Below are 123,787 nucleotides of genomic sequence, written 5' to 3'. Positions count from 1 at the left end.
CATGCCGCCACCTGAATTTGGGTCTTGGCTCAAGTGGCCCCTGGGATCTTTCCATCTCTACCCTCTGCCTCATTGATGAAGATGTGGCCAGGTGGCCTGGCACACGAAGGAGGCCCTGGTGAACACCCTGCACCCTCTCAATTCGTCAGGCCCCTCTTCCTAGGACTGACTCATCTCACCCCAAATCAGCCAGGCAGCAGCAGGCAGCAGTGGGAGAGGGGAAGGAGAGGGCTTCAGGGGCTCAGGAGGTCCCTGGCTAGATTCCCAGCCTATCGGGTGTAGGGGCTGTGACAGGTACTGTTCTTTCTGCCTAGAACACTTTTCCCACCCTGTCCTCACCTCACCCACTTCAGTTGATCCTGCAGGACGCAGCTGAGTATCTCAGATCACTTGGTCCTTGACCCCCTTTCCATTAGATGTGTCCACTGGACTCCCCACAAGATCCTTTGTTCCCGGTCCCAGCTCCTGTTGCACTGCATTTCACTCCTACAGCGTGGTTGGGAGGATTAAATGTGTCCAAACATGGGGAGCACCTCCAGGAGCGAGCACTGATTTAGTGCTCAGTATACTTTAGCTAAGATTTGTATGATCCTGAGCCTTCCTGGCTCTCAGGAGACAGTGAGGGGCTGTTACCGGGGTCCCCCCCATCTAGCCTTGGCACTCTGTGATGGCTTTAGTCTAACTAGAAAAGTTTAAGATGGTCTGTACCGGCAACCCCCTTCCTGTGGGGACAGGTGAAGTTGTGGGGGGACAGCTGTGTGTCCCTGGCTTCTGTTCCATCCCTCCACAGCTTTGTACATGCCCAGGTGGGACTAAACCCCACCTCTGGTGTGGGCCCTGAGTGCTCTACCCACTCAGTTCCTGGTGTGCTATCCTAGGCTTGTGACTTCAGATGGCCAGGTCAAAGCAAAGCCCAGGACTTTGGATGACAAGGGAGGGGAAAGAAGCCCCTCTTGAGTGAGCTGCATGAATCTGAACACTAAAGTTGAACAGCCACAAGGGAACCCTGACGACTGGGTTAGAGCTCAGATGGAGAGAATCCCACAGAAACGACCAGAGTCCTGGTCAATCTCTGACTGGTCAGCCTGCACTTAACCTGCCTCCAGAGCTTTCCGATATGTGAGCCAAGGAGACTACTTTTAAGCTGGTTTGTTTTTCTGATACTCATCACTGAAAGCATCCTAACAAATACGCACCCCAGAGGACTCCCTTTTCCTCACTGTGAAAACTGAACTGAAGCAGCCTGCTTTGATGAAAAGATGACTCCTAAGCTTAGTGCGAGCAGAAACCGTGTTTATATCGCTCACTCTGCTCTCCCCTGTCCGGACGGCGCCTGGCACATAGGAGCCACTGAATGCGCATCTGTTGAATGATGAATGAATAAGTGTACAAATTAGAAAACTGAACCCAAGCTTCACTTGTGTAGCTTCAGGCAAGTCACTCTCCTTTAGTGCTTTACAGATGGTTTCTGCATCTGTAGAGTGAGGCTGACTCCTAACAAGCATTGCTGTCCTCTCACAGGCCGCACTGTGGTCCATTATGGGAAGGAAGCCCCAATGGATGGGGAAGCACAGCTCAAACTGGGAACCGACAGGGCTGTTGTCTGAAATGGTTCCGTTGGGGGACAAAGTTTTCTAAGCCTAAGTGAAGCCACTCCTTGGGCAAGGGGAAACTGGGGGTGGAAGAATTTCATTTGGAGTTCTGAGAACTTGAGAGTTTTCTGTTTCTTCCTGGAATCTGCTTCCCCCTGCAGTGCCATGGGATGGAGATGCTGCACTCCTTTCTTTTCCGCCTTCTCAGGTACCCGAGAAATGCAGCCACACACCCAGGCTTCAGAGTTGGCCACCTTGGAGGGCACTCAGTGGAGGGCACTGGTGCAATGTCTCCAGGTCATCAGGGTTCGCGGGCTTTCTGCTGCTTTCTCCTCACCACACTGGCCTTACTGTCTCCTGGTCACAAGAGGGCAGCCTAGCTCCAGACATCTGGACTCAGGACGCCGTGGGCTAGCCAAGGCAGTGGACACCAGGGTTGGTAATGAGCTCAGCATGATCTCCTTCTGTCTCAGCATGCAGGCCCACCCGCAATGGGGACCATAGAGCTTTCTCCCTGACATCAAGGGACTGCCCTCGCCCCATCCCTGGGAGCAGGAAGGAAGAGGAGAAACCTTGTACCTCCTTCCCCAGGCCACACATACATGTGAGGTAGTAGCCAAAGCCCGCGAGGGCAGATGTCCACCGCGGCTGAGGCCCAGAACACTCAGCATTCCACACTCCGGCCCTGCTCCAGGGGCGGGCCTCCTAATTGGGGGGGCACTTGTAGCAGACCCCCTTCCAAGCCACATGGCTTTGTGAGTCAGTTCAATTGAGAAACTCAGGTGTACAATGAAACCTCACAAGGTACAGAGGGTCCCCTCCCATCTATTCCAACGACATCCTGAGCTTGGCGAAACGAACTGGGTTCGGTCACTACAGCAGCTCCACTCCCTGCCCTTGCCCAATAGGAGCACGTTTGGCAGGAACTGCTGGGCTCTGGACATTGTCATAGTTTCAACGTGAGCTGTCACCCCCCCCTCTGGACTTGGAGTTTTGTCATCAAACGTGGCAGTAACACTTCCCACAGTATAGGGTTGCTGTAGGCGGTTATAGCCTAGCAGAGTGCTTACTTTGTCACCTGGCACTTAGCTATTCTTATGGTAATGTATCAAGGTAAGGAGAAAGCACCCTTCCTTCAGGAACCAGTGGTTCTCAAACCTTTTTGCTCATGACCCAGTGATACTGTTTCCCCGAAAACAAGACCTAACCGGAAAATAAGCCCTAACGCGTCTTTTGGAGCAAAAATTAATATAAGACCCAGTCTTATTTTTGGGGAAAAATGGTATATATTGTGACCTAGTACAACCCCCAATACTCTTACTACATGCAATGCAAAATCTGTTATTTTCTGTTTCATTTTTTAAATGCTAGTCATGACCTCCAATGTAAAAATTGATTTTTACAACCACTAATGGGCTCTGTCAGTGCAAAACACTGCTCTAGACCGTGTTTCCTTCCCATCTCTGAACTGACGTCAGTTTGTTTCCTAGCGCTGCTGTAGCCATTTCCGCAAACAGGGTGGCTGCAAACACCACACATGGATTCTTGTACAGGTCTGGAGGTGGGAGTCCACAACCAGCCTCAGTGGGCGGGCAACAAGAGAGAACCTGTTTCCTTGTCATTCCCAGTTTTCAGAGGCTACCAGGTTCCTGGGTTCCATGGCCTTGTGACACTCCAACCCAGGGGCCCACCAGGCTCACCCAGCATACTCTGATCTCAAAATCTTTGATTTAATCTCATCTGCAGAGTAAACAGGTCTGGGAATTAGGACACAGACACCTTTGGGGGTGGGGGGCATTATTCCACCTACCACTCCTAGTACTGTTTCCCCGAAAACAAGACCTCGCCGGACCATCAGCTCTAATGTGTCTTTTGGAGCAAAAATTAATATAAGCCCCGGTCTTATACTATTATATTATATCTGGTCTTATAAAACTGGGTCTTGTATTAATTTTTGCTCCAAAAGACTCATTAGAGCTGACTGTCCGGCTAGGTCTTATTTGCGGGGAAACACAGTATTTAAATTACACACATACAACTTAAACAACATAACCTTGGAACTCATATACGGATCTGTACTGTTTATTCCACAGGGGTAGCTTTATTGCCACAGCTACTGCACGTACCTGGGGGAACTCTGGGCCTTCACATCATTGCCTCCAGACTTGGAGGAACATGGGAACTAAAACACTTGCATGATGATTGTTGGGCAAACTGGAGTCATCCAATTAATCTGGGTTCTGAGACTGACCCCCGTTTTCTCAGCATAACATTCTGGAAAGAACTACTGAATTTTTCTTGGTTAGCAAAATCCTTCCCACACTGCTTCCCCCCCCTACCCCACTCTGTTACTAAGGGTCTACAGGCCTACTATAGGGCCAGTGCCAAGCCTGAAAGCAAACCCTGGTTTTACTGAATATCTAACAGGAATTACTAATCCTGTATTACCCCCATTTTACAGGTGAGGACACTGAGGCTGCGATGTTTACTATATTGCTCAAGGTCAAACAACTTGGCGGAACTATAATCTGACACCAAACAAAGCCCAAAGCTTTGAATCAAAGGCTTTGGCGGTCACCCTCCGGATGGCTGGTCATTGTGGACCCAGGCCGGGCCTAAGTCTGAAAGGCAGGGCCAGAGGAAGAGGGAGCTTCCACAATCTCGCAGACCCCAGCACTGCAGGACAGCACTGCCAAGACAGCACTGCCAGGACCGGGAGGGGCGTTCTTCCATGGGTGAGAAATGGCCAAGTTAACAAAAGAAAAAAGACAACTCTGTGGCTATTAAGTTCCTGGAGGCAAAGTTGGTAAATTTTGTTTTTTGTTGCTGTTGTTTTCTTTCATGGAAACACTGTTTCTCTAAACATCTCTGGGCTTGCTGGCCAAGCCCATGTGATTTAATGAAACCAAGAAGAAATTTTTAGCTAATTCCTAGTTTTCAGCCTAAAGGCTTTTGCCTTTTCTCTCTGTGACAACAGCCTTGCTGATGCACTGGTGCAAACACGAACACGCACAGGACCTCCTGCCATCAGGTTGAGAGGACACGCCACAAACAAGGAAGAGGCCGGCCCACTGAGCCGGCACCCCAGGCGCTGGATTCTTGCTGGAGGGACGTGATGCTTCCATGTGGCCAAAGGGCAAAACGACTCCTCTAGAATATCACGCTGTCCTCCGAGCAGCAGTGTCCTCGCTGGACGTGTGTTCAAATAACTGCTCTCCTCCTGGGCCAGTGAGACCAATATACTGCCACACTTGAGGCTCCTCTGTTTACTTACTTGCTGTTCATTCATATTTGTCCCTCTCAAGATTCTCAGTCTTGGAATGTCAAACTTCATGTTTAATTATGACAAAAATAACTGTTTGGGGACAATAATCTATATAAACCAAATGTTAACACGTCCCTTTCCTCTTCCCACCGCACACTCCCTCGCAGTACGCCTTTGGGAGTGCACCTTGCGGCAGCTGCCCCTGTGTGGGCACAGGGCCCAGACCTTGGGGTCTCAGCGCAGGCTCCCATCGGGCTGGGCTGCTTAGCGGTGGTGCGTGCGTCTTTGCTTCCTTGTGTGCAATATGGAAACAGTATGAGTATCTATTTTGCAGAAGGACCGCAACGCTAAAGTGTTAGCATTAAATAAATGGTTCTTTTGGTTGAAGAATAACCATTTGTATTCTATTTAAGAAACTAAAAATCTAAGATTTTACCCTACAAACTAGTCTAAAGAACTGACCCAGTTTTTCTACTAAAAGTGGAAATAAAAAATAAGGAAACAACCAAAAACACATTTCAGTATTTTTATTTAATTGTTTTTAGCAATTTACATATCTCCCCACCCTTTCTTTTAAGTTAGTGTGACAATTTTCCATAATAAACTACTAAAACAGAAGCTTTGGTCGAGAATGGAATGAAATAGCAAAATCAAAACCCAAACCAAAAAAAACCAAAAAACAAAACAAACAGAAAAACAAAAACCAAAAGAACAAACAAAATCCAATCACTGCTGCTTTTAAAAACCACACTTTCACCACTTATATTCAAACAAAAACACACAAACAACATTTGCGAGATACGTGTCTTCAGTGTTTCCTTGCGGCTGGCTCTCCGCACCATCATGCAAATGGTGGAGCTGCGACGGGGCAGTCTGTCAGTCAGTCATGCTGGGTTTGGGAGGCTCACGCAGCTTCACATTATCCGAAGGCCCTGGATGGAAGACTCTAAGGTCTTGAAAACGGCAGGAAGAACACTGGTGGTTACTGAAGACTGTCTATCCTGCCGTTTTCTCTACAGCACTACACTACCCCGCCTTTCCCTGGCTGAGGTGGAGGCCTCCGCACCCCCAAATCTGACCCTACACCATCTCTGAGTCACGCACTCCAGAGCTCTGCCTGGCACAGACCCTCTAGGACTGCTGGCCCTTCAGGCTGTGCTCCCGTCCCCCAAACCTGCCTGCAGGCTCCGGGCACACTCCTGTGTTCCTGGGGCACATACCTCCTGTCTGTCAGTGGCCCTGACAGGTGAGGCCATATATGCACACGCCCCTTGCCTCTTCACACTCTAGACACCCTAATGGCAGGTACTCCATGTTTCTTTAGGCCATGCAGCCAGCCTGCTGCACAACACACAGCAGGTGCTTAAAGACGGATGGACTGAAGAGAAAACTGCACCGGGACCTCTTAGCTTACACAAGTACAGACAGAGAAAAGGGGGTGGCCCGAGGGATCAAAGAATGAAGGGCAGAGCTGTAACTGCCTACACAGGAGCCCCGATACCCAGGACTTAAAGTATGTGCAGGTAAAAAGGGGGGAGACTTTTAGAGGACAACAGTTTGTTTCTCCAGAATATTCTGGAGGCTTTCCATACTATGTATTTGACCCAAGGAAAGGGGAAAAAAAAAAAAATCAAACATCACGGAAATGCACAGAGGCAAATTCTATACATGTTTACCTGTTTTGTAGGTTAACAAAGCAGAAGCAAACTCAGAGCTACACACGGGAGGTACCCCTGCTCCTCCTCCCTGGTTCCGTATCTCGCCTCCCACCCGCCCAATCCTCAGCTGGCATCCTCCTGGATTGGTCCCTCGCTGTCACACCACCCCCTCCCGTCAGGCCCTCCTAACTCTCTCTGCACTCCAGAATCTCCTGGCCACAGCTGGGGTTCACATCCTCACTTGTTCACTGGACTCAGAAGCCTCTGCCCGGAGCCCTGGGTGGCCAGGCCACCACATATTACAGCTAGTGCTTTCTGACTTGGTTTCTAGAACAGACTCCTAGTGGTCTGCAGACAAAGCCCAGCTTGTGCTCCCTGACCACGCACAGCTTTTCTCTAGTTCCCTTGGTTGCTATAGGCCCCACACAATAGCCCCAGTCACCGGCAGTGCCTCGAATGCAGTGTGTGCTCTCTGAGCTCGTGATGCTCTGGCTCCCTGCTCTGGCTCTGAATGCTTTGCAACCGGCCCATCACCCCCACCATGTGTCCCCAATCCCCCTGCATCTGGAGATAGAGCTCAGTCTAATCTCTTCCCTGCAGTGCTGGCAGTTTTCACCCCTGCTCCCCTCCCCCAACTCCTCAATGTAAAACAGAGGCACTGGCTTCTCTTCTGGAACCCCACTTAATCCCCTCACCCTCCTCTCTTGCGCTGGACAAGCCCCTAAAAGGCTCCTTCACGTCAATATCCATCAATATCTGCAGTGCCTCGCAGCATGCTTGGCACCCAGCAGGCACTTAGTGAACATTTATTAGATTAATTAGCATAAACCATAAAAATATATCTCTATAAACTTAGACTGGAGCCCCAACACAGGGCCTGCTACAGAAACAGCACTCAACTTTTTCTCAGTGACTAGATGGACATCTAGAAAGAAGTACGTATTCCCACTGGGAAAGTGTGGTTTCCTCCCACTAATGACTTTTAGGTTTTAAAAACAACTACAGTCTAATGTCCCACATTTCTGATTTGCATTGGCTTCAATATTTTGTTCCAAGAAACGGGAAACATGTTTCTCATAGGAAATGTTTTAACATAAACAAGATTTGTTCTGAAAGGTAGACAATACCTTGAAATCCCAAATTGTCATGGCTCCATCGATGCCAGTAGTGCAAAATTTGCGACAATCTTGCTTGTCCACCTCATAAATAGATACTTGACTGAAAAAAAGCAAAAACGAGTAATTGTAAGGTATGTGGCAGAAGTGAGCCCTGCCTTCCTCATCGTGTAAGGGCATTTTAAGGAAATTGTCTATCAAGTTCTGAATACTGTTTATCAATATTAGGCTGTAGCAATCTGACTCAGAAAATATGCAGATGCGTTTTATTACCAGATGTCCAGAAAAGACAAGACTTAAAAGAGGGAAAGATTAAGACTCTGCATTAATTAGTGACATGGAGAAACAGGGCAATCCAGGCCACACAGCATGCAATCGGCCCAGAGCAGGGTGTGGGCTGGACCGCAGCCATGACTGAAATGGAAACTTTTATTTTACTACAGGCATGATGAAGCATGGCTGAATCCAACTGGCTCCAAAGAAAACTCCCAAATCACTCTCTAACAGCTGGGGCATATAAGCCAAGAGATCTCTTGCATTTGAGATTAATCATCATAAATGTTAGCAACAGTCAGATATGCCACAGGATTCCAAGCAGGCAAAGCAGAGGAACAGATGAATGAAACAACCTGTCTCAACCTAATTATCTGAGAAACTTTCAAGAAAATCAATTCTGTAGCTTAGACAGTGTTTTCCGTTCTCCTCTGAAATGTCTAGGACATTCCCTCTAGGGTAGGGGATGGCAAACTATGGCACGCACCACCTGTATCTGTATATAGCCTGTGAGCTCCGAATGGCTTTTACAATTTTAAATGGTTGGAAAAAAAATTACTTCACAATGTGAAAATTACGTGAAATTCAAATTTCAGTGTCCATAAAGTTTTATAAGACATATCCACACTCCTTTATTTACATATTGTCCATGGCAGCTTTTGTACCACAACGGCAGAGCTTGCGATGGAGACAGCACAGTCCCTTAGAGCCTAAAATACTGACCATCTGTTGCCTTAGAGAGAGTTTGCTGACCCTGCTCTGGGGCAAACAGGACCTAACACCTGCAAATAAAAGTCAACCTGCAAGGGTCTGCTGTTCATACTCTGCAGAGGAGCTTAAGAAAAATTCACAACAAATAATTCTGAAAGTCATTCAAGACAGAGAAACTTGAAAAGGATGGGGAAAATTTTGGTATACCTTCAAAAGTTATTACTTTTCAACAGAGCACATTTTCAGCCTATTTTAAGTCCAGTGGCCCTTTCCACTGACTATGATGAAAAGCGCAACCTGAATTTAGTACTTTTCTCAAAGAGGACGTCAAGAGGTTTCCATTCTTCCTCCTGCCATCATCACCAAGGTCTAGTCGAAAGAGAAAATCCTATGGTATCTAACTTTGAATACATGTAATTTAAAGTATCAAAAACATATTGCATTTCTTTCTAGGTTTTTTAAAAAAAATCAAGCTTCTGGACACGCAGAGTTCTTAGATAATCACACATGCCTGATGAAACATAAGGAAAGAAACTCCTCAGCTTGTCAGCATGATGCTAAGGAATTGTTTCCCTAATTAAATGATCTTACTTGTATACATACTTTGATATCCATGGTTGAAATGATAGCCAGAAGTACCTTTCCAAACAGAATATGACTAATCTTCCTGTCATGTGTTCACTACCAGAGGAACATGACATTCAGGAAGGTCTTCATTCATTCTCAGTCAAGGTTTTGGAAAGCGATAGGATCCTCCTAACGTGGGATGCCTCATACACCATCTCCAGTTTGACGAACAGAAGGACTAGACGGGGTTCACTGTCTATATGAGCTGAAAATAGGAGCCTGCAGCTTGAGAAACTACCAACTTCGTGCGCCCACCCCTAAAGGGATTGTCGGCGCCTGTAGCACACAGAACTGAGACGCAGTCAGGAAACAGAGAGGGGAGGAAGGGAATCCTGGTCACCTAAACACTTTTCTACAGACGGCCAGGGCCCTGGCTATAGGGGGCGTGCAGGGCCCCCGGTGGCTGGGGGCACCTACGTGATGCTATTCTGGTGCGGGTCTCCAGGCTGTGTTGCGGTCCTCGGTCGTGGCCCTCTTGTCCATGTTGCGGAAGCGTCCATGGCCAGACATGTTGCGCTGGATGCTCTGCTTTGGAATGTCTAGCTTGGAGACGAAAGTCAAGTAGCCACGGTCATCGTAGTTAAACAGCATTGGGCAGCAGTCATGGCCCTGAAAACAAGGGATGAGTCAGGCCTGCAGGGTAAGCTGCCTACCCACTGGCCCCTCAGCAGAACGTGCACCGTTACAGGCATTCTCCTACTCTCAAAGGCTAGTCCTGCTTCTTCTAAAAGGCGTTCTCCTCTGTGCTAGCACACAAAGGCAGAGCACACACTGTCCCTGTCCCAGCAAATTACAGACAGTGTACGACAAGTAAAGATGGAGAGAAATACTTACAGCAAGCAACAACGCTGTTCTCCGAGACAAACGATACACTCAGGAGGGCAGGAACTCTGTTTTCAGAGTTGAGACCCTGACACAAGAATACTTGTCAAACGGAGATAAAGCGGACCACTCAGCTTCTTTACAGACACAGAAGATGACAAAGGACCATTCTGTTAGGGGCTTCACCAGTATAAACGACTACTTATGTTTTAAAAGGAGCCCCACGACCTAGGCGTTCAGGAATCTCCAGCAGGAGACGGCCCTGAGGTAACCTGCAGACTCTGAGGCCTTCAGCTCTCTTCTGCCTGCGCTCTGCTCCCTTCTGAGGCCCCCCAACTCATGACAAACCGGCCTACAGCTTGGTCCCCAGCAGGCCCTTGTCCTTTCCCATCGCTGCCTTTGCTCCCATGCCCCTTTGCCCACTCGTTGTCTCTGCTCCTCTTGCTTGTCCAGAGTTCACCCGTCTTTGAAGCTCAGCTCTGATCAGACCACCTCTATGTCGTTTTCCTGGACCATGTCAGCCTAAAGTGGCTTCTCCTTTCTCTGACCTCCTAGAGTTTTCACTGTCAGTCACGACTGGACCCCTTATTCTGCTATCCTTTCCTCGCCTGTGCTCACCGTGAGCTCCTAGAGGGCTGGGGCTACAGACAGTCACCAGAGCCTGGTCTCTTTCCTCTGCCAGGCACTGGGTTAGGAGCTAGGGCTGCTGCTGAACAAGGCACAGTCTTAGCCAGCCAGGAGCTCACACGTAGTAGGTGTGTGTATGCACACATACGCAGATGCAGCATGTATACTGAGTATATAGCTTAGTAGTTACCTGCCTCAGCACCTGGCCAAGCAGTTACACAGATAAGGTAGGCAAACACATTGGTTAATGAATAACTTCATGTAAAAGATGATGCATTTTGAAAATTATGTCTTAAGAGACACCCCCCCACTTCCTCCACCAATACCATGGTATCAGACTGAAGTCCTAATACCTCACCTTTTTTTTTTTGAATAGTCTTTTATTAAAATCTTTGCATTTCTTATTTTTTCGTCTAGTTTTTTTTTTTTTTTTTAATTTATTGGGATGACAATTGTTAGTAAAATTACATAGATTTCAGGCGTACAATTCTGTATTACATCATCTATAAATCCCATTCTGTGTTCACCACCCAGAGTCAGTTCTCCTTCCATCACCACATATTTGCCTAATACCTCATCTTAAAGACTTACTGTGGCATACTGGCTTTTACTACATGAAATATTTATATTTGAGAAGGGGAAGGATGGAGGACATAATGTGACTTGAAAGACCATAAAAGCCAAATATAAATCGATCCAAGGGTAGACAGGGGCTTGTAATAAGCATATGCTACCGTGTTTCCCGAAAATAAGACCTAGCCGGACCATCAGCTCTAAATGCGTTTTTTGGAGCAAAATTAATGTAAGATCGTTATTCTATATTATATTTAATTACATTATATTATATTAAATTACATCACATCATATTATATTATTATTATATAAGACCCAGTCTTACATTATATCAAATAAGACTGGTCTCATTATTAATTTTTGTTCCAAAAGAAGCATTAGAGCTGATGGTCCGGCTAGGTCTTTTTTTCAGGGAGAACACGGTAGGAAGTCATTATGCATTACAATTGTACACCAAATTAAGTAACTATAAATCAAAACATTATTGAATGACAAAGGCAAATTACTGTACAAAATGTATAGCATAAACCACTTGTGTTAAAAATTAAAAGCTATAATAAGTACTTACATATGTATAGAAATCTTCTACAAGGCTGTATCATTTATATCGGGGATGTTTTAAAGAAACAAAATTAAAAAAAAACAATTCATCCGTTAGGAATCAAATATCAGAGCTCTCTGAAGTGTCACTCTGTTGTCACCGTGGTGGGAGGAGTCAGAGTCACCTGAAATGACTGGTTCCTGGCACACAGATTGACAAGCCAGGAAACCTTTAAAGGTGGGTTTACCTTTAGCTGCACCAGGAAAGAAGACTCATAAGAGGACAGGATTCCAATAATCTCTCTTCCTCCAACGGATGATGAACAAATATGAACTGTGACATCTGACAAGATGCCTAATGCTCCCTTAAGCTGAGCCGGCACGCCACACACACACACGAGTCACCGCAATTCGAGTTCTTCCAGCATACACCAGAGGAACTGGCTTCCAGGTTTTCAAGTATTACTGAACGAAGTTCCAAAGTAATGGAGTCATTGTTCCCTGACTACACAGAGCAGGAATATACCACCTATTTAAGGCTGGTGGGTGACATTTACGTGTTGTAAGGAATTTCAAGAGTAACAGACTAAACTGGCTATTTGAAGGAACTCTTATCAGTAGCAACTCAGAGGGTCCTTCAAAGAAATCACTATCAGCACTTCCATTAAGGAATGCTTCTGGAAGAGAGATCTAACTCTTTAAAAATGTCCCCAAATGGACAATCTCAACGTGTGTCTCTGACTTTAAAGGCTGTCCTCAGTCTGGGTCAGATTCTTATGCTTGATTCCTGCACTTGTACCCAGGGAAGGGCAGCCTTAACCCAGCTGACGAGAGATCCCGCCCCACTCCTTAACTATACAAAAGGCAAACACTCACTGCATGCTTTTTGAGGCATCAGCAACGGACACGGTGCTGTCGTGGCTGACCCAGGCCAGGCGGCTCCCACTGGCAGAGAAGCTGACGCCGTGCACCCAGCCACCAGTGCCACTGCCACCAAATTCTGACATCAGCTGACCAAAAGGCATCTTGCTGCCCCAGGGCGTACTGGCTGGCTTTTCATCCACTTCTTTAATGTATGCAGAAAACACTCTGCAGTTTAAGGGGCAGGGAGAGAAGGAAAAGGGAAATGAAAATATATGTATATAGAAATAGGTCACAGGCAGCTGCTGTCAAGTGTCCGAGAATGCAAAGAGAGCGACTCGTGAAGAGCAAAATGACAGACAAGTTCAGATACATGAATCTCTTAAGACACAGAATGGTTCCAGGCTGCCCTAGAGGCCAATCCAAGTTTGGCAAATCCATCCTCAATCAAAGGATATTCATAGAGCACTTATGATTTGTCAGGCACTGCTCTAGGGGCGCAGTTCTAGAAGTAATGGACACAAAAGCCCTTCCCTTCTGGAGTGCACATTCTAGGGGAGAATCGTGCTGCCCTGCCCTCCCTTGCCCATGGGAGATCTGGCTAAATGAGCACAGCATTCTTTCCTGTCTAATTCACCATCATTCTTGACACAGTATTCCAAGAAGCCAACAGTAGGGTAGGCTGAAAGGAAACTATGTGCTACTCTGCAATAAACCAATGGTATGAACCCAATTAAAGAAAGGGACATCCAAAGAGAAAGCCAAGGGAAGCCGTGGCCCTCCCACGGGGAGGGAAAGCAGGCAGGCTTTCCCTAGCACTGTCAGGCAGAGGGCTGGGCTCACTCTACCCTCAGGCCCACTGTCCAGTCTTTGTGGCAGGTATAGTCTGGGATGAAGGTGGGTCCTTTCCAGCCTGCTGTCTCTTCCTCTAATTCCTTGACCCAGAGGTGGGAAGCAAAAGGGATAAAGAACAGCTGGGAATCTATCATTTTATTCCCTTTTGCCCTCCAATGTTATTTCTACTTTGTAAAGTTTCTCTCCTAAAACTTCTGAACCTAAAGACTCCCTAAGTGAGCCGGTAAATGACAGTGGCAGCAGCAGCTCTGGAAGAGGCAGCGCACTAGCAGGTGGAGGGCAGTTATCTGTAAGGCAGACGATGTGACCTTAGAATAGCTGTGCTTTAAATCAGCATCACAATGGCCACTGCTTTAGTCCTCAGAGTCCTGGAAAGACAGGTGATTCTCTGCTGCCAATTGGAGAGTGCAAACAGAACAGACTCATACCCACAGGACTACAAGTCAACGCAAAGTTTATTTCTGGAAATTATTATTAGCAGAAGAATTGTAACCCATTTTCACAACCAGATTCTTAGAAATAGCCTGATGATCCAGGTGGTATGGATCAGTACCACTATCTCCATCTTCTAAGAGAGCTAGAACGACTCGCGTAATAAATCACAAACAGCAAAACTCCTGAATACGAAAAACTCTAGAAAATGTCTATTTATCTGTACTGTTACACTGGTTCTTAAGAACCAATATTTTCCCCGAAATGCCTTGACACTACTGTATCCCCCTTCCATTGCCAAAATTCCCACATGTATATTAAAAAAAAAAAAAAAAAAAAGACAGTCGGCAGGTTTTCTGGAAATTTTCCAAGTAACCTACTAAAGAAAGATGCATCCTATCTCTCAACCCCCACCATACAGGGCAGCATGAAGCAACATTTATTTGCTTTTCTTTTGTCTAAGAGAAAAAAAAGCCTGCTGATAAAGAACAACTTTAAAAGCAATTACACTGTATGATCCTTAAAGCTCTTAGCTACGTGGCTGTGTTCTTCTAGCTCATGATCACGACAAAAGAAAAAGCTTTAACTGAAAAGGAGTAACTCAACAGTGTGCACTGTTCAGCTAATTACGCTTTGTTAACCTGAGTTTCCACTCTGGAATTTGCCGAGTCTGTTGCCTGGGTAATGAGATGAGAAATAACACTGTAGTGGGGTTGGGGGACAACACTATAGCCCCACTCGAACCCGCGGATGTTCTGCCAAAGGAAACCCTCCCTGTCCCCGCCCTGCATCTCCCTCCTACCACAACTCCAAGTCCATTCTGTCTACCTCAGTATGTACTCAGTATGTACTCACTTAGCTCCTTTTCTAGATCACAAGCTCCTTTCATCTCTGAGTCCCTCACGGTGCCTAGCATAGTATCTTGCAAAGAAAAGGAACCTTAAAAATATTTGTTGAAACACGAACAACAAACAACTCAAGTCTGTCCACAAATTCTCATTTGTTCCCAACCTGCATTTGAAATCACATGATCCTGCTGCCAGCAAAACATTGTGGGATGCCAATCCAAGCTGAGGACGGTGGAACGAATTGGGCTTTTTTTAATGTGCTTGCTTACCCACCTAAAAAGGAGAAAAATCTATTTAGTTTATCCACACAACAACCCCCAAATAACCTACAATGTGTCAGGTAAAAACACCAATGCGTGTTTCTTATGTGGTTATCAGGTCTCCCTGCCAGAGAGAAGGCACAATTCTAAAGGAGAGAGGAAGAACCAACCATACCCAGCCCCTTCTGTTTTCCTGTCTTTTAGGGTTTGACATTCTCATCAAGCGCAACTGGTTCTGAACTTGCCCGGCTACCAGGGACCTTCCTTGGTAAGTGTATTTATGGATTAACTCTGGTACTGTCCCATGGAATTTCAGATTACGTGTGACTTTAATCTTTGAAATACAAATTGAGGTTTGAAATCACTTGAATTTTTATTAATAAATATGCAGTGATTTGTTATTTCATTTTGGGTTAGGCTGGGTTGTAAGAGAGCTTAATTTCCTTTCTAAGTTTTCAATGCTAAGTTTCCAGAAGTTGCAAATTCTTTTTAACTTTTTTCACAGAGAAATCACAACCAAGAAATTAGCAGAACCTCTTGTTGGAGATTAGCCTTTAACTCATTCCCTAGCTCCACTTAAAGAGTGTATTTAATTCTAAGATCAGTCATTATTCTGGCTTAACTAAACCAATATCTGCCCCTAAACTGCTCCTTAAAAATCAATCATGATGAAAGACTTAATATTGTGTCAAATATCCTTCCTCGAATGCTAAATTATTTTTCTATAGAATCTTTTTCTTAGAAACCTATCTGAAAAATTTCATTCTGAAAATATTCAATATTTAAAAAATGTATTTGAATATTTTGAAAATATTCAGTAGACAATACTTTGTCTTGTTTAACAAGGTAGCTAATTTAAAGGCTTTTAAAGGTTGTTTTAAAGTACTATTGAAATATTGTTCCATAGCTGAGAAACTCCTCTGAACACACATCTTGCTCAAATGACAATTCTTTGTATTAAAGTCCAATTTACCTACATTTGAGACTATATTTTAGTGAACAAAAATGTAAACAATTACTGACATTGAGAATTACCTAGGTAGAAAAGTTGTTTCTCACCTATACATTCCAGCGAGCCTTCTAAATGATTTTTAATAGGCAACATTTTGTTAGTTTTAATTTTACACATGCTTCAAAGAAAAATGTACATCTTAAATTCATAATTCAATCTTGCTGCAAATTCACTTTCTTTTCAAAGAATCAAAATTTGAGGTTTCACTAAACTACAAAATGTAATATGATAATCCCTTCCTTTCACTGTTTCAACAGAAAGCAAACAGTACACTAACACAAAGAGTAATGTGTACTCTCTTTTTAGTGCAAACACACTGCATTTTGTACTAAATGACAATTCCATGCTGAATTGTATTTACCACCCTTTCTGAATGCATACCAGATAGAGCAAAGTCATTTTCTTATCAAAGTAAACAGGAAGGAATAGTTAAAGTAAGTTCCTTAGCTATAAAAATAAACCTCTGTTTGACTGGCTCAGCTACAAGTGATTTATGAAAAGAGTAGTATAATAGGCTGATTATATTTCCAAGATCCTTGGTTTAAACAAGTAAAAATTATATCAAGGCACATATTTGGTTATGCAAACTCTAAAGAAAGGAGAACATTGTTAATCTGTATGAATCCTACATATTTTAAATGGATAGAGATGGTGAGGAAAAAAATTATTCCTCAGGACACTGGGAATCTTTCAAGTTTATAATTTATATATGTATCATAATAACAGCAATTTGGACAGTACAGAGTCAGAAAAGTATTAACAACCTAACAGAATAAACAAGTTAGCAGATCAGAACACGGAAACCACTGATCTACAGTAATGTGAGAAAGATGTGAGGTTTGACTCACTGTGCACATAAGAAGGAAAAATGCTCAGAGGGAACGAAAAAATCTCCAGATGAGGAAAAACTGAAGTTACATGTAAGCCTTCACCCAGTGCCTCAAGAAATCACCAAGATCACCGTGATCAAAATGTATGATTCTATAGAGAGAAATAAATCACTCAGATGTTGCTCACCAGTCATTTTCGGACTCGAAGAGTAACAAACGGAAATGAGTCGCGCTCCACTTCCCACAGCAAATTTATTCTACTAGTGGAGACCACTTGACAAAAGTGGCTGCACGATTAATTCTCAGGATTACCAGGGTTGGCTTCCAGACACCATCTTTCTGACTCCAGACGTAGGCATTGCGGTCTGCCCCGCAAGTGACGATGCGGTCGCTCTTGGGAGCCCAGTCGATTACCTGCAAGTGAGACGTGGCATCATCTGCTTTGCCTGGCCAGTGCCAACTGACATGGCATAGGCAGGTGGGCACTGGCATGGCGGGGACAGATATGGTCCTGAATCACCACCTCACACACACAAAGGCAGAATTTTCTCTACAAAGTTCTGTAACTCAGGATCCTCTGTGAGGCCAGGCAGAACAAAGCTATTTTATAATTGTGAGGTTACAAAACTAAGTGGGGACATTCTTTCCACCTGTTCACAGGTTTCTAAAGATACCACATCTGAAGACCTTTTTCTTCTTTCTTAGATTTTTTTTTTGGTCTGAAACTACCTGTATTGTTCATTCATTAACACATCTCATTCAATGATATTAACTGAAAGTCTGCTACATGACATCCAAATGAAACATAAAGAGTAAATAAAATAATCTTCAGTGTATAGATGGGAAAATATAAATTGTAATTCATTATATATTCTCTGAAGGTCACTACCTATAAACTAACTTAAATACGTTTTCGGTATGATATAGGTTCTATGACAGAGTCCTTGGGTATCTTTGTACCTAAACTAGGAAAAGACCTAAATATGTATCTAAATGTAAGGTTTATTTTCTATTTTACCAGACTTTTACTTGTTTGGTGCTTCTGTGAAGGAACCCAAAGTCAAGGTCAGTGGTTATATACCAAGAGTAAAAGCTGCTATGACAAGCCATTTTATAGCTATTGATGAGGTATTTTCATATAGAAATACAATTTCATATAGAAATATTACTAATATTTTTTTATTGTAGATATCTCCCTAAAAATTAATAATTAACATTCTTAACATTTATATGGAAAAAAGTAAGATGAATATACGAGTAAATGGAAGTCTCCATTAGTCATAAATCAGTGACTTAGCAGTATGAAGAGTTCATTCATCCACCTACAGGAAATGTCAGCTCAATTATTTGCACCACCGAAGGGAAAAAATATATGGGGGAGTGTATTCTAAGTGATGTGTGTTTTGAAGCCCTCTTTATTTAGATTTAAAATTTGATTTTTCACTACAAAAGCAATATCCACATTGTTATGAGACAAACATCACAGTGGGACATGTAAAAAGTCAATAAAGTCATGCCCCTGTTCTTTATGTCCACACACATTGCTCCCCCCACTTATTATTATGGCAAAAATTTTCTCCTGCTTTTATACATTAGTAGTGGTTATACATTATTCAGAATATTGATCTTATAGTAATTTTCTCCAAATATCCCATTATTGAACATTTTGTTAGGTAAAATTGGAGTAAATATTCAGGGATATACCTTTTGCTACGGTTAAAATTATCTCTGATAAATTCTCAGAACTGTGATGCAAAATATTGTTATTTTTATGAATGTCTTGTTTTCCTAACTTGATTGCAAGCTTATTAACAATAGGAAGCAAGTTTCTGAAATTACTGTGCTGGGCAGTCCCTGCGACCCCGCCTGCAGGTGTTCATGTCTGTGTGGTCTCTTCCCTATGGGTGTGGGCAGGACCTGTGATTCGATTTGAACTAATGGAATGCTGGAAAGGTGATGAGATGTACATGATTACTGGACAAGATTACATAAGAGTGTGGTACCTCTCTTCCTAAAGACACTTACATGCTTTCTCCATTGCTAGCTTTGAGGAAGCAAGCTGCCATGAATCTTACAGTTGCAAGGAAATGAATTCTTCTGCCAATAACCTGAAGGAGCTTGGATGTGGAGCCTTCCCTGGTCAAGCCTCTGATGAGAACTCATCCCTGACTGACACATTGTTTATAGCTTGTGAGATCCTAAGCAGAGTCCCAGATAAGCCAGGCCCAGACTCTGGACCCACAAAAACTGTGAGATGATACATGTGTTTTGGTTTAAGCTGCTAAGTTTACAGGATTTGTTGCAATAGAAAACTATTATATCCTCTAACATCAGAATGTCGCCTTGTAATGAGAAAGCTCAGTGATTTTGTATGATTTTGACAATCTCAAATTTCATCCCTTATTCCATATGATCACCACTTCAAAAACATATGTTTTTTAAGAATCCTTGAGGTGCTTAAATGAAGTGCTTAAAAAAAAAATCAATAGATCATTAGCCTTTAAGAAAAATACAAGGAGCTGCCTTCTGCTTGGTTTTATAGTTCTAAGCCTTCTTTGGTAGCTACATCTTTCATTTGAATATGGAAGCTGTAAAACCATAGTCATAACCTCAAACTATTTCAGATGACATTAGCTTGTAGCTCTTCAGACACATACTTGTTAAAAAGAGAAATGGGAAGAGTATTCAGTAAAAGGCAAATTTTCATCTCTTACTAATTTAGCTTTGCATATTTTTTCCTGTTTTCCTGACATCAGAAGACTTGAAAGGAAAGGAAGGGAATCAAGAATCTATCTTGTCTTTCCTGTACTAACTATATCTCAGTGTAACCAAGCAGTAGGTGACGGTAAGTGTCTTTTATAAATATATTCAGTTAATAGAGAAGAAATGATAGATTTAAAACATCACCATGTTGTAGCCATAACTAAATTAATGGATATGGGCACTGATCTTCAACAGATGCTAACATCACAGAAAGAAAGAGAACCAGACATTAGGTGCCTCGTCAATGAAAGGACCTACCATCAGCTAACTTCAACTAGCAATTTACAGGAAATACAGAAGACAGAGAAATATGGGCTTGCAATCAGTAAAATCCAGAAAACACTATAGGACAAACAACCTGATTTCTCAATTTTCTTAACAAATAAATTGCAAAGAAAAAGAAAGAGAAGAAACAGAACCTATAAATGAAAGACTTTAGAGATATATCAACTAATCACAACTACATGTGTACCTTATTAGGATCCCAATTAAGAAAGACTATTGTATTGGTTATTATTGAAGAGTTCTTATCTTTTAGAGATACTAACTGAAATATGAAATGACACAATTGCTAGAATGTGCTTCAAATAGTATAGGAAGGGGGCTGGCCCGGTGGCTCAGGCGGTTGGAGCTCTGTGCTCCTTACTCCAAAGGCTGCCGGTTTGATTCCCACATGGGCCAGTGGGCTCTCTACCACAAGGTTGCCGGTTCGACTCCTGCAAGAAATGGTGGACTGTGCCACCTGCAACTAGCAATGGCAACTGGACCTGGAGCTGAGCTGCGCCCTCCACAACTAAGACTGAAACAACAACAACTTGACTTGGAAAAAAGTCCTGGAAGTACACATTGTTCCCCAATGAAGTCCTGTTCCCCTTCCCCAATAAAAAAATCTTTAAAAAAAAAAATAGTATAGGAAGGAAGTGAGTTGAGAACAAGATTGGCTGTGAGTTGAAAATTGTTGAATCTGGGTGATGGCTATACAGGGGCTCATTACGTTATTGTCTATCTTCGTTATTGTTTAAAACATAGTAAAATGTTCTTTAAAAAAGAGACAGGGATTAAACATTTAACACAAAATAATAAACTCAGAAAAAAACACCAGGACTGACTGATATCCTTTTGATGTTTGTCATGCTCTTTTTCTCTGTGGTACTGACTAGTCTTTTCTTCTAGAAAAGCTTCAGAAGATAATTTTTCCCCCGTATTTACTATCTCTCTGAGAAAATACATTTGATCCTTGTTCTCCTGCCACAGAGTTATATTTAGATTTTTCCAACAACAGTTTTTTTTTTTTTACAGAACTAAAAAGAAAAAGTCTTTGGGCATTGGACAGAAAACAGCCCAAGTTCAAAAAATTCCAAAAAAGAAGCAGGGGAGAAAAAAAACACAACTAAATATTTCACTCTTTTGACTATTTCTTTGGTCTCTCATCTTAGCCCTTTCTCATTTAAAGTATTTCCTAATGCTGAAATTCCAATTTAAAATATGAGTGCTCTTATTTTTAGGCCATAAGGCCACTGGCAATGGACTTAAATAGGCCAAATCTAATAGAAATAAGGTCGTGGGAAAGCAACAGCAACAAAATAGAAATGATACCTCTGGTGCTGGTTCGGTAATACATAGTCAGTAGACTCTGGGTACTCACTAGCATCACACAGAAATCCTGGTAAAAGTGAGAATGGATGGTAACAAGTTTTTGCTGGGGAATAGAATGTAAAGGGTGCAGAAGGTCAAAGCATGCTGTTTTTCTCTGATTCCGGGGAAGGCTATCTTTAAGCTAATCAGCATGTTAGGGGATTAGAAGCAAAATTCCAGGGTCTCAAAAAAAAAAAAAAAAAAATCAGGATTAGTCCCTTTGCTGTCCCTCTAAATGCAAACGTCATTGTGAGGAGAAGGAAAGGGAAACCCAAGACTGCAGTGAGAAGTTTGTAATTGAAAAGTTATGGAGAATAAGTTTTTATGTGCTTGGCCAAATTATTTAAAGCAAGAGGTTGAATCAACTCTGCTAGAAAATAGGAAAAAAAAGAAACTATAGTAAGGATAAAAGAACAAGAGCTCTTTCTGAACAGAGCAGTAAGTGACTATGTTTTTTTTTAAAGAACAGCCAGACATGACTTAACAAAACAACATATTCTCCTGAAATTTAGTATCATGATTTGGTTCACTAAATTCTGAAAATCATTGTAAAAGTTCTCCGTTTTTCCCTCTTCTCCTCCATAATTTGATACTTACTTAATAAGACTCAGCACTGCTCTGCTTGCCATCTCTATCCATCTAGTCATTGATAGTCTTTGCCAAAGACAAAAGTTAATGTACATGGAGGAATCTGCCTCAGAGCCAATGCTTTAAGATCCAGTCTTCTACAAATCAATTAAGAAATAGATAAAAACTCAATGGAAAAAAGGACAGGAATTATAAATAGTAAAGTCACACACACACAACCAGATGGCTAATAAACATCTGAAAATACACTCAACCTTTCTATTCATCAGGAAAATGCAATATATAGAGATACCACCTTTCACTCATCAGACAGTCTGACCATATCAATTCTGTGTTAAGACACGTACAAGACTAGTGGGATGAAGGCCATCTGATGGTTCCTAGCAAAGTTGAAGATGTGCATGCTCCCGAGGTACGAGTCTACCAGATATGAACATTCACACATGTACAAAGAGATCTGCACAGGAATGCTCGATTTAGCACTTCAATGGAATAACTGGAAAAAACATAAATGGCCTTCAATGGAGGAAAGAATAAATGAGGTATGAAATGCCCAACAGTAGTTAAAAGGAATAAACTTGATCTAGATACACCAACATATGTAGAGACCAGAAACAATGTGGAATGCAAAAGCAAGATGCAAAAGATGTATAATATGATAAATATGATGCCATTTATGAAGCACTTAAAAATACGAGCCAATAGTATTAAAGATTGCTTATGAATATATACACATCTGTAAAATTATTAAAAATGGACGGAGATAGTGTCACACTAAATTATAGACTGCCATCTGGGGGAGAGGAACAGGACTGGTGGTGAGAGGGGATTTTACCATCATTATCTAGAATATTCTTTGTGTCCTAAGTTTTCTGGCACAGGAAAAAAGATAAGTAGTTGTTAATTCTGGGTGGCAGGAACATGGGTGTTTGTTACATTACTCTTTGTCCTTTTCAGTATTTTGAAATGTCTTCCTTGCCCCAAAAAACATCATACAGAAAGCTTTTAGAAGACACTGAGCTCCCTCAGCAATTGGGAACATAGCTTGGCTAACATGCTGTCCAGTTTTCTCTTTCACATCTCATCTCCTAATCTAAGCTCGTTAGTCCTCGTAGGTTCAGTGTTTTCCAAAATACCTGTAGAGTAGTGTGTACCAACTGAACTAAAAGAAGCACTTAAAAACTGAGATCACTATTAGGCTATTTTCTAAAGAAAACTCAGTAAATGCTGCACAACTTTAAATATATGGCAGACTTACTTTAGGCTATTTCAATGAAAGAGTGCTAAGTGTGGAAACACTGTACTCAGCTCAGTATCTTCCTTTACCTGTGATGTGTCCATTGTGCTCCTTGAGTTCATGAACTTTCACCCACTGGCTCCCGTTCTTCTTATAGATGTGGACTTCGTGATTATTAGGGCTCAGGGCAATCTCTGGAGAAAAAAGTCAATAGTTAATACTTGAACTTGAAACAATCTCTGAAAAAAAGGATATGTTACAGTTGGCATTTTAAAATAGACTTAAAGAATGGAAAAGCTGTTCCAAAAAATGGTTCTCAATATTCATCCCTGAAGAATTTCTTTTATTATTTTTACCTCTACTTGGACCTCATATTTTAAAATGTTTTGTAGAAAAACTAAGTTTAAAAATTCATTTTATCAGAGACACATACAATTGTCAATGAAAGATTCTAACCAGTAAGAAATAAACAATATTACTATACTTAGCTGATATACAGTTGACCCTTCAACAACACAAGTATGAACTGCGCAGGTCCACTAATATGAGGATTTTTTTCAATAAATAGTCAGACCTCCATATCCACGGGTTTCACATCCATGGATTCAACCAACTGTGGCTTGAAAACAGTATTTTCAATCTGCAGATGTAGAGGGCTGACTATATGCACTGTTCTATGCCATCTGCTATAAGGCACTTGAGCATCCTTGAATTTTGGTACCCGAGGGGGGCTCTGGAACCATTCCCCCTTGTATACCGAAGGTTGACTATGGCTAAGTTTTTGGGGAGTCAAGAGATATATATATGAATTTTCAACTGCACAGGGGGTCAGTACCCCTAACCCTTGTGTTGTTCAAGGATCAACGGTAATTTTAACCCATAGTAAAGATACTTGACATTTTAGCTCATCTGTACATTAGTGATAAATATTTAATTTCAGTTAGACTTTCTGAAATGCTGAAAATACCTCATAGGCTCGCATTACTGCTATCCTGGACCCAGGTTGGAACTACCACAGTTTATCAAAAAAACTTGATTCTGCTGATAAACTACGTCTAAGTTGTCCTTTACAATAAAGCCCATATAAATCAAAAAACAAAATTCAATAGAAATCTCTTGGACCAATCCAAAATATTAAGAATATACATATCTATATGATGGATTTTTTTTAACTTATATTGATTTTTTTTCCCTTTCTGGTTCACCTATTTTTTAAAAAATTGATTTCTTAAAATTAAAATTAGGATCTATGACTCAAACTTTTGGTCAATCATTTAATAGTTTCCCCATCTATTAATCATACCACCTTTCCTCCCCTCCTTAAGAGAGCTACATCTGTTTTACAGATGAACTGTAGAGCTAGATAAACATTTAATTCTAAAATCCTAAGACTTGCAGTGCTTTCTGGAAAAGTTACTTGTTTCTCTAAATTTCTAAGATGCAAATGGGGATTTCAAAAGCCAAATCCAAAGTTAAACCTGAAAAACGTAATAAATTTTATATTATAATGTGGTATAACAAAAAATTTGACTTAATACACTGAGTTTTTAAGCAGTTTAAGTGAGGACAAAGATAATATGCATTTCTATTAAAAATAATTGGAAATAATCCAAAAACCTATTTTTAGATAGGATAAAGACGGAAGATATAGAAAACTCAACTATGAAGCTCAACTCACCACCTTGCATGTCACATATTTTCAAATACCCAATACAGAGGCTCATATCTAGGTTTTCACTTCATTCAACAAAAATTTTAAATAAATCCTTGGTACTGTTTATGTACCAAGGATTTATTTAAAAATAAGAGTGAACCAAGTCTGAACTGCCTTTTAAAAAATAGTGAGTCTAGAGAGTCAAAGAAATCCCTATCAAAATCCCAGCTGGCTTCTTTGAAGAAATTAATAAGCTGATCCTGAAATTCATAGGGAAATGGAAGATACCCAGAAGAGCCAAAATAATCTTGAGAAAGTTGGAACTTACAGTTCCCAATTTCAAAACTTACTACAAAGCCACAGTTAGCAAGACAGTGTGGTCCCAGCACTAAGAGAAACATAAAGATCAATGGAATAGAATTGAAAGTCTAATAAACCTTCATATATACATTCAATTGATTATTGACAAAGGTGCCAAGATAATTCAATGGGAAAAGAACAATCTTCAACAAATGGTACTGGGACAACTGGATATCCACATGCAAAAAGATGAAGTAGGGCCCCTACCTCACACCATGTACAAAAATTAACTCAAAATGGATTTAAGACCTAAATATAAGAGCTAAAACTATAAGACTCTTAGAAAGAAACATAGGTATACATCTTTGTAACCTCATATTAGGCAATGGTTTCATAGATACAATAGCAGATACATAAGCAACAAAAGAAAAAATAAATAGAACGGACATTTTCAAAATTAAGGACTTTTGTGCTTCAAAAGAAACAATCAAGAAAGTGAAAAGACATCCCTCAGGATGGGAGAAGATTTTCTAAATCATTTATCTGATAAAGGACTTATATCCAAAATATATAAAGAACTCTTACAGCTCTATAATAAAAAGACAAATAACCCATTTTTAAAAATGGGCAAAGTATCTGAATAGACATTTCTCCAAAGAAGGCATACAAAAAGCCAATAAGCATGTGAGAAGATCCTCAGCATCATTAGTTATCAGGAAAATGCAAATCAAAACTATAATGAGATACTATTTTATACCCACTTGGATAATGGTGGGGATATACACGGCTATAACCAAAATCACAGATAATAAGATGAGGATGTTGAGAATTCTGAACCCTCATGTATTGCTAGTGAGAATGTAAAACAGTGTGGTCACTTTGAAAAATAGTCTGGTGGTTCCTCAAAATGTTCAACATAGTTACCATATGACCCAGCAATTCAACTCCTAGGTATACAACTCAAAAGAAGTGAAAACATGTCCACACAAAAACTTGTACGTGAATGTTCATAGCAGCAGCTTTCACATAGCCCAAAAGTGGAAACAACCCAAATGATTACCAACTAATGAATACACAAAACGAGGTATCTCTACACAGTGTTATTCATCCACAAAAAGGGATGAAGCACTGATATATGTTACAACACGGGTGACCCTTGAAACCATTATGTTCAGTGAAAGAAGCTAGATGCAAGAAGCCACATATTGTATGATTCCATTTATACAAAATGTCCAGAATAGGCAAACCAACTGAGAACTGTAGATAGTAGATAGTAGTTGCCTAGGGCTGGAAGTTTTGAGGAAAACTGAAAGTGACTGCTAAAAATAGGTATAGAGTTTCTATTTTGGAGTGATAAACATATTGTGAAACTAGATAGTTGCCAAGGGCTGGAAGTTTTGAGGAAAAGTGGAAGTGACTGCTAACAGATATAGTTTCTCTTTTGGAGTGATGAAAATATTGTGAAAGTAGATAATTATTGCATAACTCTGTGAATATATTAAAAACTACTAAAGAATTGTATTCTTCAAAAGGATGAATTTTATGTCATGTGAACTATCTTACTTCTACATAATTATACCTTATTTAAAAAAATAGTGAATATAATTTAACTTTTTAAAGTAACTCATGGACATAACACTACACTTCTGTTTTCAGATTTTTTTTTTTGCCTCCTCCTGTCATATTATCTGCCACGTTGTTTGCTGTACTGTGTCTACTTCTAAGAGTCTTCTCCATTTCTTTCTAGTTTGCTGGAGCTAGAAAACCAGAAACTCAAACTTGTTATGAATAACATAGTGAATACTCATTACTACTGCTCTCAGTACCTCAAGAAAAAACTATGTTTCTGAAACAGCTTATTTCTAGGTTCTAGAATTCTGACTAAATGCTGGATAAGTGTGGTGTTACAGCATAACCATTCCAGACACTGGGTTCTTAGGGCCAATGAAAGATGTCTCTGATTTGAACTGTCTTCCAAGTGGTACTGCAGAAAAAGAAATGGACAAGGAACCAGAATGCTTGGGTGCTAGCAATGGCTCTGACGTACACTTGATGTGCGACCACTAGGCCGCAGTTTCTGTATCTGTAAACCAAAGGACTGACCCAGTTCCTTTCTGAACCTATGGCTGTCCTTTTCACATGTGACAATGAAATACATGACCCCTAAAAGTGCTTAAGTCTAAAAGGACTGGGCCAGCCCGGTGGCTCAGGTGGTTAGAGTTCCGTGCTCCTAACTCCGAAGGCTGCCGGTTCGATTCCCACGTGGGCCAGTGGGCTCTCAACCACAAGGTTGCCGGTTCCACTCCTGCAAGGGATGGTGGGTTCTGCCCCTGCAACTAAGATTGAACACGACACCTTGAGCTGAGCTGCCTCCCGGATGGCTCAGTTGTTGGTTGGAGCCCGGGCTCTCAACCAGAAGGTTGCGGGTTCAATTCCTCAGTTGTGCAAGGGATGGTGGGCTGCGCCCGCTGCAACTAAGATTGAACATGGCACCTTGAGCTGAGCTGCCGCTGAGCTCCCAGATGGCTCAGTTGGTTGGAGCGCATCCTCTCAACCACAAAGTTGTCGGTTCGACTTCCGCAAGGGATGGTGGGCTGTGCCACCTGCAACTAGCAACGGCAACTGGACCTGGAGCTGAGCTTTGCCCTCCACAACTAAGACTGAAAGGACAACAACTTGAAGCTGAACGGCACCCTCCACAACTAAGACCCTCCACAACTAAGATTGAAAGGACAACAACTGGACTTGGGAAAAAAAAAAAAAGCCCTAGAAGTACACACTGTTCCCCAATAAAGTCCTGTTCCCCTTCCCCAATAAAATCTTATAAAAAAGTAAAAAATAAAAGGATCAAAGGTACCAAAATAAAGGTGCAAAGTTAACAGCATACTTACGGGTACGATCCCTGTTCCAGGCATGACAGGTGATTGGCTCTAGTAAAAACTGATGCAGGGACATTATTCTTAGTGTTTTCAAAGGATAGAAAGCTGTAATGAGCAAACAGAAAAAAGCATTTAAAATGGCAGGAAACCAATATTTAAGTTGTCTGGGGATCTTGAAATGTTTGGGGATAAATAAAACTCTCCTACTAAAAAAGAATCAATCTCAATGTTAAAACTTAATCATTTAAGTACAACTAGTACAGTAACCTCCAATGTATTGTCAAGAATCATCAAAAGACTCTAACACCATGGGTTAAAGATTGCCGGGGTACAGGATATTCACACAGTCTCAAGTGATCATCCCATAGATTTCTAATTACAAAGGGAAAAACATGCCTTTACAGTAAAAAGCATCTGGCAGTAACCACCTTAACCGAATGGTAAAACTTAGTATCATGAATAGTGGAACAATATAATCTGATGGGCCTCCTGACGGGAGGCAACACGAGGTACACATCATCACTTATAAATAGTGACCACTTGATTTATCATTCAGACCAGAATGCTTTGAAGAGAACAAAAAGGGGCACTATTAATAATTATGCTGTTGACAACAGGTCACAGGACTATCCTGGAGAAACCTCGTAACATGGCCAACATAGCTGTGAAGTATTTATGTCAAACATATTTACTCTAAATCCAATCACAATCCAGACCTAATTTTACAGAGTAGAGGGAATAAAGGGGCGTGGAATTAAAGAACATGAAAGGGAAAAATAAACAGTTAAAACCAGAATGTGTACCACCCTACAAAACAACTGGCCTGGACTATTAGAAGAAGGCAATGGGAGGGGGGCGGTGTTCTAGATTAAAAGAGCTATGAAAATCAAATTTGATATAGAAATTTTCAAATTTGATATATTTTAAAAATATTCATAAAAGGTGTATTTCATACAATGGGGAAAATTTGAATCTGGGCTACATATTACGTAACAATACAGAATTATTTTTAATTTTTTAACTATGATAATAGTTTGCCCGTAGGTAGGAGAATGTCCTAAGTCTTAAGAGATAAAGATGATGAAGTGTTTAGGAGTGAACTGTCATGATGTCTTCTGTAACTTATTTTCAATCCTTTAGTATAACAAGTAGATAAAGAGCAAATGTGGCAAAATGTTAACAACTGGTGAATGTAGGCAAAGAGTCTGCAAATGTTTGTTTTATTACTCTTTAAGCTCTTTATTGTAATTAAATGAAAAGCAGGAATCTGTGAAACATCATTAAATTAAAAATCGAATAAAATTCTCTATTTTATAGGCACCCAAATCTAGATCCACTGAAGAAGCAACCATTACCTGAAATAAGAAATTTTTTCAAACAAGCACTCACTCCATTTAATCATTTCTAAGAGGCACTCTCACACTCTGAAATTTCAATACACTTACATACAAGTCATGTTAACCTAGCGTTGAGATAGGAATTCTGATGCAAGTAGGAAATGAATGGAAGGGTCACCAGAAGGTTGTAAAGTGAACAATGAAAGTTCAGCAGACAAAGCAGAAGTCAATCTCAGTAGAAAGCAGAAGAAATGTCTCTGCTAATTGTTGTAAAGGAACCCAAAGGTCAAAAAGAGATAAGTGCACCCTTATTTAACACCTGATATCTTGAACTGGAAGAGAAATGTCAGTGTTTCACATTTTATTCTAAGGGTGAAGACATTTAGGTCACTTAAATTTTTTACTTTTGCATGTTCTAGAAAGCAAATGGCAACTCACAAATAAAGAAAAAGACTGTAATTGGAAATTTAAAAATTTTTTAAAATAAATTCAAACGAGACTGCTTGTTTTTTAAAAAATAAACTTTCAGACACTCTGCATGATTCTCTCTTTATCTCTGATATCAGATGCTTACCCATCACAACAGGTTTTACTCAGTTACTCAAAATAACATGTGGTGTCACAAATATCTCCTTAATTAAAAGCAATTTAGTTCAAAGCCACACTTTATAAGCTCATGTGTTAACTGAAACAAAATTGGTCTGAAAATTAATTAATTTAATGTGAAATCTATATTCAATAAAAGCTCATATTTCACAATTAACAAAAACAGGTGCAGACAAAGGCTTTCTCATTTTTCAATTCAGTTTTATAAGCAATGTAGCAAAGACTTCAAACGAGGTAAACATTTACACAATGGTATAATTCTAAAATTGCATTTCTAATTTCGTTACATCATTCAACTCCATATTTGGATATACACTCAGACCTGTAATTCTTTTACAATAATGTGGCTATTTTAAGTGTGTAGGCCAAGAGAGCACTCATATTTGTCAAATTTATAAGCCACCCAGTAAACAGCCTGTATTCATCAAACTCAGTGAATGAAGAATAGCTTGAATTTTTTTTTTTTATTTATTGGGGTGACAATTGTTAGTATAATTACATAGATTTCAGGTGTATAATTCTGTATTACATCATCTATAAATCCCATTGTGTGTTCACCACCCAGAGTCAGTTCTCCTTCCATCACCACATGTTTGATCCCCCTTACCCTCATCTCCCACCCCCCACCCCCCTTACCCTCTGGTAACCACTAAACTATTGTCGTGTCTATGAGGTTTTGTTTCTCATTTGTTTGTCTTGTTCTTTTGTTGTTTTTGGTTTATATACCACATATAAGTGAAAGCTTGAATTTTGTACCAAGAAAAAGATACCTTCTGTCATAGGGTGATAATTATAATTTCTAAACTGTGATTAGTATTTAAGTGAAATATGAAAACTTTTGTCTTAATGAAGGTAGAGAGGAGAAAAAGGGACAAAAAAAAGGTGGTGAGGGCCGGCCCGGTGGCTCAGGCAGTTAGAGCTCCACGCTCCTAACTCCGAAGGCTGCCGGTTCAATTCCCACATGGCCCAGTGGGCTCTTAACCACAAGGTTGCCAGTTCAATTCCTCGAGTCCCGCAAGGGATGGTGGGCAGTGCCCCCTGCAACTAGTAAGCAACTGGACCTGGAGCTGAGCTGCGCCCTCCACAACTAAGACTGAAAGGACAACAACCTGAAGCTGAATGGCACCCTCCACAACTAAGATTGAAAGGACAACAACTTGACTTGGAAAAAAGTCCTGGAAGTACACACTGTTCCCCAATAAAGTCCTGTTCCTTCCTCTTCCCCAATAAAATCTAAAAAAAAAAAAAAAAAAAAAAAAGGTGGTGACATTAAATTGAACAAGTTTCTACTGATGACCTCTTATTGTCCAGCACTGAGAAAGAGATAATTTATAGTAGAGCATGATTCCAGGAACTCCCCTTACCCCAAACTCCTTTCTTTACCTATCACTCTGAGTACAGTCATTCTGATGTTTGGTTAGCTATGGGCTCTGGGCCCAAGGGAACCTGGCTTTGACACATACTAGCTATGAGACCCTGGGCAGGTCATTCAATATCTCTAAATCTCATTTTTTTCATCTGCAAAATGGACATATTACTGATATCCCAAAGCTGTTGGTATGAGGATTAAATGAGATAACATATCAAAGTGTTGCAGTACAAAGCCCAGCCCAAAATAGATGCTAAGTTATTTCCTTTTTCTCCTTTGACCCAAGGCTTTTGAACTATCCCAAAAAGTACACACCAGTTAGCATCCCCTGAACTTGGAAGCATCTACATACGCTTCAAGTTCTTGACCCTAGAGCCTGAAAGTATTTCTACAGTGAGAATTTCAGTTCCCTGTTCAGGGTCAGTTTTCAAGACTGTGATTCATCCAGCTTCTAATTGCTCTCATTACCCAACCCAGTGATACCAGGTACTCCAACAAGGTCACCACACCCTCCACAATGTTTAGAGACAGGTTCCAATTCCAGGTACCAGCCTCATCAATAGACCATTTTAAACTTCTTTATGCAGAATTTGTTTCAGCATAAGATTAGTCAATTAAATTGAAATACTGTCACTCTCCCTCCATGCAATAGTTTTAATTTTTCCAAGATGATCCACTCCTTAAATTGTGATAAGTAGATGAATTAAACTCAGAAATTCTCTTAATATTTTGTGATTGGAAGCAGTCAGTCACACCCACACTCTAACAGCAAAAACACCCTCCTGATACCCTCTCCTTTGCTTTTTTTATATACCTGAATACACAGAGCCTACATAAAACCAAAAAGGTTAGGTGAAATTGATAAGAGGACAGAACCAGGATATTTTAGGTAATTTAGGCAATGAGTTGAGGTAGATAAAAGCAGGTTCCAAAGCTGCAGGATAGCAGATGACTTCATAATCAGGGTCCAAGTTACAATTTAATAAGTGCCTACTATGTCCCCAGCAGTGTAGTAAGTACCAGGTTGGGGCCAGAAACAAATCAATCTGACACTTTTCTGGTCCTCAGGAGAGAAATGGAGGCGCTTCCGAGAGGAAGGGAAGATAGATAATGCACATAACGTTCAGAAGCAGTAAAAATAGCTAATATTTATTGAGCACCTACACTGGGCCAGGAACTATTCTAAGCAATTTATACAAACTCCCCTGAGTCTCCAAAAAGCCCTAAGAAGAATCTTCTTACTGTAGATGAGGAAAGCGAGACTCAAACAATCAATCTTGCCACAGGCATCCAACGACGTGGAGCTGCCGGGATTAGAATTTTGGTAGTCCCACTGGAGAGTTGAAATGTGAAAGGTGCTACATCAAAGGTTCCACAATATGTGCAATTTTGACTTAGGGGACGGGGGCACTCGAGAGGCGGACTCCTAAGGAACTAGGGGGAAGGTTTTCCTCTAGTACATAAGAGCCCCCAATCACTGAAGGATTAAGGCTGCCCTAGACAGAAACCAAATGTTCTACGAGCGCTCACCGTATGCAGGGAGCTATTCTAGAAGCTAAAGAAAGAAATGGTCTCTCACGACGCCCGATTAGGGAGAGATTATTCCAGTTACCAGTTTTACAGACTGTGATAAATGGCCACAATAGAGGTGCAAATAGAGCTATGGAAGCGCAGGAGGAGGAGCTGTTAATTCTGGCATTGGAAGAGGCTTGGAGCTCGAAAATTTTGAGAGAAACGATCTGTATGGGGATCCAGGAGCTCGGCGGGTCCTACGGAGAACGGGGATCCCCCGCCCCCCCACCCCCGGAGGCCGGGCAGGGAGACCCGCCAGCCCTCAGACTCCGGGCCCCGCGGCCTAAGCCCCCGCCTCATTGCCCCCGCGGGTTCCAGTCCGGTGCGAGGCTCCCACAGGGCCAGAAGCTCGCTCCTGCTGCCCCTTACCTGGGGTCGGGGCAGTTCCGACGGGCGTGGAGCGGTGAATTCGCGGACTCTGGTCAGTCGACGCGAACAGGCTCCGAAGGGCGCGGGAGGCGGACCAAAACCCAGAGGGAGGGGCTGAGATACCGGAAACGCTTGCGGCGCCTGCACAGTACGGCGGAGCAGGCCGTCGGCGCAGGCGCACAGCTCGGGCGCGCGGCGGGGCCCGAGTGGGTGCGGCGCGGGAGGGTGTTTGCTGTGCGGCTGGGGCGGCCCCTCCGAAGCGGGTTTATAAACCGGCTAGAAGGCGGTGGCCAAGCACCCTTGACGACTCACTCCTTTCCTCGAAAATTCCCTCTGACTTACGGACCGAAGTGTGGAGCCCTGGCCGTTTCACAAGTGCTTTTGTCAGGAAATGCGATACAAGAATTGGGACCTTCCCAGCTACAGGGGCCCGGGAACGGCTGTTTTTCTCCCTTCAGAGAGACCCCGTCGTAGCCTGTCTCCTCTGTGGAAAGTCTCTGAGGCCCTCTCTGAGGAAACTTCTGGACACTTCTCCGAAGAAGAATCAGTTGTTCCTTGCTACCAAAATGGTGCCACGGAACGGAAGAGTTGGGGGAATTAAGCAAATACCTCCCCCCTTCCAAACACACATGAAGACAGTTCTTGCTGTGTTATGCGTTTTCTACTTAGGAATGAAAAGGGGCGACGTAGTAAACAGGACAAGCTTAGGAGGCTGCTTGGCAGGCCCCCTCAGCTCAGTGACAGAAAGTCTGATCATAAATTCGTACCATGATCGTAGGTAGTTCTGGGCCTATAGCTTCCTTAGCAAAGGTCAATCTTTATCTTAAGTGAGCCCTGTCCATTGTTCTTACGCATCTGGGATAACATACCTTTGAAATGTCAGAGTTAGTTTTCTTTTTCAGACCCCCAGAAAGCACAACCTCCAGCACAGAGAGCTGGAGCAGAGTTCTAGACCACGGAATTGTCTTCATTGTTACCTTGTCAATCCAAATGTTGGAACCTTACTTAGTTCTAAAGGGGCTCTTTAAGTGAAACTACCTTATTCTGTAACTGAGGAAACAGGCCCAGAGGATTCTGAGACGGGAAGGTTTTTTTTTTTTTTTTTTAGGAAATACACAAGAAAATGGAGATATTTATTATTTTCATTGGTAAGCTCAATATTTGTAAAATTTTCATTCCCCAAACAATCTAAAGGCGATCCCAATTCAAATTCCAAAAGAATTTGTGGTAAGAATTGAAAATCTGAGTCTAAAATTTATGTCAAAATGTAAAATCTGAAAACCACTAAGAGATTCTGAAAGAAGAACAAAGTTGAGGACTTATACTACTTGATATCAAGACTTATTTTAAAGCTCTAGTAATCTAGCAAGTATGATATTGAAAAAAGGATAATCAAATGGAATAACATATCAGAATACAGAGTTAATATTTATTAAATCTCAAGTTAAAGTCACTTTCTCACTAAAATCTTCTATGTCTCCTGAAATTATAACAGGTTGCCCCACTAAACCCTCTCACTGTCCTTTTTTCTGTGAGACGGGAAGGTTTTGATGTAAGTCGGTGGCAGGGCTGGCCTCTTGATGCCTAATGCAGAGCATTTCCCCTTATCCCATCATGCCCTTGTATAAGAGCCATTGGAGTCCCAAGGAGGGTGAGTTATTTTTGGTGTTTGTTTTTAGACTTGTGTAATGACACTGATCTAGTATCCAAAATGAGGACTCTGCCTTTTAAAAAATTAGTTCCAGGGAAGGTGGTACTTAGAAATGGGAAATTGGAGGAAGAGAAGGGTTGGATACTACCATATAATGATTTTGTTGGTTTTATTGATTTGATTAAAATTGGAATAGGATTGAATTGACATTTGGTCAAGCTTCAAGTCATCAAGTGCCAAGTGCCACTCACCAAGTTCCAAATATTGTGTTAAGTATTTCATGCAGTGCACAAAAGGCTTGGGTAAAACCCCTCTGTCTTTGAGATACTTAGAGTCTAGGATAAGATCAGTTCACAAATAATTTTCTATACAAGGGAATGCACAATGCCTTGAACCAGGAAGGACTTAGTTAATGTTTGTTGAATGAAACTGAGTGAATGAAAGAAAGTCTGGGCTTTCACAGAACACAGAAGTTAACACCAGTTGTAAATGGAGGCGGGGTCTTGTATAGACACATCAGAATATCACCAATCATAAGTTGGAAAGATTACATGTTTGCAAAAGCCCAAGAAATGCCTTCTGCTTAGAAGAGGTTTGATTTAGTATCTGGAATGTGGAGAGTAATATGATTGTTTCTTGTTCGTGCCACCAGCTGAATGACAGTGAACATTTAGGGCCAATCTGTCCTCATTTCTGTCTCTTTCATGGGTTAATACCTGCCACCTACTCAACACAAAAATTGTTGGAAATATTATTGAATCAATGCACTTAAAAACTATAATTAAATAAAAGGACAAAAGCATAAATGCATACTGTATTAATACTTAGTAATTATTATGCTTTAGATATTGCCCTAATTGCTGTGGTATGGTTTCAAGGAGGGAGTTTCCTATAGGAGGGGTCTTGTACTATTCAGTGTCAGAGGGACTGAAAAATGCACACAGATTTTTCCACTCTAGGCTGCTCACCCAGTTCATTTCCATCGCACAGGGATGAGACCAGTTTATGGGGTATCTAGGGGCATAAGATAGTCTTAAATGGTGTATCAGTAGCATACTATCAGAAACACCATACTTACAAGACAAGCACGCAAGCAAACTTATGAATACCAGGTATTGTTTTCCTAATTTGATAAGTGAAATCTGTAGTCCACTAGCCTGTAAATCTGGGGGCTAGGGCCACTTCTTAAACATTTTGTTTCTAACACATTTTTCTGTGCTGTTATGCAATCTTAGATTATTTTAATAAAAAGGTAGTGTGATAGAGAGCTTAAGAGAGTTCATTGACATTGGAAACAAATAGAACTGGATTCAAATTCTGACTCTGTAGCTTACTGATTTTGGGCAAAGTCAGTTAACTTCTCAAAGTTTATCTTTCAAATGAGGATAATAGCTCCTGCCTCTTAGGGTTGTTCTGAGGATTAAAATAGACAATGTAAATACAGTGCTTGACAGTTCTTGGCACAGTAAAAACACTCTATAAATTGTGGCAATTGTTATTTGAACATAAATGTACCAAGTTGATTGTTACGCTTTATCACAGGCATACCTCATGTTACTGCACTTTGTTTTATTTCACTTTGCAGATACTGCGTTTTTGTCAACACTGAGGCAAGGCCCTCCACCAGCAAAAAGATTATGACATGCTGAAGACTCAGTTAATGGTTAGCATTTTTTTTTAGCAAGAAAGTATTTTTTAATGAAGGTGTACACATATTTTAGACTTAATGCTATTGCATACTTAATCGGCTACAGTATAGTGTAAGTATAACTTTTATTTGCCCTTGGAAAACCAAAAAAATCGTGTGAATTGCTTTATTGCAATATTCACTTTATAGTGGTGGTCTAGAACCAAGCCTGCAATATCTCTGAGGTATGCCTGTACTCCCCAATTGTTTTTTGCCCAGTCTGTGGCTTCTCTTCATTCATTCTGTTAATGTCTTTTAAAGAATAGAAGTTCAAAAACCATGTCATATCATGTCTATCACCTATTTATTGTTTTTACCCAGAAAAGCTTTCAAACCTACAGGAAAGTTGCAAGAATAGTATAAAGAATATCAATATACCTATTTACGTAGATTCACCAGTTAACATTTTGTCACATTTGCTTTATCTTTAATATATATATATATACACACACACACACACATACATGTATGTAATATATATGTGTGTATATATATATATACACATATACATATATATAATATATATGTGTGTATATATATATATATATATAAAAGTAATGATAACAATGGTTATTATTATTATTTGGTGAACCATTTGAAAGTCATAGACATCATGCCTCTTCACCCCTAAATACTTCACTATGTATCGCGGATGAACAAGGATCTTCTCTTACATAACCATAACACAATGATCAAATTCAGGACATTTAACATTAATTCAATGTTATCATTTACTATGATAATAATGGATTTCAAAACTTAATTATAGAATACATAATTACACGTTTATTATAAGTTCATGTTCAAATTTCACCAGTTGTTCCAATAATGTCCTTTATAGCAACTTTTTTTCTTGATCCCAGAGCCAGTCCAAGACCATTTGTTGCATTTAGTTGTCATGTTTCTTTAGTCTAATCTGAAATAGTTTCTCAGTCTTTTTTTTCTTTGCCTTTCACATTGACAGTCTTAAAGAGCGCACACCAAATTATTTTATAGAATGTTCTTCAACTGGATGGACACCACCTTAATTGAGTGATTAAAGTTAACATCACAAATAAAGGCACAAATGGGCATCATGTGTCTTCTGGTGTTATGCAGTGAGTGCAAAATGTGTAACCTGAATTGAATCATGACAAACCTCCCTTACCCTCTGAATGAAGTTCATGCTCCATAACAAGTCATGAGGGTCTCATATTCTGCCACCTTCGTCTCTCACCGTGTCCTCTGTGTGCACTCTGGCTATCCACGCATTGCCTTTCCCACCTTGGCTTCTCCACTTTTGTTCAGGTGGCCCTTGGGGAAGCAGGTCCTTCCCTAGTTCAGGAAATGAACCACAATTGGTCCATGTCTTACGTAGCAATCCCATTGCTACTTGCTGCTAATTGGTTTACAGATGGGTATGTGACTCATTCCTGCCATCAGGACTCAAGAAGAGGTCTCTTAGGGAGCCTCTGGGAAAAATACGCTCCCTGATATAAAGGATGGTGAGGAAGTCTTTATCTTTTTCCTGTCTTGAACGTGATTGTGGGAAGATATGGTTACAGCTGTGGCAACTATCTTGACCTCTAGACCCAAGGGTAAAGCAGTGTGGAAAAGTGAAGACCTGGGTCCTTCCTATTGCACTAATTCTGAAACCATCTGTGACTGAAGCGGTTGGTGTGTAAAGTCATTAAATGTCTCTATTGCTTGTGCCACTGTTGGCTCATGTGCTGCTACTTGCCACTAAGCATGCTCTTAGCTGGTCTTCTTACTCCCATCTTCCGTTCCAGTATGCTCTCCCTCCCCCCTCCCCTTTATGCCTAACTCCTACTCATCCTTAGCCTTCAGCAAGACATGTTTTCCTCTGGAACACCTTCCTGTGTCTCCCAAGACTGGGTTGAGTGACTCTCCTGTAGCATCCTGTATCTACCCCCCACCCCTGCACCGTAGCTTTCCTAATCCCTAAACCTAATAATACAATTTTCCCCTTGGTCTACATATCTGGTTACTATTTTGTGCCTTTATTTAAAAATTGCTTTTTTAAGTGACTATAGAGAAAAGTTTTATGGAATTACTGCTCTAAAGCCACAGGATACATTTTTCGTTAGCTTAAGCCAGGGTTTAGTAAGTAGAGGAAAGAATAGCCCCTTATAATAGCCAGTAGGTTCCCCTGCAGTCTTGTGATTCTACCATAACTCAAGATTGGCCTTTTCACAACATATCTGCAGCCCCAATTCCTGGTAGCTTGTGGGTAGAAGGGTCAGGGGTCTTTGTGATGATTTCGTGATTTCTGGAAACACTTAAAGGTGTGCTCTATGGGGAAGACCCAGAACCTGCTGGGTTCCCTACAAGGACCCAGAATTGGTTCATATGTGAAAGGAGGAGGAAGATAATTGGTGTTTTCAAATATACTTGGGATTTGTTTTAATTGAGTGTGGTAGGACATAGAAATTATTGTCACGAAGGAAGAAGTTGTTATACTCACAGACACACCCCTAGAAGCAGGAGGCACAGCATGGCATGCCATGCGAGCCATGTGGGGAAGCACAGGCTTGGTTAGGAGGCTGAAGGAGTGGGGAAGCATGGGCATGATTTTTGTGGGAAGGAAAGGGCGAGGCAAGGTGAGCAGGTTAGGACTGGCTAGTTTGAATAATTTCAGTGGGCTCTGGGGCATAGGGGCTGTCCCTCGTTGTCGGTACCTGTCTCTGGGTGAAAAGGCAGGGGAATATTGCCTCCTAGAGATAAGAGCTAGAGAGAGGAGGTGGTTTAGCGTGTGGGCTCCAGATTGGTTAGTCTGTATCTGAAAGCTGTTTGCTGTCTGGAAGGATTGGCTATCCCTGGGAGAGGCAGTGTGTCTCCTCAGTCAGGGAGGCCCCAGATTCCGGACATCAAGAATATAGAAAATAAGGAAATACAGTTACTACCATCAGTGATACAAAGTCTAGCGGCCTTGAAGCTAGCCTAAACATTTAGCAAAACCACGTAAACTGCCTTTGCTCCATTTACACTGTAGAACACAGTCCCCGTGCCTGGATTTCAATTATTGTGGATACCAACTAATGTTTTTCTTGCAAGGCTGTAGCTTATACCGTTTTAGGCCTTGACACTATTCTGAAATTACATGTCCTTAGGTGAAACCAGCATATGTGACTAAGTGAAGTCCATTTTCTTATAAATACTGGATTAGAAACTTCACCTCATCTCACATCTCATGCTACAGAGACTTTGTAGCTCTGCCATTCACTGAATGGTCTTGGGCAAGTCACTGAGCTGTTCCCCCACACTCCCTGCAAAGTGAGGAGCTTCTCTGGAATTCTCGGAGTATGGGGAGACTACAGGGTGGAATATTCAGGAAACAATGATGAAGTCTCAAACCTCATGGAAGTCCTATAGAATGCTAGAAGAATCTTGGCAAGAGTCCAGGTGTCAAGCATAATAATAGGCTCTAGGCTGAGTTAAATTGTTTAAACTTCACATTCCTTTGAGGCAGTTGCTGTTATTTCTCATTTAATAGTTGACATAAGTTAAATTGCCCAAGGTCATATTGTTGGGAAAGAAGAACCCATATCTGTCTGACTTCCAAGTATAAGAATTAGACTTATTTTATGTAATTACAGTTGTGAATACTAGATCAAAATATAGGGAGACATAATCTGGTTCAATATTATTTGGGACTTTTGAACCATGATTGTCAAAACTGCAATAGAATGCCTTTGTTTCACTGGAAGGATTTGGGTACAAGTTGAATTACCATTTTTCTCAGGGATGTTATGGAGGAGAATCCCCAATTGGTTGAGAGTTGGACTGGACACCCTCTGAATGTCCCTTTGAGCCCTAAAATTCTCATGTAATTCTAAAATTCTGTGATTTGCTGTCTCCCAGGAAATTCACACACAGCAGTTGGAGACCATACCACCAGAGGGCAGTGTCTTCACATTTGATCCATTTGCACAAAGAAACCAGACATGGTTCCCTCTGGAGCTGCCTAGAGACAGCCAAGTTTAGAACATGAGAAGGGTGATGTGGGCCCATGTAAAGATGGAGAGGGATCCACCAATGGAATATGACCCCCCTTCTTCCTCTGTCAGCCCAATGATTTCTGTCTGCCAGTGGATTGGAGAGCGCTCAGAGTGCTAACAGTCAAAGGGAAGACACCATTTCCAGAGAGCTGAAGAAAGGTGTGTTCTGAGGGTTGTGAAGGGGCAAGGAGCCCTCATAGTGCTGCCCTGTCCACCCCTGCACTCTGAAAACTAAGGAAATGAGGAGAGGAACAGGATTGAGGAGTGTTAGAAGGTGACAGTGGAAACCCTGCCACACTTGGAAAGGTTGAACAACCCTGGAATACTCAGTCTGGAGAAGAGAAAACCTGAAGTGACCATGAGAACTGTCTTCCATCAAGGTTGTTCTGCAGGGTCCTGGGTATCAAAACCAGGGTTAGCAAGTGGATACCACCAGGGGCAGATCTCAGCTTGATTGAAGGAAGAACTTTCTGGAAGGACTACCTTGGGAGGCAGCTCATTCTCCATCATTCAGTTTACACATAGGTACCGAATGCCTACTTCAGGCCTGGCACTCTCTAGTTGCTGAGGATGCAGCAGTGAGTAAAAAACACAAAACCGTCTGCCTGCATGGAGCTGCGTTGCCCATGTCTAAATACTGTGGACGTCTCTGAGGTAGGTCACTTGGAGGCCTCGTGGATTGTTAGCCTGGGTGGATCTTAACATCCCTTCAGGGGATTCCATAACTTCTTGAGTTTTATAAAACCAAGATTGTCTTTATATCGCTGATATGCCCTTTCAAATTTGCAAAGAACCTCACCAAGACTCACAGTTTTCATGGTTTCCAATAGAAACAAGCCCGTGAAGTATATACGGATGCAACAGTATTCTGATATATTTTAAAAATTGCCTTGGGATTTGGAAGTCTTAGGAAAATAAAATTTCTTCACTTAAAAACAATCTCTAGTTGGTACATTTTTTCATGTTCCTTTTATTTAAATTGCATTGGGACAAGGCTTAAAATTGTCCAGGTGAGGAATTATTTCTAGAGAACAAACAGCCGGGTCACACAGACATTACATATTCCGTCCTTGACATGAACATGTAAGACCTCAACTAAAACAGACCTACTGCTCCTGTTATCCGAATGCTTACACAGCTTGACACAGTCTCAGAGAAGCCATGCTGATTTGTAATTCTTCTGATGGTTGGATATTTACATTCCCAAACCCATTTTCCCCCACAGCTATCTTTATTCTTTAGCACCTGTCTCTTTCTGGCTTGCACTTTGCATAGTAAACACTCTTGGATAGACCCACTTTTCCATTTTCATATATTTTTCTTCTCAGAGGTATGTTGTTGAGATCTGTAATTACCCTAGAAGATAAGAAAGAGAGAGAGACAGAGTGAGAAAATCCTTGTGGGCTCAAGCTGAGAGTTCTGACACCTTTGCCCTCTTCTTGTTTGTTGGAAAGACAGCACCCTGCGTGCTGCTGCTTCTGCACAGGCTTCCTCCCTCCCGAGGGACACCACTGGGTCAGACCTGGCTCACTGTGTGTGAGGTTGTGATCATGTAGAGAAACATTTGGGCTTGGCAGGCCCGAGGAGGCCTGAACTCCACAGGCCACTGAGAGGCCAGTGTGCGATCCTGGGGGATGCAGTGCTCACTGAGCACCCGCCTGTGGTGTCGTGTGAGGGGCCGAGAGGCTTGTTTTGCTATTGTGATGTGTCTTCCCAAGAAAGAAAAGCTACTGCTCATCACATCCCACAAATGGATTTTAAAAGTAACAAGACTTCCTTATAGACAGTCTGGAATACTTGCACCCAACAGGGCCCTACCCATCCTCCCCCATGCCTATCCCGCTAGCTTCGTTCCCCACCCTGTCCGTCACTCTCGCCTATCCTGAGCCCCTCTTCTCCATTCTTGCTGCACCCTTGTGTGAATCCCACCTCTGTACTTTTGTATGTGTTGGGCCTTCTACCTGGAATTCCCTTTTTTCCTTTTCTACCTGGTGAGGGATCAATTTTATTCTTTTTAATTTCCATTAATTTTTATTTCATTTTCATTTATTTTAATTAATATCAGAGACTAATACTTTTATAAAACATGGTGATCATATCCATGGAGGTCATGCAATATCAATTGCTATAAACATTTCTAAAAACTTCCTCTTAGTCTCTGTACTTCTGTTGTCTTAGGCAGGTAGCAAGTGGGTACCACCCGCTGAGTGGTACTGCTCTGGACTCCTGTCCAGGTCCCATCCTCTGTGCAGCTAGTCTACCCAGCCACCTCAGGTTGAAGCAGCTACTCCTTCTCTGTGATTCTTTCCCATGAGAGGTAAGCACCACATCACAGAACATCCGTTCACAGCCTTGTAGTAATCTATCTCTCCACCAGATTCTGAGCTCCACATGCAGGATGCTCTTTCTTATTCGTCTCTGTATCCCAGGGTACAGGTAGAGCCCATATCCAGAGCTTGATCGATATTTGTGGGACTGAATAAAAGGCCACTTTGGAGAACTAAACTCTGTGGGGTCTTGACTCAGTGCTGACCCATGTATGCGTACTAGTTTGCTTAAGACATCTCATGGCTACTGATAGCATATCTGGCCTTGTGACCAACAAGGGGAAGTGGGATAAGAGCGTGACGACGGGTCAAGACCTGGAGAGCAGCCCCCAGGGGCCCCAGCCTCATGACCCCTGCATGCCATTGGCAGGACTGAAGCCCAGTGGTGTGGAGAGAGCGCTATTGAACCAGAGCCGGCAGACCCCAGGAATAAATAGTCACCAACCAGGGCAGGGATCTGCTTTACAGGGTGTCTAATCCTAGAGGCTAAGACTCCTAGAGGCTGGGAGGTGGAAGGAGCTGAAACGCTTCCCGAGTCTGGGTAGCGCGGGAAGCCTCATGAGTAACCCCTGCCAAGGTGAGAGCTTAACAGAAGCGACTCTTTTCAGGTTTTTGCCCTGAAAGGAAATGGTTGCACATTAATCGTAGGACTCACCCAGAGTCAAGCCTCTGGTTTCCTTACCTCCCTGAGCTAACCATTATTTAAGAGTTAAGGAATTAAGAGAAAGATTCTGTGTCCTACTTTTTGTTTCCTCCATAAGTAAATGGTAAGAAAAGGCTCAGCTTGAATTCACATGTCAATGGGGTTATCACTTTTGGCTAAAAATCCCAGTTGACCCAGTCCTGAGAGAGAGCTATAAGGGAGTGAGGAACCTTACCCTCCCTGAGGGCCGATTCAACCAGATGTTTGAACATGAGGCCAGAAAAATTCCCAGAATCCATGGAGGTCGAACATCAGCACATCAGCACCAGGACTCCAGCCCCCGGCCCCTCCCAACCTACACCAAGTCCTTGATCTTGAGTTGTCCTGATTAATCCTAAACAGAGGGCAGCCTTTTCAATCTTCACAGTAATAAGACAGCTTGCCTGTCCACAGCACAGAGCGTGGATGACCATGGGTAAGTCACACTCTCAGAGCTTATTTTCCTGACCTGACAGAGATCTTTATACCTACTTCATAGGATAAATAAGATGGTGAGAAACATACACCATGAGCCTGGCTCTTGCAAAAGCAGGAGAAACCTCTGTTCCCTGGCTTCGTATTTATAAGGGTCGACGTCTGCTGTAGCATTGGTTCTCAAACTTGATCATACATCTGAACTACCTGGAGGGCTGGTTAAACCACAGATGCCAAGCCCACCTCCAGAGCTTCTAACTCAGTAGGTCTGAATTGAAGCCTAAGAATTTGCATTTCTAACAACTTCCCAGGTGAAGTTTTGGGGACCACTGCTCCAGAAGGTTCCCTGCCTTTCTCCTCACCCTGCCCTTGCTCCTCTCATGGAAGAGGAATAATTCATCCTGTGTTTGGAGGAAGGAACCAGGAAGGCAGGGATGAGCCCCGTCTGATGTCTCCTTATGGATCTACCTGCAGGGTTGGTACGTCCTAGTCATTCCTCCCCTCAGAATAGAGGCTGCGCCCCAGAGAGCAGGGCTGTGGTTGTTCAGTTCTGCAGGTACCTCTAATTCTGGGGTGAAGTACAAGGAAGCCCATAATGGACACCGATTAAATTCTCAATTTACAATCATAGCACAATAAAACCAGCATTTTGACTTAGGTATTTGTCTCCTCTATTCTTTTTAATTGGGTCTGAATTAAGGAAAATAAGAAAGGACTGTTTTAAAATGTCCCCCTAAAATCCCACCTGCATTCAATGCTCAGGAAATGGTAGCCGCGATTATTATTATTTCCTTGATGTCAGAACCCTAAATTCTACTCGTATTGATGAAATCTCAGGAATAATGATATTGTGTCCTAAATACACACTGCTTATAAGCTTGCAAATGCCCCATGGTTCTCTAGTGAAAACAAGTGTGTGCTTAGCACCGATCTGCCAGGCCTAGTGTCGCGTGCCACCAGACATGGAACCTGCCTTCAACGAGCTTCCCCTCAGATGGGGAAGCATCATGACCACCAGCACCTGTGATACCCTAGAGCTTTGGGACTCTAGAGAGGGTGTGTTGCAGCCGAGGAGACAGGGTAAGTTGTGGGCTCCCATTGACTGGGATAAGGGCATGGCACACTGGAAGCCAGGAAGCACAGAGGGGAGGGAAGGTGAACTTAGAGCATGGCCGTCGAGAGAGGAATCCACACGTACCGGCTGCGGACTGGGACACAGAGCCTCACTCCTCAGAAAGGGTTTTGGAGGAGCCTGTCTTGGACACCTGGATGATCTCCACAGAGGTGATGCCTTTGCCGGCCACACGGTGTCTGGTGCGCAGCTTGTTCAGGGCAGTCTCCGCCATGCCGGCCCTCTCCTCAGCGTCATCTAGCTCATGCACCGTCTTCCTGTAGCGAGCCAGGGTCTGGTTGGCCTGCTCCTCCTGTGACAAACGAGGTGGAAACGGGCTGTGAACCTGGTTTGTTCTGGTGAAATGTGCTTTGTTATAGGTTCTGCAGGGACATCTGAGAGTGCAGTCGTTCTATAAGGCTTGTTAAAAAACATAGCAGTCCCGGGTCGGGGGCACCCTCCAGCTCACCACAGACAACCGCCTTCACCAGTTTTAGCTGATTAGTTTTGGCCTTGACATCCATTTTTCTAAATAAAATGTGCTCTGTCATTGCTTCTAGAATTTGTGGTTTTAGGCATTAGTTGTTGGTGTTCCCACTGTGGAAGATGTGGATTTAGTGCTTTGCCCAGCCCCCACCACACGTTTCCCATCCCCTCGTTTTCCCAGTAGTCTTGTAGCATTGTTTGGTTTAGACCATATGGATTGTACACCTGGTCTTTATCGAGCCTTTTGGGAAGAGCATTGGATGCATGGATGGCTGATGGATTCATTGTGGTGGCCCCAGAACTGGCAGCAAACAACAGAGTCAAATATCTATGTCCTGGATGGTGGTGTGGTAGGTGGGTGTGTGGTGTAAGGTTGAGACTTGAAGGCACCTTTTGCCAACCATATCACATTGACTTTAATATTTACTAATATAACATAAATACCCGCCCCACTCTGGGCTGTTTCCTCGCCTGTGAAATGGACTAAGACTATCAGCTTTCCTACGGGGCATCAGGAGGATCAAATAACGGTGGGACCTGGTGTTTCACAGTAAGACCAGCAGGGAGAAGTTGTCCTGGCAGAGGCCGCAGGGCCAGTGGAGCAGGACAGAGGAGCTAAGACCTCCCTGGTTTTAGAGCACACTCTGCAGTGGGCACTTCAGTTAGCACGGACGTTCTTAGAGGATATTTTTGTTTTTTGACACGCTCTTGTCACCAGTGTCCAGTCTACTTCCTACAGATAGCGAGGGTGAAGTGCCATGGACATGAGGCTCACAGGAGTTGTCTTTTGACTAATATGTGGTTCCTTCCCTGGGGTGAATTCTAACCAAGGCTTGAGACCCGGGCTGGAAAGGGAGGGAGAATTAGGGATTCGTGGCGAGTACCCACCGCCTCTTCGATCTGCCGCTTGTAGACCTTCAGCTTGTTCTGCAGCTTCTCCACCAGCTCCTGCATGCGCTGGTTGGTCTTGTGGTCCTCCTCTGTCTGGAAGACCAGCTCCTTGAGGCGGCGCTCATTCTTCCGCAGCGTCTTGACCGTCTCCACATGCTGTTTCTGCTCGCCGTCCAGCTCCGTCTCTAGTTCCTTGATCTGAGGAAGGAAGAGAGGAATGCAGCTGAAGGAATATATGGTTTTGGACTTCAGAGCTCAGTGGGCTTGGGCATGGGTGTCATGGCTACGGTGGTTACCTCTGACCCAGAGGTGAGCAGGTGAGCCCTGCATAGAAGGGTCAGGTAGGCTCTGCCTTTCAGAGGCCCTGCTGTGGTTCTCAGCTGGTCACGTTTCCTGAGCCTCAAGTTTCCTCCTCTGGGCAACGGGGGAGGCAGGGGTTAGAGAAGGTGACCTGGGCCCTTCCAGCTCCGACATTCCATGAGGTAAAGACTAAGGCTTGTTTTAAGTAAGTAATAAGAGAGGAATAATGTTGGAAATTGAGACTGCAAACAAAGACACTGGAAGAATATTGGCAACTGCTCTGCTTGGGGGCTAAGGACATCCTGGGGGAAAGATGACAGGGGGAGGAGGTGGAGAGGAGGCCTTTGTATAAGTCAATTAGAGCTGTTGTCTAATTTCCTTTCCTTTCCTTTCCTTTCCTTTCCTTTCCTTTCCTTTCCTTTCCTTTCCTTTCCTTTCCTTTCCTTTCCTTTCCTTTCCTTTCCTTTCCTTTCTTAGTAGTAGCAGAAGAACCCCATTCCTCATCAAATGCGGGGCATGATTTTTGGGAGAAGAACCCACTCTTCCCTCTGGGCCTGGCCATGTCTCCCTTTTCTCTCTCCGGGCTCAGCTCAGTGTTGTCCTCACCCTGGATTCCAGCTTCATGATCGTGCGCTTCCCTCCTTTCAGAGCCAGCTGCTCAGCCTCCTCCATCTTGGCCTGCAAGTCTTTGATGGTGATCTCGTAGTTCTTCTTGATTTTCTCCAGGTGCATGCAGTGGTCCTGCTCTTGCCGGAGCTCTTCTGCCATTCGGGCAGCCTGTGGGAAGTGGGAAGAGCATGAGCTGCAGCTGGGTCCCATCCAGGATCATGGTGCGTTTGAGAGATGAGGAACTGTGTCTCCCAGTCTCTGGGAAAGCAAGTGGTTGATGAGAGGAACCTCACTGCCATGCTACGGGGGTTTCTGGGAGGGGCCCCACACTCCCGTGTTCCTTGAGTGAAAGGGGAGGAGGCAGGCTCATGTACTCACAACCAGTCCTCCCCATCCTGTGGAGTCTGCCAGCCTGGTGCTCTCCAGCCAAACTCTGTGTTGTGTCCTCCAAGAGGCGCACAGCTCAGAGGATGGGAAAATCACAGGTCGGCCAGGAAGACAAAGGCCTGCCTCTTGCCTTCAGCAAGTTGTTTTACCTACTCATTCTTTGTTTTCGCTTTTTAAAAAAATTAAATTTGTTGGGATGACAATGGTTAGTAAAACTATATAGGTTTCAGGCGTACAATTCTGTAATACATCATCTATCTATCACATTGTGTGTTCACCACCCAGAGTCAGTTATCCTTCCATCACCATATATTTGACCCCTTTTACCACCGCCCTCTCTCCACTTCCTCTCTGGTAACCGCTAAACTATTGTCTGTGTCTATGAGTGTTTGTTCCTTTGTTTGTTTGTCTTGTTCATTTGTTGCTTTCAGTTTTATATCCTTCATATGAGCAAAGTCATATGGTTCTTGACTTTTTCTGTCTGACTTATTTTGCTTAGCATGATAATCTCAAGATCCATCCATGTTGTCGCAAATGGCAGTATTTCATCTTTTCTTAGGGCTGAATAATATTCCATTGTGTATATATACCACATCTTCTTTATCCAGTCACTATCACAGGACACTTTGGTGTTTTCCATGTCTTGGCCACCGTAAACAAAGCTGCAATGAACATCGGGGTACATATGTCTTTACAGATAAATGTTTTGAGATTTTTTTAGGTAGATACCCAGGAGAGGGATTGCTGGGTCATGTGCTAATTCTATTCTTAATTTTTTGAGGAACCTCCACACTGCCTTCCATAGTGTCTGTACCGGTTTCATTCTCACTGACAGTGTATGAGGGTTCCTTTTTCTCACAGCCTCTCTAACATTTGTGATTATTTGTCCTGTGGATAATAGCCATTCTAACAGGTGTGAGGTAGCATCTCATTGTGGTTTTGATTTGCATTTTCCTAATAGCTAGTGAAGTTGAGCATTTTTTCACATATCTGTTGGCCATTTGTATGTCTTTCTGGGAGATGTGTCTGTTCAGATCCTCTGCCCATATTTTAATTGGATTTTTTTTGTTGTTGAGTTGTAGGAGTTCTTTATATATTTTGGATATTAGCCCCAATACTGGAGGTATTGTTTGCAAACATCTTCTCCCATTCGGTTGGTTGCCTCTTTGTTTTTTTACCCATTCCTTCTTATATTCATTCCACAAATATTCATGGAGGCCTACTGTGTGCAGCATAGTGAGTCTATGCTCTCGGAACCCAGCACCAATAAGACCGACAATGTTCCTGAGTTCCTGCCATTTCAGTCAAGTGCGAGGAGCCTGACAAGAAAATCTGTGTTTCCTCAGCCCTAAAGTGGGATACATAACATCCACCACTCAAGATCGGTGTGAGCACCCAAAGGGATAGTGGGGCGAAAACATTTGGGGCACCTCTTGCCAGCATCCACCCCTGCGCCCGGGGCATAGCACCCATCTTCCTTTCACGAACTCTCCCATCAAGGCTGGTTTGACGCTCCGCCTTGCCAAAAAGTGTGCTCAGGTGAGTCCACAGCGATGGCTCCTTTGCTGTATGCCCTCGGGTCACACACTCTAATCTCTCACGTGATCATGTGTATGCCTTACTTTCCTGTGTTTGGCTTTTCAGAAAAGCCTCTAGACACCTCAGAGCAGAAACCATATCCCCACTGGCAGGGTGCCGGGACTCCATAGTGACTCATGAGGGGAGGGGGGCCCGCCCGGGGGGGGGGGGGGGCCCCGCCCTGCCTGGGGAAGCCTGGCCCAGCAGCTGCGGGCAGCGCAGCACTTACGTCAGTCATGGCTTTCTTGGCCCTCTCGTCAGCAGAGCGGAACTCACTGATGAGCTCCTCGTGCTCGTTGGAGATGCGCTGGACATCTGACTCCAGCTTGCGCTTGACCACCAGGAGGCTTTGGTTCTGGAGGAAGAGATGAGGACATTGCTGTGAGCCAGGAGTCTGCACAGCCCTTCTGTGTTCAGGAGAGAAAATGATCCTCTTCCACACATGCTTGCCAGACCGCCCCCATTCCCAGCAGAAAATGGCCCTGAGTCCCAGCTCAGGGGGAAGGTCTCTCCCTTATATTCTTTCCTGGGTTTTAGAGCAGAACTTGCATCATGAGGAGCCCAGGAATAACATCATTTAGGTCTGGGGAGGATGGCAGCATAGAACCATCCTAAAGTCGGAGCTGGGAAAACCCATGTTCAAGGTCAGGTCCTTCCACCTATGTGGGTAAATTCCTTACCCTCTAGGCTTTGATGTTCTTCTCTCTAAATGGGATTGCAATCCCTATATGTCCCATGCACATTTTTTCTTTTGGTGAATTCACATGAGATGATGAGTAAGGATTAAGCCATGCTGGTGAAGGACTGCACTGTGAGCCAAATGCAGTGTCACCACTAGTAGCAGACAGGGGTCACCAGTGTTGACTGTGGATAAGCCACTCAACTCTCTGGGCAATGGTTTTTCATTAGTAAAATGAATGTCAGACTTTGGAATATTCCAGATCCCTTCCAGTTCTAAAGTTCTTGCCTCCACAACATTGGGGGCCCTTAAAATTGGTTAAATTATCAGAATCTTCTGAGGAGTTTCTCAAAGTTCAGATTTCTGGGGTCCCACCCTAGATCCACTGGATGAGAATCTCCAGGGGAGAGTCTGAGAGTCTGTCTTTAAACGCTCCGCGTGTAGTTCACACACCATGCTGTGTACTGAAAAATGGCTAAGATGGTACATTTTGTGTTATGGATTTTTTACCACAACAAAAAAAAGCTCTGCAGATGAGTTCCGAGGACTTGACGAGTGGGGACACCAGCTGCCTCTTAGTTTTGAGGGGAGCCCACAAGGTTTGGGCACCATCCTGAGAGTGAATCCACATGGCACTTCCCAGGGAGCCACCATCTTACCTGGATGTTGACCTCATTGTGCCGCTCTGTGATCTCCACCACCTCCTGTTCCAGCAGCTTGCGGGAGCGCTCGCTGCCCTCCAGGCCTGAGCGCACTTCCTCCAGCTCCGTCTGCAGCAGGCTCAGGCGCCGCTCCTGCAGGTTGTATTGTTCCCGCAGCTCTTCGTGCTGCCTGGCGTCCTCGTCCATCTGGATCTGCAGGTCCTGTGGGGCAAGAGGACATGGACTGAGCCCATGTCACAGGCCCTGGCACAGCCTGAGCATGCTGTGAGCTTTGCTGGCCTCAGCAGGAAATGGAGGCCACAGAGGAAGAGAGAATGAGGTGTAGCCCTGCCCTCAGGGAGTTTACAGTCTGGTTGAGGACTAGTTGGGCCTTGACCCAGGTTTTGTCCAGCAGGTCGTCAGCATGAGGTCAAGACTTTCCTGATGACAGAGCACCTGGTGTTTATAGCAGGGCCATCTCAAGGAGACTTTCCTCAATGACCTTTGACAGTTACACCCCCACTCGCTAGTCCCCATCTCCCTTCCCCTGTCTTGTGATTTCTCCAGAGCACTTTCCAGTTTTTTATACTACAGTTTTATGTATTTGTTGCTTATTGTCTATCTGTAGAGACGTTTGTTGTTTTGTCCATTCTCCTACCCCTAGCACCTAATACAGTGCCTGGACAGGACAGGTCTCCAATAAACACATGCTGAATGCATTGATCCAGCTATGCATGCTTTGAAGAGCAGCTTGGTGATGAAGAGTGATAAAGGAGGACTTCAGCTCTATTCACGTTTATTTCTTAAGGTGAGTGGGTGGTGGATAACTTGGTGTTTATATTCTTTATGTTTCTATGCCTGAAATCATTTATAATAAGTAAAAAATGATTTTAAAAATCAAGACAGGCCCAACTTCCTGTTTCCCTCCTTTCTTCCCTTATTCCAGTGATCCAGGATATGGACTTTGGTGGTTGGGGCCTCTCATTTATAAAGTCTCCAAGTCTCCTGCTCCCTGGACTGCCAGCTGCCCACGTTCTCACTCTCATGTCTTTATCCTACCTGAAGACATGCATGAAGTTAGCTCCTTGTAAGTCTGCAGGCTCGAGGTTGGCTTGCTTTGTGATTAGTTCTTCCTCCTCCCAGATCATTACCTTGATTTGCTGTTGCAGCCTTTTCAGTGTCTTCACAAGTTCGCTGTTGTTCCTGTTGGCATGGTCCAGTTGGATTTCCATCTCATTCAGGTCAGTCTCCATCTTCTTCTTGAGCCGAAGTGCCTCTGCCCGGCCCTTGGTCTCTGCTTCCAGGCTGGCCTGCAAGGACTCGATTGCCCGCTGGTGGTTCTTCCTGCAAGTCCAAGCAGAGAAGCCTTTGGCATACTGGACCCACTGTTCAGTCTGTTCTAAGCCTTCCTAGATAAGGGATCTCTGGGCACCAACATGGGTGTGGCCATATTGTGAAATTAAACTATCTTCCCTTAAAGCATCTAAGTGAGGGGACATCACGCTTTGGGAAAAGGAATAGAAGGTTAATGTTTACCACATGTTTTTTATGATCTCCATTCATTTAACATACAAAACAGCCCTGCAAGGAAACTGAGGCTCCATGATGATGAAAAACATGCCAAAGAATGGGGTCAAGATTCAAACCCACATGTTGAGGTCCCTGTTTTTTTCATTACAAAATGTGGGTTTTGGCGATACAAGTTAGATATATAGCTCTCTTTAAAACAACAGTCATTAATTGATTGTATTTAATATATATTAATTATATTGTAATCAACATAATAAACATTTCCATAAAGGCCTCATATAAGCTGTATTAATCTCCTTTTACAGGAGGGGACCAGAAGAGGTAATTTAGATGTTCAAAAAACATTTGTTTCATTGAGGCAAATAAAGGATGAGCATCTAAAGATACTGTCATTTGCCCCACACTGTGTTCACCTCTGCTTCACCCTGAACACTCACTATGTGCAGGCACATTGCTGGATTTGCAGCACCTTGAGATGTATTCAATTTCCAGATATGAGCAAGGGTATCATGACATTCCCAAAAGTGAACAAAATCGGATTCACTTTGACTTAAAAATAAATACAAGCAAAAACTATAAAACATGTTGAAAAAAATTAAAGATCTAAGATCTAAATAAATGGGAGGACATTCATATTTGTGGATCAGGAGACTTAATATTGTTAAGGTGGGATTCAATACAATACAGTTACAAAGGAGCACATATTGTATGATCCCATTTATATGAAATGCCCAGAATAGGCAAATCAAGAGTAACAGAAAGTAAATTAGTTGTTGCCGAAGGCTGGAGGTGGTGGTGGTGGTGATGGTCGGGAGAAATGGGGAATGACTGCTAAAAGGTATGGGGTTTCTTTGGGAGGTGACGAAAATGTTTTAAAACTGTAGTGATGGTTGTACAGTTAAAAACCATTGAATTTTTTTCTTAACATGGGTTAATTGTATGGTGTGTGAATTACATCTTAATAAAGCTGTTACACACACACACACACACATTCATGCCACATAGTGGCATAGCTAGAAATTTAGGGTGAGGGTCGGGTTTAGCCTGCTGCTTGTGGAGTCATCAGGCTTCTCCTCTGAATGTACTTGTCTATAATTTTATTTAATCTTTACCACATCCCAGAGAGGTGATGAAGAAGTCATCATTCTCATTTGTTAGGTGGGATAATTGTATCTATCTCACAGGGTTTTTTTGTGTGTGGCAAAATACACATAACATAAAATGTACTATCTTAACCATTTTTAAGTGTCTAGTTCAGTGATATTAAATACATTGATAATGTCGTGCTATCATCACCACCATTCATCTCCATAACTCTTTTCATCTTGTAAAATTGAAACTCAGCATAAATAATAACTGCCCCATTTCCTCCCTCCCCCCAGCCCCTGACAACCACTGTTCTACTTTATGTCTCTATGTTTTGACTACTCGAAGTACTTCATATAAGTGGAATCATACAGTATTTGTCATTTTTATAACTAGCTTGTTTCACTTAACATAATGTCCCCAGAGTTTATGTATTTTGTATCATGTGTCAGAATTTCCTTCCTTTTTAAGGCTGAATAATATTCCTTTGTATGTATGTATCATATTTTGTTTATCCATTTATTTGTCAACGGCCATTGGGTTGCTTTCACATTTTAGCTATTATGAATAATGCTGCTATGAACATAGGTGTACAAATATCCATTTGAGAAATATCCTGCTTTAAATTCTTTTGGGTATATATCCAGAAGTGGAATTGTTAGATTATGTGTTAATTCTATTTCAAATTTTTTGAGGAATCTCCATACTGTTTTTCATAGCTGCTGTACCATTTTACACTCATTGGAGAAATGTCTATTCAAGTTCTTTGTCCATTTTTGGGTTATTATCTTATGGAGTTTTGTAATGAATCACTAATGTACTACGTTTCAAAGTGTTTGTAAACCAGAGAGTACCCCATCCATATAAGGTACTGTCATATTCCCATTTAACAGATGGGGAAACTGAGGTTCAGAGAGGTTCGCCTAAATTGCCCAAGGTCACATGACTAGTAGGTGGCAGAGATCCAGGTTTCTGGACTCTGCTCCATCACAGTAGCAAAGTCAGCCTCCCATCCTGTCAGCCCCATACCTCGTAGCTTCAAATTCCTCTTCTTTCTCGTGAATTCTCCGGTCGATGTCAGCCTTAACCTGAGCTAGTTCCAGCTGAATTCGAATCACCTTGCTCTCTTCAACCTGCCAGGAATGTAAACATCAGTCCTTCTGGCCTAGCAGGTGTTTGGTCCCTGACCAATGTTCAGCCCCCAAGGAGAACGCCATGAGTTCACCTCCAGGGAAGACTCAGCTTCTTCCAGGGCCACCTGGAGTTCCTCCTTCTCAATCTCCAATTTTTTCTTCAACTTCTGCAGCTCGTGCACACTCCGTCCTCCCTCGCCCAGCTGATCAATCAATTCCTTTATCTCCTCTGAGAGAAAAATATTCTTGTTAGCGAGGTACACGAGGACTACCAGCTTCCCAGGGTCATGGCATGTGGCACAGACATTCCTCCATCGGGGCCGGAAGCAGGCACTCCGAGCCTCACTGGATCACAAGAGAAGCAATATACTCCAAGTAGGAGAGTCGTGGAGCATCAGGCTCCGGTGGGGGGTTCAAGCTCCTCGTTTCACAGATGAGAGGCCGAGGCCCAGAGAAGACGGAGCAAGCACAGAGTAGCTTTAAGGCCAGTGCTCAGGGCCTCCCAGGGCCTATCAGATCCATATGTGAGGCCTTCCTTTCTCAGAGACACATGCCCTGTCCCGCCCTCCGGGTCGCAAATTCCAGCCCGAGACCCCTATGTGTGAGAAATAGATATGCGTATGTATATTATTTACATAGGACAGATATAAGGGCTCAAGTAAAATCTATTGAGCCCTTATTTATCAAGCCCTTATTCTACAAAGTGAAGACTTTACACATTTTATTTCATTGACGCAACAACCTTACAAGGAAGGCAGTATTATTTCCCTATTTTACAGATGAGGAAACTGAGGCACAGAAAGTTTAAGTAACTCCCCTGCCTAAAATTACGTTGCTGAGTGCTCAAGTGCTTCTACAAAGTGCTTGCCAGCCGATCAATAAACATTTATTGTGCACCTACTATGTGCCAGGTGCTCAAACCCACGATGTGGAGGAGGAAGGGAGCCCTAGCTGTTCTTTGTCCCTGCGGGCCCACCCGCCTGCCCTCGGGCTCACCCTGCAGGGTCTTGTTCTCCTTCTTCACTGACTCAAGGTGCTCCAGGGACTCCTCGTAGGCGGTCTTGATCTTGAAGCTCTCTGTCATGTACATGCGGCATTCCTTCTGTGAACTGTCTACCTCTACCTGCAGCTCCTCGCACTTCTGCTGCCACTCAGCCAGCATCTTGTCAAAGAGCCGCTGCTTCTTGTCCAGGGCAGCAGCTGCAGCATTGGCCTAGGGACAGGTGGGGATGGTCTCCGGGGGTCTGACTTTCCTGCTCCTTTCCCTGCCTTCTGCCCCCTCCCTTCCTTTCTTCTCCAATGCAGTGACTCTGGCGACTACGGACTTCTTGGGAATTAGGACATAATTCAACATTTATGGCACAAATGGAGAATAGGGAGTCAGGAGAGAGCTACACTCCAGTTCTCAAACTTTGACTACTAGAGGTGTGACCTTTCGCAGTCCATCTTGTCTTCCCAGCCTAGAATTTTCTTAGGTGTAAAATGAGCAATCTGGGCCACAACATCCTTTCCAGATTTGTGACATTCACGTAACTCCCCATAACGTATTTCTCTATAGGATACTAACATACATTATGCATCATTATCCAACTCAGAGATGGGTTTGGTATTATTTTTCTTGTGGATCAAAGCTGATTATTCTTAGACATTATTTTTTCATAGACCTTTCATCTTTTTCATAACTCCCCGGCAACTATGTATCTGTGGCTCTGCAATATTAGATTTTGTAAATGTCAGCTTAATTTCTTAATTTGGGAGGAGCAAAACCTTTTAGGGTTTTAGGATTTCCCCCCCGAAACCTCTCCCATCGATGTGACCTTCTGCCTGAGTGACCCTCACAGCTGGCACGAAGCAATGGTCCTGTTTAGATCAAGACCAGGTTGGTGTGTGCCAGTGGGACTCTTACATAATTTGGCTGGAGACTGGGAAATCAGTCTGAACCAGGGATTCAGATAGGCATATTTAGCCACACAAAGTGTGTGGGATATGGTTTGTGTGAGAGAAAAGGGAGCAGGGATAATATGTTGACTTCCTGGGACTAGTAAGTTTCATCCTGGTCACGGACCTCTTTAAATGGTGGCTTGTTGAGTGTTAATATCTCAGAATTATGAGTATATATAAACACATATTCAGGCAGGAGCCTGTGTCCAGTGGGCCTGTGTACAAACCCTCCATCCTCATGGGCCACTGTTTCTTCCTGCTCAACCCAGGCATTTGATAGTCTCACCCTGATCTTTGTGGGCCCGGGGACCTCGCATTTGACCTTCTGACCTTCTCCAAGTCGATGGTGAGGTCCTCGACTTCTGCCTGGAGTCTCTGTTTATTTTTCTCGAGGGAGGCGGCCCGAGCCTGGGCAGCTTCAGCTGCCTCTTCTGCTTCCTGGAGCCTGGCAGCTAGTTTCCTCCTGTGGACAAGGGTAAGAGGGGCCCATCAAGGAAACATAGGAGCCCACGGGCAGGGGGCAAGGGCTGTGGCGTTGAGCTCTGGTGTCACGATGGAAAAGATACAGACAAAATGGAACATGTTTAGAGGAAGCAACCACTGTCCATTCATTCCTTCAACAAATTATAGTTTCTATTCTGTGCCAAATATTGCTGTAGGCATTAGGGAAATAGCAGTGAATAAAACAGACTAAGATCTCTGCTGTCATGAAAGTTCTGATCTGGGTGTGTGTGTGGGGGACAGACAATACACAACAAACTGGCATAAACACTATGGAGAAAATAAAGCAGGGAGAGGGACACATGAACAAAGGCCTGAGGGAGGGGAGGGCGAGGGCCCCCGTGGGTGCTTGGGGAAGAGGTTCCAGGCAGAAGGAGTGAGGGATTGAGATTTAGGTTTAGCCTGGGAGTGAGAGAGCCTTTGGGTGGGAGCAGGCGGGCAGGCAGCGGTCAGTAGAAAATAGAAAAGAGCTGGAGGGCAGGAGGTGGAAGCTATAGAAGGCAGATTCAGGCTCAATGGATGAAGAGCTTTAGATAAAAGACTTGTCTCAGCTGGAAGGCACTGTGCTTTTTGCTATCCTGTCACCACAAATTCCAGTGGGGGGAAGGCACAGCAAGCAGGCTGTGGTCCACTCACTGCCTGGCACAGGGTGGTTCACCCGCAGGGCTTCCTTGGGTGTGTGGGCCCAGGGGTATCCAAGCAGCCTTTTCTTATGCAAGAGGGCAGCTCAGAGCCACATTCACATGTCCACTCATTTTCTCAGGCCCGTAAAGCAGAGTGTCCAGTTCTCTAATTTGTGAATGAGGAAGAAAGCTCAAAGGACTTGAGGACATTGAGGACCACAGAGCTGGGGAAAGGCAGAGTGGAGACGTTTGCCACTGAGTGTGGTCTGTGTAGTCCCAGCATCACCGAAAGGCCTTGCCCCAGACCCACCAGGCCTGTGGAGCTTCCTGAGCATTTTGGAGGCACAGCAGCCCAGCCCAGAGGAGGAGCCCCCGCCCCTGACTTCCCTTCCTCAGCCTGAGCACTTTATGGCCGAGAATATAGGTAAGAGAACCCTTGAAGATGGAACCTGAAGGCTGGCGGTGTAGGCAGGGGGTTCCCCTGTCCAGACACTCATCCCTCCTTTATACGAGGAGGTTGTGAACTGCCTTTTCCCGGGTATGGACCTGGCCTCAGCTGTGGCTGACAGTGGCGAGACCTCCGGTACCCACCCACCCGCTTGGCATTTCCTGCTCTCCTGGCACAGGGTGAACTCACTTGGTCTCCTCCAGCTCCTCAGTCCTCTGGATGGCATCTGTCTCGTACTTGGTCCTCCAGGTGGTCACCTCAGTGTTGAGTTTGGACACAAGGCGCTGCAGCTCGGACTTGCCTCCCTGCTCCTCCTCTAGCTGCTCCTTCAGCAGGTCCAGGTCGTGCTTTGTGTTGGCAAGACTCACCACGGCTGTGCTGCGAGACTGTGGGGACCACACGAGCCGGTCAGAGGCCCACCGGTCTCTCCACGGTCCCCACGGCCAGCACTTAGATTATACGTAATGTTTGATCAACAGTGCAGCAAGTAAAGGGGAAAACACACACACTTCTATAAGCCTAACCATCATGGTTTGTTTTCCTTATTATCTTCCAATTACTGTCCACAACGATACACAGTTTCACTTAGTCATACGTACAGCATAGTACAGTTTTGTTTTGTTTTCCATATGATCACAAACCATAGTCTCGATGTAGTTTCTACTTTACATCCTTAGTTATAAAACTTTTGTTCAGTTAGACTTCAGATGGTTCTCCAGGTTGATTGTTCCATAATTTAGTTGTAATTTTAATGCGGTCTCAGGAGGAGGCAGCACAGCGGTTATCTACTCCGCCATCTTGGACCTCTCCAGCATACTACAGTTTTGCAGTTAAGTTTTAGTAGTGAGTCAGATATTTTTCATGTTCCTTCTATATCTTCATAACCTATAACTTTTTCAAGGAGGCAGCTCTGTCACCCCCAAACAAACCTTGGATTCTTCATCCAGTTGCCTCTTGTAATCATCCACCTGCGATGTCAGTGATGTCTTTATCCGCAGGATTTGATTGAGCCGGCTCTGGGATTCTTCATATTCCCGGCTCAGTTCACTATTTTCAGCTGGGTGAGAAGGAATGGGAGAGGTACTGGATGAAGAACTGGCCCCCCAGCCTGATTATAAGCTCCCCCAGGGCACTGCTCCCAAAGTACCCAGTAAATATGGCGGTACGGCTGAATGACCTGGATTGGGGAGCACGGCGACCACCACGCCAGCCACCCAAATTAAGTTAGCCCACAAGAAGAGCAAGTGCCCAAAGGTTGCCAACACCCAGGTGACTTATATGGGGTAAAGGTCTTCATTCAGATAACGAAGCCCTGACCCTGGCGGGAGATACAGCAAAGAAGTATGGAGAGAGCAGTGGGGTAGAGTGTTTACTTTGTAAAGTGTATTTGTCACAGTCTCAGAACATATACTCCTGTCATTTGTGGACTGATTGCTGGGACCAGAGGCCAGCCAAGAGCCAGAGAGGAAGATCAGGGTTTCTGGTTCTGCTCTGTAAGTCACTTTATCTCACTGAGCTTCACTTTCCTCATCTGTCAAATAGAGATATTGATTTTTAAAAGTATTGAGGATGTGAGAAATAAGGCCAAAGGATGCCTGCATGTTCTCGGGTGTCACACTGGAGCCTTGTCTAACTGCCTAAGGAGCGTTATCTTTTCTCAGGAAATGAACCTTGGTTTGACTTATTATTTACCATGTTAGCCCAGTCTCTGCAAAGTTAGGTGTTAACTTGTTTAGTGATTAAGCAAATTAGTTTTGGCCTAGAGATGCACAGTTATTCTTCTGGTGAAACCAAACCAAACCAGACCCAGACGCTGCAGTATTATTGTCTTGTAGGACATTAACATTTTGCATCCAACTTAGCAAAGTTACTTAAACATTCCTTTCCTGGCTGACTATGTAAATCTCAGCCCCTCATGCTCTGCAACGGCAGTGTGACCGTTTTTTCTGGTTCCCTCATTAGTGACACATGTTTGCTTTACACTAATACGCAGATCATGTTTTAAAATGTTTGATAGTCATGTTTCGTCAGGATGACTGCCCTTCCTGCTGATCTCACAGCGTGGCCGAGAGAACTGATATGAAAATGCTTTGAATAGTGTTCCCTGTTTTATCCTGTAAAGACGCGACTTGGAACACTCAGTGGGTGGGATAAAACCTCCTTGTCCCATCGCAGCGGATGTGAATTTTCCAAGACCGAGAAATCTCTGGGGGGAGGAATCAGGCACTCCTCAGTTTCCTTGCAGACACCTGTTCTGTCTCATGCACTGCTCCTTAGGGAGCTGCAGGGAGGAGTGAGCTCACCTTGGAGACGGGTCCTGATGGCGTTGATTTCTGCCTGGTTTCGTTCCAGTTCAGCCACCTTGGCGTTGGCTTCTGCTAGGTTATCCTCCAGCTTTCGGACGTGGGCCTCGGCATTCGTCTGCTCAGGGAGAAGGTACCCAGGGGGGAAATGGGGAGGCCCAGGCCAGGCTCTCCTGCTTCCTACCTGGGTTCCCCTAGTGCAGCCTCCCAGGCCACCCCCTCTAGTTCTTCTAGAATGTCCCTGCCTTGGAAACCCCCAATGGCTCACCATATTCTATTAACATAAAGCCGGGGCACCTCCCCGTGGCTGTGGATGGGCCTCCCTCACCTTGGACTTCTGCATAGTCTCCACGCTGGCATTGAGGTCATCAATCTCGGCCTTCATGACCTGCTTGTCCTTCTCCAGCTTGGACTTGACCCTCTGCAGGTTTTCCACGTGCTCCGTCAGCTCGGCCATGGAGTCCGTGTGCTTTTTGCGCAATGTGGAGGCTGTCGCCTCGCTCTGCAGGGCCGCCTCCTCCAGCTCCCGCCGCAGCTTCAGCAGTTCAGCCTCCCGCTTGCGGTTCTGCTCAATCTGGGGAAGAGGAGAAGCAGGGCTTAGCAGGACTGACCGGCACTGCCCACCTGCTCAATGGCCCCCTGATATTCCTGCATCCCACTAAAGAGGTGTCCTGATTGAAATATCAACCCTAAGCCTGTGGGGGAGTTGACTGTAGGATTTGTTTAGATAGTGTTGTATGTGGAATTATGGCCCCCCAAAAAGATATGTTCAAATCTTAACCCCAATATCTGTGCATGGGACCTTATTTGGGAATAAGGTCTTTGCAGATATAAATAAGTTAAAATGTCATACTGGATTAGGGTGGGTCCTAATCTAATGACTGGTTATCTTTATAAGAAGAGGGAAATTTGGACCCAGAGAGACACACAAAGAGAAGGCCACGTGACCACAGAGGCAGAGACTGGAGCGAGGTAACTAAATGCAAGGACCAGCACAGATTGCCACCAGAAGCCAGCAGAGAGCCTAGAACAGATTCTCCCTCAGAGCCTCCAGAAGGAACCTACCAGGCAGCCCCTTTTCCATGGCTTCTGCTCTCCACCCCACTGTTCTCTTAACTGTCCCTGTCCTGCTAGACATAGTCCCTTTGTTAATGCTCTTCATTCAAACCACCTGGGATGATTTTGTTTCCTTCCAGGATCTGACCACAGCTGGGCACCTGCTTCAGGTCTTGGCAACAACTCCCCCCCACCCCCACCCCACCGGCCAAGTTGTGGACTGGGGCCATGATGGTGAGGGAGTGGGACATAGAGTCTGGGGTGCCTTCAAATGATAAGGGACACCGTACAGGTTCCTGCTCTCTGCTCTGACCCAGAATCTGAATGTGCAAGAGAGCTGACTACATGGAATTAGAAGGAGAGTTTCATGTCGCTTCTATTGGTCTCCATGAGAGTTGGAGACCACATGGTCTGTCACATGGTCTGTCATGTGAGTTGGAGGAAGATGCATTCAGATTCCAGCCCCTACTCTCCTCTTAGTGGGGTGCTCCTGGAGTGTGGGGTCACCCCATTATATTAACCTTGTCTTTATTTTCTGTATGCTGGTATTCAGGGTCAATGAAGCCCCTGAAAGGGTCAGCTAATTCCTAGAGATAGCAAACAATTCGATTTCAAATGCAAACCAACTAATCTCGCTCTCTTACTCTCAGTCACTACCCACCTGCCCTAATCACCCAGGGCCAGGTACCAGAAAACTAGGGCCCTGTGCCCCAGAGCCCTCTGAAATTATCGAAACTAGCCAATCCTGAGCCTGCTCCCCTGCCTCACTTGTTCCTTCATCAGAAACCACAATAGCGGCTCTTGCCCACAATTCCCCCTTCCTCTGCCTGCTGACTGACCCTGGTGCTTCCCTGGGTGGCCCTGCGTGGCATGCCCCCTCCTCTTGGGATCCACAACATACAGTTGACCCTTGAATAATTCAGGTTTGAACTGTGCGGGTCAATTGAACTGTGGTCAATTGAAAAAAGTTCGCGTATAAGTGAACCCATGCAATTCCCACCCATGTTGTTAGGGTCAACTGTAGCTCTTCAATGACAACCCCCTCTTGATCTGCTGGCCTTACTGTGCCTCAAACTTTCTATTAACACATTGTATTTTTAGGACACCCACCCTCTGCATCCAATCCAAATCCTGCTTCCATTAGTGCCACTGAACTAAGGAGCCCCAGAAGGAAGTGGACGAACCAGCCCCTCTCTCACCTACTCTTTATTACTAATTGGTTTCTTCTCAAGGTAGCGCAAGGAATTCAGCAAAAATAAACTGGTCTTTAGCCCACTGTTCATCATCCAACATTTTTTTTCTCTCTGCAGGCAGGAAGGAATTGTACCTGAGCAGACGTGGCTCCCCCAGCCTCTTCCAGCCTGTCACTGAGATCTTCCAGGTCCCGGGACAGGTCGCTGCGTTGTTTCTCCACCTGGGGTGAGATTGAATGATACGGAAACCATCCATGAGCCCCTCTTTGTGCATGGCGCCTGTCAGGCCGGGGGCCTGCACTTGGGGAGGTCTGCACTCTGCCTGCCACCCCACATACTCAGTGAAGGACGCTGTCTGTTTTTCTTCCTGCACTGGTGAGCCTTCTACCTCCCAGCCCAGTTTGGCTGAATCTGGAGCTTCGGTGTCATCTGATTCATTTCTTACTAGTTTTCTGGCCTCATTCCCAGTAGGATCCCTGCCCTCAACTTTTCCTCCACTCTTTGCTCTTCCTTTTCCACCTTTGTCCCTGGGCAGGTAGGTACTATTTCATTCCCTCTACCTAGAAATTCCTCCCTGCCTTAGCCTGTTGAATTCAATTTTCGAGTCAACTTTAATGTTTCCTCTACCACCTGCCTCAGGCAGAGCTAGCCTCCTGCCGCTACTTGGACACCACAAGTAGCGTCTTATGTCGTAATTAATGTGCACGTGTAGCACAGTGCCTGGCACACAGTAGGTGCTCAAGAAAAAATGAGGAGGGGGTGAAAAAGTATGCCGGTGTAGTCATTCATTTCGTCTGTAACAATGTCCTGCCCTCCTCTCTGTTGGTCTCCTGAGTGGGAGTTTCTGCTGATGGTTGGATTGTACCTGGCATTAGTCCTTTGACTCAAGAAAGGCAGAAGCATATCATTTACCTTGGCTCTCATTGCTCTCTCAGCTTCTAGTTCTTCCTCCAGCTCCTCGATTCGGGCCTAGCAGACAAACAAGCAGATGAAAGGGGTGGGGGAATTATGTCTCTTGTGTGAGTTTAGAAACCGAACCACTTGGCTTTTTAAAATGGAAATGGTGGAAGGGAGCTAAGCATATGATGGACACTGTCAAAAGCAGAGAGACGCAGGAATGTGCAATGGCCCTGAGGCAGGATGGAGGCTGGGGAGTGTCAGACCCAACAAAGAGCCAGCAGGGCTGGACAGCATGTGAATAATGGGTGATGAGGGAGGGGGCGGGGCCAGATTGTAGACGGCCTTGTAACTATTGTCAGGACTTGGAATTTAACCCTGAGTGAGGTGGACATGGGTCAGTCTCTAAGGACTCTGTGGCAGTCTGTCTCCTCAGGAAAACTTAGCAGCTCATCAGCTGATGTGAAGAAAGGGTGCTGGAAAGTGCATCCCAAAAGGCGAATGCAGTCTTTTCGGTCCTGGACATACCTGGTGCTCCTTTAGTTTCCGCTGCAGAGTGGAATTCAGAGACTGCTCGTCCTCATATTTAGAGTTGACAGAATTGATCTCCATATCTCTCCTGCAAGAGAAGCTTTGATCTCCAGAGGGAACACTCTGAGGGGAGACCAGCAAGCTGGCCAGGCAATGGAGCCTGGGCGACTGGAAGAGGCTTTGATCCTGCTGAAACCCATGTGCCGCCAGCCTCTGGACTGTGGGTATGACAGCCTAGAAGGTCTCACCCTAGAGAGCCCCAGGATCTGTGCCACGGGTTTGTCATCCACTTATTCTTTCACTCATTCATTAACTCGTGCATTTATTAATTTGGCAAATGTTTACTGAATACCTACTATGTGCCAGACATTGTTTGGGGTTCACATCAGTGAACAAACCAGACAGAAATCACTGCTCTAGTGCATCTAACGTTCTAGGGGCTCTGGAATTGATGCTTTGCCTTTTTAGGGAAAATTTTCCTCCAAAAACTTTTCACAAAGGGCTGTCTCCTTCTGATGTGTGAGTTCCATGTGTCAAGGAGCTAAGTTGCCAGAGACCAAGCTGATGAGGGGGAAGGGTAAGGTCACATGCACCGTTTGTGTGTGCCACAGAAGAAACGTGCTGAGATGCAGATTTTGCTGCGTACGCCTCTCATGGCAGCCTGTGGTACTTCAAAACTGCCTTAGCAAAATATACTTCACAGACGCACTGTCTAAATTCTACTCCCTAATAGCATTTCCTTCTCTGACTCCTTCTCTCCACCCACTCTGCCTCTTACTTAGTTCAGGTTTATGCCTGGACCATTGCAATAGTGTTCCTAGTGTCTTCCTCCTTCTAACTTTTCTCCACTCCACCTTTCCTCTACATTACTGACAGAGCGATATTGACAAAATACTCCTGCAAACCCTTGTGTTCTTTGAGATCCCAGGTTATAGGTTTCTATGAACACTCTGCCCTCCGGGGTGGAAGCATTGCTTAGTACAGTCTCCTTTTCCTCATCCAGCAGGACTTGTGTGAGGCTGGGAGCTCCTTGCAGACAGGGCAGCACTTCCTCCTTCCTCCCTATGTCTTCCATGCTGGGTACAGTGCCTGGCACGTAGTGGCTTCTGGGGACAGGCATTAATATATGTGAAGCCCTCAGCACAGTGCCCGGTGCATGGCACCCCTCCAGAAGTGCTAGATACTGCTAATATTGTTACGGAAGAAATGCAGGCTGGCACGGGCATACTTTTTCACCACTTCCTCGAGATCTAGCTTGGACCGCTCCATCTCGTTGAGATTGTCAATGGTCATCTTCAAGTCACTCTCCGCTTTCCGACGAGCCTTTTCTACCTCTGCCCGGATTTTCTTTTCCTGCTCCCAGTTATCCTCCAGCTGCAGAGACAAGAAGAGCCAGAGAAAGGAGAGCGGGGCGTAGTGTCAGGCACAGTGCAGTAAGGAACCAGACTGGTTCCTTAGTTTTGACATCAGAAAAGCTCTCACTTCCCCAGGGGATGTGTCAGTCCAGTTCCCCAAATCCGTCTGAGGACCCAGTGCCCCGGATGGACCTGGCCCTCCAGCTGCAGAATTGGCCCAGTCCTGAGGCCTTACCTCGTGGATCTGGGTGTTGAGCTTGCTGTTGCTCTTGGTCAGGTGGTTCACTTTGTCCTCCTCGGCTTGCAGGTCATCGAGGGTTTTCTGGAGGGAAAGATAACACACGTATGTCCCCCCAGGCCTGCAGGAGCACCCCAACAGACCTGGCTCTCTGCTATCACTTCTGAGCTGACGTGAGTTGTTGTTAGTGAACAGCTACTGAGCACCCGCTCCTGGGTGCTGGGTGAGGCTGGGGCAGACCCGAGCACCCGTCAGCCGCAGGGGGGCGCTCAGGTCAGTAGCGGTTCTCTGGTTCTCTACAGGGCACATGGAAATCTGTGGAGGACTTCTGGTTGTCACAATGATTGGGGGCCCCCACTGGCACTAAGTGAGTGGTTCCAGGGGTGCTGGACATCTTGTCTTTCTCTGGACAGTCCGACACCGTGAAGAATAATTCTGCAGTCCACACACGTGAGGTCCCACCCAGGTATTCATGTAGGTAAAACAACCATTTATCCTTCTCTGAACCTAGGACCCACTACCACTTTACCTATAACTCAAACCCTTCCGTGCCTGTTTGCAGCCGTTATAGACAGGCTCGGGCAGACAACTTCTAGTCTATCTGCCTGAGATTTTACACACTGACAGCCCCATTATTTATTATAAATGACTTTTCATTCATTTCTCCTTTATATTGAAGGGCACGCCATTGATTTTTTTGAAGTTATGTATTAGTTATATCATTAGAATTTTTATTTCAGGAGAGTAAGAGGGCCTTCCAAATTACAGTCAGCTCTCATCATTTGGGGATTACCTTTTTGCCAATTTACCTACTTGCTAAAATTTATTTGTAATCCCCAAATCAATACTTGTGGTGCTTTCATGGCCATTTGTGGACTTGCGCAGAGTGGTGAAAAATTTGAGTTGCCTGGTTTTCAGCTGAGATCGAGTGAGAGGATGCTCTGCCTTCTTGTTTCAGCTCAGCCTGCAAACAAGTGTCCTTTTCACAGTCTATTTACTGCCATGTTTTTACATGTTTGTGTTTTTAGTTGGTGATTTCACTGTATAAAATGGTACCCAAGCACAGTGTCGTCCAGTGACCCTAAGTACAAGAAGGCTTTGGTGTGCCTTACAGAGAAAATGTGTGTATGAGATAAGCTTTGTTCAGGCATGAGATACAGTGCTGCTGAGCGTGAGTTCAATCTTAGGGAATCAACAATGTGTACTAGAAAAGGTGCCTTTAAACAGAAACACATATGAAACAACGTCACGTATTGATCGGAATTATATGTATTATGTATTGATTGGTTGACAAAAATGTTGTGACCGGAAGCTTGTAGGAGCCGAACTCTAACTTTCCCCTAGGAGCAGAGGTTTAGTATTTGCTAATTCAGTGCGTGTGGTGACTTTATCGTGAGAACTGGCCATGTTTGTTATAAAAGGAAGCTCTGGGTTTGATATGGTTGCGAGTCATGGTGTACGGGAGGCATTTCCAGAGGCAGTTCAGGGGCCGGGCTGTGGATTCATGGTGTCAGCAAACAGGGATGAGGCTCCACTGGCCAGGCCTGGGCTTCAACACACTCTTTGCATCTGTGTTCCCAGAGCTCGGAAGTACCCCGTGCCACAGGCAGCACTGGTGGCTGGTCAGCACTGGCTGGCTGTGCATTTTGGAGCCTGAGCCTGTAAGACTTGGTGGGTCTCCCTATGACCTCAAGAGCTCATGCCTTTTGTTTCCGTGATGTATCAGGGTTCACTGGTGTTTCAGAGCTCACAGGATACGTTCGTATATCCCATTTCATCCTTATGACGCTGGGGACCATCCTAACTCCTGCCTGCTGTCCCCCTCTCACTCTTAAAGTGTTCTAGTTTGGGTGACAAATCATATAGTGACTCCACTTACAACAAATCTGGAAGGAAGGCATCAAGATGTGACCATGCTCATTCACTGACAAATGAATTGAGCTTTAGGGAGAGTCTGCGACTTCCCTAAGAGCCCCTACCAGAAGGGTGGCAAAGCTGGGATTTGAAACAGGGTCTCCCATCTCTGAGCTCTACCTGCTCTGCCAAGGGGAGAAGCAGGTGGTGCCTACCTGGTGCAGCTCCTCCAGGGCCCGCTTCTCCTTCTGGAGCTTGGCAATGGAGTCTTCGCGGAGAGAAAGGTCTCCAGTAAGGGTGCGGACCTTGTGATCCAGGGCCTGGAAACCAGGGAAGGGGAGAGCCAGGGCTTTAAGGCTGGGAACACCCTCTGGTGGGAGGACAGGAGGGGGAGGCACTTGTTTTGAGAAAGGGTCCTTGGCCTGGCTCTACTCTAGAGTCATCTGGGAGCCTGAGAAATGCCAACACCCAGGGCACACCCCAAACAACCAAGTCAGAATCTTAGGGGTGAGGGGAGCAGCAAGAGCCACCAGTTCAGGACGTTGCTACTTAAAGCCTTGTCCTTGGTTGTCAGCTGTGGCATTGACTGAGAGTGTGTTAGAAACGTAGATCCTGGGGTCCTGCTACACCTGCTGATCCAGAATCTGTGTCTTATAAGGATCTCGATGGTTTGTGTGCACATCAGAGCTAGAGAGGTGTGGGTTTAGGCAGCATCCATCTTCCCTTGTTCACGGATCCCACCCAAGTGCAAGGGTAGGAAGGAGGCTTTGGGGCCAAGGGCCAGCCAGATGGTATCAGGAGCCAGGGGCTCCCTCTCGTAGGGGCAGCAGCTGTTTGGGCAAAAATCCAGCAGTGACAGGTGGCTCCACCATACTGAGTGTTGCCTCTCTGGGAAGGGAGGAAGGGTGGACATGGTGCTGCAGAACACTCTGGAGGGGCCCAGGGATGCGGAGGCTGAGTGGGCAGCAGGCTAGTGTAGATGCCTGGAATCCCAGGCTTGAGGAGAACCAGTCAGGCCTGAGTCTGGATGTCACTATAATGGTAAAAGCTCCCAGTCCCTTAGTCAGCTGCTCTGTCTAGAACTTTCTGCAACAGTGGACATCTTCTCAGTCTGCTCTGTCCAACGTGGGAGCACTCGAAATGCGGCTAGGTTAATTGAGGAACCATATTTTAAATTGTACTGAATGAAGTTAAAATAGCCCCATGTGGCTGCTGACTAGGGTCCTGGAAGCACTGCTATGGCAACTTCGTGTGTGGCCCCTGCACGATGAACAGGCTGGGGGTTCTCTGGCCCTGAGAGGAGCGTGGTTGGGCCCAGGACCTCCTCACCTGCTTCTCCTTCTCCGTCTTGGCCAGTGTGGTCTCAAGGCCCTCTAGGTCACGCTTCAGGTCACTCAGCTCCCCCTCCAGCTTGCGCTTGGTGGCGCTCAGAGAGGCAGCCGTGCCCTCCTCTTCCTCCAGCCGCTCCCGCATGTCAGAGATCTGGCTCTCCAGGTCCATTTTGGTCTTCATCATCTGGGTCAGGCGCTCCTCGGCATCCATCAGGTTCTCTCGCTCCTGATGGAAGAAAGAGCCCCAGTCAAAGGCAGGAGTCCAGCCCCTGCAAGGGACCAAGATGGCGGACAGTCTTCAGGCTGATGGGCCCCAAACAAAAGTGTGCTGGGGTTGGACAGAGGGCTGGGCTAGCTCTGAGCCCCTCTGTGATGTGTGTGACAAAGTGTAGTCTAGGAGTGTGGGCCCCAGAACAGCAGCAGCAGCAGTAGCACCTGTGAGCTGGTTAGGATGCAAAATCTCAGGCCTGATGTGAGACCTGCTACATCTGAATCTGCATTTTAACGAGACCCCAGGTAATCAGATGCATCTTAAGGTTTCAGCAGAAACGGAGCTGTCAGAAGTCACACAGGCAGTAAGTGGCAGAGAAGGGACAACCTGGGTGTCCACTGGGGTCTCCCCGAGATGGGGTTAGTGGTGTAAGACAGCAACTGGCCACAGAGTCAGAAAACTGGACCAGCTGTGTGACTTTTGGTTCACGGCATAACTTTACTGAAAATTCATTTATTTGTCGGCAAAATAAGGGAAATGATCACCGTGAGGTGCAAAGGGATGGAGCACACTAGGTGCTTCTATAAATGGAAGAGTCTTTTATTACTGTGGTCTCGCTCAGCTTCAGTCTCCCCAAACACAAAACAAGGATCGCAGCTTGAGCAACCTCTCAGGGGTATCGAGAGGATGTGGAGAAATGATGTCAGAGACAGCTTGGGGAAAATGCGCAGACAGTGCAAACGCCTCGCAGACACAGCTGTGGCAGAGTAGGAAGGACCCAGGATGGAATCAGACCCCTCCCGTCGTGGGTTTTCTACTGATGGGCTTGAGACCTTGATCAAGTCTCTAAATGTTGGTCAAACTAAGTTTTTTACCCTGTAGGATACACATGAAAATTGGGCATCTTAAGGGGTGGTTGAGAGGGTCAAATCCGAGAAGGATCCTTTGTGAACCAGAAGGGTCACGGCAGTGACCGCAGTTGTCACATTGGAATGCAGGGATGGGGGCCATTGAATCAGGCACCCATGGAAACCAGGTCATTTGTTCTCCCTGTGCTGTTTGCACTTGACAGGAAAGGAAAGGAGACAAAGGAAAGAGAGCTAGTTCCTGACGGCCCTCGGCAGAGCCAGGCTCACTGTGGGGGCGCTCCTCCCGCCATGTCTCGTAGCCCCAGGTCTGGACAGTCCCCTTAGACCCAGCATGTATGTGCGTGCCCAGCCTCCTGCTATGGGCAAACAAGAATTTGATAGAGACTTTTTTGTAGTTGCGTAAAGGGTGACATTACAATGAAGAAAAAAGAAGGCTGGGAATTCCCCGTGGTCTGGAAGCTCACCCTCCCTCCATCCCTAGGTCTGACTCACAGTGACCCTGGGGGTCTAGACAGTTGCCAAGGCCCCCAGCTCCCATCCCTCCCCACATACGGCCTGCAGCTGGATGGTGAGGTCGTTCTTCTCCTGGCTGAGCGTGGCCGTCTTCTCCTCCATTTCCTTGACCTTATTTAACAGCTCTTGTGTCTTGGACATGGCGTTCCTCAGCTCTTCCTCCTTGGCCTTCATCTCCTCCTCTTGCCGTGCCACATTCAGAAGTGGCTTCACCTGGATGACCAGCAACACCAGAGAGTGTTAGGGGGATGGGCTTTGCCGAGGGCCAGGAGGTGGGCTGTGGGGGCTCTGCTTCAGACTGGGTCTCACATCCCCACTGAGGTGGCAAGCAGCTCTTGCTGCAGCTCTGGGGAGCCCTTCTCCACAGAGGCCGTGAAGCATCTGACCTCCACAGAGAAGGCTCATCCTTGCTTAGGATCCAACCTTAGGATGCTCTTTGATCCCGGGAGACACAAAGTCAGATGGTTCTCAGCATCTAGCTGCACCCAGTGCTTGCATCTGTTCTGTAAGTTGTGTGTGCTCGGAGCCCTGGCTACATTCACAACTCTGTTTTCCTTGCCTTTCTCCCTCAATGAGTCCTCTCTGTCTCTCTGTCTCTCTGTCTCTCTCTCTCTCTCTCTCTCTCTCTCATCTATTTCTATCTCTATCTCTCTGTGTCTGTCTCTCTCTCTTCCTGTCTACCTCTGCCTTTTTCTCTCTGTATCTCTCTATTTCTCTCTCTGTCTCCATTTTTCTGTTTCTCTTTTACTGTCTCTATGTCTCTCTTGTGTCTATTCTCTGAAATGGCAAAATTTGCATAAAAAGGTTATATATAGTAAGCACCACAACTTGCAACTATACAACACTTTTTATTCAGTGAAAGCCTACTAAAAAGTGTTTTTTTTTTCCCCCATTGACTCACCCAATTTGGCTTAGTTAAGTAAGATTAGAGCTTAGTTAATATACTAAGAGTAAAGGATTTATATTTTACGTTTTTCTCATTGGGATAGGACCTTGCCCTGCCATATTTAATTAGTGAAGTTTTACTTTCTCGTAAAGAGCAGGGAAGTTTCCAGGCTCTGTCTCCTTGTCATCTGTGGCCACTTGTTTCCTGCTCAAAAGGATCTTAAAGGCTGTTGATCTGGGACTTCCCAAAGGGTAATATGTGTACCAAGGGGGCAGGTAAGATGGATTCAAGAATTGCATAGAAACTGTTTAATTTCATTGTTATACATAGTTACTGTAAAAATAATTTCTAAGAATAATAAAAATAATTTCTAACAAAATAATAATTTAATAAATAATTTTGAAAAAAATTTTTTAATGAAGTAGAACTTCTCAAATCCATAATCTTATGGATAACATTTGTTTAGGATGAAATTAAAGTGGGTTAAAGATATGAAGTTTCCTTTTAAAATAAAAATTTCAACATAAAAAAGTGAGTTGATACAAAGCAAAAAGATCAGTCATAGAATAGGTGGGGAAATGCTGGTGATGACTGAAATTTGAGAAATGCTCATCTAGAACCTTCTGCAACCTCAGGCCCTTAAGGGTCTGGCCTGTGTGGGGCACCTTTGGGGATGCAGAACTTACTCCCTTCAAATTTGTGGCCAGCTCTGATTGTTAGAAAGTTCTTTCCTGCAGGAGGGGAAAGAAGCTGCTGCATGAGCTGTGGGGGGCTCAGGGCCACCAGAGATGAACTGGAGCCTGTCCTAATCCTCCACATGGCTGCCCCTCGAGGTAACCATTCTCCCGTCTCCTGAATGTGGCAGCCCTGCATCTGGCTTCCTCTGGTGCCCAGTGGCGTGTTCCCTCATGATGGGGGCCCCAGGTGGGACGCCATGACCTAGTGTGATTGGACCTGCAGTAGCATGGTTCATGGCCTCCTGCGGGGCTGAGGGCAGCTGGGATGCACCACCTGACTGACTCACACAGCCGTCACTGCTGTCTCGGAAGAACCTAGGAAATTATTTCCTGAGGTCACTCCAGCTCTAAAGCCAAGGACTGCACTAAAGGAGTTGAAGGTGCCTCAACCTCCAGGGACGAGGCGCTGATAACCAAGCACACTTTTGGGGCTCTCTCCATTCTAAGTGGATTTTATTTTGAGGGGTGAGATGAAAGGTGGGAAGACACACTATGATTTTTCTCAGGGAGGAATTAGCCCCTGTCTGGAAGGAGGCTAGACTTCTCCTTTGTCTCCAAGGTGCTTTCAGTTTTAAACTGTTCCTGCAGCATCCTGTGGCTTCCCACCCGCAAGAAGCACCTCCGTCTGCCCAGGACTGTGGCCCCCAGCAGCAGTGCTGGTTGCCTGGCCCCTCGGGCCTCACCTTGTTGTAGAGCTTCCACCAGCCCCAGAAACGCAGCTCCAGGAACTTGCGTGTGTTCCGCTGGATGACTTTCAGGCCAATTCTGCAAAAGAGAACCCGGGGTTGCATGGATTAAGATGCAGGCGTCAGGGCCTGGCCTTCCTAATGGAACTATTCCTCCCAGACAGCACAAGCCCGAGACAAACCACTCATTTCTTTTTGCATCCCACCCCCTCCCTCCATCCACTCCCTCACCAGAAATCACCCCTTAGTCACTAAATCCCATCCATCCGCCATCTTGGGAACGCACCCCTCCTTGTTCCTTGCAGCTTCATTCCATTGTCATTTACGGATCTCCTGTGCACCAAAACCCTGGGCTGGACTGGGGTGCTGTCCCACCACTCAGCCCCCAACTGGTGTCCCTGCCTTCGGCTAGGGTCACAGAGGGCCTGCTGCGGGATATCAGGACCTCATGACGGTTGTTATTTATTCATCCCGGTTATTATTACTAATACTATGAGCACAAAGAGCCAGAGTCAGCCACAGGCCAGCCGGGGCAGCCTGAGCTATTTTCTAATGACTGTTTTAGGGAGATGGCTGAAAACCAGGATTCTGAGTGCAGGGGTTTGGAATGAGGATTTCTGGGTTCTAATCCTGACTCGTTCCACAGGAATCTGGCCCAGTTCCTTAACCCCTCTGACCTCAGTTTCCACATCTGTAAAATGGGGATGCTGGCCCTCCCACACTCGTCTCACAGTATCATCATATGGATTAAGGAAGGAGAAGGCTGTGAAAGTGGCTTGTATGTTGTAGAGAGAAGGGTTTATATTAGGTGGTCCCTGCTGTGAGTTGAATTGTGTCCCCTCCCCAAAGATATGCTGAAGTCCTAGCCCCCAGCCCCTGTGAATATGACCTTATTTGGAAATAGGGTCTTTGCAGACGTAATGATTTAGGTTAAGATGAGGTCATACTGGAGTAGGGTGGGGCCCTAACCCAAGATGACTGGTGTCCTTGTAAGAAGAAGGAAGTTGATGGGAAGACACAGACACAGAGAGAAGGTCTATGAAGACCGAGGCAGAGATTAGAGTGATGCAGCCATATGCCAAGCAATGCTTGGGGCTACCAGGACTGGAAGAGGCAAGAAAGGATCCTCCTCTACAGCCTTTGGAGGAAGCATGGGCTGCCAACACCTTGATTTCAGACTGTTGGCCTCCAGAACTGTGAGAAAATAAGTTTCTGTTGTTTGAAGGCACTGAGTTTGTGAGTTTTGTTATGGCAGCCTCAGGAAACGAATATAGGACCCAAACAGGGTTCGCTGGGCCAGCAAAGACATCGGCACCCTGCCTTCATCTCCCCGCACCATGTTGTAAGGGAGCTGACCACTGTGTGTTGCAGGGTCCCTTGTCATTCTGTGTGGACATGTGTGGCTTTAGTGGTCCTGCCCACTTAGTGTTAGTATATGTGCTACCTTCGTTCCAGCATCTTCTTGAACTCAACCCTCATGAGGAAACCCCGGAGCCGACACTGTAGCATCGTCATGATTTTAGCCAGACGATCATCCCGCATGTCCTCAAGCTTGGCCAGGATGCCTGCTCGGAAGAACACCTGGGGGAAAGACACACCTCATCTGAAGAGAGCCCAGCTGTCACCTATGGCAGCCACTTGCGGGGCGCGTTTAAAATCAAAGCACCAGAGGTTCAGAAGAGTTCTCAAGAGTTCAGAGACACAATCTGGTGCTGGTGTTTGAGGCCTCTCGGAAACAGCTTGCCCCAGCCTGGACACCTCTAATAGCAGGGCCACTGTCGCCTCAATGTCTATTTCCTGTTGTCCTTCGATTCTCCTATAGGCTCCAACCTTGGCCTTGCACTTACTAGCACGGTCACCTTGGATGTATCTCTTCACATCCCGGTTCTTAGAAAGTTGATCCCTTCCTTAGAGGGTTGCTATAAGATTAAATGAGACAACAGGTGGAAAAGTCCGTAAACTGGGAAGCTCTGAGTGAAATGTGAGAGATCGTTATACTCTTCACTGCTGTGGTGATTGCCCAGCCGCCAGGGTGGACGTTTGTACACCCTGCAACAGGTAGCCGGCTGCCTCAGCATATATCGCAACCCTGGCTGCACATTGCCCATGCCTGGAGGGCTTTGGAAAGCTGATGCCTGGGCATAGGTGATTTCAAACAATTTCTGGGGTGGGGCTCAGGCATTGGTGTTTTAAAATCCTCCCAGATGATTCTAATGTATAGTCAAGGCTGAGAACTTTGCTCTGTCTCCAGACATAGGAGTGCACTCCTACATAGGAGAGCAAGGATGTTCATAGTAGCATTGAAAGGATAATTGTGGTGTGGCTACTTGAGGCAGTATGACATGACAGTGACAATGAATAGATGTCATGTACCAACCAACAAGGATGAATCTTAGAAATACGATTAAGGGATAAAAGCATGTCACAGAACAGTATATCAAGTATGATACTTTCATGAAGCTCAAACTAGGCAAAACCTGGGGCCATATATGTATGTGATAAAACCATAAAAAGGCAAAGAGATGGGTAACATTCTGGACAAGGGTTGCCCCTGAAGGTGGGAAAGAAAGGAAAGACATGCAAAGGTTAAGTTCTTGGTTTTTAAGTGGGCTTATGGGTGGTAACTTTATTAGTGTGTTTCAAACTGTAACATCTTTTCATGGGCTTCTATTAGGACATGACTAAAACTCATAAGAGCCAGGAGTTGTGAACCTGGCGTCAGCCTGCCTTGAATTTCAATGTGACCTCGGTCAAGTCACTCTCCTCCTGTCCAGTGAGAGTGCAGGAGCCTGAGTCCTCCCAGATCCGAGAGTCTGGGCTCCTACACATGGGGGCAGGGAGCACAGCCCCCAACGAAATCCTTTACGTGGATGCTATGGATACTGACAGGAAAAGAATGGAAAAGAACACTCCCTCTCCTGGCTCCCCCCCTACAAACAAACAAACAAACAAACCAACCCAGGGAGCTAGCCATCATGGGGTAAAATATCTGATGCTTCAAAATAATTGGTGTTGAGATTTGGTCTTTGAGGGCCAGTGGAGGCAAGCACGTGGCTGGGTGGGGCGAGCCCCCATGAACCAACCCTGGGGATAAGGCCTTAGTTTACAGGCGGAATCACCCTGTTCTCTGGTCTGCCCCAGCCACCAGAGCCTGCCTGGTCCTCAGGGAGCAAAGCTACCCCCAGCAGCCCCGGGCCTTTCCCTGGACCCGAGGTGACCAATGAAGCCCTTGAATAATAGCAAGATGTCTGTTTGCCCAGGCGGTAGCAGTGTCTGACTGCGTCATGCTAGTGACAATAGCCCTGTTTTCCTGCCGAATGACCAGCGGTCATAGGGCCTGAGGCCTGCTCTGTCCCACCGAATTCTATGAAATTGGGTGTGTCGCCTCCACCCCTCCTCCCGGCTTCCTTAAGTTTCGTCTGTCAAAGGTAGGATGGGGGAAGGAGCTGGTCTCTGAGGTTCTCTCCAGCTCAAGTAGTCAATGATTCTGTGACAAAACCTGAAGTGTTCCTGTAAGGCAATTTAGCTACACCCAGCACATATTAACTGTGAAGGAGGCCAAAGCTACCAGTTCTGGCAGATTCTAGAGCCGTGTTATAATTCTGCTAATATCCACTGCTACAAAGCAAGCTCCAGGGAGTTAGGGACGCCTGTTCTGTTTATTGCAGTTACCCTAGAGCTGAGAACAATGCCTAGCACAGAAGAGGCATTCCATGAATATTGGTCAAGAGACCAGACTCCATGGATGTCCACGCATGCTGGAGCTTCCACCTGCATCAGGCCACATCAGGTCTGTGGAGAAGCTGCACCCGCCTGTGCTATCCATGAGACCTGGAGAGGCAAGTGACTTGCTTTGGGCTCTACAGAGGCAGGCTTTGAAGCTGACACTCCTGACTGCAAAGCCAGTGTGCCTCCCGTGTCACCGTGGCTGTCATGTTGGGCTGCAGTCTGGTTGGGTAGCTACAGATGGACACCTTGTGTTGTCAGCCAGGCTGCCCTTATAATCTGGACAGGACTCTATGGGGCCAGGAAGTGGGACAGAAAAAGGGCAGCCCAGACCCCATGGGTTAGGTGGCCACTCCATCTGAGTCAACCCTGACTTATGTGCCAGCTCAGGGCTGGGGCTGCCGGTGTCAGTGGGCTGGGATTGTGGTGCTTACCCTGAAAACCCTAACCACTCATGGACGGCCGAGCCCTGGTCAAATTCAGGACCTTGATTCTGATTGGCTCCTTTTATTCTTAGAAGCTGGGGTTCATACAACCCTAAGAAATATTCTACCATTTATTGAGTACCACTCTGAGCTGGATTCTCATGTACGTTACTGCTAATCACCCCCAAATCCCCTGAGACTGGCCTTATGAGCCCTGCTTTTTCAGAATAGGAAACTGAGGCTCTCGTTAGCTGAGGGGCTTGCCCAAGGTGGGCAACTGGCCAACGGCAGAGCTGGAATTCACACCCTGCAGCCCATCTTCTTAAGACAAGACTGAGAGGTATAGGGAGGGAGCCCAACTGGAAGACCCTACCTTGGTATGTCCGATTTTGTATTCATTTGCATCCAGGCCAATGGACCCAAGCAGCAGCTCTGAGGCCTTCTTGTTGTCTACGAACCCCTGAGGAATCACGTTGGGGTTCAGCACTTGGTACCTGTTGGGAGAGGGATGACAACAGTCATCATCATCCCCAAGCTGGCGGCATGGAAGCTCATCCACGCAGTTATCCCTTGACCTTTGACATGGCCCTCCAGTCAGGGAATAGACTTTTTTTACAGATACCACAGCAGGAAGAGGGCTGGGACTGACAGGAGACTTGGGGAGTGGACGTGGGTATGGATCCGGGGTTTAGGGGGCAGACGTTTCTGGAAATGAAGACACCAAAATCTTTCTTGAGTTTGATTCTCCTGATCTTTTCTGCCAGGCAGAGGAGAACCGCCTCTTTTCCTGACCTGTCAGCAGCCCCCTTTGTGATCTTGGACAAGTCCTTCCCCAATTAGGGACTTCAGATGGCTCGGACAAGATGACTTTAGGTGACTTTTCCTATTCCATCAATCTGTGGCTACATGGTCTAGCAAGGAGGGCGTGGGTAGAAGTAAACAAACCCCTGAGATGGGGACCTTCGTGTGGGTTCCTCCAGAAGCAAACCCTGAGACCAGAATTCAAGTGCGAGCAGTTTATTTGGGAGGTGGCAGAATTGGGAAGTGGGGCAGGAAGCCACTAAAAGGCATGTTATCAAGCCAGTTATCACAACAGGCAATGGGTTTTAGTCCTGAGAGGACTGCAGGGGTGTGCTGGAACCCGCTCCCACTGGCTCGCGAAAGGCAATTGTGTGCACCTCTTCCCAACTCCACCTTCAGTGATGCCACATTGGTGGCTTGAAATCAGCCATGGTGGGAGGATTTACACCGTGGAAATAGGAAGACACTACAAATCAGGGCTTCCTTTTTTTTTTAAAAGAAAACCAAACAACCTGGAGAACCCGTTGTTAAACATTTACCAGAACACTGCTATCTGAGAGGCAGTACAGGGCACACTTCAGAGTCAGCCCACCAGAAGGGTGAGGGAGCTGAAGTATTTATACGCCAACTGTCCTCAGTCATTGATTGAGGGCTGCTCCTGGGGACGCATTGATTTCTGATGCTTTGTAGCCTGCCAAATAACAAAGCAGGCTCCAGCAGCCATCATCACACCCATTGTGTCTGCTCCAATGGGACAATAGTTATCAGTAGTCAATCCCTGGAAACTCAGAACTTTATTTAAGGTATCAGGAAGACGTTACCCACCTCTGTTTGAACTCTGGGTATTGCAGCCTGTTTGGGAAGCCCTTCCTGCAAATACGGATACCTTCCAGGACTCCATTGCAAGCCAGCTGGTGCATGATCAGATGGGCATCCACCACACCTGCCAAGAGGGAGGGCGCAGGATGGGGAGTCACGCCCCTGTGGTGGGACACGCCACTCCCTGCCACTCAAGGGGGCTGAACTGCTCATCCACATCATCACTTCCAGTCTCCTCCTGTCACTGCCCAGGCGTCCCCGGTCTCCCACAACTCGGTCAAGACCCAAAGGCTGCCCTGAGTGTGACTTCTGGCTGTACAAAGCAACTAAAACACAAACTTTGGATGATCTATTGTTGTGGATTCCTTTATGTCCTGCTTTGCCCCAATCATCCCTTGTGATTGAAAGTGGACTTAATTTGGAGCAAACACCAGCTTCATAGATCCTGAGGACTTCCAGGAGGGAGACATGTCCCCATGATGTACCTGATTGCTTGAACTCATTGGGGACAATACAGCGGACAAAATGGGGGGCGGTGCTATGGAGGGTGGTCATCAGCTTGTTCAACTGCTCCTGGGGATGGAGGAAAAAGAAAAAGAAAGAATGAATAAAGCTCGGTGTTAGTATTGCAGGACATTCACACTCAGGAGAGCCATTTATTTAGAGTTTAATTAATTACATTTGAATTAAAATTCAGTTCTTCAGTCACACCAGCCACTTTTCAAGTACTTACTAGCCACATATGACTAGTGGCTGCCACATTGGAAGAAAGAGAATATTTTTGTCATTGTATAAAGTTCTGTTGGATAGCATTGCTTTTGGAGGTCCAGTGACTTGCCCAACGTGACGTGGCTTACAAGCAGCAGGACCCCCTTCTGATTCAGTGCTGGGTCATCGTAGAATCTTGGTACTAGAAGGAACCATAATGCCTGTGTGGACAAACCTCTGCCCGTTGATACCCTCTCTACTAGATGTCCCTCCTCCTCTGCTTGGATACCTCCAATGAGGTGACCCACGCTGCCTTAGGACAGCTGGATCCTTGGGAAGTATCAAAATTTTTCGTCATGCAACATTTCTCCGTTGGCTGTACTTCTGCACTTCAGAACATGTTTCCAGTAATGCCCAAACTTTGTGGACATTGTGACCAGCCCAGACCTGTCACCCAACTCTAGAGCACAAGATTGTAGGCACTGATATCTCCATTTGTCATGCTGGGCAAGTCCCATCACTCTCTGGGTTTTAGACAACACAATTGGACTGGATCATTGCTAAGGGTCTTTTCTTCCCTGTGGTCCTGTGGTTCTGCGACTCCTTCAGAAGGAAACAGACTCCTCAAATGAAAGAAGCAACCATAGGCATAGAAATGAAATCATCCCATCCTGGACTGTGAGGTGGCAGCTAGACCACCATACCACTGAAAGGGAAGGTTGGACGCAATGTGGCCTCTGGGGCAGCCTCTACTCACCCTGTAGAAGTTGGAGACCGTCATGAAGGAGGAGCCCCTCTTCTGCTTCTTGCTTCCAGCTGAGGGAGAAACAAGCATGTTTCACATCAGCACCAGCATGGGTGGCAGGCAGCCCCATCAAGTGCTCTGACTCAAGGATATGCATTCTCTGGTTTTAAAAAGGCTTTTGAGGGGGCTAGTTGAGGTGGGGCCCTCCCACCAGGAAAATGAGATCTACCAGGGAGTGGGTGAATGGACTGGCGGTGGCATAATTGCCAAAAGGAGTGCTGTGCTCCCTGAAGTGTGTATAGCCCTTTGACTCAGGGCTGGCACAAGGTGACAAACTGCTCCCATTGCCTGGGAAGGAGGAAGAGCCCTCAGACCATCTGGTGGAATTGCATGTCGGTGGTGAAAATGTCTCCGAGCCAAAAGAGATTCGCAGTTCTCGCTCGGCTGAATGGCAGCGCCATTGGGCAGCTCCTGCCTAGGGAGTTCCCCTATGGGCTATGACCTCGACTGGGTATGAGGTAGGGCTAGGCTTGGCATTGGCTTCGGACAGAGGAGAGCAGGGAGCAGAAAATAAGCACAGAGCTTTCGGGTGTCAACTTTTCCAAAGCAGTGTTTTTCCACCTAGAGGTGATAAGAGCCCAGTGATCAATTCAGTTGATGGAAGCTCGCAGGATATATCTATATCCCTCTATCACAATATGCTCCATGGCATACCTCAAACATGTCATGTCATGTCATGGCATTCGTTCATTCATTCATTCATTCATAATTCATTCATTCCTTCAACAAAAGTTGAATAAAAAAGCTTTGTTTCTTTCTTTCCATTTTGACCATTAAAGAGCATTAGCACAGGGAGAGTGGACACAACAAAGGGTCAGCCATACCTGGAGCCTCCTCTTCTTTGAAGAGAAGGGCGAGGATCGCCAGGGTAGATTTCTGGAACAAGCCCACCACTGTTTCATTCAGGGGGTCTTTGTTCTTCTCCAGCCAGCCTGTGATGTTGTAACCCACCTGGAGGGCGGCAAATGCCAGTGGTTATGTTTCAGGCCCAGCCTCCCTCTCTCAGGTACCACAGCTAGAACTTCTAACTACAGCTCTGCCTCCTCTTGGTTCCCAGGACCAATTTCCCATCTCCTAGTGCTTCCATTCTTGTACTGATGACGTGCATGGAGTCCTGGGACATCCCTGATCCTAGGGATTTCCCAGGTGGAGGCCCATCATCTGTTTTCTTGGGCATTTGCAGTTTTCCTGTCTAAGTTACCTTACCTCTGGGCTTTGCCCACAAACCAGGACTTCCCAGCTGCTCTGCCAGGCTGTGACCTTCTCTTACACGTCTTGCATTGCTGGCTACACTGAGCCTCCCTGACCCCTGGAGCTTCTTCTACTCAGGTGGGCTGATCTTCCAGGCTCAGCCTTTGCTGTCAGTGGCTGGCCTTGACCAGGGGACTCCTGAGCTATATGAGAACTCCCTACAAGGGCATCTAGTCTCTCCTTGCTAAGGAGCACACATCCCCTGGGGCATTGCCTGGTGGAAGGGGGTGTTCTATCCATTCAGAACTAGGGGCTTCATGCATTCAGGTAATGGGTAGAAGCTCCATGTACCCATGAATTTCTGTTTCTCACTGTGCCATGTGGACCCGCTGGAAAGGCAAAGAGCAAAGAGCCTTTCAGATCCTTCCATTGAGCACAGAGTGCCGAGGGAGCAGATGAGAAGCCCAAACCTTTGGGTTTTCCATCTCCTATATAGTACAGAGATGTCCGTCATCTCTGGGCCTTATTTTAGAGCCTTCTTGGAAGTGCATGGCTCCCATTTGACTTTGAATACTCTATTGCTGTAAATATGGAGCTCTTCTCATTTCAGTATGGGAGATGAGGTGGAGCACAGCAATTTGGCTCCAAGCCTGCTGTTTGTGCTAGATATCGGCACAATCCATTTTGCAAGTAATTGGCATTGTTCTGGTTGAAGAGACCATAATATCTTGGTCCTGAAACCCAGTCCAACAGCCACTTTCCTGACAGCTCTGTCCTAAGGCTGCTGTTTTCCTGCAATTAAACCCACGGAGGCTCAATAAACTCTAGTGGTAACAGGAATATTGACAGTTACAGCAATACTAACATCTCAAGGAAGCCAAACACATAAGCTTGCTGGGCAAATGTTGTCTCCCCTATCAATTATTCAAATAGAATCTGAGTCCTGGCTGCACTTAATTTCCCCCTTCCCCGAGGACTGAGCTTGTCATAAGTGAAAAAGCCACTGTAGACGTCACTTTGTTGGTTTTGGCAGCCATAAGCTGTCAGAGGGATGAGTTAATCACCTGGGGAATAATTAATGGGCTCATGAATTTTTTTTTTTTATTTTTTTTTTTTGCAAGTGTTGTCTTTTCTGACCAAGATTGAAGTTTAGCTGTCAAACTCAGGGCTGTAGACAATGGTGTGGCCCTAGCAGGTCTGAGGGTACAAATTGTTTGTCGCCCCCTAGCAGGCATCCTTGGATGGATTACTTTTGATTTCTCAGATGAAGAAGTGATGAGAAAGTATGAGCCAGAGTTCATTTCAATGAGCTGTTGAATCATGGCTGTACTAGTCGGAGGCAGGAAGCCTCAGAAACGGTGTAACAGGATGGGCCCATCACAGCAGGATGGAACAGCAGCCAGCAGGTGGCCACAGAGGGTGTCAAGGTGGTACTCACAGTGCCTGCATAGTGGATGAGCTCAAAGTGGGCCTCGGGCACCTTGCCCTTGCCTCCTCCCTTAGGTTTGAGGAAGTTGCTGGACTTGCCCAGGTGGTTGTCATACAGGGCTGCCTTGAATGTGGCATCGGTGGCCTTGGGGAAGACGCACTGTTCTTCCAAGATGGAGAAGATACCCATGGGCTATAAGAGAAGAAGAGCGGAGGGTGTTAAAGGAGGCCACAGGATGCCAAAGGGGACACCCTGGTATTGGCCTGGGGTTGGTGGGAGGGGTGCCCACACACCCATGTGACCGGCCAGGAAGCAGAACTCTGGGTATGGTGCCTGGCGCTCCATGGTCTGGTCTTTGAATGTCACGACCATTTAGACTTGAAAGAAGCTAGACTTCAGCAAGTCCAACAGAAGGGAAGACTGAAATCTGAAGAGGGCCGATAGCTCCCCATAGATTAATCCCACCCAAACAGTGGTACCAGCAGGCTTGGCCCTCAGAAAAATGGTGAAAACAATGACGCCTGACCTCTGCGTTTAATTCTCTTTCATCTGCTCCTCTTCCTCGGTGACATTCCTGGGTACCCAAGGGCCTCATGTTGTTCTAGGTCTATTCTCATACAAAAAAAGGGGAGCTAATATAATGCTGTTACTGACTTAATATTCCCCAACCCATGGAGGGTTTGGATTTTCAAAGAAAACTTTTGGAAGAGAGCCGTGCTTAATCTTAAAGCTCAAACATGAGGATGTTCCGGGCTGTGTGACAGCTGGACAGCGAGGTATTTGCAGGTGTCGTGGCATGGGCAGATCACGCATGCAGTCTGATTTTGGAGATTTGGGTTTCCTGGCAGGGTGAGGCTGGGCCCACATCGGAGATCCCTGGCTATCTGGATGATAAATTCTCTATGAGAGACCCAAGGATGAGCCTCAGAGACAACATATGTCCTTTTTTTTTATTTTTAAACTTTTTACTTGGATACAATTTCAGGCTTGCCAAAATAATGCAAAACGTTCCTGAGTACCCTTGATCTAACTTCTCCAAATGTTAATATAACCCTTCTACAACAATGAAATCCAGGCAATGAACATTGATATATTACTATGAACAGACTTTGTTCAAATTTGGTCATCTGTCCTGTTAATGTCCTCTTTCTATTCTTTTTCTGCATTTCATCGAACAATATCTATTCTTGAACTAAAACATCCCTATAGTATGATGATAGGGGAGACTATTAGTTGCCTGGCTTAGAGCCTGACTGTTACTCATAGGTTATGTGACCTTGAACAAGTGACTTCCCGTCTCTGTGCCTCAATGTTCCCATCTGTGGAATGGTTATAAGAAATTGCACCCGGCGTGTGGTAGCTTGTGATGATCCAGTGAGGTAAGGCATACAATGGCCCGACTAACCATGGTCACGGCCGTCAGTGTTGTAACCGTTTTGAAGAGAAGCTAGAGGCCTGGCCCATAAGGTCATCAGCAGTGTTGCTGACTGCCCTGAATCCAGGTGCCGCCTCCCTGCAGACCCCAGTGACATCCCCTCCTGAGGTGTGCCCTGGTCACAGCCCCCGTCTCTCTCCAAGACCCTCCTTTGAGAAGCAGGTTACCTTTTCCAGGAGGTCGATGCAGGCCTGCAGGTCAAGGCCGAAGTCTATGAAGACCCATTCGATGCCCTCCCTCTTGTACTCCTCCTGCTCCAGCACGAACATGTGGTGGTTAAAGAATTGCTGCAGCTTTTCGTTGGTGAAGTTGATGCACAGCTGCTCGAAGCTGTTGAACTGCAGTAGGAGGACAAACAGAGGGGTCTCAGCTCAAACACCAACAGTGCCTCGCCCAGGACCAAGCGATGAGCCATAAGCCGAGCTCAGATCTGCCCAGGGTCACCCGTGTCAGGCTCTGCCCCCGATGCCTTAGCTGCCCACCATGTCAGTGCCCCCATCAGCCCTGTGAGAAGCTGTTCTCCGTTACTCTCTCTGCAAAGACAGAGCAGCTTGAGCACGTGACCCTCACCACACAGCGCCGATGCTGTGTGTGGTTAATGGAAATGTTTGTGGAAAGAACCATTTTCTTTCGGGGATGGAAATTATTTGAGACGTTTTATGGATCTGACTCCTGTTTTGCCTTTGGACAGCTCTCTGTGTAGTTTTTCTCATCCTCATCTGTAGGATAAAGAGGTCTACAAGACACCCCTTTATTTAAGTCAGACATTACTTTTTCTGAATGAAACCCCATTCCGAAGCCTCATCTGAAAAATACGTTTAAGTAGAGGTGACATTGAAATTACAGAGCAACATTCATGGGACACATGCCTGCATCAGACTCTGGGCTAAGCTGCACCTGCTCAAAAACTTTACAAGGCAAGAATGGCTAGTGTTCCTCTTTACAGATGGGAAAACAGAGGTGCACACAGCTTGGAAATGGCCGTGCTGGGATTCGACCCCTGTTTGTCCATTGTACACACTCTGCTGTTGGCACAGAGTTTCTGTCCTTCCCTAGTCCCACCACAGCTGGCTATCAATGGCTGCCCAGGCTCCAGGGAGCACAGTTTGGAAACACTCTCCAAGGCTCCTTCCACCTATGAAATTAAGTGATTCTATTGTAGACAGCAGCCAAATTAGCCTTTTAGAGCCTGAAAGAAATTGGTCTAAGCTATTTAAAAGAAATCCATCTGTAGCTAGTAGACCATTAGAATAACAGGATAGCAGAGTTGAAATGGACCTTGGAGGTCATCCCCTTCAGCCTGCTCGTTTTGGAGTTGAGAAAACTGAGGCTCAGAGAGGGATAGCCACTTTCCAAAGGTCACACAACTGGTTGGTGGCCAACCTCAGCCCAGAACCAGTCTACTAACTCCTAATTATGCTTCTTCCAATTATAAAGGTAAAACCTTCCTGACCCAAAACATTAGTCTTGTGATGAAAACTGAGTCTCATTTGTGCGGGCAAGAGTGGGAAGCTGTTGAGCTGCTAAATCAACTCTCTCTCGCTAAGGAGAAGGAAAAGGAGAAGGAGAAGGAGAAGAAGAAGACTGATTTGTAGTATTGGCCAATTTCCATGATGTAAATATTCACACCATGACCATATATCAATATGATGTCAACTGGCTCACAAAATTCCAGAAAATGTAACAATCAGCTCTTATGAGCCAGTACAGGCTGGCTCCAGCACACCACTAATTCTATCCATCATCATTCTTTATGACTAGGAATTATACTAATGAAGATAGAACTTTCTGGAGTCAGAGACCCAGGAGCAAACTGAGGTTGGCCCGACCCAGGTCCAAGGTGAGAAACCAGAAAACCATGGTGGAAAGAGAGGAGGATGACCAGCCAGAGTAGAAACGGAAGGCCAGGCCAGGCTTACCTCAAAGATCTCGAAGCCCGCAATGTCCAGCACTCCGATGAAGAACTGCCTCTGCATCTTGGTGTCCAGCGTCTTGTTGATTCTGACCACCAGCCACTTGAACATCTTGTCGTAGACAGCCTTGCCCAGAGCCCCAATGGAGTTGTTGCACTGCTCCATGTTCTGGCCCTTTTGCACAAACTCATTGCCGACTTTGACCCGGGGCCTGGTGATGCCCTTCTGGAGTTCCCCGGAATTGAGACCCATGAGATGGGAGACTTTGTCAGCCACTGAGCAGGGACGGAAAAAGCAGGTGAGTGAAAGAAAGATGGCGCCCTGACCAGGGGAAACCTCGCACAGTCTATTGTCATGGGGAAGGGAGTGAGGGGAGAGAGGTGGAGACCCCAGGTCGCCAGTGAGAACACAGAGGTCTGAGGTGGTTTCCACCCTTGCTCAAGGTCAAGTGGCAAAGCAGAATATAGAAAACAAAATCATATCCCTGACTCTCGGTCGTGTCTGTCTGAGAAAATCGATCTTTGGACATGCAAGGAACATTCTTGGTTTATAACATGTCTCTGAAATGTGCATGAAGACTTGGAAAGCAGGGAAACCCTGCCACGGACTTCCTCCTCCCTGAACGGCCCTGGCCCAACACCCACCCTCAGTGGTGTCCACTTCAGCCTGCTCCTCTCTGGGCTTCTGCTTGAACTTCATGTTGCCAAAGTGCATGATGCCCCCAGTCAGCTTATAAACACCAATCTTCTCTTCGGCAGTGAAGCCCAGCACGTCAAAGGCAACCTGCAAGGTCGCAAGAAAGAGAAAGCTGAGAACCTCCTGGCTTCTCATTCCAGAGTGGAGGCCAGGGCACTGCCACTAGGGGGTGGCACCAGTGGGCCAAGGAGCCCAGACCACATGCTCTGCAATATAGTCGTTGCATTTGTTTAATCTCTCTGGCCCCTGTTTAGTCATCTGCAAAATGGGGATAGTAGGTGGTCATATGGATAAATCAGAATGATGTCTAAATGCTTGGCCCAGTACTTGACACATAATAATAAGTGGGAAATACTATTATTAGTACCATCATTATTATTGTTCGGGCTTCATGCTAGGTATTGGGAAGAGGAAGGCAAAGATGCATCAGGAATCACTTGTGCTGTCAAAGAGGAGAGATTACACAAATACTCCTAACAGAAGTCACAGGTGCTCCGTGCCGTAAGGGCAGGAGAAAGAGAGGGCGCAGTGGGAACGTCTAGCTGGATTGGAGAAGGAAACAAATGTGTGCAGTACACAACTCCCTTAAGTCCCTTTGGAGTCCCTTAGCTCTGCAAAGACAAAATCAACTTGGTACGACAGGCTGGGGAGAAATGCCAACTGCAGCCCCAGAAATCTCAGGGAAGAATTTGGGTTCTTGCCTGACAGCTTTGGTGGGACCCCCATCCCAATTCTAATGGCAGTGCATGCAGGGCTCCAAAGTTTCTGTCTTGGCTCTCCCTGTGGTTCACCAGCCACACCCACCCACTTACGTCTGTGATCTGCAGCTCCTCCCCGTCGTCCATGTTATCCACCATCGTGACGCCCTGGCTCACCCAATAGTACTCCTTGGGGTTGGGGACGAGCAGCAAACTCTCTGCCGAGAGCAGGAAAGTGGATTAACAGCTGGGTGACACATGTCTTTCTTCTTTCATTTTAAACCAGTATCTCTAAATGCCTCTCACGTGCCAGCCATGATGGTGGGCATCGTGGGGGTTCCAGACTGAATAAGACATGGTCCCTTTCCTCTAGGATCACCCAAAGTCATGCAAGGACTTGCACAGGGTCACACAAGGAGCCTTAGAGTGGCAAGAGTGTCTCAGGGGCTTGGTTGTGTCCTCTGTCACTTGGCTCAGTACCTGGCACCTAGCAGGCACTCAATAGATATTTTTGGAATAAATAAATTCATATCTTTCTCCTTCCTCCCTCCTATAAAGAGCAGGTCAGACTCTAAGGAAGAAGGTAACACATGATTGCAGTGAGCAATAACAATCACTTGCATATAATACACATGGGATGTTGTTGCTTTCACAAAGAAATATGCTCACATTTTTTTTTCCTTCAAATGTGTGTCACTCTTGGTCTGTCTTTGTTTTTTCACTTTTGGAAGAGACATGGGTGCAAGAAATAATTTCATTTCCTTTCGTCTCTATTATCGAGAAAGACTACACTCAAGAAGGAAGGTAAATGGAAGCTGCCATTCTGCTACAGAGATGCAATAGGGCTTGTTGGGGTGTGTGGCAAACAGGAGAGCCTGACATTCATCCAAAGGGGCCACTACCATTCAGCTGCCCTGATTTGTGCTATATGGGAGAGCAGGCCCATAGCTACTAGGTCTTCTGCTACTCCAGAGAAACTAGGAAATTGGGTTTTTATATGAAGTCTCTTCATTTCAAAATGGCATTCATTAATTAAAAGCACACTGTGTCAAACACAAATAAAGCCCTCCTGTAAGTGGGGGTGGTGTCCAATGCCCTAGTCTCTGGCTGGGTCAAGGTGTGCATATGGACGATTGAGTCTCCATCCCTTCCCCTCATCTTACATCCTGAGCAGAGTCTTCCACGGACAGTTGAACATGTTGGTGCTTGCACAAGGGCATCCAGCTGAGTGGATGAGTGCACTCTGCTCACCGAGCTGTACACTCAGTGTGAGCTGTGTCCCTCCAGAGGGACACAGAGGCCCCTCCAGAGCTGTTATTTCACATGCAAGCACTGGCAGGGCCAACTGTGGTCCTGGGCTGACCTCTCTCCTGCTCTCTGAACATCAGGCCCAGAGGCGGCAGGACCAAGACACGGTGGGGGAAGGGAGCTAAAGCCCCATATCCCAGGTCAATGTCTCAGCCATCCCAGAGCCCCATCTGTGAAATGGGCCAACAGTGTGTTAAGCCTCATAAGGCTGTTGTGAAGATGAGATGCAAGTAGAACTTTGAGAAAGGTCCCTGTAACCTACTCACATAACTCTAAAGGGATTCATGCAGAACCACAGATCTTCTGCATACGTGAATTTTTTTGTTATTGAAAAAAGAGGAAAAGCAAGTTAAGGGGCAGGCAGACAGACATAAAGATCTTTACCAACAAGCTCAGGCTTCTTGTTAGAGAGAATCTGGTAGAAAATGTGGTAGCCCCTCTCAGCTGCTTGCTGTGAGATGACACGAGATTTCTCTAAGAGATCTGGAAAAGAATGAGCAAAACTGCCCGTAAGTTCAGTGCGTTCTGCCTACAGTGCAAGGTTCCATGGAAAGCAGGGCTCCTCTCTCCATAAAACCCAGTGCCATAACTGGTCATGGATTCATTCTTCCCTCCCCCCAGATACACAGCTCGAGGGGGCCTGACTGCTGATGGAGGGGGACAAGTTGGGTGTGAGACAGGGCTGTGTTCAGAAGGGCCCCACATGTGGTTTAATGTCCCTCTGTTGCTGTTTTGAAACTCTTAATATTTTTTGAACCAGGGACCCCTAATTTTCATTTTCCACTGGGCCCACACACTGTGGGGCTGGTCCTGCCAGGAAGAACACTTTGCAAGGGCCTGACTCACAGCTCTCGATGTCAGCTCCAGCCAGTTTGCCTGTCGTTCCGAAGTGGATCCGGATAAACTTGCCCTGAGCAGGGAGGAGAGGGCAGGGTGGTGAGGAAGGACATATGTAATTCTGGAGCAGCACTTGGCCCCAGTTTGGCGGAGGTCACTCATTGACGGCCCCCTGAATTTGGAGGGCTCTTCGGGGAGTGTAATGGGGTCAGACGTGGCTGTGTGCGGAGTCGTGGATGTCCTGTGCAGATGGGCAGAGGAGGTGGATGGATCTTGGAACCCAATCTAGGGTCTGTGGCATAGCCTGTAGGATTGGGGAGGGCACCCACAGCTCCCAACCATTGCAACTCTCTGGCTCCCCTGTCTGATTTCTCAGCCTCTCCATCACTGCGTTCCTAAGTTCCTGTGTTCAAACTCCTTGATTTAAATACTGATGTGGGCTCTGTTTGATATAGACCCTGACTGAAATAAATCTCTGGGAAGGAGACGCCATCACTTGCCTAATCCCATGGGCATGTTTAAACCAGCCCCAGCTACCTTACCTGGGTAGGGGTGAGGATAGTTGTCCCCACCCACCCCCAGGGCCCACCATTGCTGCGGCTCATACTTACGAAGCGAGAGGAGTTGTTGTTCCTGGTGGTCTTGGCATTCCCAAAAGCCTCCAGCACAGGGTTCGCCTGGATGATTTGATCCTCCAGGGACCCCTGCCCCAGAAAGAAACACAAGGTGAGGTAGCCTGTTGCTTACTGCCTGGGGACCCAGGGGTTTCCAATGACAGTGGCTTATGTGCCAGGAACGAGGAAGGGAACAGCCTGGGGGAGGCTAGGAAATCGGGGCTGGAGGGGACCTGGAAGGAGGGTCACTGTCTGAGGAGTGTCTGCCTACAGCCCCTGACATTGGAGAGGCACTTGGCAGGTGATAGGCCTTGATTCTTAGCTGTTCTTTCCTCCCTTCATCTTCATGGAGAGACCCCTGAGCGAGCCAAACACACTTCCCTGGGCATCCCTGATCTCTCTTCCAACCCTCCATTTCTTTGTGGGCTTTTCACTGAGGCCAATAGCCCAGCTAATGCTACTTGTGCCCCAGAGCCACCAGGGCCTGCGTGTAAGATGCAGTCTGAGGCCGCAGAGTCCATCCGGTGGGAGGAGATGCAGGTTTGCAGCCACCTTCTCCCTGTGTGACCTCATCCAAATTGCTTCTCTCTAAGCCTCAGTCTTCTTATCTAGAAAATGTCCCTAACCCACAGAGCAGCTGTGGGTCACACGGTCGCTGCTGGGTGAGCCCGAAGACAGGGCAGGCTGGGGATGGATGGCAGACCCTGAGCCTGCCCAGTCGGCCTTACTTTTCCATCCGTGGACTGTTTGCCAGTTCCTCCAATATTGGCAAAGTACTGGATGACCTTCTTTGTGTTCTCAGTCTTGCCAGCACCAGATTCTCCACTGTGGGTGGAAAACGGGAGCAGACAAGTGAAACAGGAACTGTGGAGCAGCCGCAGAGAAGTCAAGGAATAAAAAGTTCAGGCTGAGCATGGTCACATTTCCCCCTTCAATGGGGACAGACAGTTTGGGGGGGTTGGGACACAGAGGCTCCCCTTGGTTTAGCAGGTGCAGACTTACTCGTCCTGCTAAGCCCTGTTGCTGCCTGCAGATTTCCATATAAAGACCCACCAATTAATTTAAGGAGGCTTCTGTACATGTGTAAGATACAGACCTAATTATATGTATATAGACCGAGGGACAAAGGGACACTTACGTGATTAGCATAGACTGATTTTCACGGTCTGCAGGGAAGAAAACAGCAACCGGAAGGTGTAATTAGGAAACACTTAGAAACTAGACATTTCACATCACCCTCACCAGATAGTCTGCTTCTCCCTGCATCCCACCCAACTTGGAGAGTGGCCAGCGCATCCAGGGTTGTCCAAACACTCAGGATCCTGAGGCATCCCTGGTGGTATGCCTGGCTCTGCAGCGCACATCCTTGAGGAAGCGCCGAGAATTGACCAGCCACCTGGTGCCTAACGGCCCCATCCCATAAAGCTGCCCAGTCATCAGCGAAATAAAGAGAAATGGTAATAAAAGTCACTTCATGGGGCCTCTACTGTATAGCAGAGATCACACAGGGAATGATCTGAGTTCTGGGCAAGCTACTTAGCATCCTGCTTTGTGTGACGCTTAAATGAGATAGGCCGTGAGGCGGGGCTGGTACTTAGCAAGTGCCTGGTACACTAATGTGTATTAATATCACGTCAGTGTGTATGAATATCAACATTTAGCAAAGAACTTCCACAGGTGGTGTGGGATCAGGGTTGGGATTGGGTAGCGTGCAGTTCTAATGCATTTGGAACTACAGTGGCAAAGGAATGTCTGTCACCCTCCACGAGAGCCCCCGCAGGCCCCACCCCACGCACCCATCAGCATGTCGTGGTAGGCATTGTCTGAGATGGAGAAGAGGTGGGGCGGCATCTCTGTGCGCTTCTTGCCTTTGTACATATTGGCCACTCGGGCCCCGTAAATGGGCAGCCACCTATAGGGGTTGACGGTCACACAGAACAACCCCGAGTAGGTCTGGTGAGAGAGAAGGAAGATGGTTAGTTGGCCCTTTCTCCTGCTGCCCCCTTCCTTCCGGGCCCCAGCCTGTGACAGAGCAGCCTGGCTGTAGGTCACTGCCAGCTGGAGAGATGCGGTGGTGTGCTCTCTGGGGGCAAAAATCTATGTCTGAGTCTTTATTCAGTAGCAAAACATGTCTTCCCTTTTATATATATTGGTTTCATTTTCTGTTTGACATGGTCACTGTATGGACAACTATGCAGCAAGAAGTCCCCCCACCTGCTCGTGCCCACCCCCTCTTCCCACAGGTAAGTAATGTGTTACTTTCTAACACCCACTTGCACAGCTTTTGATGCACACACAAACAAATCCAGAGGCACATTCTTATGTCCCACCTTGTTTTTACAACTGCAGATAGTATTTTATAATACTGTTTTATGTCTGGGTTTTCCCTCTTAATGTATCTGGGAGATTTTCCATGAGAGTTCATGGCGAGATTTCTGGGGCTGTTTTTACAGCTGCGGAGCCCTCACTGTGGGGATGCAAGCTCCTACTTCTTGGGCAGCTGGGTTGGATTTACTCTTAAGAAGAGACACCAGCTTCTCTTTTCATCCCAAATCAATTTTGTAAGGAAATTGACCCACTAAAAAAACACACACCAGAATAACCAACAAGGTAGTAAAAGAAATTATCTGAGGGGAGAATAAGGGAGGGCAGGAGCCAAATCCATGGGTCCCCATCCACGGGTCCCAAACTTTCCCTTCTCCTTGGTGGATGCTCACTTTGACCTGTCACTCCCACTCTGCGCCTTTTTTCAATTCCACTATAAAACCTTCCACCTTGGACCACGTGGGAATGCGCCCCCCCCACCCCCCGCTTCTCCTTAGCATGGCTGCGATATGCTGAGTTTTTAAAGGGCTCTTATATAAAGGGCTGATAGCATGAGGCACAGTCCCTCATCCTGGGACTCCAGCCATTGAATCACTCCTCCCCTCTAGTGAGGGTGAGGGCCGGGGCAGACAGCAGCCTGGAAGCCAGTTATGTCCCTGTTTGGGTCAGAATGAAAAGGCGAGGCACTCCACTCCCCCAACCCTTGCAGGAGAGACATGAGAGAGAAACAGGTGGGGCTGTGGAGCAGCCCCTGCCTGTCAGTCATTCAACCAGCAATCAAAGTGCTGTAAGAGGAGACTCCATGCCTTGGGCCCTGCAGTCCCTTAGCCCAAAGACAGGGTGTGGCCACTCATGGGGAGCAAGGGCTTGGCTTCAGAGTGGCCCCGAGTAAGCCCCAGTCCTGAGCTTGGCCCTCGAACCCACACAGATGTTCTTAGTCCAAGCTCCAGGCTCAGCCAGGGGCGAATGTGGATCTTCCCAGACCTGAGGTCCAGTGATGTCCCCACTAGCCTCTAGGCCCAGCAAGTATCCTTAAGATGTTCCAGCCCAGCAAATATCCCCAAGTTCTTCCAGCACCACCTGGGGCTGTGGTATTGCTGGGGGCCTGAACCTGCATCTAAAGTAGTGCTGACCTAGGTTGAGGGGAGTAAGCAGGCAGCAGCCCTCTTGGCTGTCAGAAGAATCTCCAGCCACCCCTGACCTTGAAGTCAGGCCCTACCTCACCTATTCCTGCCAGATAAGCATCTTTCTGTTATAGTTAAGACATCTAGAGAGGCAAACACCCAAAGTTCCTTACATCCCATGTTGAGTGTAGCCATGAGCACCTTCAGGAAATTATACTTCTGTCTTAGGATTTCCAAGACAGTCAAGGGACTGATGGCAACCCCTTTTGCTCATCCTTGAATACTGCTCAATGTCTGTTGAATGAATGGTTGGATGGATGGATACAAGGAAGGAATAAAGAAAAAAAGAGGAAGGAAAGAAGGAAGGAAAGAAGGAAGGAAGAAAAGGTCAATGAATGGATGGATAGATGGATGGATGGACAGGGAGGGACTTCTAGTCAAGCCATATGAAATCACTAGGAGGAAAATGATGTTTCGATTGCAGAGTTTGCAGGGCAGGTTGGGGAGGAAGACTTCTGGGTGACAGCTTCAGCAAATGTACTTCAGCTGCCTGTGGAAATGGTGCATCCCTGAGATGTTGAAGCTTGGAGTGGGAGTTCTAACATGTCAAAAACATGATTCCTGTGCCCTTCTTTGTCATAACGTGCACTGGTTGCTGGGGAAGGGAGAGTAGCTGCCCCCTCCCGTCAGGAGGAGGGCAGAATATCTGCAGCGCCCCGTGCCCCAGCCCCGGCACTCACATAGATCCTCATGTTGGTGTAGCGCTGGCGCAGATTGTCCAGGACACTGGCCTCATTCAAGAAGGTCATGTCCGCCATGTCGCTGGCCTGGTAGAATTTGGGTGGGTTCATCTGCTGGATATCATCCCTCTTCATGGTGAGAGTCTGGGTAGAGATGTCAAGACACAGTAGCACATGAGTTAGGAAACAGTGCCGTGGCAGCCACAGCAGCATCTGGCACAGGTGGCCACACACAATCTGGTGTCCTGGAAGGAGCTGGAATCAGGTATCCAGTGGGCCCACCTCCTGGTCCAGCATGTCCCATTGTGAGACTTGGGATGCAGAAGGACTTCCGAGGCATGTGAACCCTAATCGCCTCCCCTCTGAAGTAGGGGTGACAATAGCACCCGTGGCTGGTTTCGGGGAGAATAATATGAACTTAAGTGGAGCCATGGAAAAATTCCTTGTGATCTATGAAGCTCCCTCCCTACATTCAGAGCACTTCTGGCCCATGCTTATCTTCCCAAAAAGTCTGTGCTGGTCGCTGATCAGAGCTTTCTCACTGATCCCAGGGACACTGTACAGAGACGTGACTCTTGGTTCTCTGCCTTGGGAATTAGTGGTGGTTTCTAAATAGCACTGAATGTTTTCACTAAAAAAATAAAAAATAAAATAAAATTCCTCTGCTCCCACCAAACCACCTTGAAGGATAAAATTGAAAGCAAGCAAACAAACAAGACAAAGAAAAAGACAATAATGTGTATTAGGCAGAAGATGTATCAGGGTGAAAATAGTACAGTATTAAGAGTCCAGAGCTCCTGTGTACAGCAGGCAAGTCCTGTCCTCCCTTTGTACTCCAATTTTTCATCTGTAAATGTAAATTAGCACCAACTCATCATCTGGGACCAAAGCTCAAGATGTGTGATCCAGAAAACAAATATCTCTGAGCTGCCTGCAGCCTGAGATGGGAGGCTTGAACACATACTGGGATTTCTGGGACTTTCAGTAATTTATGAGTCCAATAGGCAGATAATTTGAAGCCTTCACAGTTCTGGAAAATCCACCCAGTAATGGTCACCACACTCCTAGTAAATGAAGCTGGGTTTTATTCAGAGTCCATTTCTCTGGGCTTCGCCCATAAGCCAGCACTTGTCTCTCAGCTCCAGTAGAGGAATGGAGGCCTTTGCCCTTATCTGAGGAGCCAGGTGAGTCAGGCTTCTCTGTCCCCAACCTGGCTGGATGGTGTGTCTGTTGAGGACGTTCATGGTAGTTCATTTTGTCCTTAAATTGCATCCAAATGGGGCCTCTAGGGCTCCACCCCCGCCCATGATTCCTTGCAACACTGTAATGCTCCACCCTTCTGAAAAGTATGCTTCCCCTGAGAATTCAGCTTGACTTTTGTGTTCAAACTCACCTTAAACCAACTACGGCCTCATCTCTCTCCCGCCAGTTCCCTAGCAGTGTGCGGGGTTATGCAAAGTAAAGCTCAGCGGTTGCCAGTCCTGATCATGGAAGGTCTCTGAGTTCTCTTATTCATGAAATTAACCAGGATTGACCTCACACTCCTCCTTTGCAGCCCGACAGAAGGCATGGTGACGTAGAGGGGGCATGCGTGTTTGAGCCAGACACAGCCAGGTTCAAATCCAAGTTCATCATTGTGACTATGGGCAAGGTACCTAAATCTCCTGATCCTACTGCAAAACAGGGTCAGTAAGTCCTACTCCTATGACATGAGATTATTGAAAGGATTGAATAAAATGTCCATCCAGTGCCTCACCAGGAGTCTGTCACAGGATAGGGGTTTAAGAAACCAAAATTTCTACCCACTGTCTCAAGTCATCCCTCACAGTCAGACAGTGTGGACTAGCAGAGAGAGTGGTGTGCTGGTAAACCATCTGTATGGAGTAGAAAAAATCCCTGATTTGTGCCATTTGTCAATTCCCGTGGTGTAAATACTTCCACCATGGCTGACATCAAGCTGCCAGGGGATTAACAACTGGCTACAAAGCTCCTGAGGGTTTAATGTGTGTCCTCACAAGCCAGGACAAGCCAGCCCAGCACACCACTGCCATGCAGCAAGGGGCTCCGGACCCACCATCGGTTCCTTATGCAGCTGAAGAGCTCACCCAGATTTGCCAGGGTACTCCAGGCCTGGTCTCATTCCTCGTGCCATCATGGGCACCTAGTGCAACTGCTGACGGGTGGGATTCTCAGTCTCATTCTTAGAAAATAGATTCCACATGAGAGCTGCTTGGGACTTTAAAGATGAGTAACTCTCACGGTAATCTTTTACATACATGTACTATTTGAGAGCACGCAAACTACTTTCATATGTCTTACGACGTTGGAATCTGTATTGTGAGAAACCCAAAGCTTGGAGAGGGGAAGTGTCTTTCTCAGGGACACACAGCTTGACTGTCATTGAACTTGAACCCAGCACACAGGACTCAGAGGCACCTGCTCTTTCGGCCGCTTGAGCAGAAGCATGGACAGCAGAGCCTGGGTATCGGCTACTCCCAAAGCTCAGTTTCATCCTGGAGATTATTCCCCACTTACCTGGTTGGTGACTGTCTTCACGGTGACTTGGTCTCCCTGTTCAGATTGGATCTCCCCAGCGACAAAGCCCTCCTTCTCGTCTTTGACCCAGCAAGACCTCTTGATGTCATAAGGCTTGTTCATGGCTTCGATCCTCTCCTTTTCGGGAGGTGCCAGGAAGGGCATGGGGTCCACATCATCCCCACATTCACCTTTATACCCACCGGGCATTGTGGCTGGGCTGAGGGAGGCACAGGAAGGAGCACGAGGCGGGAACCAGAACTTCCCTGGGTGCTGTAGGGGAAAGCAAGAACAGTTTGCCAGGACTGATGCGTGGGCTGGGGCAAATGTCCCTGGACAGGCAGGGGGTTGCTTCTCCCACGTCACTTTGGATGCCATTAGGCCCCAATAACCTAGAATAAGACAAGGCCAGCCTGGGGTCAAGCCTGAGCCTCTTGGTTTCCAAACCCAGACAATTTCACCAAACCACCAGGAAGGAAGAGAACTGGGGACTCATGAGAGCAAAGAAAGAAGTCAGGGGCATCCCTGTTTGTTTTGGGAGTGGGAGTGAAGATCTTCTTGAAGGTTTGGGAGGGTGTTATTCTGAGTCCCTTTCCCAGCAGTGCTGTTCTTGAGGCCAAGAGTCCAGCCTTCACCTTTAAATAAGCCAGCTGGAGATGCAGGGTCTCCATACCGTGCTCCTAGGCCCCCGCTGTATGAGCTGTCCTCTGGAGAGCTCCAGCTTTTCCTGAGAGGGGCCCTGGTGTTTCCAAAAGAGGCCGAGCCAGGACAGACATGCCGTCGGAGGCAAGGCCCGACACTTTCTTCTCGTCTCATCACCTTGTGGTGTCCGGCTTAGAGAGTTCTGGCTGGACCCAACACCAGAGCTGGTCCATTTCGTAGAAATTACAAACTGGAGGAAGATAGTGGGGGTCCTGTGCCATCTGGTGGTATCTGGAGTCCCATTGGACAAAATGTTTTAACTTCAGGTAATAAAGTACATGGAGTCACCAAGAAAACAAATGACATTAAAATATAATTAACAAAATATTAAGCACGTATGACATGGTAATACATGTGCTTCTTTATGAACACATCAAATAACACAGCCTAACTGCGGGATTAATATCCACTGTTTTGAAGCAACAGTGAGAATTAAGAATCTTTGAGCTCTCTGCCATGATTGTAATATGATACAAAAATATCGGTGACTGCCGTTGCTGACCAAGTCACAGTTACTGCAAATACGACTGTGATTTGTTGCCTATGTTAAAAAGAGGAGGAATGGTACATTTCAGTGAAAGGCAGTAAAAATCACGATGGGATTGTTCTCCCACTAAAGATCCTGGAGTCCAGGGCAGGGACCTTGCCTACTCCCTCCTGAGTCCTGTCACTGAGGAGCACTAGACTGGGAGTCCCTGGTTTCTGCCCATAGCTTGGAGCAGCCTTCATTCAGCATCCAGGAGACTTGAGTCTCACTCAGCTCTGCCGCAAGTCACCTTGGCAGCTCAGTGGCCTCGTTGGGCCTCCCCCATGCCCTTTATGGAAGAGAGGTTTGCTCCACATAAACTTCCTGTTGTTACTGCCGGGTCAGTTGCATTGTCTTTTTGCTGTCTCATTTCCCTGGTTCTGTTGAACATAGATGGAAGTCACCAGAGAAATGAGACCAAAACCTTCACAAGAAGAAAGTGCAAGTATCGGCTAGGTCAGATTAAAATGCGTTAGACTTGTCATTAAAACAAAACAACTGCTTGGGAGGGCTGGGTTCCTTTTTAATTGTTCTAACGGGGGAGGAAGAGCCAGCAATTCTTCTTTGTTTATTCCACTCAGGCTGCTTGTATTTTTTTAATGGTGGTTTTGCTGTGAACCACAAGCTGAGGTGTCATTGCTATTGTCCTGGCCTGGTGGCCTGGGGACACAGCTCCCTGGGACCAGGCACTGCCCCAAGTGCTGTACCGGCCTCTGACACCAGCTCCCACCCCTCTCAGTGGCTACCAGCCTCCTTCTCAGTTATGAACCCGACGCAAAGGTCTGCTGCATCCAAATCACTCCTGTACCCTCAGAAAACAGCTCTTTCCAGGCATCTTTGATAACCAAGACCCATTTAAAAACAATCACGAACCAGAAAACACATGAAAAGTTCAGCTCCTGAAATGCAGAAGCTAACAGAGCCCTCAGGTGGAAGAGATGCATTACAAAGTACAGGAAATGCAGGGTGGCATGGAAGCCAGCAGGAATCCAGCACCCCCTCCATCCCCTGGTGGAAGGTGGGGGGGCAGAGAAGCAGGGCTGATCTGGGTTTGACTCCCAGCTGCTCCTGTCTCACTGAGGAATGGAGTCCTGCAGGTTGAGGTCCCTTGGAACATTGAATGAGATGCCCGCTCTGCAGCCCCTGGGTGTTCAAGAAGTGCTCCCCGCCTGCTCCCCCTTGCCCACCTCTCATCATTGCATCTACTTTCCTCAGGTGGCTCCTCCACAAACCCCCTCCCCAGTTCCCATCATGCCCAGCATCCCCTATGGTACCCACCTGAGACCACACTGGGAGACACTGGGTGCGCAGCAGAGCTGGCCATTCCCTTTTATACCTGCCCAACAGGTCTGAGCCAGCAAAACCTTAAAAAAGAAAACAGCCCCTCAGGGCTCCCGTGGCTCAGCTGGCCTTGCTATCCTGGGCCTGACTGGATGCTCCTGGGTCCCATAGGGGGGATCAGTGAATGCTCTAATTCTAGGACATTTGCCTTCCTCCCATGGCCCTTGGGGGAAACTGATGACCTCAGCCCAGGGGTGCAGGTTATGGGCAGAAATAGAACAGCTGGCTAATGAGTTTTCCTCTTAAACTTGTCAACTGCACTCACGGAGAGGCTGACTCTCAAGGAGCAAGATCGGGGTTGACTCATCCAAAACAAAGTCTTTGGTGTGGATGAGCCCGGAAGGCCGATTGGTTGATGACTTTGTCCCTTTTGCGAGCTCAGGATGGAAGGCCATCGTGAGCTGAGACTTCACTCATCTTACCACGGTCATGGGCCCCCTCCAGCCCACCACGGCCAGCAGAGGCCATATGGCACCATGGTGCAGTGCCAGCTCTGAGTTCTACAGCCAGCTTTGACTTCAGAATGCTTCTCATGCATTTTGGGGCCTTCAGAGAGTCCTTGCCATCTCTGGGCTTGCCTTTCTCATCTGTAAAATGGAAGAAATGGACTCTCACAGTGCTCCGTGCCCTTCTCAAGCTCGGAGATGGCCTCTGGGTCTAGAGGTAGAACTGTCTGGGGTACTTTCTTCCTGGCATCTGCCATCACTCCTATCTCCACCCCTAATTCACTTTTTTTTAATTGTGAAAAATAATAACATAACATAAAATGAACCATTTTAAGCAACTAAGTCACTGGCATTTAGCATATTCACATTGTTGTGCAACTACCACCTCTATCTAATTTCAAAACATTTCATCTGTCCAAAGGGAAACTTAGTACCTATTAAACAGTTTATCCCCCAGCGCCTGGCAACCAACAATATGCTTTCTGTCTCTATGGTTTTACCTATTCTAGGTATTTCGTATGAATGGAATCATACAATGTATGACCTTTTGTGTCTGGCTTTTTCCATTTAGTATAATGTTTCCAAAGTTCATCCATGTTGTAGCATATATCAGTACTTAATTCCTTTTTATGACTGAATAATATTATCTATCTGTATAAATTTATTTATCCATTCGTCCATTGATGAACATTTGGGTTGTTCCCACATTTTGACTCTTGTGAATAGTACTGCTATGGATATAAGTACACATGTATTTGTCAGAGCACCCATTTTTTATTCTTTTGGACATTTACCTAGATATTTACCTAAGAATAGAATTGTTGGATTATTTGGTGATTCTGTGCTTAGTTTTTTGAGAAACCACCAAACTGTTTTTCAAAGCGGTTTTACATTCCCACCAGCAATTCACAATTCCAGTTTCTCCATATCCTCAACAATTGCTATTTTCCATTTTTAAAATTGTGGCCATCCTGGTGGGTATGAAGTGGTATCGCATTGTGGTTTTGATTTACGTTTCCCTAATGACTGATGATGTTGAGTATTTTTCAGTGCTTGTTGGTCATTTGCATATCTTTGGGAAAATGTCTATTCAAGTCCTTTTCCCCTTTTTAATTGGGTTGTTTATCTTTCTATTGTTGAGATTTAAGTTCTTTATATATCTTAGATACTTGACCCTTATCAAATATATGATTTGCAAATATTTTCTCCCATTCTGTAGGCTTTTTCAGTTTCTTGATAATGTCCATCAATGCACAAAAGTTAATTTTAATGAAGTCCAATTTATCTGTGTTTTCCTTTTGTCAGTTGTGCTTTTGGTGTTATATTGAAGAAGCCACTGTCAAATTCAAGGTCATTAAGACTTGCCCCTGTGTTTTCTTCTAAGAGTTGTATGGCTTTAGTTTCTATATTTAGGTCGTTGAGGACTCAATTCACTCGTAAAGGAAAAGGAACCTGCTTGAGCACAGAGCTGATTTCCTTTTTTGTCTCTCTGGGTTTGGCCCTGGGAAGCAGCTACTTTAAACCCAAAGAACATTTGACTTAGCATATGTTAATGTTTCCTAGATGCTTTCTATTATCATCTGATCCCTACAACATGTTATTGTATTGTGACAACTGGAACGGCAATGGAAGATTGCATAAAACAAGCAATTATGACTTTGACCTTTATTAGCACCTGTTCTACCTGAATAGTTCTCGCCTGGGGAGGAAGCTTGCATCTCCCATCTGGGCCTCTGTGTCCTCAAAGGGAAAATAAGATTTTGGCTGAGATGCCTCCAAGCGTGGCTGTTGTCAAATCTGAGGTGCCATTCTCTCCAGCTTGCTGCTCCCCAAATTCTGACCACCTGATGGGGGGTTGTTTTTAATTTCTCCAGCAGCAAAACTTCTCATGGACAGAAGTCTGGGTTGTAAACAGATAAAAGTGGAGCTTCTCAAGGTAGAGCAGGAGAGAGAGCCCTTAAAGATGGTGCCCAGATATCCAGGAGAGGCTGTGGGGAGAGTCCTCCCCTGACAGCTGGGTCTGGAGTCCATCCTTGAAATGCCCCACCCAAAGCCTGGGCCTTGGGGTGCTCTGGCTTACTCTCACACGATCTTATCCTCTGGTTAATGAGAGCAGGGCCAGTGAGCAGAAACGGGACACTGCTCCACCGTGATTCTGGGAGCAGCAGGTTTTCCATCTAGGCCTCAGCAAGAAAGAGCCCACTCCAGTGGGGTCACTGCCTAGTTTTAATGCGGCAGGGATAAGGGAAACCAACAGGGGAGGGTGAGGCACCCCAGCCCCGACCCCCACAGAGGCGACAGGAAAGCCACACACCCTGGATAGGGCTGTGGGGAAAGTGTGGCCCTCAGGGGGATGGCATAGCCCAACCAGACCCAGCCGGGCTGGGGGCTTGCTTGCCTCTTCTGCCTGCTTGCTCATCTCCTCCCCACATCTCCTATGGCCAAAACCGACCAGCAGCCACAGAAGAGGGATCTGGGGAGGCAGCTGGTGGAGCTTGGCCTACTGGGACATATGACAGGGTGGTCACTGGAGCAACTGTTGGATATCCAGCATCTGCCCCTGGGTTTCCCATGGTTTGAGCTTCTCATAAGGGAGTTTTTAATAGTGTTCCAGAAAGTTCCATTTCAGTAAGTGTGCTTGGTCTGAGGAAGGCCCTCCAAGTAACTGTCAGGTGACTACTACTTCCCAAGAGTAGATGGGCGCATGCAATGCTCTCTGCTTTTAAAAATGCAGTAAGAATCACACTGGACTTAGAATCATCTGGCTCATAAAGATATTGGGGGGAAGTTTAGTGATGTCTTTCTATAGAAAACAAGCTGACTTAAATCCCCTGGTGGGGAAAAATTCCATGGAGTCATGGGTTGGTGTTGGTGCAAAAAATAAAAACAAAGGGCTCCCACGTCCATTAACTCATTTTGATCCTTCCAAGAACCTGGGCAGGTGGGTGGAACAGATGGGTAATAACCTGCTTTTAGCAGATGAGAAGACACAGGCTCAGAGGGGTGAAGCAACTTACCCAAAGACACACAGCAAGTCAGCATCTGAGACATGGCTTCATTTTTCTTTCTAGCACTTTTCACTATCCAAAAATGCATTATAGATCTACTAGATGATTTCTGCGCTCTTTCCTTCATAGAATGTAAACATGGTGAGGATAGGGGCTTGGTCTATTCTCTTTACTGGGAGGCAGTAGAGTATGGTGGTCAAGAACTCAGACTCTGAAACCAGATACTCTGGATTTGCCCTTTATTTTTTAGCTCTGTGACCTGTCCGTGCCTCAATTTTCTTGTCTGTAAAATGGGAACAATGTAGTACTTACCAAATAGGCTTCTTAGGAAATTTAAATGAATTCACATATGTAAAATACCTGGCATCTATTAGATGATCAATAAATATTTGTTGAATAAATGAGAGCCAGAACGTGTGGTGGGAGCAATGACTCCAAGCAAAGTACTCTGTTCGGGTGGTAGGATGTGGGAGTTATTTTCTGTGTCTATATCCAGAAACCCCTGGACTTGGCATGCACAGAGGGCTGGGCCCTGCCTCCAAACAGCTGGCTTAGGAAATAGGCCAGCTAGCCCTATGTGTCAACATCTCCCGGCCCCTCCCCCTTTCCATCCCTTTCACCAGTTCCTTGAACTCTATGCCAAATTCTTTGCTAGACCCTAGTAAAGATACAATTAACTAGACACTTTCTCTGCCTTCAAGGACTTTGCAGTGTTGCCTCTTGGACTCCGGTGGGGAAACACTGTGCTGAGCGCTATAATGGGAGATGGACTGGGGAGGGCAGAGGAGATACGGGAGGTAAAGGTGGAGGGTGGGGCCACAATCAATCCTGTGCCCTCTGTTCCTCCCACCAGCCTGAGGAGCCCCACACTCAGTGCCCTTGGAGGGCCCTCCAGTGCCAGGAGCTCATCTGGAACTGAGTTCTTTGTCAAGGTATGTTGAAGTACATCAGATCCCTGTCCAGATTCAGGGCCAGGAAGCCGAAGCTACAGGTTTCTTGCTGCGTGCCATGCCTGGGGCTCCGACCAGTTGCTCCTGGAAGGAGTTACTCTGGACCAGCTCTGGAAGGTCCACAGGGCAGGCCTTTCCCAGCCTATGAGAGTCCTGCTATCGGACGCTCACTTGCTCCATACTTTACCAGGAACCAACAGGGGCAGGCCCTGCACGAGGTCCTACTGCTTATGAGGTTGGTCGGGATGGTGGGGAGTATGTGTGTGGGACGTGGGCTTCTCGCGCTGCTTAAAATGAGAAGTGTGGCCTTGTCCAACTGGATACTAAGTGTTGGCTTCTAGAACATTCTTAGAATGCAGAAACCTCCCAAGTAGAAAAAACGCCATGGTTTTGAGTCTCAGTTCTGAGCTTGGGCAAGTCACTTAACCTCCATGAGCCTCTTTTTTTTTTTTTGCTATACAATGGTAATAATAATAATACTAACAACAACAACTAACCTCACAGAACTGATGAAGTAATCAAGTGGGATTATGGACCTGAAAATATTTTTAAAAATTTGTTGCTAATCACCACCAACTAATGATGTTGAATACCGTTTCACATGCTTGTTTGCCACCCACATATCCTCTTTGGTGAGATGTCCGTTCAGATCTTTTCACCTATTTTTTTATCATCTGGTAGTTTGTTTTCTTATTATTACATTTTGAGAGTTCTTTATATATTCTAGATACAAGGCTATTGTTGGACATGTGCTTTGTAAATATTTTCTCTTAGTCTGTGGCTTGTCTTGAAAATGCTTTTAAGTGGCAATATGCTGCTTACGTGTTAAGGGTCTCCCGGATGACTCAGAATTTCCAAAAATTTCCACCTCCATCCACTTATGCTTCTCTCCTGAACTGCTTCTCTGGAGCGTTTTGGGCTCCTCTGAGCAAGGTCAAGAGTAGGAGCCATGAGTTCTGATAACTTGGCTCAGGGCTGGTGGAGGGAGGGAAGGGAACAGAATCGGAATATGCTTATCTGGCCTTGGTTCCTCAGCTGGTTTCTGCAGGGTTATGTCCTCAGCAGCCTGTCCCCTGGCAGCCCTCCCCCTACGGGAGCATCTCATTGCCGCCTCTCTGACCATCCCAGCTCCACATTCCACACAGTTTGGATGCGTAGGTTATTGTTAGGCTGCTGGGACAGGGACAGCCTGGACCCACACCTCTAGGGCATTCAGGCTCTGGAACCCTCTGATCTGGAGAAGGGCAGCTGAGGCAAGCCTGAGGCTTCTGGTCTCTCCCATGTGCCTGTCACAGCTCCTCACCAGGCACTGCCCACCCTACGCTCCCACCTCAACTTCTTAGGGGACATTTTTACAAGCCCAAAGACTTCTAAAGGCTTCCTTCCTCCCTACCTCTCTCCTTTCTGTCCCTTCTTCCTTCAGGCAGCTCTGAGCTGGCTTTCCATAGAAGGGAGCAGAAGAGGAAACATTCTACAGGAAACTGTCATTGGGGTGGTCCAACAAATTGTGAGAATGAAAAGTTGGAAACAACCTAAATGTCCATCCATAGGAGATTAGTTAATAAAGTGAAATAAATAAAGTTAAAGGTAGGATATTTTTAAACTAACAATGTAAATTCATATTTGTTGGCACAGAGCAAGGCTCACTGTATACTGTTGGGTTTTTTAAAAAAAGGTTATAGAACAGCTTGAGGCCATTTTTGCAAAATGGCACCTGTGTGAACAGAAGTACCAAGAGCTAAATTGAAAGGATGTTCAGCCAGGTCATCATACCTGTTAGTTCTGGGTGGTGGGATTTCAGGTGACTTTTCTGTTAAACCCTTACATTTGTCAGTGTTGGCTGAAGTTCTTTTCGATGATAAAAACTATTTTTAAAATCTGAAACTATTTTTTAGGGAAAAAGTAAAGAAATGTCAGTTTGATGTATCTCAAGAGGCTCCCTGCAGTTTTTTGCTCCAGGGTGGTGGTTGGAGGGTCCCTTCCTGATGTGTTCCAGAAGCTACATTCCCAGCTGTTGTTTGCCGCCTTGGAGAAAGGGGGATCAGTGCCCTCCCAAGAGAATTGTGGGATGAAGCTTTGGCAGATGGAAGAAAGTTCACAGTGTGCTCCTTGAAGACCAAACATGGACACCGAGCCTGAGCTCAAAAATAGTCCCTTGCCCCAGAGATCCTTGGAATTTTGCAGGGTCATTGCAGGAAGGGGAGAGCCCAGCAGGCCACTGCCCGAAGCTTCCTCACAGGCTCTGAAACGGAAGGTAAGGCCTAGGACATGCTGCTCTGAACACAATGCTCTGGAAGTGGGGCAGACAACCTGGGACCTGAAAGAGGGATTCCCTAAACTCAGCCCAGCTTGAAAAGTCTCTGATTCCAAGCCAACTGGAGACTTCCTAATTAATCTTGACTTCTATGGGATCCTAGAAATATAGCAGTCAAGGCTACCGAAAATCTATTTCTCCAGCTGCATTTCTTTCTTTTTCATACTGCATTTAGACTTATATGTCAGTTTGATATCATTTTGCACTGAAGTGCTGTTTTTATTTTATCTTGAAAATAGCTAAAAATCTTTCCAACTTTCAATCCCCCTACCCAGCATCATTCTTCTTGATCAAGAAATAGATTTCTTTTAAACTTTTATTTATTTTAAGTGTGTTTTTCCAAGACCCATCAGCTCCAAGTCAAGTAGTTGTTTCAATCTAGTTGTGGAGGGTGCAGCTCACAGTAGCCCACGTGGGGATCAAACTGGCAACTGTGTTGTATAAGAGGACCGTGCTCTAACCAACTGAGCTAACCGGCCACCCAGGAAATATTTATTCTTATTTTAACAAAGGAGAGAGTCTCTTTACTTTCTGTGAATATCCCAAGGTCAAATAAAGCCCGATGTTTGAAGAGCTCAGGTGGATTCAAACTCCAGCTCACCTACGTAATCTCCTATTCATTCATCCGTGCATCCACCATCCATCCCTTCATCATCCATCATCTATTCATCCATCAGTCCATCCATCCATCCATCCAGCATGTATTTACAGCATTCTCTCTGGGGCCAGGAGCCTGGCTGGGGTGAACCTGGTCTTATTCTTGTGCACTCTGTGAGGACAGCATGTGCCCCCATGGAGCCATCGCAGGGAGTGGGCGCATCCTGCTGGACGCTCAGTGCTGTCTTTGAATACCCACCTCACTTCCTTACCCCAGAGGGTAATATAATAGCATCTATCTCACCAGATTGTTACATACAAAAAGGCCCTATGTGGTTATCAGACCCTAGGTGTTCAAGCGATGAGAGCTGTGAGTTCTAAGCTCCTCGGCAGCAAGGGCCCTGTCTGGTTCAGTCCTGCACGTCGCAGAGCCAGCACAGAGTGGGTGCCCAGTAGCTGCTCCTGGATGGAGCCTTGTCCATGGCCCAGCTCCTGAGGAAACATGGCATCAGGAGAAAGCCACACATGACCATGGACTCTGGCTGCGATTTGTGCTTCTGCTATTCAGAGGCCCCGGTTAGGAGAAAATTCTGTAGCCTGCCTTCACACCTCCAGAAAAGAAAGCACTTAGGACAATCAGGTGCATGAAAAGCCTCGGAGTGATGGTGCTGAACCAGCCCATAGAACAGAACACACTTTTAGGGAAAAACTCCTGTATTGAGGGATTCAGGTTCTGATTTTACCAGAAAGCCCACAGACCTGAACAATAATCAGCCTTCGGTTTCCTTTGCTATCTTCCCACCCCAACTTTTTCCTTAATATTCCCTTTTCTCATCATTTCTTGGTTCTAGACCAAAGTCTAAAATTAGCTCCGTAGGGGTCAGCATCCGGGAAGCTAAAGTCCTCCCAGGCCCTGGGACTTGCTGACACCTGTGTGCACACATACACAGACACACACATGCACACACAGAGACACGCAGACACAGATGACACACAGAGACGACATGCGCACAGATACACATATAGACACACACACAGACACACACACCCGGAAACACACATGCACATAAGGAGACATACATTCACACACAGACACACAGACACATCCAGAAACACACATGCACAGACATACAGGCACACACAGATACACAGAGATCACACACACACATACGTGCGCTCACTCATGCAGAGGCCAAACATGTTGACAGCTGCATTTGTCAGGAGCCAGTGGATTCCCAAAGACTGACCTCAGTCACAAAACCTTCCCTGAATCCCCTGAGGAATTGTGATATCAACTCTCCAATTCTGGGGTTCTTTTTCTCTTAATTTTTAAAATATTAATAATATAAAGAATGAGCTTTTATAAATCACCAGTCAGGTACCAAGTTGGGGGGATGGTGGGTGTAGTTGGCTGGGGGTGTGGGCAAGAAGGGCGTGCATTGACTGTAAAGGATTTAAAAACAATAATGAAAACTGCGCAGAAATCAGTCTGCTTTTGTTACTGCCCGGCACTGGCCATTAACAATGTCCATGATAAATACTCCTCCCTGCCAGGCCGCTCCCCACACCCTGTGCCTTTTACTTGGAATGCCACTGTAAATAACAGTGCTAATGATACTACAGAAACTCGGAGAACGCATTTCTGTTTTCCAGAAAGAAATGAGAAGGAAGGGAATTCTGATACAGGCTACAACGTGGGTGAACCTTGAGGACATTATGCTGAGTGAAATAAGCAAAACACAAAAGGACAAATCCTGTATGATTCCGCTTATATGAGGTATAAAGGCCCTGAGGCCAGCCAGCAGGGGCCTGATGTGTTTGAGGGGCAGTGAGCAAGCTGGGGCGGTGGGAGCAGGAGAGTGGGAGGAGTGAGGTCAGAAGGAACAGGATGGGGGCCACGGCAGAGCATGAAGGGCCTCAGAGGCGATTGCGGGATGTTGGGGAGCACTGTTTGAGCAACAAAGTGGTATAACCTGATTTAAATGTTGACAAGATCCCTCCAGCTGTGTGGTGGAAAAGCCTGAAGGGACATAGGCCAAAGCAAGGACAGCTGCGGTGAGGTGAGAGGGACACTGTGGGGCCTGGGTCGCAGGTGGAGGTGGAGAGGGGCGGGTTGTCTCAAATGCTGTGGGCAGAACAGGGAGGCCTGAGGCAATCCCTCTGACAGCCTTGGATTCTGGGGGGTCAGGCCCCCAAAAGTCTTCCTGACCCCCCTCTTCTGACACCACCATTCACCAGTCACTTCAGCTTGAAAACACAGCATCGGTTTATGAGTCTTCGTCCTTGTCACCCACCACTGCCTCCCATGTCACCGAGACCTGCCCCGTTCTGAACCTATTGACCTTTGCCGCCTCCCCACCTGAATTTCTTTTTTTTTTTTCCCCAAGTCAAGATGTCCTTTCAATCTTAGTTGTGGAGGGTGCCATTCAGCTTCAAGTTGTTGTCCTTTCAGTCTTAGTTGTGGAGGGCACAGCTCAGCTCCAAGTCCAGTTGCTGTTACTAGTTGCAGGGGTTGCAGCCCACCATTCCTTTGGGGGAGTCGAACCGGCAACCTTGTGGTTGAGAGGACGCGCTCCAACCAACTGAGCCATCCGGGAGCTCAGCGGCAGCTCAGCTCAAGGTGCCGTGTTCAATCTTAGTTGCAGGGGGCACTGCCCACCATTCCGTGGGAATCGAACTGGCAGCCTTCGGAGTTAGGAGCATGGAGCTTTAACTGCCTGAGCCACCGGGCCGGCCCCCTCACTGCTAGTTTTGATAACTTGAATCTTCTCTGTTTTTCTTGGTTAGTCTAGCTAAAGATGTGTCATTTTTATTGATCTTTTGAACCAACTTTTGGTTTCATTGATTTCCCCCCTTTAATTTTCCATTCTCTGTTTTGTTTAATTCCACTCTAGTATTTAATATTTCTTTCTTCTGCTTGTTTTGGATTTAGTTTGCTCTTATTTTTCTAGTTTTCTTAAAGGTATAAATTTAGTTTATGGATTTGAGATCTTTCTACTTTTCTAATGTATGTATTTGTGGCTTTATATTTCCTTCTAAGCTCTGCTTTAGTTTCTTCTCATCAGTTTTGGTATGTTGTGTCTTTATTTCATTCATCTCAAAGTATTTTCTAATTCTCTTGGGATTTTTATTTGACCCATTGGTTATTTAGAAGTGTGTTGTTTAATTTCCACAAATTTGTGAATTTCCCAAGTTTTATTCTATTATCGGTTTCTAATTTCATTGCATTGCTGTTGGAGAATATGCTTTGCATGATTTAAGTCCTTTTAAATTTGTTGAGACATGTTTTATGGCCTAACACATGGTTTGTCATGGAGAACATTCCATGTGCTCTTGAAAAGAATGTGTGTATTCTATTGCTTGATGTAGATATCTGTTAGATCTGGTTGATTTTTAGTGTTGTTCAAATCTTACCTTGTTGATATTCTGCCTAGTTTTCCATCATTATCAAATGTGGGGTTTGATACCGTATTTTTCCCAAAATAAGACCTAACCGGAAAATATGCCCTAGCATGAGTTTTCAGATGCTTGTAATACTATATAAGCTCTACCTCCAAAATAAGCCCCAGTTAAGATCATCAGCCAGACTGATGCATTTAGTACATCCGTTGCAACACACGACAGACGTATTGAATAATAAAATAATATTAATATATAATTAAATATAAATAAATAATATTATTGACATTAATACTTAGAATAAACGATAATGTAAATTATAATTAAGTATTTGTAAATACCCAAGCAGGACCTCGAGACTTATTGCCGAATGACCAAGCGGAGTACAGATACAACACACGAATAACATGCGCACTTGAAAATGAATGCACGTGGTTGTGTCTCATATGAATCTTCATAATTCAATACATCATGTGTTGTAACAGACATACTTAGTGCACTCATGTGAAATAAAGAAACTTTTTCTGAATTTTGGTGCCTGCAATTTTCGTTGCTTTTGTGTGGACTATCATTCTTAGCTCTCATCATTTTTGTTGCCACTCCTGTCTTGTAAGTCTTCAGTTAACACTTGATTTAATGGTAGATTTAAAGGGAATAATATTTTGACCCCCAGACAAGATGAGTGCAAAAAGAAAGAGCTATTCTGTCAAGTACAAGAAAGGAAGGGTGGAGGACTCCGGGGTCAAGAATTTTATGGCTTTCTGCAAAGAGAAGAAGTTGGATCTCCAAATGGTCCGAAAATGGCAAGCAGAGTATGATCTCAGTCAACAGGTGGACGAGGGAAATGCTAAGAAGCACAAATGTGGATCAGGTCGGTAATCATTATTTCCTGAGCTGGAAGACTTCATCTATGAATGGATTACTGACAGGAGAGCAAAGACTTTGGTTGTGCGCAGGGCTGATATTCAAGCATTTGCCTGTGCAATGGCACCACAGTTAGAAATATCTCCAGAAGAATTCAAAGCATCACAACACTGGCTGGATGGCTTCCTTCAGCAACATGAACTGTCTCTAAGATCGACAACTGTTCAAGCTGGAAGATACTGAAGTTATTAAACGTGCACTTACATTCAAGTTCTTTGTTGATGGCATCGACTTTTCTAAATAACAACTCTCCGACATGATTGCTATGGATGAAACTGCAGTGTTTATGGGCCAAGGATCTCAAACGACAATTGATCAGAGGGGTGCCTTGTCAATCTACATTCCCTCCACTGGTTATGAAAGTGCATGTGTTACCTGTATTTTGGCAATTCATCTGGATGGAAAGAAAGCCCCATCTGTAATCATCACTAAGGGCAAGATAGATAAGGTTGAACATGTTTCAGGCATTTAAGTTCTTGAAACTGAAAAAGCCTGCTGCACACAAGCAGTTATAAGGAAGTGGGTCGATTTAATGCTGCCACTTGTTTTGCGAGGTGGCCAAAGAAGTCTGCTATTCTGGGATTCAGCTAGCACTCACCATGAAGAACTTCCTTGCAGAGAGAAGAACAGATCAAATGTCCTTTTTCGTCTTTAGTAACAATTTTTGTCATTGTTTTGTCTAATCTTAGTATACCCACTTCAGCTTTCTTTGGTTACTGTTTCCATGGTACATTGTTTTCAATCCATTTGTGCCTTTGAATCTAAAGTGTGTCTCTTGTAGACTACATATCATTGGATCATGTTTTTAAAATTCATTCTGCCAATCACTGCCTTTTATTGGGAGTATTTAATGTATTTACATTTAATACAATTACTGATAAAGTAGGATTTACATTGGCCATTTTGCTATTTGTTGTCTATATGTCTTATGTTATTTTTGTGCATCTATTCCTCCATTACTATCCACTTTTGTGCTAAAAGGATATTTTTTAGTTTAATATTTTAATTTCTTTGTTGTTTCTTTTACTATAGTTTTTTGAATTATTGTCTTAGTTTTTGTCCTGGGGATAGTTAACATCTTATAACAATCTAGTTTGAGTACTATCAACCTAATTTCAATATATTCAATAAAAAGTATATAAAACATTACTCCTATATAGCTTCATTCCCTCCCCACCTCCTTTTGCTCTTATTTTCATACAACTTATTGCTTTATAAATTGTGTGCCCATCAATATAAATTTATAATTATTGCTTGGTGTACTTGTCTTTTAAATCAGATAGAAGAGTTACAATAAAAAATGTATATTTAAAAATTTATTTTTCCACTACAATTGATATAAAATATTACATTAGTTTCATGTGTACAACATAGTGATTAGAAATTTATATACCTTCCCAAGTGATCACCCTAATAAGTCTACGTTGCAAGATACATAGTTATAATATTATTGACTATATTACCTATGCTGTACTTTACATCCCCATGACTATTTTTATAAGTGTCAATTTGTGTTTAATCCTTTTCACCCATCTTCCTAACAACCCTCCCCTCTGGCGACCATCAGTTTGTTATCTGTTTCTATAAGTTTGTGTTTTATTCATTTATTTTGTGTTTTAAATTCCACATATAAGTGAAATCGTATATTTGTCTTCCTCAGCCTGACTTATTTTATATAGCATAACATCCTCTAGGTCCATCCATGTTGTTGCAAATGGTCAGGTTTCATTATTTTTCATGGCTGAGTAATATTCCATCATGTATATGTACCACATCTTTACCTTTTAGTCCATTGACGGACACTTAGATTGCTTCCATTTCTTAGCCTATTGTAAATGATGCAATGAACATAGGGGTGCATATATCTTTTTGAATTAGTGCTTTCAATTTTTTTGGATAAATACCCAGAAGTGGAATTTCTAGGTCATACGGTAGTTTTATTTTTAATTTTTAAAGGAATTTACATACTGCTTTCCATAGTGGCTGCACCAATTTACAATACCACTAACAGTGCATGAGGGTTCACTTTTCTCTACATCCTTGCCAGTACTTGTTGTTTGTTGATTTGATGACGGCCATTTTGACAAGTGTGAGGGGATATCTCATTGTGGTTTTAATTTGCATTTTCCTGATGATTAGTCACGTTGAGTATCTTTTCATATGTCTGTTGGCTACCTGCATGTCCTCTTTAGAGAAATATCTATTCAGGTCCTTTATCAATTTTTCAATCAGATTGTTTGCTTTTTTGTGCATGTGTTAAGTTGTTGTATGATTTACTTACATATTTTGGATATTAACTCCTTATTGGATTTATCATTGGCAAATATCTTCCATTCAGTAAGTTGTTTTTTTATTTTGCTAATTATTTCCTTTGCTGTGCAAACCTTTTTTAGTTTGATGTAGTCCCATTTGTTTATTTTTCCTTTTGTTTCCCTTACCCTAGGAGACATATCCAAAAAAATATTGCGAATAATGATGTCTAAGAGTTTACTGCCTATGTTTTCTTCTAGGGGTTTTATGGTTTTGGGCATTACATTTAAATCTTTAATCCATTTTGAGTTTAGTTTTGTATGTGGTGTAAGAAAGTGGTCTAATTTCATTTTTTTTTTTGCATGCACTTGTCCAGTTTTCCTGACACAATTTATTGAAGAGGTTGTCTTCACTCCATTGTATATTCTTGTTTCCTTTGTCATAAATTAATTGACCATATAGATGTAGGTTTATTGCTCTCTATTCTGTTCCATTGATCTATGTGTCTGTTTTTATGCCAGTGCTATGATCTTTTGATTGCTATAGTCTTGTAGTATAGTTTGATATCAGGTAGCGTGGTACCTCCAACTTTGTTCTCCTTTCTCAAGATTGCTGTGGCTATTTAGGGTCTCTTGTGGTTCCATATAAGTTTTAGGATTATTTCTCCTAGTTCTGTAAAAAATGCCATTGATATTTTGATAGGGATTATATTGAATCTATAAATTGCTTTGGGTAGTATGGACATTTTAACAATGTTAATTCTTCCTATCCATTAGCACGGTATATCCCTCCATTTATTTGTGTCTTCTTCAATTTCTTTCTTCAATGTATTGTTTTCAGAGTACAGCTCTTGCACCTCCTTGGTTGAATTTGTTCCTAGGAATTTTATTCTTGTTGATGGAATTGTAAATTGTATTTTCTTAATTTCTCTTTCTGATTGTTCATTATTAGTTTATAGTTATGCAATGGATTTCTGTATATTTTGTATCCTGCAACTTTACTGAATTATTTTTTTTCTATTTTTCGTGGATTCTTTAGGGTTTTCTATCATGTCACCTGCAAATAGTGACAGTTTTACTTCTTCCTTTCCAATTTGGATGCCTTTTATTTCTTTTTCCATCTGATTACTGTGGCCAGGACTACCAAGACTATGTTGAATAAAAGTGGTAATAGTGGGCACCCTTGTCTTCTTCCTGATCTTAGAGGAAAAGGTTTCAGCTTTTCACCATTGAGTATGACATTAGCTGTGGGCTTGTCAAATATAGCCTTTTCATGTTGAAGTAAGTTCCTTCTATACCCACTTTGTTGAGAGTTTTTATCATAAGATGTTGAATTTTAGAAAATGCTTTTTCTGTATCTTGAGATAATCATATGATTTTTATCCTTGGTTTTGTTGATGTGATGAATCATATTAATTGTTTTGTGGATTTTGAACCAACCTTGCCTTCCTGGTATAAATCCCACTTGATCGTGGTGTATAATCCTTTAAATGTATTGTTGAACTCAGTTTGCTTGTATTTTGTTGAGAATTTTGGCATCCATGTTCATTTGGAATATTGGCCTTTAATTAATGTTTACTTTTTTTTTGTAGTGTTTTTGCCTCATTTTGGTATCAGAATTATGCTAGCCTTGTAGAATGAGTTTGGAAGAGTTCCTTCCTTTTCAATTTTTTGGAATAGTTTGAGAAGGATAAATACTAATTCTTTAAATTTTTGGTAGAATTCACCTGTGAAGCTGTCTGGTCCTGGGCTTTTGTTTGCTGGGGGATTTTTGCTTACTGTTTCAATTTCATTGGTCTGTTAAGATTCTGTTTCTTCCTGGTTTATTCTTGGAAGGTTGTAAGTTTCTAGAAATGTATCCATTCCCTCTAGATTGCCCAATTTTTTGGCATATAATTTAATGATGCTTTGTATTTTTGTGGTGTCAGTTGTAATCTCTCCTCTTTCATTTCTGATTTTATTTATTTGTGTTCTCTCTTTTTTGCTTGATCAGTCTTGCTAGAGGATTGTCAGTTTTATCCTTTCAAAGAAACAGCTATTAGTTTCATTAATATTTTCTATTAATGTTTCTATAGCACTTCTATATTCTATTTCATTTATTTCCACTTTAATCTTTATTTCCTTCCTTCTACTTGCTTTTGGTTTTGTTTGTTGCTCTTTTTCTAGCTTCTTTAGGTGTAAATTTAGATTGTTTATTTGGGATTTTTCTTGCTCTTGAGGTAGGCCTCTATAAACTTTTATCACTGCTTTTCCTGAATCCCATAAGTTTTGTAAGGTTGTGTTTTCATTTTTATTTTTCAAGGCAGTTTTTGGTTTCATGTTTGATTTCCTTTTTGATCCATTGATTGTTCAGAAGCATGTTGCTTAATCTCCATGTATTTGTGTTTTTTCCATTTTTCTTCCTGTAGTTGATTTTCTAGTTTCATGTCATTGTGATCAGAAAATATGCTTGATATGATTTCAATATTCTTGAATTTATTGAGGCTTGCTTTGTGGCCTAGTATGTGATCCTGGAAAATGTTCCATTTGCACTAGAGAAAACCGTTTTATAATGAAACAGTTTTTGGATGAAATGTTTTATAATGTCTATCAATTTGAACTGGTCTAATGTGGCATATAAGGCAATTGTTTCTTTATTAACTTTCTGTCTGGATGATTTATCCATTGAGGTAAGTAGAGTATTAAAGTCCCTAACTATGATAGTATTACTGTTAATTTCTTTATGTCCATTAACATTTGCTTTGTATAAACTTGGGTGATCCTATGTTGGGTGTGTCGATATTTGCAATTGTTATATTCTCTTTTTGGATTGACCGCATTCAGATTATGTAATATCCTTTTTGGCTTTTTTTTTTTTTTTTTAACATTCTTTGTTTTAAAGCCTATTTTTTCTGATATAAGTATTGCTATTCCAGTTTTTTTCATTTCTGTTTGCACAGAATATCTTTTTCCATCCCTTCACTTTCAGTCTGTATGTGTCTTTCTAGGTATGTTTTTTTTTTCCCATGCATTCTGCTACCCTATGTCTTTTGATTGGAATGTTTAGTCCATTTACATTTAGAGTAATTATTGATAGATATGTGCTTATTTCCATTTTATTGTTTTCTGGATATTTTTATTGTTCTTTATTCCTTCTTCTGTTGATCTCTTTCCTTTTGATTTGTTAATTTTCTTTAGTGTTTTAATTGGATTCTTTTCTATTTTTTTGTATATTTTTGGTTTATGGTTATCATGAGGTTCATACGGTGTTTCCCCAGAACTAAGACCTAGCCGGACCATTAGCTCTAATGTGTCTTTTGTAGCAAAAATTAATATAAGACCCGGTCTTATAGTAAAATAAGACTCGGTCTTATAATAATTTTTGCTCCAAAAGATGCTTTAGAGCTGATGGTCCGTTTAGGTCTTATTTTCGGGAAACATGGTATATATGTCCATTTATATCTATAGCAGTATAAGCTGATAGGCATTTAAGTTTAATTGCATTCTAAAAGCACTACATTTTTACTACCCCCTCCACTCTGTTTTTGACATTATGTTTTTATGTCTTTTTGTTTTGTGTATACCTGATGATTTATTGTAGTTATAGTTAATTATGCTACTATTGTCTTTTGATCTTCATATTAGCTTTTTAAGTGGATTCACTGTGATTGTTGTATATTTGCCTTTACCAGTGATTTTTTTTTCTTTCCTGTATTTTCTTATTTCAGATTATGGCCTTTTCTTTTCAGCATAAAGAAGGCCCCTTAACATTTTTTATAAGGATGAGTTAGTGGTTGTGAACTCCTTTTGTTTTTGCTTGTTTCTGAAACTCTATCTTTCCTTCAATTCTGAATGGTAATCTTGCCAGATATAATATTCTAGATTTAGATGCCTTTCATTCAGCACTTTAAATATCTCCTGTTTCACCCTTCTGGTCTGTAAAGTTGCTTCTGAGAAATCAGCTGATAGCCTTATGGGTTTCCCTTGTATGTGGCTTGATGTGTTTCATTCTTGCTGCCTTTAAGATTGTTTAACTTTTGACATTTTAATTACAATATGTCTTGGTGTGCGTCTCTTTGGGTTCATCTTGTTTGGAACTCTCTGTGCTTTCTGCACCTGGATATCTGTTTCCTTCCCCAGATTAGGAAAGTTTTCAGGTATTGTTTCTCCAAATATTCTTTCCACCCCTTTCTCTTTCTGTTCTCCTTCTGGAATCTCTATAATGTAAATATCAGGGCACTTGATATTATCCCAGAGATCTCTTATACTAACCTCATTTTAAAAAAATTCTTTTTTCATTTTGCTGTTCTGATTAGGTGATTTCCACTATTCTGTCTTTCAGGATGCTAATCCGTTCTGTATTAACTAATCTGTCAATTCCTTCTAATTTATTCTTCATTTCTGTTATTGTATTCTTCATGTCTGATTGGTTCTTTATTACATTTTCTATTTCATTGTTGAAGTATTCTCCGAGTTCCTCTATTGTACGCTCAAGTTTGCTGAGCATCCTTATGATTGTTTCTTTGAATTCTTTATCAGGAAAATTACTTATCTCTGTTTCATTAGTGTTTTTCTCTGGAGTTTTCTCTTGTTCTTTCATTTGGAGCATAGCCGTCTGTCTCCCCATTTTGTTTGACTTTCTGTATTTGTTCCTGTGAGTTGGATAGAATAGCTGTCCCTCCCAGTCTTGAAAGAGTGGTCTCTGTGTAGACTGTGTGTTGAATAGTTTTGGCAGGCCAGTTGTAGTCAGGACAGGCAGGTGCCGCGGCTGGTGTGCTGCCTGGCCTGAAAGAATGGGTTCCAGGTGGGGCAGCCTGGTGCGTGTATGTACTTCTTTGTCCTTCTAATCCAGGTGGGGCTGCCTGATGTAGACGGGATGCTAGGTACCTATTGCTTTAACTCTCTCAGCAAAGTGGGGTCTCGGTGAGACTGCTTTGGGTGCTTGTGTCTCAGTGTCACTAGTTGTACCCTCTCTCTGAGTGGGGCAGGCCTATGTACACACACAGCCTCACTCTACTAGGCAGTGCAGTTCCTTGTGTGCTCAACTGTGCCCCTCTTACTCCATACCAGCAGCATTGTGTGCATGCACTGTTGCTTTGTCTGCAGTTAGAGCACAGTTTGTGTGGGGCTGCTCTATGTGCCTGGTTCTCAATGCCCTACTAGCTCCACCCTTTCTCCAGGTGGAGCAGCCTTGTGAGCCCACAGCAGCACCTCTCTCACTCTGCGTGGGTCAGCTCTGCATATGGGTGCTGTAAAGTTTGGCTAGCTCCACGCTTTCTTTGGTGGGGCAGTCCCACGTGTACATGCAGCAGTGACCCACTATCTCTACACTTTCTTTGGATAGGGCAGTCCTGCACGCAGGTACTGCAATGTTTTGCTAGTTCCGTACTCTCTCCAGGCAGGGGAGCCCTTGTGTGCACTGCCCAGTGGGTGCATGAAGCAGCACCTGCTGTACCCACTGGATCAATCCCCTTGTATGCACTGTATGGCACCCTCCTGTTTCTGCTGGATCTCTGTCCTGGAGTAGTGGCTGGGGACATGCCACCACACCCTGCAGGTTGGCCAGAGAATGTGGATGGAGCTCCTGCCTGCTATCCATGCTCAGGGGAAACATAAACAATGGTGCCCAGCAGTTCCTCTGGTCCTGAGTTTTTGAGCTCCTGGAGAGCTCTTGTGGTTCCCTGACTTTCCATATGCAGTCCCTCTTTCTTATTGTGCAGAAGCTTTTCAGTTGGCTCACAATTATTTCTCAGGAGGAATTGCTCTAAATATGGGTGTACGTTCAATGTGTTCTTGGGAGAGGGTGAGCTCAGCATCCGCCTATGCTACCATCACGGACCCACCTCTAATGTATTCTTCATTTCAATTATTCTTCATTTCTGACTGGTTCTTTTTAATGTTTTATATCTCCTTTTGTATGTTTTCTACCTCTTTGTTGAAGTTCTGACTGACTTCATCTGTTCTCCCTGTAACCAGTGTTTTGAACTCTGCATTCGGGTAGATTGCTTGTTCTCACTTTGCTTAGTTCTTTTTCTGGAGTTTTATCCTCTTCTTTAATTTTGTGTGTGAGTGTGTATGTATGTATATATCTATATCTATATCTATATATATAAATATGATATGGTCTCCTTATTTTTGGTGATTCCCTATATTTGTTTTTATGTATTAGGTAGATCTACTGTGTCTCCTGGTTCTGACAGAGTGGTCTTATATAGAAGATGTCCTCTGGGCCCATTGGCACAGTCTCCCTGGTCACCCGAGCTAGATGCTCCAGGGGTGTCCCTTGTGCAGCTTGTGTGTGCCCGCCTGTTGTAGTTGAGCCTTGGTTGCTGTTGGCATGCCAGGGAATGGATTTGACCTTCAGGCTGACTGGTTGTGAGGGCCGGCCATGACTACAGAAGATGAGTTGTTGTGCAGGGGCAGACTCCACAGATCAGGAGTCACTTAAGCAGGGCTATGGTGCCCACAGTGTTCACCCTTCAGATGTGTTGTTTGTGGAGCTGGTCGGGTGGTGCTGTCATGTGGTCTGAAGCTGGCCACTAGGTGTGTTGGTTCTGGAGCCTCTTGGGAGGGGCTCTGGTGCAGGCCAAGGTCAGCTGGTGCTTATGCCAGGCTTGGGGCTTTTTGGTAGAGGCGACGAAGTGATCTGTGGTTGGTTGCCACATGTGCTGGGCTTGGAGATGCTTGGGAGAAGCTATGTTGTGAACCAAGGCTGTCACTGTGGGGCTTGGGACCCTTTGGTGGGCAACACGATATAAACTGAGACCAGCCACCACTTGTACCAGGCTTATGGCCACTTAGCTGTAACTACATTCCAGGCCAGACTGCCACCTCTTATGCCAAGTTTGGGGGCACCTGATGGGAGGTATAATGCAAGTTGAGACTAGTTGCTGCTTGTACTGGGCTTGGGACCACTTAGCAAGAGCTACAAGACATGTTGAGGGTGACTGCTGCTTGTTTGGGGTTTGTGGACCTTTAAGAGACTTTGGGGAAGTCCACAGCATGAGCTGAGGCAAGCCACTTATTTTGGGGATTCACTGGAAGAGGCTCAGGCCAGATGGGTGAGTTGGGTGGGGTGGAATCTCAGGGGATTAACAGAGCAGAGCGAATGGTATTAGCCTAGTTCAGATTTGGTGGTCACCTAGGTCGGGCCAAGTTGGTGAGAGAAGAATTCAATAAAGGAACAGTGGCGCCTGCCAGCACTTCAGTCCCCAGATAGAGTTGCCTTGACCCCTGCCCCTCCAGCCCTCACCCTGAAATTAGTCAATTTAGTTCCTCCCCATATGTCCTTGGCACTTTTCGAGCTCTTGCCCCTGCGCTGGAACTTAGATTGAGTGAGTTTGTGAATGAGTTGTGCGTGGCCCCTGCAGCGCCTCGGTCTCTAGCAGCCTGTTGTCTTTCTTGGACGAAATCCATGCTTATTTTCACAGCCAGATATAACGGGGATTCCTCTTCCCAGCACTAATGCTCCAGGTAGGGGAGCCTGGTGTGGGAGAGCTACCCCTCACTCCTCAGAGGGACCTCCACAGCCAAGATATCCCTCCTGATTCTCAATTGCCACACTGTTGCTATGGGATCTGCCTGTCCTATGTCTCTGCCTCTCCTACCAGCCTTGATGTGGCTTCTGTATCCGAGTATCCTTAGTTATAGGAATTCTGTTCAGCTAGTCTTCAGGTGGTTCTCAATGATGGTTGCTCTATAATTAAATTGTAATTTTGCTGTGACCATAGGAGGAGGCAAGCACAGCATTTACTTACTCTGCCATCTTGACCAGAGATCTGACAGTTTTCTTGAATAAACTCTTTTTGGCTTGAATAAAACAAATTGCTGCAAACCTTTGGTCAGTTCCTAGAGTTCTGACACAGGTGATTATGGCTATTTTGGTCGGTTTTCTTGTTGATTTTATAGAGGAGGGAATTTTTGGAGGTCCTTATTATTCTGTCAGTTTGCTGACCTTCACTAGCATGTTCTTACTGCATTAGATAAAGGTGCTGGGAATCCAAATGATACTAGGAATTCTCTCTCCTCCAGGGTATGGGGAGTATCCATATATGTGTGAGACCTACAAGACCGCTAAATGTTCTACCCTCCCCAAATATAGACCAACGTGCAGACTGGGACGTGCTTTTCAAGCCAGCCTGTTCTAATCAGATAGATGGCTAGACTAGATGACTTTCACAATTCCTTTTGGCAGAGACTGACCTGAATGCGCCTCTCCTTCCTTGTAGGTCAGCCTCATCATGTAAGAAATAATCAATGGTGTGAATGCCTCAGATCCTGACCTATGTTTCCAGGCCACCCAGGCGGGCAGGTACCACCAGATTTCTGCTATTTACAGGTTCATAGCTAGAAATGAGGTCAAGTGGACTATCTGGCTTTTTGGCTGTGGAAAAATGCCCACACAATATAAGAAAAGGCTAGTCTATCCAAAAATGAGACTAAATATCTCCTCTATACTGTCCTTGAGCAACTTAAGGAATCTAAGTGTTGTCAGAGATGAATTACTTAATTTAAATTGGCCTCTACAGGAATCTCAGTGATAGATAATACCTGAAGGGAAAAATATTGCTTTATTACTGCAAATCACTATAGGCCAAACTCTAGAATATTAAGTAGCTCTTAGAACAGCTGTTTGTCTCGTTTGATAGTTAGGAATGCCAAGAACATCTGTAAAGGGGGTTCTTAATACCTGCTGCACATGACTTGTTTTTTGTTTTTCCTTTTCCATTGCAAAGGAAAAAACTATCCTGGGAAAGGAACCCTTCTCTAAAAAGGATTGAAGCAGGTTCGTTCTCAGGCTGGTGGAGTTCTGAAGTCATCAGTTCAGAATTCTACCAGTCTGGGAATGAAGTCTGAGGCAGCCTGGACTCTAACCAACATAGCTTCAGAGGTTTTGAAGCAGACTTGAGTTGTAGTGGAAAGGGGGCCACCCAGCCCTTGGTTGCGTTCCTGTCTCCCCTGCATATGACTGGGTGTGAACAGGCATTGTGGGCCCTTGGTAATATAGCCGATGAGCCTATTCCCTCAGGGGGGCTAATAAAACAATGGGCCAGGCATGTGGCATGCTATGGGAGTTCCTTGAGTATTAGTGTAGACTCAGTCCTCTAAGTATAAATACCTAGACATGCTGGGAAAAGTACAACAGACTTTTTAAAGATTTAGAGTCAAGTTCAGAGGCCAGAAATTGAAGCTGAAACCAGATGATGCAGGATGTGCATGTTTAGGGACATCGGCCAATACTGGTGTCTTACAGCCTCAGGTTTTAATGGCTTCAGGAATAAAAGACAAATCTTTGGCCCACGTAGTGTGAGGGTTTATGACAGACCCTTACATAACCCAGGACCCTAAAAGAACTCTATCTCCAGAGGAAGTTGCCAAGGGAACATACACAACAATTTTCCTTAGCTGGAGGAAAAAGGCTCCCCTAAAAGTGCAATCTTAAGACTGGCCTCGTGGATTCGGGACCTGACGCTCTATTCTTTGTGTGGTCCAGAAAAGCACAAGCTGAGGAGTTAGTGCTGCAGGTTGGGAAGGTCCTGGATTCCTGGCTGAATACAAATACAATGCTATCTGGGGAAAACAAACTCAATTGGGCTTCTCAAGATTTTGACAAGTTAAGATAAGCCAAATATTAGCAATTTCAAGTTCAGAGAATCAATAACCCACCATGACTGAGTCAGCAGAAACAAATAGTATGATTAGACCTCCCAGGACTTCAGATATTGGGATTAGCAAACAGAATATAAAATAAGTCTGCTGTTTAAATGCTTGCAGAAATAAAGAACCTATTATAGAGACTTTGTCTCTCATTTTGCTTGGTTCAGCAAGGAACAGGCAAAATTGGGTGGTATAATGTAATTTATGCCTTGCCTGATGGCTGAAGAATTACAAACTGAGTTACAAAAGAATTACAAAATTGGTATTCTAGTCAAACTAGCAGATACCTGATGGCTAGCACCTATCCATCTTCCAACCTGTGTTCTGAGTTGCGTTTGGAAATTCCTGCCCCATGCTAATGTCTTCTGGAAAGACAATTTTTTTTCCCCTGCAGTGGCCTTAATCTTCCTGAGAACCATGCTGTGAAATTCTGGAGGCCCACTTGGCTGGCTCCTTTATGCATCCACAGACTCTGCTTATAGCAATTGGTGCTGTGAGGTGCCTGTTTTTCACGTCAGGTCTATCCACCCAACCGACATGTCGAAGACCCAGGATCTAGTTCATGACTATACTAAGGATTTGCTCAACCCAGGAATGAGTTTTGGCCCTTTGCACAGACTTTTAAAAATGTAGTCACCCACCCCACGATTCTCTTTGTTCCCTCTTTGAATGTCATGTTCTTATCTATTTGTAGGTGACAGTCCAGAATTCAGAGACATCATGATCTTGAGCAATGCCATCCCACATCTGTTGGCCCCGGTTTCATCAACCATAACAGTGAGTGTCTTTAAATTTGAAAACCTAGCTAGGTAACAAATTCCTAAAGTTGGGAAATGGGGAAAGTACTTCTAAATAAATGCTAGGTAACGTGGTTGCTGCCTGGTCTCTTACAACAGCAATTATAAACAAGACCTAGGACTGAATACCACTTGGGGTAGAGTTTGATCCAAATTTGTCCTCAGGGCAGGGGTT

General features: G+C 45.0%; 2 protein-coding genes across 2 annotated transcripts; both read right to left on the bottom strand.

Moving 5' to 3' along the window:
- Positions 1-5,367: 5,367 nt before the first annotated feature.
- On the bottom strand, positions 5,368-33,363 carry ARPC1A (actin related protein 2/3 complex subunit 1A). The gene is given in 15 exon segments (XM_033111030.1): positions 5,368-5,810; positions 7,643-7,733; positions 9,659-9,676; positions 9,678-9,850; positions 10,050-10,120; positions 10,123-10,151; positions 12,680-12,892; positions 14,963-15,005; positions 15,008-15,072; positions 17,089-17,108; positions 17,111-17,158; positions 17,160-17,312; positions 23,212-23,318; positions 27,970-28,062; positions 33,211-33,363. Coding segments are annotated over 14 exon segments (1,134 nt in total). The 5' UTR covers positions 28,034-28,062; positions 33,211-33,363; the 3' UTR covers positions 5,368-5,771.
- An 8,124-nt stretch (positions 33,364-41,487) lies between these two features.
- On the bottom strand, positions 41,488-99,276 carry LOC117024825 (myosin-16). Its single transcript, XM_033110416.1, has 44 exons — positions 99,230-99,276; positions 96,724-96,996; positions 94,189-94,332; positions 91,796-91,952; positions 91,138-91,165; positions 90,728-90,824; positions 89,997-90,089; positions 89,395-89,458; positions 88,933-89,031; positions 87,355-87,458; positions 86,491-86,629; positions 85,853-86,121; positions 84,101-84,271; positions 82,508-82,690; positions 80,703-80,829; positions 79,831-79,889; positions 78,851-78,938; positions 78,372-78,489; positions 77,119-77,239; positions 74,039-74,175; positions 72,592-72,673; positions 70,325-70,498; positions 68,691-68,918; positions 67,577-67,681; positions 65,505-65,591; positions 65,143-65,288; positions 63,912-64,002; positions 63,399-63,455; positions 62,621-62,707; positions 60,566-60,811; positions 60,238-60,355; positions 58,864-58,991; positions 58,124-58,320; positions 56,693-56,825; positions 55,418-55,634; positions 54,514-54,650; positions 54,318-54,421; positions 51,824-52,016; positions 50,691-50,894; positions 49,582-49,707; positions 47,385-47,555; positions 46,476-46,676; positions 45,189-45,414; positions 41,488-41,902 (listed from the first exon to the last, which is right to left on the bottom strand). Exons 2-43 carry the CDS (start codon positions 96,931-96,933, stop codon positions 45,214-45,216), a joined length of 5,841 nt encoding a protein of 1,946 aa, XP_032966307.1. The 5' UTR covers positions 96,934-96,996; positions 99,230-99,276; the 3' UTR covers positions 41,488-41,902; positions 45,189-45,213.
- Between the last annotated feature and the right edge of the window lie 24,511 nt (positions 99,277-123,787).

The sequence above is a fragment of the Rhinolophus ferrumequinum genome, chromosome 7 (assembly GCF_004115265.2).
Source record: "Rhinolophus ferrumequinum isolate MPI-CBG mRhiFer1 chromosome 7, mRhiFer1_v1.p, whole genome shotgun sequence".
NCBI lineage: Eukaryota > Metazoa > Chordata > Mammalia > Chiroptera > Rhinolophidae > Rhinolophus > Rhinolophus ferrumequinum.
Note: the sequence above shows the minus strand (reverse complement) of the source record. Positions and strands in the feature narration are given on the sequence as shown.

Bases quoted from the DNA above. Each gene is read 5' to 3' on its own strand.
- LOC117024825 (XM_033110416.1), bottom strand. From the start codon at position 96,933: ATGCCCGGTGGGTATAAAGGTGAATGTGGGGATGATGTGGACCCCATG. The intron at 72,674-74,038 runs GTAGCACATATA...TCTCTTTTGCAG, and splicing joins AAGAAGATGCTGGAACGAAG to AATTGGCCTGAAAGTCATCC. The intron at 45,415-46,475 runs GTGGGTACTCGC...CGTTTGTCACAG, and splicing joins AGCGGCAGATCGAAGAGGCG to GAGGAGCAGGCCAACCAGAC.